A 144,179-nucleotide genomic window follows, 5' to 3' on the forward strand; every position below is an offset into this window, starting at 1 on the left:
ACTGCTTTAGCCACTTTACGATTAATTATGAAGGCTACTCCATTTCTTCTGTGGTCCTCTTGTCCACAGTAGTAGATCTGGTGGTCATTTGATGTGAAGTGGCCCATTCCAGTCCATTTCAGTTCACTGACGCCCAGGATGTCTATCTTGAATCTTGACATCTCACCAATAACCACATCCAATTTGCCCTGGCTCATAGATCTTACATTCCAGGTTCCAATGGTGTGTTGATCCTTAGAACATTGGATTCGCCGTTCACCACCAGCACCGCCGGCCACTAGCCGTCCTTTCGGCTTTGAGCTAGCTGTGTCATCACGTCTGGGGCTAGTTGAACTCATCCTCTGTTCCTCCCCAGTAGCATTTTGACCATCTTCCGACCTGGGGGTCTCATCTTCCGATGGTATACCGAGATATCTCTGGTTGTACTGATCCATTTAGTTTTCAGGGCAAGAATACTGGGGTGGGTTGCCATTACCTTCCCCAGGGATCGCATTTAGTCTGACCTCTCTGTCATGACCTTCCCGTCTTGGGTGGCCCTTCACGGTTTAGCTCATGGCATCATTGAGGTGCTCAAGCCCCAGCACCACAACAAGGTAACGATCCTTTGCTGAAGACAAAATAGCCTACAATAATTCAAATCAGACAACAGATTCTACATTTATACCTAATGTAGCTCCATCCCATTCTACAAAAATGTATAATAATTTGCACTTAAGTACATCTTTTGGAATATATTTTCCAATAAGATGAACATTTACTTCTAAAGTAGCATTTGTTCAAGCACTTTTTGTGTATGTTTTCAGCTGAAAAGAACAGTATGGCATTCAGATGTGTGTGAAACCCAAAGCATGATTGCATTCTGATCCACCTGTTATTCCAGAAGATTCTACTCAGATCAGGACATATCAGAAGCCAAAAAGATTGAATTTCTGAAGCATCCCTAATAAAAATTCAATACACAATTTTGCCAGGGGTTGCGGGACATGAATGAAAATGAGATCTAAGTGCTGCACTCAGCCTTACAAGCTCAAAGCCAAGATAGCTGGCAGAAGGAAAACAGAGAGGGCTTGGACAATGACAGAACAAACAGATGGGCTGAAAATACATTTTTGTGGAAGTGCTATGCAGCATTTAGGGCCGAGGGCTTCATACAGCATAAATAATATCATTATAAATATAATAAATATCATTATTAAATATAACGACACAACCTTTAAAAGAGATTCTGGGGATATTTTGGGGCTCTATGTGGCTCTAGGGTTCTATGTTGTGCACTCATCTGTTATACATGGTAGGCTTCATCTCAGGTGGGGAGGATGGACCTGACCAGTGATATTGGTTCCATCAGTGGGGGAGTCGGGGACTACGCTGACTCCTCTGAGTCAGAGGCTGAAGGGCTCAGGAGGCTGACTCAGCAGAAAATCAGGAGGTGCAGGTGTGGAAGGAATTAGGTGATGAGGGGCCAGATTCTGGCAGGACACCCAGCCCCAGGATATGCAGCTCCTTGAGAAGCAAAGTTGTCAATTCCTATAACTGAGCCACATCTGCATCTTGCCAGATTAAGAACAGCCACCATTGACTGCCCCTCAGTTGAAAACAGTTCACCAACCTCAGATCTGCAATCATATATTCTTGTTTCCTGCTGCATCTAGACTAACCGCTCTGGCATTTAACTCCTGGAAGGTTGTCAACCATGTCTGCCTCTCTGTCATTGCTTTACCCCATTTCTCTTGACCTATGGTGTTTGTCTCTACAGCTTGATTCTGGACTGAACTCTAAACTACCTGCACTGCACCCAACTATCAGAGTAGACTTCACTTTCCTGCAGGAGGGTCCGCAGAGTACTGTTGAAAAAGTCAAGACGGCAGTCATGACGATACCATTGAAGGTCCAGCCACTTTTTTATGTGTGATGCACATAGAAATGGGTGGAGCTTCCACTGCATCTGTAGGGTGGGGGGGATGCATTTGCTCAGCCAGCTCTCTGCCTGCCTTTGTAACTGACTGAAATGCCACCCCTCAGTAAAGCATTTGTAAAAAGAGGATGAGTGGGATCATTTGGCCTTTTTGAATGTTTTCTCCCCTGTCCCCAAAGATACTCAGAACAGGAAGGAAAACTCGTTATTTAAAAAACTATTCATTAAATCATGTGTGTGTGTGTGTGAACAAGGGATTTGTGACCTCCCTATATAGTCCCTCTAACAAAAGGGGTGTGGAAAATATTACAGCATAGAGACTGGTGCTTTGAGATTATATTCCTTGTATTCAAATAGATTTTCTTCATAGTTCTTAATATTGATTTCACAATACTGCCTTTCACCACAGCATCCAATCAGAGCTTTTAAGTAGCATCCTTCTTTCCACGGTGTGCCTTCATTTAAATCTTAGCTTCCTGCAGCCCTAGAAAAATAAAATAAAATAAAACATGTACATTTAATACTTATAAAACCACCTGCAGTGAAGTTGATACTCATCATATTCTAAACAGGCATACACTGGTTTATACCTTAAGGCTCATTACCTAACAAAGATGCCAATTGCTGATTCAGCTTGAGTTCATGCAACAGCAGGGGTGAACACTGACCACAAGATTCAAATCAGACCTCGGTCCTTTGACTCTGGAAACAGCCTGATTCAGACCATCCATAGGCTATCTAATTAGGATAAAATCAAAAGCAATATTGAAAACCCCTGTAGCTTTGCCTTTAATGCCTACGGGGGAAATCTCCAGACAGCTGCCATAAACTAGATCTTGCTGAGGGAACAAACCCTGCTAAATTTCAGAGATATACAGTGGTTGTGGTCATCTTGGCGACAAGCTCCTAAAATGTTAATTCAGAGAGAAAGAGAACAAAGGTATTTCAGACAGATAGGTGAAGAGGAATTAAGACAAGATTGAGGTGGTTAAAAAAATCTCCAATTATTTGAAAGATAATTTCTGTGAAGATTGCAGAGCTGTCCTTCATAAATCAACCTGCCCAATCATAGAATGAGAAGTACAAAGGCTTTTATACTAGCACCATCAATGTTCATTTTAAGGTGGGAAAGGAGAAAGCAAAGTGGTAGAAATGATGCCTAACATCAGGTCCTACGGCCTGGATGGTCCAAATAATAACATAGACAGGAGCAACGCTGCAACATCCATTTCTTTCTTTTTAAAGAATATATTTTTATTTTTAAAATATAGTATTTTCCTTTTTTAAAAAGTGCATATATCTATATAATATACATGGGCAACCAAACGAAGGTATAACTCTGTTAATGTCCAGTTGTATCTCACGTCACCCACTAGCAGAACATTCACAACTGGTATGAATCCATGAACTATATTGTTTGCTCCGACTTGTAGGACTCGAACAAGCTAAATGTTTGGTGGCATTTCAGCCAAAGCCATTTTTAATGTCCAAGAATGTCTTGGGTCCATAGGAGACTCCAAGGCATTCTTGGAAATAAATATGCTAATTGGAAACACCTTTAATAAATAAATTGGGAAAACCATGAAAACTGTGGTCACAAAGGGACATGTTGCATTCCTAGACACCGCATTGGGGATCCTGAAATTAGGAAGGTTGATAGTAGGTTCCTTCCCAAGTTTATACATTGGCTGGATGATTCCCTAAAACAGGGATGGGTAGTTTGTGGTTCAGTGCATTGTGGGAACACAGCCATTCTCTTACCACAGGGGTTCTCAAACTGCAATATCATGACTGCTAAAATAATAAAATAATATATATGATCCTCCTGCATGAACAAAACTAATGGGATTCATTGTGGTTAGGACTGGGCAAGGAATAAATATACCACCAACTTTTAATAATGAATTTTTAATCCGTATAACACAGGGGGTCTCAAACTTGGTGTTACTGCAACTGCCTGCTGTGCCTTCATGCCAACAAAACCTAAGCATTGTCCAAACTTGTCACCCTTTACCTGGTCAAGCCTGGAGATCCCTCTCATAAGCCAGGCAGGCAGAAAAGCCTAGCAAGAATTTGGACAGTGCTCCCATTTTTCCTGTACAAGCCTGATCAGGTCTTTTTTAAAAATGGTGACTCCCCCAGGATGCTTATGACTCCATGGAGGTCCTAACCCACAGTCTGAGAACTCCTGTCTTAGCACATTGTGTCAAGCCATAATATGACTTCTTTGGGCATAGCAGGGGTGTCCATTGGAGAGGATGTCAAAACAAGTCAAGATGGCAGCCATGACCGCACAGTAACCCTCCCACCCTTTTTAGCTACTTTGCACATGAGACACACGTAAAAAGAGGTTGTTCTTCTATTAGACCAGTGTTTCTCAATCTTGGCAACTTTAAGATGGGTGGACTTCAACTCCCAGAATTCCCCAGCCAGCAAACTGGCTGGGGAATTCTGGGAGTTGAAGTCCACACTTCTTCAAGTTGCCAAGGTTGAGAAACACTGTATTAGACTGTCACAGCCGTCATCTTGACTTTTGATTCCCACACCTCCACTCAGACACTCCTAGCATATAGCATATTATGTGAGTAAAGCCATTTTCTGAACCCAGTCACAAAATACAAGAGTTCAGCTCCATTTCATTGTTTTCATAGTTTTACTGCTTTTCTGAATTTGTGGTTTTAGCAACTTTTTAAACATAGAAATAATTATAATACTTGCAGAAAGAGAGGAAGAAAGGGCTAGAAGAAAAGCATTCCAGTTCTCTGTACAGAGATGAGATTCTCTGTCACTGAGTGGGAAGGCTATGAACTGTGACTTCCTGCACAGGACAAGCTTCACCAACCGCTGGCTGCCTAGCCTTCATCTGAATATGTCCAGTGAAGGGAACAACCATCTCTCTGAGTTATTGGTTCATTGCAGCATTGCTCTTCCTGTGAAGAGGCTATTCTCTAACATTCACTTGTAAGTTAGGAGATCTTTTGTGCACCAAACAAACTAGTCTTATGTATCTTTATATACAATTACGTTATTAATATTAGATCAGGTTAGGTAGGAAAAAGATGGGAAATTAAGTAGAAATGTGGCCCAAATTTCTACATAGGACTTTGGGTGTAAAAATATATGTTCAAATTTGATAAGAGAGATGAGCTTTTCAGATCATAACAGTGAATTCTTCCAACTTTGCAGTTCTCCTCTCCTCTTCTCTCCTCTCCTTGGTCACACAGTCCTGAGAAATGCCTCTGCATTTTTGCATACAGTACATGCCAAAAATGTTCTTCCATTGAACGGCATGCCCTCTGATTCTTTAGAAACATTTAATACTTTAATATACCAGAGAAGTTCAGATGGTGGGCAAATTAGAAGTATACAGAACAGACAGAGTCAACACATTTATTCTCCTGGATGGGGCTAATGTAGGGAGCTTTTTAGGCTGTTCGTTAACATGTTTATTGCTCACTGAGATTTTAAAAACCATTTGTGGCTGTTTAACCCAATATCTAGCTAGGGAAATCTGTTTAGCTTCCATGACCTCCCTTGCTCTCCTGTTGTCTCTTCAGCCCCCATGTCTAGTTTGCTGCGGGGATCTTTCTTTGGCTTATGGCACCATAGCAATAATAAACATGACTCTTTGGAAGGAAGTAATGAATAAGACATTTCCAGTTTTTTTGGCAAGTAAATTGTTTCTAGTCTTGGATTTAAGGGAATGGCTTTCCCTGCTCATGCAGCTGATTTATATAAAGCTATCTAACTTCTTACTGAATCTTGTTAATTATTTTCTGTAAACCTAACAGATTCTTCCCAGAACAGATGCTGGGATATCACAAAAGCAAGCAAAAACCTCAGGGCTGAAAGAGGAAAACAAGTCAAGAATTATTTGTTTACAGAATGAGATTAGCAGAAAGATAACCCTCTAAAAGTAAATTAAATCAAGGATCTTGTCTCCTACAAAACCAAAAGTTGGGCAGGAAGAGGAGGGGGAGACTTTTATTGATAAAATGTAAATTTGTATTTGCAGCAAGTCACAAATAAAATGCTTTTAATAAACTTTTCTTCCCTTAGGGAAAAATGAGTGGGGAAGGATTTGAGTACCATATGCTGAGCTGACAAAACAAGGGGAGAGAATCCCAGTTGATAAACTGCTTGCTTACAAGGACACAGAATGCATGCCGAATGAAAGATTTTACACAAACACACACACACACACACACACACACACCACTTGTGGCTTTACTGGCAGACATATTTCATGAATTACGAAGGCCATTTTTTAAAAACATCAGGTCAGATGCAATCCTCAGGGTCATGTCTCTGCTCTGCAGCTCCTCCTGGCTACCCATTAATAGCCAGGAGAAAAACAAAATGGGAAGAATAAAGTATTTGCAACCACACATTGCAAAGTGAGGCAAGCATCTAGCAGGAGTAGGGTGGGTGGAAGAACAGACGAATAAAGATCATAGATGACTTGGCCTCCAATGCTCCCCATTTTCTGCACTGATTTCCAATTTTAGAGTTGAAAGAGACCATAAAGGTCCTCCAGTCTGACCCTCCACAAGTGGTGCAATCTGCTACTTTGCAATTCATATCTGATGGGTATCCAGTTTCTGTTTGAATAATTCATTTAGGTAGCCTATCATTCCTCAATATCATTTTTTGGGCTCTTAACTCTCCTTTATCTTCAGGCTTTCTACACCTGATTCTTCAACAGTTTCCCACATGACTCATTCTCCAGGACCCAAAGTATCTGATCTGTCCTTCCCTGTATACAGTCCAATTTGCCAGAGAGAAATAGCACAAGCTTAGCCAATAAAACTCAGGCCTGCCTAGGCTTAGCCAGACAATTAACCTGTGCACACCACAGTGGTGTGCTTGTTCCAATTTGTATTTCCTCATTCTTCTAGTCTGCTGAAGGAATCAGTTTCTTCTGCTTATTGCTGCTTTCCCATCTATCCCATATGCTCACTTCCCCAATCCAGTCCCATCCCCTCTATTTGTGAAGTTTCTAAAAAATTCCATTTAAAATGATAAACCAGAAAAGTGCTCTTTTAGCACTGACAGTAAAATGGAATAAAAGGACTGATCTTCATAACTCTCACCGTCTTCACTACACCTGACTGCAAGATAAGATCCATAAATTAATTGTCCATGGTGTTTAAAAGGCACTTTCTCTTATCTATCTTCATTGTCCTGCAAATTACTTTCACTCAATGACCATGACCAGCTTGCTCTGAGGTCAACCTTTTTTCTTGTACTGGGCCTACAGAACTAAGCACATGCTTTAGTCATGAGTGACTCTTTCATCATCCATGTCCATGAATATATAGTTTTCCTGATTATTTGTGTACAAAGTGTTAGAGATCTTAGAAACCTATTAAGGTAACAAACATTGTACTGTCTTCAAATATATTTTAAGCCATTACAGCTTCAAGGGTCTTGTTTAATAAGTCCCATTCGTACCACTTATGGTTCAGTATCTTTATTCCAATCATGTTTTTGTTGTTTATTTGTTCAGTTGCTTCCAACTCTTCGTGACTTCATGGACCAGCCCACGCCAGAGCTTCCTGTCGGTCGTCAACACCCCCAGCTCCCCCAGGGACGAGTCTGTCACCTCTAGAATATCATCCATCCACTTTGCCCTTGGTCGGACCCTCTTCCTTTTGCCTTCCACTTTCCCTGGCATCAGCATCTTCTCCAGGTGTCCTGTCTCCTCATTATGTGGCCAAAGTACTTCCATTTTGCCTTTATGTTTTACCATTAATCAAAGAGTAAAGGGAAATCAGCTTTAAAAATACAGTTTTATTGAACTTTTTAATATATAATTGATGGTGACTAATTCACCCCTTTTAAGATTACAAGATTTTACACATAAAAGAGCATTTTCACCAAAGTTTGCTATAAAATAAAAAGGCTTTCTAGCTAAATGTGGTTTAAGTAATTAAACTTTATCAAGAAGCTGGCTACAATCAACTACAGGTAGGCCTCACTTATTGACTTCCCTGTTTAGCAAGCGTTCAGAATTACAGTGGCACTGAAAAAGTAACTTGCAACCTCACATTTACAACCACTGCAGCATCCCACAATCACATGACAGCCATTTGTGCGCTTCACAATCTGCTTCTGACAAGCAGAGTCAATGGAGAAGCCAGCAGTAAAATCACAAATCGCGGTCATGTGATATGTTGCTTAACAACCTGCTGTGACTTGCTTAACAACCAAATGGGAAGTGATGTTGTAAGTCCATCATGGTCAGGTGATGTTTCACTTAGCAACTGCATCACTTAGCAACTGACTTGCTGGTCCCAATTGTGGTCACTAAGTGAGGACTACCTGTATTTCAACTGCTTTACCACAGAAACAATGCAGGACAGATGGTACTATTACCAGATGCATTCATTGCCAATATGTGGTTCTTAATGGATCCATGTCTATGTAAAGGAAAGTTTGCAGTGTGGGTACCCCAAGGTTCTGTCCTGGGCCCAGTGCTACTCAATATTTTAATAAATGACTTGAATGAGGGAATATAAGGGTTGCTCATTAAATCTGCAGACAACACAAAGCTGGTGGGAGGGGTTGGTAACACCGCAGAAAACAGACTCAAGATTTAAAGGATCTTGATAAGCTTGAACATTGGACCTTATCTGACAACATGCAGTCCAGTGGAGAGAAATTTAAGATTCTGCACTTAGATAAATTTTGATACAACCAGATGCACAGGCACAAGATAAGTGGTATCAGGCTTGACAGTAGTACCTGTGAGTAGGATCTGGGCATCCTGGTAGACCACAGGTGAAGCATGAGCCACAGGGTATGGCAGCTAACAACAGAGTTAATGCAATCTTGAGCTGCATTTAGAGAGGTATAATATTGAGATCATGGAAAGCAATAGTTCCACTCCATCCTGCACTGGTCAGACCACTGACTACTGTCTATTCTGGTTGCCACAATAAAAAAGAATACTGAGGAACTAGAAAGAAAGCAGAGAATAATGAGAAACGTGGCAAGGGGCTTGGAAGCTAAATCCTATCAAGATTGATAAAGGAACTAGATATGTCTTCAGCTTGAAGAAAAGAAGGCTAAGGGGAGACATGATAGTAGTCTTCCAATACGTGAAGGACTGTCATGGGGGAAACAATATGAATTTATTCTCCATAGCACCCTACAGTAGGACAAGAACCAATGGATGGAAGCTTTACGTAGGGAAATGAGGAATTTCCTGAACATGAGAGCTATAAAGCAGAGGAACAGCCTGACTCCTGCAGCTGTGGGTGCTCCATCACTGAAGGTTTTCAAACCAAAGTTGGACAGCTGTTTCTCTGGAATAATATGGGGATTCCTGCCTGGGAGAAGAGGTGAGACTAGAAGACCTCTAAAGTCCCTTCCAACCTTATAATACTACAAACTACTGCAGACTGCTGCAGTGCAATAGCACAAGAAAAGCATACTCTAAAGCAGTTTTGCAAAAGCTAGCATTGCTTTTCTCTCAGATAAAATTATTCACTTTGGGCTTGGTGAATTCTGGTTAACAGTTGTTTTTAAAGCTTATCCCTTATCCCAAATCAAAAGAGAAGCAGCAAAGATATCATGGCAAAAATGTGAGCATTTCCCTCCACATTAAATTACCCCCCACAAGAGGTTATCTCTGATTAAATAATTACCTAAATTCCTGCTCTGATACAATTAAAAGGAGAAAATATGATCTTTAATTGAGGGAAATTGAATGTGGACACATGAGATAAGGTTCTTTAGAAGAGGCTCAGATTATTACCTGCCTCGGGCTCCAGTCACCCCCCATGTTTACACCAAGGCAAGTCACACTGATAACAGTGGAATATGGTACAAAGCAAGAATGATTTGGACATTGCTACCAACTGTCCCCTGTATCTATCTGATTAGGCTCTTTCCAGAGGCTTGCTGGTCCTGTGCCCTTACCAAATGCAGTGAAGCCAATGGCTAGAGGGGAAAGCTGTGGCCCCGAACGCCTTGCCAGAGGTCACCTGGCACCTGTGCCATGGCTTTTGCAGCATCATGGTCAATTTCTTATTTCTTTTACATTACCCTTCTGTTTCTAGTTTTATCCTGTCCTTAATAATGTACTTTTTTCCAGTTTTATATTCCACGTGCCTTTATATTTTATGAGAATACACTCCATTGTAAACTGTTCAGAGAATTTCAGTTATGGACAATACAGAACTTCAGAAAATAAAAACACAAATATGTAAAGGACCATTAATGAATATGAAAGTGCAAGAATGCCACTAAGTCTTCAGTCATTTCCTCTTATTTTTCTGCTGCTTGTTTCCTGTCTCCCTGTTCTTTTATTCTCTTTCTATAATTGCTTTAATAGCATATCCCCCCTTTTGGTTGGCTCTGTAAGTGTGAGAGGAGATTAGGAGTTTTTTGGAACTACTTACCCTGACAAATTAATCCATTCCACATGGACATGTAAACAATAATATCAATTGTTCAACCTCCTGCCTTTGTTTAGTCAGTACAGCAAAGCCCAGTTTCTCTTGAAAATTGTTGTCATGCAACAGACTTGATTGCGCATCCTAATACAGTGCAGTGGTTAGTAATATCGGAAAACCGATGACTTTTTAAAACTACAGAGGCCAGTATTTTTGCTGATATATGTCATGTCAGCAGAAGAGAGATGGTAAACAAAAGCAGATCACTGACATAGTTAACAGGTTGGAATCAGACACAAGTTGTTCAGATGCTTAAATTTGGAATTGTTGTTTTGGTAGTTTACCCAGTTTTCCCCAATCTTCAGATGCATAGGATTGAGTTCCAAAAATCCCCTGCCATCATGACTGTCACTGAGAATTGTAGGAACTGAGGTCCACATATGTGGATGGTACCACATTGGAGAAAGTTGGTCTATCCACTTGCAACACCATCCTGCTGTCATTTTTGGTCAAATTAAATAGTCTTTCCAATTATTCTTTAATAATCAGTTATAGCTCATTGCATGTTGTTGTTTACTACTAAACATAGCAGTACACCATGTTACTCATATAGCTGAATGCAGCTCATTGACTATGTATCATGGTTAGCCTGGAGCTCCATAAATCAGCTAGTTTTCTTTCCTGGATGGGAGGTTGCCATTTTTCTGACAGGGCCGAATATATGGTGGTTGGGTTGTGTTCAGCTAAGCAGCTAAACAGCTGCACTGAGCAAAATATCTCCCCCTCCCCTCCAGCACCCTATTTCCTGACTTATTTGCAGATGGAAAATGAAGATGGGTTATTGATCTGGACATTAAATTACCCTGGGAGCTTACGAGATAACAAAACTGAAGGCAGCAGTCCCCCACCCACCTTAGTATTTATTTGTTTTCAAATCTCTGCAGTTCCCCTTATATTTGAATTTGTAATCCTAAATGTATGGCTCACAAATTAACATGTAATCCAGGGTACATCTTTTCTGAAATAAACCTCCTTTAGTTCAATGGGTTTTATTCCCCAGATCAGTGTTTCTCAACCTTGGCAATTTTAAGATGTGTGGACTTCAACTCCCAGAATTCCCCAGCCAGCCATGCTTGGAGTTGAAGTCCACATATCTTAAAATTGCCAAGGTTGAGAGACTCTGCCCCAGATAAATAGGTACAAGACAAGAGCTGCAAATGGCAATCCTATACTTATGTACCTGAGCTTCAATCCTGTTAAGCTCAATGGAGCTTCCTTCTGAGGAGAGATTTATGGGATTCGACTGCTCTGCTGATTTAAGTGGCTTATTGTTCTGTGTGCCTCGTGTATAACATACTGCTTCTGCATTGTAGAAGCTCAATTTATTTATTCCATCTAGCATTAACAGATCCATCTTAAATGAATAGAGATAAATCCCATGGGAGGGTAGTATGGACGGACCTAGGAAGGCATTACCAATCAGTGGAAATGGGAATTATACTCCAGGATTAAGTAAAGCAACTCCTTATATCTGCCTTCTTCAATCTGATCCTTCTATTTTCAGAAGTCCCAGGTTGCCCAGCCTTTATTAACTGTGCCCTATATTGACTATTCTTGCCTTGAAAAAGTTTTTTTTAAAGAATCCTGAGAATGTGCTTTAAAATGCTGTCTTAAAAGGTGCCTAGATGGGATATCTGAGATACCTTTGCAAGTGAGTGTTTCTTTTCTAACTTAGTTTCTCTTTTTCTAATTATTATTCAGGAACAATAACTTAAAATAAAACAAGGTATCCAAAAGCAATAGCTTTCCTAAATTTGCAGCTGTGCATTCATACAATTCTTTTCCCATTCAACCTGAAGGAGTAGAAGGTCAAACAGTCCATCGGTGACAGGCTTAATCATGACATCGACAATGAGCAACCTCAGTGCATTTGCAAAGACTAGTTGCAAAATTATGGGAGCGTTGAAAAGCCAGGCAAAAGGGAAGCATTTGCCATTATAAACAGAAATGCAAAACTGACTAGAAGCCACTAAATCAGTGGAATAAGCTGGCTTTTAGAAAATAAGTCAGAAAATTAATACCATGTCTCTAAATTTGATTGCTGTTTTTTTCCCATTATGGAAAATTGTTTATTGCTTTCATTGCATGGCTGTTTTTGGGGGGCAGGGGTGTGTATGTTTCGGCGCCTTCAAGTCAGTGTTGACTCCTGGTGACTGCCTGGACTATCCCCTGCAGTTTTCTTGGCAAGGTTTTTGGGAAGTTGTTTGCCATTGCCTCCTTTCTAGGGCTGAGAGAGAGTGACTGGCCCAAGGTCACCCAGCTGGTTTGTGCCTAAGGCAGGACTAGAACTCACAGTCTCCCAGTTTATAGCCTGATGCCTTAACCACTACACCAACATGGTTCTCATTGCATGTACCTCAAATCAAATAATAACAGTGAATTATCTCAGGGACCATCTTAGCCCATATCAGTCTGCACATTCGGTATGGGTATCTAGGCAGAGCCTGCTGATGATCCGCCTCCCTGCAAGGGGAAAGAAGGGCATTGGCCAGAAGGGAGGCCTTCTGTGTGGTGGCCCCCACTTTTATAGAATATGAGGCCCCCTGAAGGGTCTCCTCAAAACAGTGCTGGAACTTTGTATCCCATTTTGAGACTTCTATAGATGTTATATTTCTTTCCCATTTCCCCCTTACGTTTTCTATTTCAATGAAGCATCCAGATTGGCTGTATTTCCCAGAAGGACTCTCTGAATATTTTATGACTTGGTTCATTTGGAGCAGTTCTTTTTCATATGCAAATCTAGTTTGTCTTAAGACATGCAAGGTCAAGTACAGAGGAGACGTATGTTATTTTTAGACATTACAAACTGCATGGCAAGTGAATGCAGGGAGCACAAACATACAGCAAGATATCAGGAGAAAAGATGTGCTTCTCCATACCTACTGTACCTCCTTTGCACGATGCAGTAGAAGGGACTGGCTTTATTGCTTCCTTCCTCCTAACCATGTCCCCCCACAATGTTCTGCAAGTACTTCAGAGCAAGACACTGTGGAGCAAAAGAATCCAGATGGCCCAAGACTGTGTTGAAGAAGCATTGCCATTTTGCTGCGATGTAAAATTCTATTAATGGTTGGCCATGTTTGTGACTGTACTAAATGCAAGGACAGGAGCTAGGTCCAGTTAGGACATTTAAATGTCCATTTCATAGGGTCTTTGTTTGAGGAAGGCATATCCTGTATGATAAGGTTACCAGAATTTCTACCCAGCAGAGCCAGGTGGAGAATGCTGCAGATTGCAAACCCAATACAGCTGGAGAGCCTCTGGTTGGGGACAGATGTCAGAAGTGTACTTACTCAGTGTGAAGTATCACAGAGTGAGACTTAGCAGAGGACAGTCAGGATCAACCATGGGAACACCACCATCACTTTGCTAGCAACAATCTGGTTCTACCTTATATAAGGGATTCCATTTATATTCCCATCCATTTATATATTTGGATAGCATGATACAATCAGAAGCAAATTTTAGAAGATACAAAAAGTAGATTGGTAACTACACAAAATCCAGATAATATCATAGGAAAAAACCAGATTTGTTTATGTTTGCTTAGTTCAGTTTTAAAAGCTGTAAGTGAGGAAAAAAAACTGGTTGGAAATGGTCCAATTCTCACTTAAACTGGCCAGATTATTTCTAACTCTATGGAATTTCCCACCATGATTCTCCTACAAAGTTAAATGGTTTCCTTCTAATCCTAGGTTATGTGGACAAAGTAAAGCTTGAATTTAGACTGACCACTTTGTAAAGTAGGTTCACTTCTTCGCAGAATAATAGTTTGATCAACTGAAGTCTCCTCCTTACTTCATGACTGCTGGTAGCAACATCTAGCTAAACTTTGTTAATCTTGAAAAAGCTAAGTGAGATCAGACTTAGTTAGCACTGTATGGGAAACCAGCATAAGTCTTGGGACTGTAGAATAATTTGAAAAAGTGAGAAAAAGAAACATCCCAAGAGAAGGCAATGGCAACTTACACAGCCATTCAACTGGCTCTTAAGCTGTCCTAGAGACCATGCTATCTTAGTTTTCTAGGACATCATTCTATTGGCTAAAAACAGGTATCTGAATTTCTATACAAAGGTTAGTGTAAGGTTAGTTAGTACATAGCCAATGCAGCCTTTCTCACTGGATCAGACCAAGGCCCAATCTAGTCCAGCATTTTCAGTTATACAATGGGCAACTGGATGTCTCTGGGAAATTCAGAAGCATGGACAGGAGGTTGAATAAATTCTTATGAGATTTAATTCAAGGTTGTATCTTACTCATCTGACATTTCCTCTCACAGAACTTTTGAAAACAACATTAATGCAATGCCAGTATTAACTTTATAAATGCCCAAAACATAAATAAATAAATAACAACATAGCCTACATTTTGTTAATGACCATCAGCTGATATTTCCATTTTCCCCCTAAGCTTGCAGATCCATTTATATTCCAATTATTTTCTCACAATGGATAGCAATTGATTGTAGCTCTAATTTCTGTTTTTTATTTATCATTTTAGCTAACACCAAAACTTCCTATTTCAATTGCCCTCACTAACATCTTCTAATACCTGCCAAATAATTAGACTTCTTTCACTGCCTTCTATCAATAGAAATAGTCTTCAGTAATGCCACAACGCTTTCACTGTTCTTTCTTTTCATCAATCCACTGCTGGGATTCCTAATTTACATAGTTCTGAGGAGAATTTAACAAATGTTAATTTGCCATTTGTATTTATTTATTTTATTAAGCTTCAGAGGAAGAAACAGTTCAAGGAAAACTGTTTGAGTCTCCCTCAATGCCATAATTTCTCTATCTTTAATAAACTTGAACTATAAATTTAAAGTTCAAAATATATTAAAAAGTGTAGAAGGATCAGCTATGGCAAAGAATTTTACAAGTCATAGTCAAGTGGGAAGTGGGAAGAATCTGTTTCTGCAGGTAAGGTAGAGTGGTTGGCTTGATTTTTTTTTCCCCTTCCCCAGATGCTGGTACAGGGGGCATGTTTTGACCATACCACGTTCAGAAAAGCCCTATTAGATCAAACCAAAAGCCTAACTAGTAAAGCATCCTGTATTCCTCAGTAACCAGCTAGATGACTCAAGGAACTGGGCATGAGAGCAATAATCTTCCCTGTTCTTGATCCATTGTCAGAAGCAAACAATCTATGGTCCTAGGACAGCAAGTGACCCTTACTAAAGATTCCAAAGTTTCCAAAGATTCATTCTTTCTAAGAAAGAAAATCTGTAGTGGAGCAGACAGAATAACAATACATTTAGAACATATGAGGTGACTGAGGTGTTTCTTTGGCTTGCTTGTACTAACACTAGGTTCTTTGAGAACAAGAAACTACATGATTGGTCATGTACCCATCCCAGGAAGTTCTCAGGAAGAAACTTCTAATCTTGAAGGAGTCCTGTGTTGTTGTAAACATGCCAAGCTTTTTAAAAATTAGACGGTGATAGAGGAAACCAATCTGCCATCCAGACCTTGAGTTAGGCTGCATGGAGCTCTTTGTTTTTGTTTTGAACAATCATATCCCCCATTTGTTTTGTATTGTGTTTTATTGTTTCTTATATTGTGAGCCACCAATTCAGTTTGGAGTCAGGTGGCACCTAAATTGAATGAAATAAATAAAATAAATAAGCATATATTTTAAAAATAAATGCAACCTTCATCTGTCCCCCAATTTGATCTCATAAACCTTTTACAACTTTTAATTTAAAAATTGGAATTAAAAATTGATGGATCAAAAATCTGCTTATGATTGAAAAAGAATGTACCTTCCCTGGTCCATTACCCCAGCTTCTACTTTTATATACCTGTAGCACTCAGCCTCCTTTTAACTAGTGATTTAACTACTGTAGAAATAATGCAGAATCTAAATTGCTCCCTGTCTGAATAAAAAATGAGAATGAAAATTATCCCAAAGGTCCAACGTGACCTTCAAACCTATGACCCAACAATTGCATTTCAACCTTGGGGAATCATTTCCTAATTTAATATCTGTTGGTCTCAGTTGCATCATAATTCTATGGAGTTTCCCACTCTCTCCATTCAGCCTGAAGTTTCCTTGAATACCACTATGAATTAAGTCTTAACTAAACAGCCATTCTTAGCACCTAAGCAACACGGAAAGTACTTTTGCCAGGAGTGATCTTTCTTTGTCTAAGAACAACTAGACCACTTTAGGTCAGAGAGAAGGAAGGAGTTTATTATGTACCTACACATTGTTTGTTTATACACATTACCAAAATACTTGGCAAACTTTGAAATGAATGGCAGACCACATTATGTCAAAGAATATTTATGGAGCATTTTTCAGTAGGTATGACCTGAAAACTCTTGATCCTTAACAAGGGACTTCCCACAAATGCAAGATGAGATGATAAACCAGTTATGAGTTTAGACTGCGTGACTTTAATATGAGGACAGATGATAAAAAGATGCTTCACATATTTCAATGTCAACATCTTACTTTTTTTTAAAAAAAAAAAAGTAGATTCCAAGGAGAAGAGTTTGAATCTAGTCCTCTCCTTCACATGCTAGTTTTCTACTTGAATGAATGTTTATTTTATTTCCCTGCTTGGTTCAGAAACACATTCAGTCACAACCTCTCCACAGTGGAACAATCCCCAAACTGCTCCCTTAACCTAAAATGTTTATAAGAGGCCTAAATTAACAAGGGCCTCTGGCTCAGATGTTTGGTTTTAGAAACCTGTATCTCCTGGTAAAAAGTTTTTCTGAGGATGGTAACAAGAAAAATCTCTGCATGAAACTTGGGGGAGGTTCTACAAATCAGTACATAAAATATTGAAATGGATCAGCCTTCCCCAACCTTCCAAATGAGTTGGATTACAACTCATAAGTCCTGGCTGGCAAGATGGACCAAAAACTTGTAAGGGAGCTTCATAAATTCCCATGAAAAGTGGTTGTTATTGGCTATTTCTCTTCCTCAGAGGTTTTGCTTTGCTTTCTCAAGTTTCTCTGTGCTTCTGAGTCCCTCATCTGTGTTATCATGTCCATAAATTTTCCTCAGGCTCCTTTCTATTTCCTCTCCTGACATTCATTTCCCATTTTAGATTCTAAAAACATGAGAAAAACAGGGCTGCTAGCATATTCCTTTACAGGACAGAAACCTGACTGTTCACAATAACCCTGGTCAGGAAATGTGGTGATCCCATAAAGCAGAGGGATACATCCTGAGGTCCCAGGGCAACATGTGGCCCCTTGATGGCTTGGAGGCTGCAAACCATGAGCATCTTCAAAGATTCTCACTGAATTGTAATTGGTAATGTGGCACCAAGGCTCTATATTTAACTCCATGGGGAATAATCAAGTGTACTGCAATTAATTAAGCTTGGATTTAAATTTAATCAAATTTAATTTCTAGTTAGGCCCTACCCACTTTGGAGTGTACCTGTGGCACTCCGCTTGGCCTAAAAATTGTTGCCCAGCCCTGCCATAAAGAAAGTCAGTCTATACTGGGTTACAGGGAGCAAGTACAAATGCATATGAGCAAACAAAACTATTCTGAATATTTGCAACATGCTAAGTTCTGTCACTGACGCTGAACACCCAGAACTAGAGTGCAAAAGGTACACGATGACCACACGAAGCAGAGGCAGACATATTGTAACCCCACCTTTCCTGAGATCCTGATGCAGAATGATGTCCTTCTTAGGTATCACGTGACTCACCACGAATCTTGAAGGCAGGTCCTCAGGGAAGGGAGTGATGGTGGGAGGCAGGAGGAGCTTATCTTCCAGTTGCTCAGGGAGGTAAGGGCAACGTAGAAGCAAGCATGGCTCTGTTTTTTCTCAGTCTGTGGCTCCTCTTGGGGGCTTGTTCAGGGTGCCAGCATCCCCTCTGCCAGTGCTCAGACAGAATGGCATTCATCTGTCAGGAGAGTGAGGTGACCTATGTGCCACGGGACATCCCCAGGAATTCCACTGAACTGTGAGTAAAAAAAGAGAAGCAGACAAAAAGCAGTCAAGTCAACAGCCGCTTTTGTTCTTGTCTTTCTGAGTCAGCTTCTCATCTGATAGGTCTGGTGAACATTTTCAATGTGTTTGTGTGGGGTGGAGGCATTTGGGCGACTGATGATTCTTCCAGGAGCACTGCAACCCTTCAAGTTCATTCCCATGGTATTCTGCAGCTGCTGAGCAGAGATAAGCCACCTCAGGCAGAAGTTTTAAACAAAGTTTCCCTTGATAGCAGTGGATGCTTTCAAAATAATTTATATTAAAACACCCAGCACTTCCTCTCCAAAGCCTGTATTTCAGTGCAGTTGAAACTGAACAGAGCCCATCTGCTTGCTAAGAAGCTAGAAATCTGGCAGTGGCCACTTCTGCAGGAAGGAGGTATAGGTTTCTTGGCAGGAACTTGGTGGTTTGTGTTAGGATCACACGGTACTTTGCAGAGTTTCATAAAAAGGTGGGGTGACTCTTAAGTAAAGTCAGTGGAGCAAATGGTCCTTGTGAAGAACAGCTAATGAGAATAAATGAGACAGTTCATCGGCTTGGATTTCTCCACAGCAGGAGAGTTTCTTAAAATCCTCATTCATTTTGCACAGACATGAAGCAATTTACAAAATGCTCCCACCCACTCCTGGAGCATCAGGGCTTAACTGTGTTGTTGCTACATTAAAAACAATGACATTTCTTCCATCTCAAAAACAAAAGGCAGTTTCTCAGCCTGCCTACGAAAGACGCAGAGACACAGATGTGGCCATATCTGTGAAGGCACAAAAAGAGCCAATACCATTAAATCTTGCTTGACACAGTTCAAGCCTTTAGATGTCTCAGAATTTAGTAGGGCTTAGTCCCAAGTAAGTGGGTCTCACACAGCAGTCTTAACAAACCACATGACATAGTTGTAATTGCAGAAGAGCTGCCTTACATCACCGAAGTTTTATAGATTATTGGGATCTTTACAAAGAAGAGAACTTGTAAGTGAATTTGTGGATTCTTCCTCTTGGAAAAGATCAACACAACCATGTACCACAAAGTAGAATGTACAAAATTTAGACATGAAGATTTCTTCCCTAATCAAAGATATTAAAAAATCATATTTCCATGCAAGCAAGGGCAAAAGCAAGTAACAGCCTGTGAGAGAACTGAAGGTGAACTGGTAAAGAGTTCATCTCTTAGTAGGTTTGGATCCAGCTACACTACTTCAGTGTGCAGATTGGCCTCACCCCTCAAAATGAAATTCTATCAGTTATAAAACTAGTATATCAAGGCAAAGGCCAGGCTAGACGCTATTTGTCATATATATCTTTCTTTGTGATGGAATAGCATTTTTGGAGAAGTGTGATGCTGTGCAGCTCAAATACTCTTGCAGAGCCTTGCCCCACTTCTCCGTAACCATGGCACAAACACCAGCAGCTTTTTTTTTCTGCTGTGTCCTCATAATATTGCCTTCATCTTATCCCACCACTCATCCTCCATAACTGAGGCAGCTCAGAGTCAAACATTTATTTATTTGTCAAATTTATATGGCTGCCCATCTCACATGAAGTGACTCTGGGTGGCATACAATAAAACCACCAATTAACGCATTTTACAAAACCAGTCAAAAATAATAAACACAAATAAAACAAGATCACAAGAGGGAATGCATCAACTGGTTTTTGGGGACCCTAGTTAAGCACTGTCCCAGAACAGCACTAAGCCCCTGTCCAAAATAAGCCCAACAGTCAGCTAATATTGACTCCCCTAAAAATAGCATTGACTGTTGTGGGGGGCTGTGATAAAAAGCAGAAAAGTGGTTGGAATATCCTGGTAAAGGGCGGGGCTCATGAGCTGATTGAAACCCTTAAAAGGAGTTCCCCACATTCCAGTGTTTTGTTTCAGATCCCATCTGTATCCATTAAGATTTATTTTGGTTTTATGTCACACTTTCAGACTGTTAGGCTGGAACATTGAAAAAATATCCTGGAGGAAGGCACTGCCAAATACCTTGTACTGTTGCCAAAAAAACCCTGCATAGTTGTGTTCATGTAAATACTAGGAGTCAAGCTTGACTCAAGGGCATCTCTACCTTTCCATTTTTTGGCTGTAAACCAGTGCTCTAGTTCTATCTCTCAGAAAAAATATTTTGAGGAAGAACCTGAAAATTCATTTCACATTCTGCTTGAGACAAAATCTTGGTCATACTGCAGAAATGGGCAAAACACCCTCTCCATTTCTACCCTTGTAGAAATGATGCTAGCAATTCCATTTTTGGTCTTCCTAGGTCTTTTTACCTGAGGAATAATCACAAATCTGCTTTATATTTGGTTTGAGGCTAAATTTCAGCAGCAGCATCATGCACTCTATCTCTTTTGTAACATTTATTCTGCTCATATGTTCCTCTCAGCTGTTCTGATGTGAAACTATTCAGTTAACAATCCAAAATTGGAAGAAAAGCAGATGGATAAAAGAAAAAGATAAAAAAAGTGTCCATTAATCAAACTCCTAATAGGCAGGAAACCTGTGTGCCAAAATATTTAGGCAAAGACCTTTTGTGGGGCTTTATAAGCATTGATCCAGGATCTTCTTCTGAGAGTTCAAGAACATTGTGGACTGTCATACCCACAATGCCTGGATGGGCATGTTAGACCCTAGGGATTTAACAGAATGATAGGCCATATTCAACATAGAATCATGGGGTTTGAAAGGGCTATTTAATTCAATCAAATCCAATCCCCTGCTCAGTGCAGGAATCAAATAATCACGCAGGAAGGTAGTAGGATTTCCTTTCCCCCTTCTCTCTTGAATCACCCCACATGCCTCATAAACATTTTCTAGTTGGGCACCTTAGCCTGCTGAGCAGAGTTGGATGGTCAGGATGGGCTGCAGCAGGAACCTTTTCTGCCTTCAGTGTCTGTTCCCTTTGTGCATGAATACCGTTAAAAGCAATTCTTTGGCTGGGTTTGCATGATGTGATTAACTGTATCAATGAAAGACCTAGCAGGTCCACTTGTAACACACTAAGCTTGGTTAGTTGTAACTGCAGTTGAGGTTTTATGTATATGTATGTGTAGCTTATAAAGTGGGTTAATTTAGTAAACAAGCATACTAACCAAATTAAGCGAATCCAACCATCAGATGCAGGGCTGTGCACATTTACCTGGGGGAAAAGAATCCCACCGAAGACAATACTTAAATCTGAATTCACAGGCTTGCCTCACACATCAAAGTGTTTAGGTACCCAGAGAATAATGTGGAGATGTAGCAAAAATCTCCCCACCATATTACTCTGATTATTAGATAAGATCTGTTACGTCTGTAAAAGATCAATAGTGAAGATACTGCTCAAAATGTGTGTGTCACAAATGGTATAACTAAACCAGCTGGTTTGTGCAGTGACTTTGAGCAGAGAATAACAGAGAATAACTGAAAAGGGCAATAGCCTATTACAAAATGGATAGATTATTTTATAGAATAGTGTCATCTCTTTCAGAGACTGAGTTCATACATTTTGCTAAAACATGATGTGGTTTGACTTTGGCTTACAGGTTTTAATTCTGCTATACTCAGATGCATCTATGCTCTCATATCTCAGGTATTTAGATAGAGGAATAATTTCTAGTACAGAAACAAGTTCATTCCAAATCCTTGCTAACTCACTGCTATCTAGTGTGCTATAAAATAAAATTTAGATGACCTAGCATTATTATTGCAAAGATATCATCTGAGAACAGGAAACTGACTATGTCCCACATGTATACTGTAAATATGGGAATATGCATACAGGAGAGAGAATATAATCAATATAATAGAGCAGTATAATGGATAGCATGCCAGATGTTGAATATGAGAAATTCTGAGCCAAGGGGCTCACTAGATAATCTAAGGTCAGGCACTATTCTCACTATGGGGAAGATAAAATGAAAGAGGAGATCCAAAGAACATGGGTATCTCTCAGGGTTTTCTTTAAAGAAAAAATGGGCAAAACATAAGCAATGAGAGAAGATAAAATAAAACATACATTAACTTTCCTCAACATGGTGCCCTGCAAAGGTCTTAGGACTGTCATTCCTCACATTCCTTGCTGTGCTGCTCTATAGGGAAGCAAGTGATCCCCAAGAAAGGAAACTGACCAGTGTTAAATAGGCAATTTTAGCCTTTCATGCAGCCCCCAAAAGTGCTTTGTATCTTTTTGCCTGCTCCCACACATGCCCAACACCATTAGTTAGTTTTCATTGCTAATAACAAGTACATATGTTAGATCCCTCCTTTTTGGCCAAGATTTACATGACAGCCTGAACTAAGAACACTGTTTTCACTCTGGAAAAATAACGATAGAGATTACAGAAGTTTCCTGCCCTTACTAGTTTGAAATATTCTTAGGAATTTCACAAGCAATCAAGGTTGCAGAAGATTGTTGGCGCTCTTTGTCTGGTAACTATTGAGTCTAGACAGGGATGATGAGAAGCCTAAACAAAAAGTTGGAATATAGACATCCAATGTTGATTTGCTCACTCAGTTTTACCTTTGAGAAACAATTATTTAAAAATTACTGTCTTACTGATGACACATCCTTAAAGTAGATTGCACACTGAAAGATCTAAATTTATCTGCCAGGAATTTTTACAGGCAGTTTGGTTCAGTCATTTCTGCTGTCTGATGTATGAAACATTAAAAATAGGGATGGGGTATATTTAATATAATTATATTCATCACAAGACTGATTTATCAACACAGACTTTGCTACCAACCAAGGTTTTGTAATGCATTGCAGACATCAACAGAGAAGCCTTCAGATTAAACAAATGTATGTAGTTTTGAACCCAGAACATTCTGTAAATAAATCTGCTTAAGAGGTCAGCTCCCTAGCCTGCTGCTTGAAATAGCAGAGTTTGGTAGTCACTTATAAGTAGATTTATTACTGGGCTGTGATGCTAGCTGTTCTGTAAAGTGCAGGTTAGGACATTTCCTTCCAAAAGACTGACCCTGTGAGGAATCCAGTACTTCTTTGATGAAAGTTGAAGCCAGTCTTGGGTTCTCCTTCAAAAAACTTTGTATCCTGATTTTTTTTTCCTCCCACACTGGGAGCCATTGATAACTGGGCTTGGTATCTGCATTGCATTATCTGTAAAGTTCACCCTAATGTTAGCAGCATAATTTACAGAGAAAGCTAGTTTGCCACTCATTTAGTGCCTGCTTACTATTATTTAATCCAAAACAGAGCAACTTATATGCAGAAACAGTATCTGCTAGAATGCACTGCCTGAGCCAGCTGCCTCTCTGTCCAGCTTCTTAATCAGAACTATTTCCATTAGCACCGGGGCAGTCATTCCAGGTTACCAGGAAATATCCTGTTATTGTCAGGATACCATCTCAGGTGGATTTTTTTATTCATTATGGAATTTATAGGCCACCTTTTTGTTTATTCCAACATTCAAGTCAATTTGCAACAATAACAAAATCAAAGATTCTTTCCCACAAACCTGATGTTCTATCTTCTAAGAGTGGAGGCCTCTTCAAAAAGATCTTTTCTGTTGACTTATAGTGGACAGGCTCATAGCAGGAGAGAGTCCTGCAGGTAACCAGGATCTAAGCCATTTGGGGCTTTAAAGGTCAACAACCTTAAATTGTGCCCAGTAGGCAGCTGTCATCAACTGATGCAGATTCTTTGCTTAGGCACAGATAATCCCTGTATCTTGTACCAGTAAATAGCATGGCTGCTCCATTTTCACCATTGAATTTTCAAATACTTTTTCAAGGGTAGCCTCATGCAAAGTGCATTGCAATAATCAAAATGAGTTGTAAATAAGGTGTGAATAACTGTTGGTAAGTCTGACCAGCTCAGGTGGGTCACAGTTGGCACAATAGCCATGTTGTTTTGGGGAAATGCAATCCAATCCAGAGCAAACTTCACCTTAATTCCAAAATTCATTTTTTTTCCTAACTAGTAGCACCTCCATTTTCTCTGAACTGAGTTTCAGCTTATTCTCTGTCACCCAGCGCATTGTCAAGTAGGCAACATTCAAAGGTACTGATTTTTCTTAGAAAGCACAGCGCAGAATAGCAGGGTATCATCAGCATACTGACTACATCCCAAACCAAACTCCAAATGACTCCCTCAGTGGTTTCATGTAGATGTCAAACAGCATAAGGGATAACACAGAGCTTTGTTGGACACCACTTGTCATTGATTTAAGTGTCAAACAATCCCCCAGGACCATTTTCCAGGCACATTCTGATAGGAAAAACTGGAACTACTCCCACACTATGTCTTCACTGCCTAATCCTGCCAGAGACCTCAGAAAAGTACCACAGTTGATAGTATCAAAAGCCACCAGGAAGTCCAAGAGAATTAGCAGGATCACACTCCACCCATCTAGTTTCCAGCATAGATCATCTTCCAAGGAGACCAAAACAGCTGCAGAACTGTATCCCATATGAAATCCTGATTGAAATGGCTCCAGAAAATCAGTAATCCAGGCATAACTGGAATTGTGAGGCCACCACTTTTCCAGTCATCTTACCTTAAAATTGAATATTTGAAACTGGCTTAGAAAGATCTTCTAGGTCAAGAGAGGGCTTTTCAAAAACTGCCTCCTTTAAGCATGCAGGGACACATTCTACACTCAAGGGGGCATTGATCATCTCTATTAACAATGGAGCCAGTCCCATGCTGGCCAGTCTAATCATCCAAGAAGGGCAAAGGTTGAACAAGAAATTGTTGCCCTCAATTCTCTATAACCTGTCCATATCCTGAAGATCTACAAACTGAGAAGAATCCACATGAACCTGAGAAGTGTGTAACAAGATTACCTCCTATGACCTGTCCCAATACTGGAATCCAAACTGAGTCAAATCTGATTGACTTTGCAAAGAACCATGAACATTGCTCATAGCAAGCCCCCATCCCTCCCCTAACATCTTGATGGAGAAGATGCTGCATAATACAGAAAGCATTGCTGGGCTATTCTGTACAAGCACAATGCAGGCAGAGAAGTAAGACTTCTTTGCCACAAAGTAGGATTCCGCATGGGTCTGAAAGAGGTCCATTTTCTGTGTTGATCTCATTTATCACAAGAGTTTCTGTGTTTGCACTATACCTTCTATTTGTCCATTCATTATTTTCAGCTCCCTGGTAAATCAAGGTACTGATAGAGAGTTCTGCTAGAGGAAGAGAGTGGCTGTGAAGGTGTAAAAGGTCCCCTGTGCAAGCACCGAGTCATGTCTGACCCTTTGGAGGGATGCTGCTTTCACGACGTTTTTTTGGCAGACTATAGTGGGGTGGTTTGCCACTGCCTTCCCCAGTCACTAGAAGTGGTTATATCAACAACCTGACCCATCTCCATATTCCACAGATCAGCCAGGGCTTTGATAGTATCACTGACAAACAAGGCAGGAAATTCCTCAAGCCCATTCAGAAAACCATCCAGATCCATCAGGCTCCTGGGTTGGATCATTTTAACCATGCCTCTGTCTGAAAAGAGATTTATAGAGCTGCCTGTCTAAAACTGACAAAAGAATGTTCATGGCAACAGAGTTACAGAAAACTCCTCCACTTTCAGATCACCAGCACCAAATAAACAGAACACCACATCCAGTGTGTGCTTTACTATATGCATGAGGTCAGGTTCATGGTCATCATGGCAGGCATGAAATCCTGAGTGATTCTGGACTGGGCAACCTCAGCATGGACTCTGAAATTCTCCAGGACAAGAAGTCTAAGACTTAGTACTATGGAAAGATCACCCAGCTAGTACAGCAAGAGAATTACTGTGCTATGGTGTGGATGGTACAGTAAATAGTATTCCTATATTGTCCTGGCCACCAAAATGCAGCAGCAGTCATTCAAAGTTAGGAGACTGATGGGTAGAGTTCCTGTATAGTCCTACCACCTCTCTAGGTTAAAGTTGCCATTTAACCAAGGAAGCGTAGATGATGGATAAGGTAGACCTCCAACCTAAAGTTTCTGCTTTTTAATGCCAAGTCACTTGCTGGTAATATTTCTTTTATCAAGTATTTAATCCTGAATGAAAGTGCTGATCAAGCATATATTACAGAGAAGGAGAGAGTCTGCTTCTGCCAGTTCTTCTGCCAGGGTACTCTGTAATGCAGCAGGCTAGGGACTGGCAACAGAGAGGTGGCAACAAGTTGCAGCTTCCCACCATATCTCCCACTGTGACTTGCTACTTCAGTGTTTAGTCTCTAGCATTTAATATTCCTAGCCCTTGGCCATAATAAAGCATGATGATGAATGTTTGTTCGCAGTCCAAATGCTATTCCCTGCTCTTCCACCATTTCCCCAATATGCTTAATAATGCCAAACAAAAACAGAATACTGTAACAAAAAGCAGCAAAAAGAAACTGTTCTTTTAGAGTCAAAACAACTCCCTCAATGTTTATTTCTGTAGATGAACAGGTTGATTGCACCCAAGGGACTCTCATCACCTCTTTGACGATGACCCCATCAGCTCAGAATGAGGTCTTTTTTAGCCCAAGGAGCAAGATGATGAAATGTCTATTCAGGAGAGCTCCACATGGGGAGTCCTTCAACACCTAATCCTACAAAGACAGTGTCTCCCCCAGTGGGCTCTGGAATGGGACTTGCCAAGGAAAGAAAGTGATCTGCTGATACTGCTTCCTAACATCTGCCACCTAAGGTGGTTTCTCACTAAACTGGTTCTTTGGTAAACTGGTCCTTTGCTAAAGGTTGCCAGGAGACAAACCCCCCCCCCCTTTATGGCTTGAAGACCATCAGAATGGTCAAAGAGGGAGAAGGGCTGAAGGGGGAAAGTGGGAATGCAAGGAAAGTCCATAAAACCTAAAACCACATTGAATGCAAGTATCTCACTGCAGCTTCAGCAAAGGATCGTTACCTTGTCATGGTGCTGGAGCTTGAGCACTTCAGTGATGCCATGAGCTAAACCGTGAAGGGCCACCCAAGACGGGAAGGTCATGACAGAGAGGTCAGACTAAATGTGATCCCTGGGGAAGGTAATGGCAACCCATCCCAGTATTCTTGCCGTGAAAACTAAATGGAAAAGTACAACCAGAAATATGTCGGTATACCATCGGAAGATGAGACCCCCAGGTCGGAAGATGGTCAAAATGCTACTGGGGAGGAACAGAGGATGAGTTCAACTAGCCCCAGTCGTGATGACGCAGCTAGCTCAAAGCTGAAAGGATGGCTAGCGGCCGACGGTGCTGGTAGTGAACGGCAAATCCGATGTTCTAAGGATCAACACACCATTGGAACCTGGAATGTAAGATCTATGAGCCAGGGCAAATTGGATGTGGTTATTGGTGAGATGTCAAGATTCAAGATAGACATTTTGGGTGTCAGTGAACTGAAATGGACTGGAATGGGCCACTTCACATCAAATGACCACCAGATTTACTACTGTGGACAAGAGGACCACAGAAGAAATGGAGTAGCCTTCATAATTAATAGTAAAGTGGCTAAAGCAGTGCTTGGATACAATCCAAAAAACAATAGAATGATCTCAGTTCAAATTCAGGGCAAGCCATCTAACATCACAGTGATCCAAATATACGCCCCAACCACAGATGCTGAAGAAGCTGAAGTAGAGCAGTTCTATGAGGATCTGCAGCACCTACTGGACAACACGCCTAAAAGAGATGTTATTTTCATCACAGGAGACTGGAATGCTAAGGTGGGCAGTCAAATGACACCTGGAATTACAGGTAAGCATGGCCTGGGAGAACAAAACGAAGCAGGACATAGGCTGATAGAATTTTGCCAAGACAACTCATTCTGCATAACAAACACTCTCTTCCAACAACTTAAGAGATGGCTTTATACATGGACTTCCCCAGATGGACAACACCGAAATCAGATTGACTACATCCTTTGCAGCCAAAGGTGGCAGACATCTGTACAGTCGGTAAAAACAAGACCTGGAGCTGACCGTAGTTCTGATCACAAACTTCTTCTTGCACAATTTAGGATCAGACTAAAGAGATTAGGGAAGATCCACAGATCAGCTAGATATGAGCTCACTAATATCCCTAAGGAATATGCAGTGGAGGTGAAGAACAGATTTAAAGGACTGGACTTAGTAGATAGGCTCCTGGAAGAACTATGGACAGAAGTTCGTAACATTGTTCAGGAGGCGGCAACAAAACACATCCCAAAGAAAGAGAAAACCAAGAAGGCAAAGTGGCTGTCTGCTGAGTCACTAGAAGTAGCCCAAGAAAGAAGGAAAACAAAAAGCAACAGTGATAGGGGGAGATATGCCCAATTAAATGCAAAATTCCAGAGGTTAGCCAGAAGAGATAAGGAATTATTTTTAAACAAGCAATGCGCAGAAGTGGAAGAAGACAATAGAATAGGAAGGACAAGAGACCTCTTCCAGAAAATTAGAAACATCAGAGGTAAATTCCAGGCCAAAATGGGTCTGACCAAAAACAAAGATGGCAAGGACCTAACAGAAGAAGAAGAGATCAAGAAAAGGTGGCAAGAATATACAGCAGACCTGTATAGGAAGGATAACAATATCGGGGATAGCTTTGACGGTGTGGTCAGTGAGCTAGAGCCAGACATCCTGAAGAGTGAGGTTGAGTGGGCCTTAAGAAGCATTGCTAATAACAAGGCAGCAGGAGACGACGGCATCCCAGCTGAACTGTTCAAAATCTTGCAAGATGATGCTGTCAAGGTAATGCATGCTATATGCCAGCAAATTTGGAAAACACAAGAATGGCCATCAGACTGGAAAAAATCAACTTATATCCCCATACCAAAAAAGGGAAACACTAAAGAATGTTCAAACTCTCGAACAGTGGCACTCATTTCACATGCCAGTAAGGTAATGCTCAAGACCCTGCAAGGTAGACTTCAGCAATTCATGGAGTGAGAATTGCCAGATGTACAAGCTGGGTTTAGAAAAGGCAGAGGAACTAGGGACCAAATTGCCAATATCCGCTGGATAATGGAAAAAGCCAGGGAGTTTCAGAAAAACATCTATTTCTGTTTTATTGACTATTCTAAAGCCTTTGACTGTGTGGACCATAACAAATTGTGGCAAGTTCTTAGTGGTATGGGGATACCAAGTCATCTTGTCTGCCTCCTGAAGAATCTGTATAACGACCAAGTAGCAACAGTAAGAACAGACCACGGAACAACGGACTGGTTTAAGATTGGGAAAGGAGTACGGCAGGGCTGTATACTCTCACTCTACCGATTCAACTTGTACGCAGAACACATCATGCGACATGCTGGGCTTGAGGAATCTAAGGCTGGAGTTAAAATTGCTGGAAGAAACATTAACAATCTCAGATATGCAGATGATACTACTTTGATGGCTGAAAGCGAAGAGGAACTGAGGAGCCTTATGATGAAGGTGAAAGAAGAAAGTGCAAAAGCTGGCTTGCAGCTAAACCTCAAAAAAATCAAGATTATGGCAACCAGCTTGATTGATAACTGGCAAATAGAGGGAGAAAATGTAGAGGCAGTGAAAGACTTTGTATTTCTAGGTGCGAAGATTACTGCAGATGCTGACTGCAGTCAGGAAATCAGAAGACACTTAATCCTTGGGAGAAGAGCAATGACAGATCTCGATAAAATAGTTAAGAGCAGAGACATCACACTGACAACAAAGGTCTGCATAGTTAAAGCAATGGTGTTCCCTGTAGTAACATATGGCTGCGAGAGCTGGACCATAAGGAGGGTGGAGAGAAGGTTGATAGATGCTTTGCAACTGTGGTGTTGGAGGAAAATTCTGAGAGTGCCTTGGACTGCAAGAAGATCAAACCAGTCCATCCTCCAGGAAATAAAGCCAGACTGCTCACTTGAGGGAATGATATTAAAGGCAAGACTGAAATACTTTGGCCACATAATGAGAAGACAGGACAGCCTGGAGAAGATGTTGATGCTAGGGAGAGTGGAGGGCAAAAGGAAGAGGGGCCGATCAAGGGCAAGATGGATGGATGATATTCTAGAGGTGACGGACCCGGCCCTGGGGGAGCTGGGGGTGTTGACGACTGACAGGAAGCTCTGGCGTGGGCTGGTCCATGAAGTCACAAAGAGTCGGAAGCGACTAAACGAATAAACAACATCTCACTGCAGTCACCCCATCCCCATTTTCATCATCTTTCCTTACCACCTTTTTCATATGAGAAGCCACAGAATGATTCAAAGTCCATTATGGAACATTTAAAATGGTACCTAGTTGCCAAGGCAGTTTTTATCACTGGTAAAGCCATCAAAAAAGTTTTGCTGCCAGTAAGTCCCTGAGGAATATAAAAGATTTACTTCTATTCCTAGAGAAACTTGGTAAGATGTTTTGCCAGGGAAATAATTTCAAGAGGTCATTTGTATACAGCTTTAATAAACCTTATATAAACTAGATGTCATTATCACTATCCACAAGGGCTATTATCACTTGCAATAAGTGGAATCTGTAATACTATAAGCTGCCTACTTATTGGGGGAGAAATTGGTGTTTTTGTTTGTTCTGAGTCTGTAATTCTACTTGTAAGTCAGGTTTAATGTTGAAGTGTCTTCCAATACAGTGAATTAATGCCGTTCAACTTTAGCGACGCCTGAAATAGCACAATTCCATTTTACAATCGCTCTTATCTCAATGAAACACAGGGCTTCTTGAGTTTGTGTCTCTCATGGGTAAGCAAACAAGGACTCAGTGTACTTCTTGGAAGTTCCTTGAAACAAATGCTTAAGACAAATGGCAAAAAAAGGAACAAACAGTTATTAAAACATAGATAGAAAATGCCTCTACAAACAAAAGTCTGTGCTTTCATCCTCAGGAATGAAGAGCAATGTTTATTTATTTACATAGTTATTTTTTTCTTTAAAGTCTTTGTTATACACTTAAAATCAGTGATTTGGAGATTAGAAAATGTTTTGACACTTGTTTGTTGTTTCAGTAACTCAGCCATGTTCTCCACTGTAAGCTGCTCTATGCCTCCTCGCAAGTGATTTTCAGGACTCCCCCACAAAAACGTTTCTTGGACTTCTCCACTGATTTTATTGATTCATTTAAAGTATTTTTATGGCCACCCAACTCAGACAACATGATAATGGATTTTGATAGGCAATTCCTTCTTTCAACCCAGTGGTCAATGAAAAATCACTTCTCACCCTGTGAATCAAGAATTTATACATCCAGACGATAAGTGATTCTCTCCCTTTATTTATTTACTTGATTCATGTTACATGCTACCTAACAGCCTTTTTATATGATCAACAAATTATCTTTATTCTCTTTCTAGAGAGAGAGAAAGAGATTGAGAAAGAGAGATATATGCCTGTGTATTTCTTCATCACTCCTTCATCAACTCCATGATGTTCACTTTCTCATGCTCAGTCCTCCTGGAGCTGTTTGGGTCTCCCTAGAACCTTTCATTCTTCTATAGAATTTATTGTTGTGACTCTCAGGGTTCTTCTTGGTTTGTCAGTGCAGAGATGGACATGGATGTTGCTGTTTTGGCTATTTAAACGCAGACACTGAAGATCAGAAATAGAATATAAGATAGAAGCATAGGTAGGGATAAGTGAGTTTCCTGTTTTATATTCCTTCAGAATGCTGTGGATTATCTCTGCCTATCATTCCATTTCTGGCTTAACTAGAAAAAAAACTGGAATTAATTTCAGGGTTAGTATTAATCCCATCCTAAATTTATCGCAGTTCCATTGAACCATGAGAGTGTTTACTTGTGAGTAGCCTGTATAAGATTTTGCTACTAATTTGTAGCAACTTTTAGAGCCTTCAGTTCATATATACTATATATTGGAAAAGAGCAACCTTTATTCATATGATCACTGAGTTTCTTCATATATATAATCACATCAAGACAACGCTCATAGATGATCCTGTACTTTGGCAAAACATATCAAGAAGTTCCTGGTATCTTGGTCGACAACTGATCATATAATTACTGCAGTGTCATCCCCTTATACAAAACAGTATGCATATCGATAAAACATAGGAGAAAAAAATCTTTATGAGGCATTCTGTCTGATTTCATCAAATTGTGATCAAAAGGATCCTTAGTGAAAAGAAAAATGCAAACAAGCTGGAGAACTTTCTGCACAGCATTTAGAAATCAAAGACAAAATAAGAAAGGATTTCTAATGCATTATGTGAATATTCTTCAAAAATGAAATCAAGTAATTTGGAACTCAAGATTTCAGGTGAATTATTAATTATAGAACAAGATTATTTTTTTTATTTTTTTATCCCACCTTTATTATTTTTTATAAATAACTCAAGGTGGGGAACATACCTAACACTCCTTCCTCCTCCTCTTTTCCCCACAACAACAACCCTGTGAGGTGAGTTGGGCTGAGAGAGAGTGATTGGCCCAAGGTCACCCAGACGGCTTTCATGCCTAAGGCAGGACTAGAACTCTCAGTCTCCTGGTTTCTAGCCCAGCACCTTAACCACTAGGCCAAACCTAATTATTCATTCAGTTTCAGCTGCCAGGAGAAAAAGAAAGCTAAGTTGTATTCTTCTTGATTGCTTAAGTACAAAAAGGTCAAGCTCACACCATCATCAGCTAGACCAGGGTAAGCAACATTTGAAGAGTTGAGAGCTGCAACTCAACCTTCTGGTCTTCTGGAAGGCTGTGGGACATCACCAGAAGGGACATGAACTATTTTGGAGGGCAATTTTTAAAAAATTGTTAGAAGTAAGAGTGGTAATGGGAATAGGAAGCCTACCAGTGTCAAACCATTCCCATTTTCAACTATCCAGATTCCAGAGAACAGGCAGAAATGACATGTCCAAAATTTGGCCATTTTTCACCAAATTTCAGTGGTATAATCTTGAGTTGCTTGGGATGCTGTGTATTGTCTACTAGTTGTTACCTTTGAGCTCCACCAACTAAAAACTAGATCCATGGTAGAAAGGAAAACAAACAGCAATATAGAGGTTATAGGTAATGAAACTGCAGCTTAAGAGTAAAATCAAAGTTGGATGGAAATGAATGGCATCAAATTCTGACAAACAAAAGAAAGTCTTTTTCAGTGAATTCCTAATTGGTAGATTAAATTCTGCTGCTGTATGATGAGATGATGGTCACTGGCTTAGATAGTATTAAAAAGAAATAAGAAATTAATGGAGGTCTACCAAAAGCTATTAGCTAGCTAAATAAATGGATCACATCCTGAATGCAATTACATATTAATTGATGCAGGGCAAAGAGGCATTTGCTTGGTCACAATCAGGCCCAGGAATAGAAGATTAGATAAGGGCAGGATTATACCCCATGGATAGAAATTGCAAGACAGCGTATTTCTGGTAAACTTTCAGAGAAATTTCCTAATGGTGAGTGCTATTCAGAAGGGGAATAGGATGTCTTGAGAAATGCTGGTGGGTCTTTCATTCATACATGGACATATACCCAGCATGATACTCCCTTCTGGAGTAAGCAATGTTGTACAAAGTCAGAAGAAGTAACAAAGGAAATACAGTATAACTAAATGCAGTTACACCCAGACCAGTCTTCATAACACTCCATATTTTTCTTTTCTTCCTTTAAACTTCTCACCTCTCTCTTTTTGAGGAACTTGTCAATTTTATATAATCATGACTTCCTTGGACATTCCCTTCTTCTTGACCCATTCATACTTCCTTCATATATTTATTTTGTTATTTGTTCCTCATTCATAATCTCCGTATGACCAAACCACCTCAATGTATTGATTTTAAATTGGTCACTCACTTCAGTATTCAATCCATATGTACTTATTCTGCACTCGTTCATTCTTGATTTTATCACTTCTTATTTTACCATACACACTTCCCATTTCATTCAAGCTACTTTTATGTTTCTCCTGAGATATCCACCTCTCGCTTCCATACAGTGTAACAAAGGAGGTAGAAGCTCACTTTTATTCACAGCCATTTTTGCTTCCCTCAGCAAACATTCATTACTCCCAAGAGACTACATACTGCCCAGTACCACTCTACTAGTATTTGCTCATCTTAAAAATTATCCTTCCATTTTCTCATCTTTAGTAAACCTTATATGAAGGTACACAAATTAATCTATGGCTTCAGCTTTTTACTATTTATGTATAACTTGCAATTGTTCACTCCATGTTTGCTGTCAAACACAGCTATTCTGGTCTTTGGTACATTTATTTTCAGATCCATACTCCTTATTACATCACACATTCAGACATTTCATTGCAAATCAATTGCATATTCAGCCAACAACACAGAACCATTTGCCTATACAGTTAGTCCTCGACTTACAACTACAATTGGGACTGGAACTTTGGTCTTTAAGCGATGAGGCATTACGTGACCATGGCTGATTTTACAACCTTTTTTGCCATGGTCATTAAGCAAATCACATGGTCATTAAGCGAATCTGGCTTCCCCCATTGATTTTGCTTGTCAGAAGCCAGCTGGGAAGGTTGCAAATGGTGATCACGTAACCCCAGGATGCTGCAAGCATTGCAAATACATGCCAGTTGCCAAGCACCTGAATTTTGATCACATGACCGCAGGAACGCTGCAACGGTCATAAGTGCGAGGACCAGTTGTAAGTCACTGTTTCAGTGCTGTCATAACTTTGAATAGTCGCTGAACTAACGGTTGTAAGTCGAGGACTACCTGTAAACATACACATACATGCTTTACTTTCATTATATACCATTCTTACTGCATTCATGAATCATCAATTTCATATTCCATATTCCCTCCTCCTATGGACCTCTATCACTTATGAGCCAAACCTGCTCCTACCAAGATAGTTCCAACTTTGTTTCTTCATCACTTTATACAGTGACAAGAAATTCTGGGCTTACACAGAGAGAAAGTATGAATTTTCATCAGAAAATAAAGCTTTAATCACCTCCATTATGTTATTAGGGCTCTTTTTTCCCACATTGATGCCATTCCTCGATTTTCTATCCTTTAACCTGAATCATCTAGAACCTCTCATTTTCTATATACCTTTCTCCCATTAGCTCTTGCTGCTGTGTTAAGAGAATTTCAGTTGTACCATAGTCAGCAAATTTAAAGATGGCTGAGGCCGTGGTTTTTTTGTTTGTTTGTTTGTGTGTATTTCTGTATTTCAATTACAGATAAATGCTAAATCTATTAGAGTCTTCAGGGACTGCACAAATGGCATACTCATTTGAAACTTACAACAGCAGATGGGAGGTGCTTCTGTATTGGTATTTCTTGTCCCTCCTTTGCTGTCTTAGAGCAAAACAGCCTTCTGCAAATATATTTCCAGATTACAATCTCACAAAAGGGAGTGAGCTGGAATTCTACAATGATTTTTACCAAATGCTTCTGAAGGGTGTTCTCTGAGGAAATGTAGTTTATTTCCTAAAACCAGAAGCAAGTCTCTCTTTTCCATAATGTCTCTAAGCTGCATGAGGAGCTGGTAATTTTTTAAAAAATTATTTATTAGAAAAACTCCATGCCACTGTACTTCCCATGGCTCAGAGCAGCACACATAAAAAAAAACCCCAGAGGATTAAAAACAATATGACAGTAATAAATAATGTACATTCCAGTGATGCTGACCAACAGGGGTAGATAAGAAAATCTAACATTCCCCAAATGATCTTTCCCAGAGCCATGGTTATAATTCTTTACAGAAACTCATTAGGGAGAAAGTAGTTTTTATATATGAAAGCAACTTGCTCTGTAAGAGGGGTACCACCACTGAGCAGGTCCTGCTACAGAGTCCCTGTACATGGAACTCTTTCAGAGTTGGGGCCCTCAGCACAGCCTCTCTCTCAGATCTTACTGGATGGGCAGATTCACTTCGGAGTAGGCAGTACATAAATCTTACGGGTACTGAGCAGCTCTAATTGGGAGGGGGGGACGGTCTTTTGTCCTAGAAGCCTTAGGTTCTCCCTCCTCTCCTATTTTATTCTTTGTGGTATAACTTATACAGAAGTAAGGTAATTGGATGAGAGACAGTGAATGAGGTTTTGTCACTGTGTTGAGATTTGCATCTTGCTCTGCTAGACACTAATCAGGTGTTCTAACTAGTATATCACACTCACTGCCCCCTTCCTGGGATCCACTGCTGGGCCTGTGGAGGAGGAATCCCCTTCTCAATGCGACAAGTCAGCGGTTTAGGGGAAAATAAGAATTGAATGTTGCTTTTACTTTTCTCAATAAATTGTTTATAAAACAGTTGTGGATGATGAGCCTGGAGACTTACTATTTTTCCCAATTTTTATTTTCACACAGAATATCAGCAAACAAAATTTACATTGAGGGAAGGATTTGCAGAGAGCTGGGGTTGTTCATTCCTGCCTTTTGCTCATAAAATCATATACTCTCACTCACAGTTTAACCTGGTTTTCCATTCACAGAACAAGAACTATATGGAGGAAGGTGGCCTATTTTTCCTCAGGGAACTGGTTTACAGATGCTACCTCTTATCTCTCCTTCCCTCCCTGCTGATTCCACGTTATAATTTGAATCCCCTCTTACAATTTTAGGGATACACACACACACACACACACACACACACACATACATACATATACACACACACACACATACATATATATAATGGAGAAAGAATCGTAGAACTACATGTGATGTGTATTTTACTAGTTTTAGAAGTTTGTGGAATTTAGAAGCAAATTAATTTGTATGGCTTTTCTTCGTGAAATATTCAGGGTATCTAGATGGAGAAAAATAAGACTGCCAAATTCAAAACAAATTCCTCCAAATAGGAAGACTGTTCTTGTCCCTTTGAAAACTTGTGGAAAATCTTAAAGAAACTCCTTGCAGGTGCTGGAATAAGTCCTGGCTTCATTCCTTATTTTTGCTGATAACCTAGGTGGCTGCATTCCTTCAGCCTAGAGGACATCAAACTGCCAAATCTCTCCCTAAAATGAAGGCTGAAGGAATGGCATCAGCCTGCAGCTGGAGAAAGGGAGACACAAAGAAGTCAAGCTAAGAGAGCTCCCAAACCTTGAAAAAAAAAAGAATATGAACTAAGCCTGCCAAAAACAAACAAACAAACAATTCAGCCAGAGTTGTAATTGACCCAATAATTTAAGAAAGAACAGATTTGCAAGGCATACCCTCCTCCCTTCACTTGGTTTTGCTGAACATTCAAAAACTGGCAGGCCTTGGGATCTGCCCTTGAATAAAGCTCAAACTTGCTGTGCAGAGACAAAAGAGAGGCATTGCTGGTCTAAGCGACTCAGTTTGGGCATTCTCTCCTTATGCAGTTATGGTTGGCACAAAGCCTTTTTGGTTTCTAGCATCAGGGCTCATCCAGGTTTTTGGTGACGCGGCTGCTGTTGCTGCTGCACTGCCCCTCCTGGTGTTGTCTGGCATGGTTATCCTGTGTCTGAGAGTGTTTAAAGTTGTGTAAACTTTGTAAATATCAATAACAACCATTCATTTTTCATTAATTGTAACTTACCCTGGAATTATTTTTAATTATGAAAAAATAGGATAGTGAGTTTATAAATAATTCAAATTTTAGTCCAGTTCTTCATGCTGTTGTGAACATTGTGAGGCCCAGTACAAAGTCAGAGGGCAAAAGCTTCACAGCCTGTTTTTTTATCTTTTTTTCAAAATCTTACTTTGAAGGAAAACTGTCAAGATAAACTGCTGAGGTGCATTCCAACTAATTACCTTTTATTTGCTGCATTTTACAAAGTTCTCTGCATATAATACAAACTTTTATTATAATGTGATCATCATGTATTGATGCCCTCCAGATTTTCAGACTATGTCTCCCAATTTGGCTGGAACTCCCATGAGTTGGAACCAGAAACATGGTGGAGAGGGAGCAGTTCATGTGCTACAACGTGAGCTAAATAAAATTCTCCATTGCCCGTAGCAATGACATCAGGATGGGAGAGGATTTGGTACTCTTTGTAAAGGGAACTGACCTCCTGGATCAAAATGAGGATTAAATATATTTATCTTTTGGTCAACGCACTTTGAATTTTGTAGTGTAGGCTCCAAATAATTTGAAAAAAATCATACACATGCATGTGTAAATATGAAAACTGCATGGAAAATGCACATTTTAGGGGAATAAATGGAAATAAATGTATGTACGTGTGTGTGCTCACGCACATGCATGCATGCATGCATATGTGTGTATCTATCTACAGTATCTATCCGACTGGTATGGAAAGAAGATGAAACCTACCCGTGTGTTTGGTCTAAGTCCGTTATTCCTGACCACTACTGGGAAAATCCGTTCTTCTGGGCTGAAATTACAGTCGCTTTTTATGCTCTGCTTGAATTACTGAATTGACATTTTGACCAGGATGCTGTATGACATTTCTACCAAAGGAAACTGAACTGTATTTCTATTGGTTGGAATGTTACTTTGTCTTGAACCATTACAGGACATACTCCAAAATCGATGGAGTGAACAGAATTCTGAGTTGGAGTAAGTTTAATTGTCTGTCATGGGTTCAATGCTGTGTTCTTGAAATTAAGCATAGGGCAGGGAGGCAGGAGAGAACTGCTTGCTAGAAGCAGAGCGATAAAGACAATCTGTTGAATTGAAGGCTGTTCGCTCCCCCTTACCTTGCCTGCTTATCTACATGTCAGCCACAACACTGATAATAACACTGTATACAGTGCAGGCCAGTAATTTCTAAGCTCTATTTAACAAGCATTTACCATGAGAAATGCATTGATTTAATAATAAGTGGCTCCAGTAAGTCCAAGATATACAAGTGTGTATATGTATGTGTATATGTATATGTAGACCAGGTATCACATATCAGCATGATTGTTATATAATCTTGTCTCCCAGTATGCACTGGGCTGACCTACCATTAGACTAGTGTTTTTCGAATTCGCCATCTTTAACATGTGTAGACTTCAACTCCCGGAATTCCCCAGCCAGCATGCATTAGACAAATCAATCAGAGTGCAGGTTTAGGCCATTCTGAAAGGGCAGCAAATGATTAGGTATTTGATTTATTGCAATTAAATATTACTGATATATTTATATCAACAAATATATTGTTATACTTTTTCTTCATGGGGAGAGACACTTGTATTATTTTTTTTCCTGTCAGTTACCAAAAGTAACAAGGCCAATATTTATTATTATGTATTTGGATTTCAGGATCAATCTGAATGGTCTACCCAGAGGTTCTTGGCCCCAAGTACTTTTTTGATGGCTCTGAGGGACTGTTCTGCTGAAATACAATTATATGATGCTTTCTGGGGTCTTTGAAATTGAAAGATGATTTATACAATTAACACAATCACTTCTAGATGCTTCTTTTATATTACTGGAAAATGTGTAGCTCTGAAACAGTGGGAACATACACCGAATACACCGAATACCAGAGGAAGACTTACTACAAAGTCAGCTAGTGGGGAATTCTGGGAGTTGTAATCCAAGACACTTAACTTGAGGAAATACAGTTGGGGGTGGCAGTTGTAGAGAGGGAGGGAGAGAGCTTTGTTTCCCAGTGATGACCAAAGTACTTAATTTGAGTTTGGCTGTTTGCTAATTGTAAGAGACTGACCAAGGATTTTAACACAAGCATCTTAATCTTTAATAGCCTTTTTCTGATGTTCTAATTTCTTATACCAGGGATCAGACACTCCAGAAGAACTGTACTTCCCAGCATCCTTTACAATTGGCCATGGTGGCTGGGGTTGCTAGGAGTTGTTGGAAAGCAAATAGGTTACCCATTATTGACCTGCATGGGTATTGTCATGTGAAGGAGTTGTTCAGATTGATTGATTATGTACCATCAAGTGGTTTTCAACTCCTAGTGACCACATAGATAGATTTTCTCCATGACAATCTATCCCTAACCTGTTCTTTCAGGACTCCCAATGGTGCACCCATCACCACTGTAACCAAGTCCATCCACCTTGCTACTGGCCGTCCTCTTCCTCTCTTTTTTTCCACCTTTCCCAACATTAGAGCCTTCTCCAGAGAGCTAGGTCTTTACATAATGTGTCCAAAGTAGGATAATTTGAGCCTGGTCATTTGTGCCTCGAGTGAGAACCCTGGGTGGATTGTTCAATGCTCTATCAGTTTGTTTTCTTGTCTGTCCACAGTATTCTCAGGAGTCTTCTCCAACACCAAAGTTCAAAGGCATCAATACTCTTCCTATCTTGCTTCTTCAAAGTCCAACTTTCACTTCCATAGAGTATCACAGGGAATACCATGGCTTGCACAATTCTGATCTTTGTACATATAGACACATCACAGCATTTGAATATCTTTTCCAAGGCCCTCATTGCTGCGCTACCAAGTGCTAGTCTGTGGCATATTTCTTGACTGCTTATTCCTGAACTGTTGATAGTTGATCCTAAAAGGTAGAAGCTATCCACCACTTCAATACCTTTATTGCCAATTCTAAGGCTGGTTGTTCTACCTGTTGTCATTAGTTTGGTCTTCTTTATTTTTAATTTTAGTCCCATTTATTTCACTGTGCTCTTTGACTTTTAGTACTAGGGCTTGCAGATCCTTTGCACTTTTGACTATCAGAGTAGTGTGATCAGCATAGTGCAGGTTGTTGGTGTTTCTTCCTCCAGTTTTAAAACCATGCTCATCCTCTTCCAATCCAGCTTCCCTTAATATATATTTGGCACATAACTTGAATAAATAAAGGGAGAGTATACAGCCTTGTCACACTCCTTTGTCATTCAGTCCAGAAACACCCTGAATTCCAGAGGACCAGAAGTCATTGATGTAGTTAAAGCCAGCCAGTTGCCAGTTCTGAAGGAGACAAGGGAAGGTAAAAGACTGATCATCTGCCTGATAAGCCAGTATGCTCAGACTGAAGGAAAGCTGACTTGGATATGAGAATATGATAGATGTAAAGCCATATGTGTCCCTATTATGTGAGAGGTCAGATCAGATAAGTACTGAAGCTAGAAGATGGGGGAGAACTTACATAGGAACATAAAAAGAATATCTTTGTTTGAGGAGAAACAGATTATTAACTTTTCCACTGATCACCTGTCCTGAGTGATTTTTGGCTAATATTCTGAATCTTTAATGTAGCACAAAAGACAGAATTTAAGTATTTTATTGGGACAGGAAAAATCAGGTTTGAACTATAATGTATTTCTTCCCTGAATTTGAGAAAAGTGAAGATTTTGGACATCAACAATCGGAAGGAAGGCTGCTGAGCTGAAAGTACTGATATTCTCATTAATACCATTCTTTTTTATATAGGATCAGTGAGGGACACTGAAAAGAAACTCAGTATAAAAATACCCATTGAAATAAAACCAAATCTAGCAGTAGTTTTTAGAACCTCCTTTTCTCAGCATAGATGGGATTCATTTTTGTTATCTCATTACACAGCCCTGGGATCATGGAGTGACAGCAGATGGATCTCAAGAAGATGAAAGATCACTTGCCAAGGTCAATTATCAAGAAAAATGTTCTAGCCTCAAACACCCTGAATCTCTAAAATACAGCCAAGAAGAAGGCTTTATTGCTTGCTGCTTTGTTAATAAAGAGGTGTAACCTACTGTAGGTACTGGATTTAATGTACCAATCAGTGTATGGCTGTGGATTTGTCTATAGCAGCAAATGTTTCTCAACCATTTGACCCTGGAGGAACCCTTGAAATATTTTCCAGGCCTTAGGGAACCCCTGCCCATTCAGGCCCAAATATAGGCCAGAAGTTACAAAATTATTATATTTGTTTCATGTGGAGGCCTGCATATGTTATGCATTAACAGTGTTCTGAAACTGAAAATAAAAATGAAACATACCTCTTTAATGTGAAGTTGCCCCAATTTGAAATAATTTTTAAAATAAATTGTGATCTCCTAGGGAACCCCTAGTGACCTCTTGCAGAACCCTAGGGTTCCAGAGAACCCTGGTTGAGAAACCCTGGCCTATAGTATAGTATGCATTTTAAGAGGTCTACCACAGGTGGGAGTACCTAGCTGATCTTGGCATCTGTCAAAAAACTAAGCATCCTCAAATGTGGTTAGTACTTGATAGGAGATCACTAAAAAACCCTATAAGCTAAGCTGGAAATTGAAAAAAAAATCCTTGCAAAAAGCAATGACAACAATTTCTATGGTGTTACCAAGAAAACTCCATATCCATGAAGTCACCAGGAGCTGAACTCAGCTTGAGGGAGACCTTCTTTTCCTTACCAGTTTTCTAAAATGGAATCTAGGCATCAGAGAAATATGTTGCCACCCATTAATTAGGCTGCATAATAAGTTTGGAATAATCTTGATGAGCTTCTCAGTTACGGAACATATGCACTGGCACAACACAGTGCATTGAAAGCTGCCTATTTCTATGTTGCATGCATGCCATATTCAAAATAAAAGGGAGAGATATAGTATTAGAGCAGTCCTCTCCAAATATGTGTTCCCAGATGTTTGGATTACATCTCTATCCATCAATGGAGCACCTATAAGATACCAGGTTGGAGACATTTGCAATGAAGTACAGTATAGAAAAGGCCTGTTTCTTTCTATTAAAAAACTTACTATCCTTATGCATGAATTTATGGGTATGTTTAAAAACAAAGTTTGATTTAAAAATAGAACTGTAAATACTTGACATTCATTGAAATATTTAATTAAGGCCAACGTATTTTAGGTTTTGCCTTTTGTTGTCAAGGAAACTGAGTTAAGCTATTCTGGAAAAAGCTTAGAGTATTCTGTCCTATCTGAGAGGAACTCTGTGTGTATGTTCTTGTTGTTATCATTATTATTAGACTGAATCAATCTATTGCAGGATGAAGGCCTCTTCATTGAAAGTTATGGACAGTAATCCACTTTGCTGGCCTAGTGTAGGTTGATAGATGTTTTTTGACTTTCCAGTCTAGTCTAGAGTTAAAAGAGCATGATTGGCCCAAAGTTATTCAGCCAACTTCCAGGCATAAAGGAACACTAGAACTCATAGTCTTCTGGGTTCTAGTCAAAAGCCAAATAGCCACTACACCAAATAAGATATTGAAACATTAAAAAGCGCAGTAACTTTGGGCCAGTCATTGTCTCACCCCTAGACTGAAAAGTCAAAAAATCTATCTACCAACCTGCACTGGTCCAGCATAGTAGCTTATGGTCTTAAGATCCATAACCTTCAATAAAAAACTAAGCAGGCTCAAATGTGGTTAGTACTTGATAGGAGATCACTAAAAAAAACCCTATAAGCTAAGCTGGAAATTGGGGGAAAAAATCCTTGCAAAAAGCGATGACAAACAATTTCTATGGTGTTCCCCTGCAGGTAATTGGTTATTGATTCAGAATAATAATGATGATGACAACAACTGTGTGTGTGTGTGTGTGTGTGTGTGTGTGTGTGTGAAAGACACAATAATGGCTTTAGCTTCCTTTTCCTGCAAGTATAGTGCCTTCCAAGAGGGTTATCACTGTGTTGACTCTGGATTATGGAGACTGTTAGTATAATGCTTAGAGAAGGCAGATTTAAAATATGCCCAAAGTTGCTGTGTGTGTGTGTGTGTATCTATGAAGTCACAAGGAGTCAAGCTTGACTCAAAGGAAGGGAAAGAACAGAGCAGTGGCTTGGCTGTTTGTCTGGAACACCTGACCCTCTACCTCACTTTGAGGGCATATTTGCACGTGCCTCACAACCCCTTCTAGTCCCAAGGGGTTCTCCCCCAAGTGGACTGTGGCTCTAACTTGGGAGAAAAGATCCTATTGCATCACCAATACTGAAGATTCAGTGGGCAGCCCAGAGAGTTTCTATAAGTGATGTGGAGAAAGAGGAAGCATTTCATTTTTGTTCTCAGGCCTTGCCTCCTCTAACTAGGATCCCTTATCCTGAACCAAGCAAAAGCATTATCATCCTCAAGACTGGTCCCATCCTGGCTGTCACTCTGCAGCAGAATAGCAAGGGATTCAGTGCCACTGTTGTTAAATAAAGGACATTATGCTAAAGCTGGGAAACCATAAAATCTCAATACAGTAGGTACATTTTCAAGAGTCCCAAAATATAAATTTCCAGATTTAATAGCTTAAGAATTATTTAAAATAAATGTATGCATTAGCCCTTAATTTTTTCCAGTTGCCTTTCTTTTCCTTGAGGGAAATTAAAAACAAATTCTTGAGTGCACAAGTTAAATTCTGATTGGTACTGCATGAAAAAGTATTTCCATCTTCATTGTTAACTGCTTGCATTTGCGGCCTTGAGCACAGAATTACACAGATGAAGTAGTTCTGCATGGTGAATGATTATAACAAACAGTGAATTCTTTGTCCTGATAGCCCTTTTTTAAAGGGTATCAGTGTTGAGACTGAGGGCATCATGTTTTCATGACTGAATCTATTTGCTGAAGGGCAAGTTTCTTAAGTATTTTGTGATGTCCCAGATTTTAGTAGAGGTACCAATATAATATTCTGTTTTTACTTCTGTCCATATTTCTTCTTTCTTTCTAGTTAATTATCTAACAAAATTTCCTATTATTGTAAAGAATAAAATGTGTGTGGAAAGCAATCTTGTACGTTAGAGCTGGTGTCTGCTTTTGTGCAGGCAAGCTGTAATGACTGAGACAGAGAAACTCCTCCTGCGCCATCCCTATCCCCAAGCAGCATTTTTATCAGACTTGGTGACACAAAACAGATTTCTATACTCACTGGTAACTTTCTGTTACCATTACCTTTTTTTTTTTAAGAGAAACCAAAATGGGGCACTTGGGCAATATGTTTACTGTAGCCCAGATCGATTCTCTTGGTGGAAGCCACAATTGGTCCTATATATTTAATATAGGTAATAGGCTTCACACTGTCCCCCCAGTTGTTCACCATTTTGAAAACCATTTTCATTTCACTGCATGTCTAATGCTGGATTAGACCTGTAAAATTGGGAGGGACCTTGAAAGTTATCTAATACCTTGCTGACAGTGGAATCTACAATGCAGGATATAGGTACAAATCCCCTGATAAATGGTTAGCAATGGTTAGCAACAGTTCTGTTTTTCTGAATGTTGAGTGAATTTTGGTTCTTTGCAATTGCTAAGCATTAGTTCTAGTTGTCTCCTCTGGAGCAACAGAGAGTAGTTCCATTTCTATTTCTGCATGAGAGCCTTTCAGATATTTGAAATATTCTCCCCATAATCATCACTTCTGTTTTCATCATTTCTTATTGTGTTTGCTATCCTGGTTTCCCTTCTTTGGGCACAATCCAATTTGCCAATTGCCTTCATAAAGGTGGCATTCAGAACTGAACATAAGCATTCCAGATCCTCCAGACCAGTGTGAAATCAAGCAAAAATATTACTACTTATAGTCTGGATTCTCTGCTTCTCTTATGGAGTCTAAAGATCACATGAGCTTTCTTCAAAGATTTGCATCACAGTATTGGCTCTTAATTTAACTTGTGATCCATTAACATAAGGATGAAAAAAGTGCAGCTCAGGGGCCTCCTACACCCTGCCAACAAATCAGTGTGACTCCCAGGGCACCCTAGAGGCAGTGGGACCAAATATTTGAACTCAACCTTTGCACGGGGTGTGGGGAGGTTAACGGGACCACAACTCCACCTAAGCAGATGATTAAAACATTCATTTCACCACTTAAACTTTCCAGAAATCTCTCCCAAACACACACACACACACAAACATTATATCTATGTATGTGTGTCTATGTGTGTAGATATATATATATTCATATTCTTAAGGCTTTGTATTCACAGGTTCAAATCCACCCTTAGACCATGGAAACTCACTGGGAGACTTCTCCAGGCATTCTCTCTTTGACCAACCAACTTCCCTACTTCCCAATGTTTTTCTGGGAAAAAGTAATGGAAAAACCTCACAGAAATCACTGGAGGTCCTAAAAAATAGTCAGAGAAAAGGGTAACAAATAAATATAGATTTCTCAGTGTGCACCAATACACTTTAATCAGCATAAACACTGTTTATGTACATCTTTGTTGTTTATTCGTTTAGTCGCTTCCAACTCTTTGTGACTTCATGGACCAGCCCACGCCAGAGCTTCCTGTCGGTCGTCAACATCCCCAACTCCCCCAGGGACGAGTCCGTCACCTCTAGAATATCATCCATCCATCTTGCCCTTGGTCGGCCCCTCTTCCTTTTGCCCTCCACTCTCCCTAGCATCAGCATCTTCTCCAGGCTGTCCTGTCTTCTCATTATGTGGCCAAAGTATTTCAGTTTTGCCTTTAATATCCTTCACTCAAGTGAGCAGTCTGGCTTTATTTCCTGGAGGATGGACTGCTTTGATCTTCTTGCAGTCCAAGGCACTCTCAGAATTTTCCTCCAACACCACAGTTCCAAAGCATCTATCTTCCTTCTCTCAACCTTCCTTATGGTCCAGCTCTCGCAGCCATATGTTACTACGGGGAACACCATAGCTTTAACTATGCGGACCTTTGTTGTCAGTGTGATGTCTCTGCTCTTAACTATTTTATCGAGATTTGTCATTGCTCTTCTCCCAAGGATTAAACGTCTTCTGATCTCCTGACTGCAGTCAGCATCTGCAGTAATCTTCGCACCTAGGAATACAAAGTCTTTCACTGCTTCGACATTTTCTCCCTCTATTTGCCAGTTATCAATCAAGCTGGTTGCCATAATCTTGGTTTTTTTGAGGTTTAGCTGCAAGCCAGCGTTTGCACTTTCTTCTTTCACCTTCACCATAAGGCTCCTCAGTTCCTCTTCGGTTTCAGCCATCAAAGTGGTATCATCTGCATATCTGAGATTGTTAATGTTTCTTCCAGCAATTTTAACCCCAGTCTTGGATTCCTCAAGCCCAGCATGTCGCATGATGTGTTCTGCGTACAAGTTGAATCGGTAGGGTGAGAGTATACAGCCCTGCCGTACTCCTTTCCCAATCTTAAACCAGTCCATTGTTCCGTGGCCTGTTCTTACTGTTGCTACTTGGTCGCTATACAGATTCTTCAGGAGACATCCAATTTGCCCTGGCTCATAGATCTTACATTCCATGTTCCAATGGTGTGTTGATCCTTAGAACATCGGATTCGCCGTTCACCACCAGCACCATCAGCCGCTAGCTGTCCTTTTGGCTTTGAGCTAGCTGCCTCATCACGTCTGGGGCTAATTGAACTCATCCTCTGTTCCTCCCCAGTAGCATTTTGACCATCTTCCGACCTGGGGGTCTCATCTTCCGATGGTATACTGACATATCTCTGGTTGTACTGATCCATTTAGTTTTCACGGCAAGAATACTGGGATGGGTTGACATTACCTTCCCTAGGGATCGCATTTAGTCTGACCTCTCTGTCATGACCTTACCATCTTGGGTGGCCCTTCACGGTTTAGCTCATGGCATCATTGAGGTGCTCAAGCTCCAGCACCACGGCAAGGTAACGATCATTTGCTGAAGAAGGGAATCTTAGAACTTAATTTTTTTTTTTTAAGGGAATCTTAGATCTTTTAAAAAAATCAATATCTGTTGGCTGGAACTGTATTTTAACCCCTTGCTCTCAGAACAACAGTCATTTCTCAGTGGTCTCCCTGATTGCTCTCTGTATTGGCAGAAAGCAGCAATATACCTCTTTGACCTCAGTGCAACCAATCTGCCTGAAATCACAGTTTGCTTGGAATCAGCCAAAGGTCCCTGGGCCACTAAGCACACCGAAACAGCTAAGTGACTGATTTTGCAAAGCTAAGTGAGGTCAGACCTGGGTAGCAGTTGGGCAGGAAAGCTCTGGGGAATACCAAGCTAAACTAAAATGCTGAAAAATATCCCTGAAGAAGGGAAGGGCTGTTCCCAGGAAAAATACACAGAGATGTCAATGAAGTCTCCAGAAACTAAGGTTGAAACTAGGGTACTCTTAACCTAACTGGGTGAAGGGATCAAAATTTACCTGCCTCCTTGTGAGCCTGCTTGCCTTTTGAGAGAGGAGGTCTGTTCAAATTCCTGCAAAGAAGCAAAGTGTGTCATCTACCCATTCAGTGAGAAATTATGGTTAAACTGTCACACCCATTAGGACTAAACCAAAACCTGATCTTTTCCTGCTGATCCAGAGTGGGAAGGAAAGCTTAGAGATCTGTCTGGCACTTGTTAGACTTTGCATGCACAGACAAAGCCAGAGCCCCAATCCTTACAGGATCATGCTCTGCCAGGCAGACCAAGGAACAATTTGAATTGATGTCTGAGCCCTAGAAAACTCTGACACTAACAAAGAATTTAATTTCTACTGATTCTTTTTTGATAGCACTTGCTCTGTATAATTGTGGTTTATAGATCAAAAAAATATTCCAATTTCTATGTCTTGTTAGTTCAGTAGGACTTTGGGCACAAATTTGTATCACATCAGCCAGTGGGTTTGGGACTGCAACTCATGATTCTTACTTAATTAATTCTTTAAAATTGTTTTAATTATCTGTGTACTTCATCAGCAATATTTTGAATGGCTGAAAAGCAAAAAACACCTTTTAAGAACTCATATTTTCCCCAATATCCACACTCTAGATGGATGTCAAACTGTTTCTCCTTATGTTTTCAGTTCTTTGAGTAAAATAGTGGGGACCAAATTTTCTAACTTTTTATTAGCAACAAATGCTACCCAGCTCAAGGGGAATTCTTTATATGGAAGAATCTTACATTTAAGAACTACTGTATTTCTGAAGAGCTTCAAATTGACTTTAGTTAAATTCGAATATTTAGAGCAGATGCCTGAATTTATGATACCACAGTGATAAGAAGGGACATTTCTATTAAAATTTTAAGTGTTTCACAGCACTGCAAAGTTTGAGAACCCCTGTCTTCTTGGCATTGTTTGTTGTTGTTGTTTATTCGTTTAGTCGCTTCCGACTCTTCGTGACTTCATGGACCAGCCCACACCAGAGCTTCCTGTCGGTCGTCAGCACCCCCAGCTCCCCCAGGGACGAGTCCGTCACCTCTAGAATATCATCCATCCATCTTGCCCTTGGTCGGCCCCTCTTCCTTTTGCCTTCCACTCTCCCTAGCATCAGCATCTTCTCCACGGTGTCCTGTCTTCTCATGATGTGGCCAAAGTATTTCAGTTTGGCCTTTAATATCATTCCCTCAAGTGAGCAGTCTGGCTTTATTTCCTGGAGGATGGACTGGTTGGATCTTCTTGCAGTCCAAGGCACTCTCAGAATTTTCCTCCAACACCACAGTTCAAAAGCATCGATCTTCCTTCGCTCAGCCTTCCTTATGGTCCAGCTCTCGCAGCCATATGTTACTGCAGGGAACACCATTGCTTTAACTATGCGGGCCTTTGTTGTCAGTGTGATGTCTCTGCTCTTAACTATTTTATCGAGTTTTGTCATTGCTCCTCTTCCAAGGATTAAGCGTCTTCTGATTTCTTGACTGCAGTCATCATCTGCAGTAATCTTTGCACCTAGGAATACAAAGTCTTTCACTGCTTCTACATTTTCTCCCTCTATTTGCCAGTTATCAATCAAGCTGGTTGCCATAATCTTGGTTTTTTTGAGGTTTAGCTGCAAGCCAGCTTTTGCACTTTCTTCTTTCACTTTCATCATAAGGCTCCTCAGTTCCTCTTCACTTTCAGCCATCAAAGTGGTATCATCTGCATATCTGAGATTGTTAATGTTTCTTCCAGCAATTTTAACTCCAGCCTTAGATTCCTCAAGCCCAGCATGTCGCATGATGTGTTCTGCGTACAAGTTGAATCAGTAGAGTGAGAGTATACAGCCCTGCCGTACTCCTTTCCCAATCTTAAACCAGTCCATTGTTCCGTGGTTTGTTCTTACCGTTCCTATTTGGTGGTTATACAGATTCTTCAAGAGGCAGACAAGATGACTTGGTATCCCCATACCACTAAGAACTTGCCACAATTTGTTATGGTCCACACAGTCAAAGGCTTTAGAATAGTCAATAAAATAGAAATAGATGTTTTTCTGAAACTCCCTGGCTTTTTCCATTATCCAGCGGATATTGGCAATTTGGTCCCTAGTTCCTCTGCCTTTTCTAAACCCAGATTGTACATCTGGCAATTCTCGCTCCATGAATTGCTGAAGTCTACCTTGCAGGATCTTGAGCATTACCTTACTGGCATGTGAAATGAGTGCCACTGTTCGAGAGTTTGAACATTCTTTAGCGTTCCCCTTTTTTGGTATGGGCATATAAGTTGATATTTTCCAATCTGATGGCCATTCTTGTGTTTTCCAAATTTACTGGCATATAGCATGCATTACCTTGACAGCATCATCTTGCAAGATTTTGAACAGTTCAGCTGGGATGCCGTCGTCTCCTGCTGCCTTGTTATTAGCAATGCTTCTTAAGGCCCACTCAACCTCACTCTTCAGGATGTCTGGCTCTAGCTCACTGACCACACCGTCAAAGCTATCCCCGATATTGTTATCCTTCCTATACAGGTCTTCTGTATATTCTTGCCACCTTTTCTTGATCTCTTCTTCTTCTGTTGGGTCCTTGCCATCTTTGTTTTTGATCAGACCCATTTTTGCCTGGAATTTACCTCCAATGTTTCTAATTTTCTGGAAGAGGTCTCTTGTCCTTCCTATTCTATTGTCTTCTTCCACTTCTGCGCATTGCTTGTTTAAAAATAATTCCTTATCTCTTCTGGCTAACCTCTGGAATTTTGCATTTAATTGGGCATATCTCCCCCTATCACTGTTGCTTTTTGCTTTCCTTCTTTCTTGGGCTACTTCTAGTGTCTCAGCAGACAGCCACTTTGCCTTCTTGGTTTTCTCTTTCTTTGGGATGTGTTTTGTTGCCGCCTCCTGAACAATGTTACGAACTTCTGTCCATAGTTCTTCCAGGAGCCTATCTACTAAGTCCAGTCCTTTAAATCTGTTCTTCACCTCCACTGCATATTCCTTAGGAATATTAGTGAGCTCATATCTAGCTGATCTGTGGGTCTTCCCTAATCTCTTTAGTCTGATCCTAAATTGTGCAAGAAGACGTTCGTGATCGGAACTACAGTCAGCTCCAGGTCTTGTTTTTACCGACTGTACAGATGTCTGCCACCTTTGGCTGCAAAGGATGTAGTCAATCTGATTTCGGTGTTGTCCATCTGGTGAAGTCCATGTATAAAGCCATCTCTTAGGTTGTTGGAAGAGAGTGTTTGTTATGCAGAATGAGCTGTCTTGGCAAAATTCTATCAGCCTATGTCCTGCTTCGTTTTGTTCTCCCAGGCCATGCTTACCTGTAATTCGAGGTGTCATTTGACTGCCCACCTTAGCATTCCAGTCTCCTGTGATGAAAATAACATCTCTTTTAGGCGTGTTGTCCAGTAGGTGCTGCAGATCCTCATAGAACTGCTCTACTTCAGCTTCTTCAGCATCTGTGGTTGGGGCGTATATTTGGATCACTGTGATGTTAGATGGCTTGCCCTGAATTCGAATTGAGATCATTCTATCATTTTTTGGGTTGTATCCAAGCACTGCTTTAGCCACTTTACTATTAATTATGAAGGCTACTCCATTTCTTCTGTGGTCCTCTTGTCCGCAGTAGTAGATCTGGTGGTCATTTGATGTGAAGTGGCCCATTCCAGTCCATTTCAGTTAACTGACGCCCAGAATGTCTATCTTTAATCTTGACATCTCACCAATAACCACATCCAATTTGCCCTGGCTCATAGATCTTACATTCCAGGTTCCGATGGTGTGTTGATCCTTAGAACATCGGATTCGCCGTTCACCACCAGCACCGTCAGCCGCTAGCCGTCCTTTCGGCTTTGAGCTAGCTGCGTCATCACGTCTGGGGCTAGTTGAGCTCATCCTCTGTTCCTCCCCAGTAGCATTTTGACCATCTTCCGACCTGGGGGTCTCATCTTCCGATGGTATACCGACATATCTCTGGTTGTACTGATCCATTTAGTTTTCACGGCAAGAATACTGAGGTGGGTTGCCATTACCTTCCCCAGGGATCGCATTTAGTCTGACCTCTCTGTCATGACCTTCCCGTCTTGGGTGGCCCTTCACGGTTTAGCTCATGGCATCATTGAGGTGCTCAAGCTCCAGCACCACGACAAGGTAACGATCCTTTGCTGAAGCTTGGCATTGTTAGGACCCAATATATTTTAATTTTTTTAAAAACCATACAGCTTTTTTAAAAGACGTGTCAGCACATCCTGATTATTTACTACACTCTTTCTCATTTTGAAGGGTTTATATGACCAACTATTGCTGGAACTAATTGTTGCCTAAGTTAGATAACAGCCCTGAAAGTACCTTAACAGCCTCCTGCTCAAATGGGTCCATCTGCTCAGAGGCAATGAGAAAAAGACTTACAAAGACAAACAGCATGTAGGGGAGTGGTCAAGATTAACCAGCCAGAGTCCCTGCAAACTCTTCCTACCAATCCAAATGGAGTATGTTGGGTATGTGATGGAGCCCGTTAATTGGTTGTGTTAATTGATGTTTTTGTGAAACATCAATTCATCCCACCTGCTGTGCTTTTTATATTTTGTATGGGGATATATTTTTACCTGTTTTTAACATTTAATATTGTTAGCCACCCAGAGTCATGTATTTGAGATGGGCATCCATACAAATCTAGTAAATGCATACATACGTACGTACATTCTACTGAAAATTTGATTGTACATTGCACAAAGAACTGGGAGACTTCACTAGTCCCACCTTGAAGGCCTTGGCGTCTTTAAATTGCAAACCATATCTTTTGTTTTAGCCCCTCTTTTATTTAAACTGTATACTTCTGATATGCCTGATACCATCTCCATAAAGTCTGGATATGCAGATGACTGGGCTATAGTCATAAGACATCAAATCTTCGAGACAATGCAAGCCATCTTAACATCCAACTTAGCTGCCCTGGGAACATACTTCCACAAATGAAGATTGCAACCAAACCCTGTGAAGACAGAAATTTGTAATCTTAACGTTGTTTTTAGTTATAATTGCCCTATGACTAATATATATTTCTATATACCATTTTATATTCCCAATTTTTAAATATATCTGTAATATGTATGATTTGCTGCCATACGATAAATAAATAAACGGTGATAAATTTGATTAATAAATAAAATAAATAAATAACCATATCATTTTGCTTCTGTTTTGCAAATATTTGGCATCAACCCAGCTCCTACCCCCTGGAATTATTTTTCCCATGCCGACATAGAATTGGCTCTAACCCTGCAGGCTTTTAGGAAGGTCAGTAAGACCTGTCTCATTCCCTAGGCCTTTGGGTAGGATGAGTAGAGTCCCCACTTTGAGGAATTAGAATATATTTCAGCCCCAATTGTCATTTTATGATTTACTACTTTTCAATGATATGTGCCATTTTTGTATTTGTTGGTTTGGGTGTTTTACTTTTTTTCTTTTTGTATGCCAACTAGAGTCACATTTTCTGAATTGAAAAGTCATTAAAATGCTTTAAATAAGTAAATAAACAAACAATATATCTTGAATCAAGGTAGAAAAATGGTTTAAAGACTCACTAAATAGTAAAATATATTACTACAGAGCTCATTACAGGGAATGTCAAGCTTACGTCAACAGCTTCCTTTTAATAATAACTATCTATTGAGGATATTTAATTTAATATGGATCAAGAAAATATCTTTATCATAGAATTATAGTGTAATGAAGTACCAGTATATGGTATGTGGATATACACCTTCCAGTCATCAGGACATTCTCCAGAAGAAGCCACTTCTACAGAGCCATGAATTCTAGAGATTTTAGCTCAGATGCTGCAGGCACGATAGATAACTTTATGCAGCAGGTAGAATCCAGTCAAGAGTCACTCACCCTATCCAGAGCTAAGTGAGAAATAAATGGAGCAGAAGAAGAAGAAAAGATCTTAAAACAAGATTGCAAACAAAATTTGATGCACAGTTGCTATTAGAAAACAAATCTGTGCTCTGAAAAGATAAAAGTGAAGATGCATCTATCAAAGCAAGATTGCTGAGGCAAGAACTGTAGTAATTCAAGAAACAATTAGCTGTCACTCCTAAGGGGAAGCAGACTGTGAAAAGTAGTTAGCCGATGATATCATCTTTGTATTCTGAGAGGCTTCAGAGGAGAATTCTCACTTCTAGGGACAAAAAAATGATACTGAAACCTGGAGAAGTGGCCTAATCAACTGGCTATTCACAGTTGTCAGAATCAACTTGTTTTAAATTAAATCCCTGTCTGTTTCTTTCAATCTGCCCTAATCAATGGCTGGGTTCACTTATTATATTAAGGTATTAGAATACAAGAACAGCCCTGCTGGATCATGTGAAGGCCCGTCCCAGTTTAGCATTTTGGTTCTCACAGTGGCCACGTAGATGCCTCTGGGATACTTATGTAGCAGGAGACAGAGATGTCTTTCTCACATACCCCATAATTATTATTTGGCAGTACGCTGCCCCCAACCCATAGATAACAGTCTAACAGCCCATAATAGACCTGTCCAACATGAATTTATCCAATTCTCCATTAAAGTCATCCAAGGGGGTGTCCAGCACCACATTTTGGACAGGATAATTATGTGCTATGCAAAGAAGAGCTTTCTTGTGTCTTTTCTAAATCTTTCAGTCAGCTTGACTGGATGACTGCTGGTCCTAATGTTTTGAGAAAGAGAAGTAACTTCTTCCTGCCCATCTTCTCCATGCCATGAATGATTTCATAAACCTCAATCGTGTCCTTTCTCAGTCCTCTTTTTTCCAAGTTAAAGAATCACAAATATTGTAGCTAATTTCATGCAGGGAAAATGTTCAAGCTCCCCTGATAATTTTGGTTGCCCTCTACAGCACTTTTTCCACCTCTATTTTATCCCTTTTCAAATGTGGTAGCCTGAAATATACACAGTACTTCAAATACAGCTATATTATAGATTTGTATAAGGACACTACAATGGTGGCATTTTAATTTTCCATCCCTTTTAACCAAAATCTACTAAATGAGCCACAGATTCATACTGTCCTGTTCAGACTATGCAATCAGGCGAAGTAATATCAAAAATACTCTTTATTAAATAACTATTTACAATAAATAAGTCCTTGATATACAAAAACTTGGGTTCAATGAGCCCAACTGGCCAAAACAAGGCAGAGGAACAGGACCTCTAACTGGAAACTGAAGGCTGGATGAGACTCGCAATGGATTGGAAGCAGCAACTGGAACCTCGAAACAGGACTAAGAACTGGGAACAATGCTGGACTTGACTCAAAGCTCTGGACTGGTTTGAAGGCTGGAAGCAAGACTGGAACTCAGAGCAAGGCTAGACTCGGTCGAGCCCTGAACTAAGCTGAATTCTCTGGACTGGAGACTTGAATAAGACTGGAAACTCAGAACAAGACTGGACTCAGCTGGAAGCCCCGAACTAGGCTGGACACCAGATTCTGAACAAGTTAGATGTGAAATGCCTGGACACGACTGAGCGCACAAATCACGGTTGGCTAAAACTGAAGGCAGGCGGCAGCGCTGGAGTTTCGAAGCACGAAGAAGCCGCTTGGAAGATTGTGGAGTTTCAAGACTGGCAGCAAAACTGAGACTGCTGGGCTCGGCAAGCAAAGGATCCTCGATGGCAGCAGCAGGATTCAAGTCCTCTTCAGAGTGGAGCAAAGGTGCTGATTCCCCTTCAGCCACAGACGCTGTCTCTGACGCAGGTAAGGACTCTTCCGGGAATGCTGGAGGATCGGTTGTTTCTGGCAGCTCACTCTTCATGCGTCTGCCTTTTATCCTGATCCTTTGTGCGCCTGGACCCTTCTGCAGCCTATCAGGCTGCCTTCTCCTTCACGCGCTTTTCTCCCCTTCATTGGTGCTCACTGATTGGAGGATTCAAATCCTCCCCCGAATCTTGGCCAATCAGCGCCTTGGACTCTTCCTGCGCTGCTGACTCATCCTAGAGTTTTTTTTTTCCCAGTTTCAGCCCGGTTAGTTTCCAATTCCTCCTCTGATTCCAAAAGAGTTTCACTTTCCAAATCAGAGGCAGGCTTGACTCTGACACATACATACCTGAACTCTGTTTTTCAAAGTCTCAAAGGCCAGTTCTCTTTATTTCAGTACACCAAAACCAAGCAAAGCACATTTCCGGCTTAGTAAACCTAACTATTGCATTTCTAAACTTCCTTAAAAACATGATAGTTATGTTTAGATATAACACTAAGTCAACGTAGGAACATCCCAGAGGAAGTATTAAGACCTGTACTTGTTCTTCCTCTCTCTCTTCTGGCACAGTCTATGCTTTCAAGTAACCATTTATCCAAACTGAGAGTTCTTGTTGGTATTAATTATGACTTAATTAAATCCAAGATTATAAATAATTTTTAATGGGTTCTCTCTTAAACTCTGGTTGGTGTTAAAAACTGTTCTTGCCTGAATGAGATAAATAATTGGTTAGTTATAAATTGAAACAAAAGCTTAAAATTTAAAATTTACTAAAGGCAGAAAGGAAATGGTAGAACCCTAAGATTCACGTGAGTAAAATTAAACAATAGTCCCGTATCTTGAGGCTGATAAGCTGTGTTTTAAAACACTGCTTTGATCCATATTTTCAAAATTAACATTTTCGGAATTAGTGAACAATCAGCATGACATTAGAATGTTGATATCAGGTTATGAATGAATTATTTTGATGAATCAGACAAAAATTTCATCTTGTTCAAAGAGTGGCCAATCAAATCCCCTGGGAAGTTCATGAGAAGAAGTGGCTCTGGAAAGGCCATCTAACAGTGTTTCTCTGCATCATCTGATAGCTAGACGTATAATGCCTTTAAAGGATTAGGACTTATTATGGTCGGAATCATTGAGAATCCCATCTTCCATTAAGTTGCGTAAAAATATTTTGCAGTTGACTAGGCTTTAAAATTTAAATAGACCTCAGATGTGTGGTATCTACTTTGGTTTTGGTTTTTTGTTGTTGTTCGCTTGTTGTTTGTTATAGAACACCCAAGATCTCTAAACTGAGCAATGCTCAAAGTCTCAGAATTGGTCTAGTAGATTTGCATGGAGGTCAAGCCCAAACCAAGCAATTAACATCCCTTTTTATACTGACACACACAAAAATATAAGCAGCTGGCACAAAGCCAATCAGGTTTTATAACTTTCAGTTTTGAATGCTGTTGCTGAACTTTTTGGAATTGTAGATCCTTATCAGTAATTGCACATCCTTCAGATAAGGATGTCTACAGCCTTTCTACTCACTATTTCTGCTTTAAAGTCATCACAACAACCTGAAAAGCATCTAAGATAATATTCCGTGAATCTTGCTTGTTGATTACAATATGCATTTTGTACAAAATATTTTCTTTTGCTTATGTTTCTCTGTAAAGGGCTATCATAATGGTGCCATGTTAAGAATTTGCTATGTATTTCACTTTTATTATGGTTTATTATTAAGTTTTTATCCACCCATTCTCTCAGCTTCACGGCTGAACAGAGACTTTCACTCATGTCTTTCCAATTCTTCCTAACTCTGCATTCTAAAAAGCTATATCACAGCACAGCTACGTCCTACTAGCCATATTCCTTCTGCCTATGATTCATTTATCTTACTCTATTTTATTACCAAGGGAAAAAAGGTGTAAATTTTTCAGAATCCCCACTATCAGATTTAGGAGAAAGCCCAAACAGAAGCAATTTTATAGCATCTCAATAAACTTGCTTAGAGTAATTTTGGCATGTAGTTTGCTTTTTTAGCCAAAAAGTGAACCAGAAATAATAATTATGTAGTACTTAATAAATAAAATATGCATCCTCTTGTGCTTTCAGGATATTTTTCCTCACCAAAATAAGAATCATCCCCAAAGGAGCTTTCTCAGGATTTGGTGAAGTTGAAAAAATGTATGTATTTTCATATATACCCAGTATGTCTAGTTTATATATCTTGGTCCCTCATATCCTTTCTCTTTCCTGGGCCCACAATGTTTTAATTAAACCAGCCTAGAGCAACTTCATGCCTTCTAGATATGCTCAACATCAGTTCCTATTATCCCCAGCCAATATATATACTGTAGCAGACACTTATAAGAGTGGCAGTCCAGTTATAAGGGGCATCAAACTGGTATAGATTGAATTAAGCTGGAATACTGATGTGCATTTAGTAAAGGATCTGCAAAGAGAGCAAAAGAGAAGTAGCCTTCCAAAGCAGTGTTATCTATCAACAATATATCTATAATCTATAATCTATATTTATATCATCTATATCTATGGGGGGGGGTTTATTAGAACTCAGTTAAGCACCAGAACCAATGACAGAACAGTCATTTGCAGTGTTAGCTCATTGACTAAGCAGCAGCATCCACCAGGAGTCAAAATCCTATATATAAAAGGGTTGGGGGCTGCATCACAACACTGTGCCTGCCATCTTGCAGATTGGGACATCCCCCTCCAGACACTCCTGGAACTAAGGTTTGACTCACTTCAGCTGGACTTTTTCATTTACATTCAAGGCAGTCTCCAACTTAAAAAGGTGCTGGGTAAATTGCTGTCTGATCAATCACTTCAGGCCCATGTATCAGTCATGATAGCACTGGTACTTTGATGGGTGACTTGCACTAGATTGGCAGCGATTGCTGACACCCAACAGTTTACCAAGATCACTGCTATATTTAGCTATTTTTAATTTCCAGATTTAATGACTTCATGGGAGCCCCTACTTAGATGACAATAGGCGTTCATTCATTTCCAAATACAATAAGTGAGCCCTGCTCTTACGTGGGGGCTTCTTTCTGAGTGGAGCTCTGAACTTCTACCCCAAAGTCCTGCCCTGAGAGCACCACTGAACAACAGCAAAATAAACTGCCCTCTTCTCTATAAAATATGGGTTACAGGTAGAGGAATTTTCTCAAGAAGGACGGTGGACCGGGCTTGGTTCTTGCACCCAAAACAAAAGAGCTATATACTTGAAGTCTTTATGTCTGCTTTTTGATTTTACACAATATTCAATATACAAATGAAGCAAATTACAGTTCAGCCAATTGCCATTATTCAATAAACCTTAATTAAGCAAACCATGGCTTAGCTTATTTTGTGAGCACAGCTTGCGTGTATAAATTCAGCTGAACAAAATGAATATACCATATGGCTAACACAAGAAATGTGCAACCAGTAGCCCCATTTAATACAAACAGAACTTCTTGCAATCCAAAATATTCCTTTGGCCACCAGTGATCTGGACATTTGAGAGCAGCTCTTCAGTAGATAACTTTAATCCCTGATCCCTGGAATAACAGCACAAATGGCAAACATGTAAATTGCAGCTTGAAGGTCATAACCGTCAAGCAATTTGATAAGAGCCCATATTTATTATTTAATTCTCTAGCAGCAAAAAAAAAAAAACCTTACTCCCTCCTCTCCTGGTTCTCCCATGTGATCCCAACTCAGCAAAGCTCAGTCATCCATTTTAGAGACTACACTTACACAAGGGCTTAATGCTTCTCCTGGGACACCTGTCCTTGCAATGTGCAAGTAATCTCCACCAACCTCTTCATTCCCACATGCATTTTCACTACCAGCAGACACTTTGGAGGGATTGGCTTGAATCTAGAGTGAAAACTTCGTGCCTTGCAGAAGCTATTTTTGCTTGCAAAATTTCGTACATTGAAATTTTCCAACTCATTTTCTGCAGATAGGCACTGGAGATGGCCTATTTGAAGCCATCCTTCCCTCTGAAAGAAATGACATTTTTAATTCACGAAATCTCTGTGGCAAATATACATTCATTGTGGGATTTATTTACTTCTTTGAAGTGGTTCAGCAGTGTGCTAGCATGCCATATGTGTATTGAAGAATCTAATTTGTATACTCTAGGCAAAATGAATTTTACCACATAGAAGCATTACATTATTAATAGTTGTTTCCTTCAAACAGCATACCATTCACTTTAATGTTGGTGTCCATGTGCATGTGTCTGCACATGCATGATGTTACAGAGTGGCGGGAAGAAGCTCACACGAGAGGCCTCTTGTTTTATATGCAAATATATCACTTGATTATATAGTTTGTGTCCCACTGTTATGAATACTGCCAAGGAATGTTTTAAGTCTTATATATTTGATTTGTGAGCTATTTCACATTTCATTACTACTTCTCATCTGCAGATGCTGCTGATGCTGATGGTCTCATTTGCATATTCATTACACACCCCTGTATTCAGAGCAGTTTCCCCAGAGAGTTGCCATGGCATATTGGTGCGTTTCCAAGAGAAAGTCACTCTTTAGCATTTAGGCTTTTGTCTTTCGATTAACAGTATTTGTCCCTCGTATCACCTCCCCAATCCAAGGTGGGCAGCTTGTTTCCAGGTAATGAAAGGCAATGTAAACATTTTATGGATGGGCTCAGCAGTTATCTCTACCCTCTAAGGAGTCTTGGTAGTTTGCATAAATGCCCACTCTGAGTCAGCTTACATAGAGCCTGCCTTGTTTTCTGCCTTAGTTCCCTCTCAAACTTAGAAGAGACACCAAGTGGGAGAATGCAGCCTCTCAAGGAATCATCACCTCCCCACATATCTTGAGTTTCCAGACTAGAAGATGCCATTTTATTGTCTCTTTAAACTCATAATGTATACTCTCAGTGCAGTCCCCTTACATCCATGCCATAGAAGCCAGTAACTGCAAAGAAGCCATCTGAAGTCCTCTTTACCTCACTGAACCAGAAGTTTCCCTTTCTTGAAGGAGAACACTCTATCCCTCATCTTCCACAGTACCCCTTGAAGGTTCAGAAAAATTCAGCCCTGCCCGAGAACAACAATGAACTTGGTCCACCCCACGTGACATTTGCCCTAGCAAGAAGACCTCTGTTCCAGTCAGCTTCTCCAATGAACCTTGATGAGGTTGGACATCATCCAAGTCTAGTTTGGCAACTAAGGCAGAAAAGCCCATAGCCATTTCTTGCCCTTCCTGACAGTAAAAAAGCACCAATTATGAAATAAATATAAAGTACTTAGTTGCCCTTTCATGATATCCAGAATCAATTATCTAAAACAGCTGCCCAACTCTAATAGAAGTGCCAGGTACCAGCTTTATTAGACTACTTATCCCCTTGTTGGTCAAAGTATGGAAGAATGAATGAAATGAAAGAAAAGCGAATAAAAGAATGAATAAAAGAATCTCCATACCCACCCATTTTCCTGTATAGCTTTGCCTTTAGCCTTCTGAGCTGAAAAGCAGGAAGTAGCATCATACCACAGATACAAGCAGCAAAGTCCAGACTTCACTATTTTTCCAGTACCTTCATTCATAGGCAGTGAACCTAGAAATACAGGCATAGTTTTTGCGGCATGGGATTCCCCTAAGAAATCTTACACTTACTTGGAGAAAATGAGAAAATTACTTCAAGGACTCTAGCTATTAGAAGTTTTATTTTAACAGAAAAGTATTTACACTTAACAAGGGTTAGCATACCAATCCACAGCACTAGACTATCTGATTATTCCTTACAGCTATAATAGAGGAAGAATGGTAGGATTCCTTAAATAAAGAGTGAGAATATGACAGAAATTATGAGACAAAATTTGAAGAGGTGACTTTCAAGACACCTGGTAGACAACATGAGGGGCAGATGAGAACTTTCAAAGAAAAATGAAGAAATAAAGCCAAAGTTAACCTTATTTCACAGGAAGAAAACATAAAATATCCTAATCACAGGGCAATGCATAGGCTAGTGCTAATCACCTACTGGCCACAATTTGTTTTGATCCATATGAAACTGAGAATCACAGTGGGCTGCCATCTGCTATCATACATTACTAGATAGTTAGAATCCTTCCAAAAAGGCAACAATGGGACATCCAAAGAATTGGTCAAGGCATAACTAAGGAATCCCACAAAAATCAGTTCCAAAATCAAATTTGGAACACGCAGCCAGCAAAAAAGCTTTATTTTTAGATCTTGATTACTCCAAGAATAATAACAAAAATGAAAAGAGCCAATAACTTAGAAAAAGCCAGGCTAGGGAAGCTAATTCTTCATTTCACTTCAAGTCCACAAGAGAAAAGAATCAACATGTTATGCAAGAGCTACAAGACTGCTGAGCAAGTGAGCAGCTATCCATGAGATTACGTGCTTACCTGGGAGGAGAAAGAAACCTATGAAGCTGCCTTCTTGGGGGACTGGTTGAGAATCAGTAATGGGCAGATTTTCTAGTTCCAACATAGGATATCAGTCTAAAGCAAGCCTTTGCTGAAACAACACCTCTTTTCAGATTCTCTGACATGTTCCAGTGCATGGGACACCAGTCAGCTGGCTATTGGGCTTGCACTTAGAAACCTCTTCAGAACTGGGGAAATAGGTTCTGGCCAAGTAGCATCTGTGCTTCCATCAGTTGTTCCTACTAAGTCTTGCTCTGAACCCATTAACTTCCACCTCCTAGGTTACCAGACACCTCAAAAATTGAGCTTACAGAAGATGTGATAAACATAAATTGGAAGAAAGAAAGCTCCTGTTCTCCTGTCCAGATTTGGACAGTCAGGAGGCTTCAGAAGAACAGAAAACATGCAAGAAAAACAACCCCAATGGAAACATTCAAAAACACCACCAAGAGAAATTTGAAAGACATTCTCAGGTATTCTGAGAAAAAGGTAGAAAAACAGAAGCCTCCTGTTTTTGACAAATGGGAAGGCAGATTTTTGTACAACTTTTGTCATTATTTCAGCTATTTCTGTGTGGTTTTAAAAAGCTCTTTCAGCTGGCCCAGGTATCTTAATTAGATTACAATTCATAAAATGCTTCCTCTTGAATAGCATATATATGACTTAAAAATTGAAATGCACAGTAAAGCAGATGTAGATTAGGTGGTCTACACTCTCTAGGGGACACTCGCAAGGAACAACAATGTAGCTGTTATCCTCTAAATTTACAATGATAGAGATTATGCATAACCCCCTCCTTGTCCTAAGGCCAGTGCACACACTGCTGAATTTTAATAATCATATGCATTTCCTCTCAAGCACTAGAGAACAGCCTTTTAATATGCTTTTCTTGTTCTTAAAAAAATCGCCATAAATGTGAAAAAAAAATCAGTTTGAATGCCAGAAACTAGGTAATATATGGCAGAAAGAGTCTGGATGTTCATCCAGTAGTTTGTGGGCTATATTTCACCAATGAAGTGGTTTTAGATGAGCCTAGAGGACTCTTACGGCATGTGTAGATCTTTATTCTGCTGCCACTCACATGGTCGGAACCCAGCAGCAAGACTGCACATACCCTTTCCCAACCACAGCATATTATTGCTCAGAAGAAGGACATGCAACCCCCGACCCAGGGGCCACAACCAAATAACTGATTGTAAAAGATAAAATCAGTTATTTGCTGCCGAGTATCTGCAACCTCCAAAGCAGGGAAAGATCACACTACAGATGCTCAGCAGCAAAAACTCATCTTCAGTGGTGCGATTTGGGGGTTAAAATAAAGTGGCAATTATCAAATCTGTTTTCTATTTCAATCATCCACCTCAAGCAGCCCAAAAAGCAAAAAAGATGTTGGCCTCCTCACTCCACCAACTCCCTCCCTGTGGCTTGTTTTGCTTCATCCACCTTACAAGGAGAGCACCTGGCAGATTGCTGTTTTCTATGAAGGCCTATCGGTGGGGGTGACCTTGACTGCTATGTTATGCTTTCAGTTCTTGAAGAACTAACAAAAAAGAGTCATTCATTTGTGTTATTCCTGCCACTAACCTAGAGCTGCTATCAAAGAGCAGGGTTTTTCCTACATGTACTATTTCAAAACTTTTGGAGTGAATGGGCCAAGAGCAATGCTCTATAAAACCAGAGTTTGTGAGCTAACCAAGGTGCTAAATATTTATAAGCTCAGGCTATATACCCAGACCAGCCATTATATGCACATACCAACATATATACATAGAACTGCATGGGCAAAAATAAACTGGTGCACAGAGGAAAAGTGGTATATCCTTCTCAGCTGTGTACCAAATGGTAACCACTGACCTACAGTATCTGCAGAACTCAGTGGAGCTATTTGCAGCCTGCACAATGGTTTCTCAAAAATTGCTGAAACCTTGCAACCAGGCCACTACACAGAGATGGCTCAAAATGATGGCATTGATTTCAACAACTCTAATTTGGTTTACAATGCTGAGAAAGAATGATAAAAGTTCTGCACTTTTTAAGAGTATGTGACACATTTTCCCCATGTATGTAGCAATTACATCCTGTTGTACACTGTTATTATCTTTTGTTTTTATTTCTCTACAGTACAAGATATGTATGCTTTTGCATTTTACATTTCAATTTATAGCAACCTCCTGTGCCAAAAGCATAAAACATGGATGAGTTTAGGACTTTGCTTCTTAATTGGCAATCTGCAGCTATTCTGCCAATTCTGTATAATCAGAAAATGCAAAAAGAAATGTTTTAATGCACTGCTTTTAAAGTTGTGAGGCAATGTGTAATGGGGAAGCTCTGATAGTTAAAAAAAATGTTCATGCCCAAGAGGAAAAATAAAATTAAGCCTGTTCCTTATTTCTGGTATTCTTTGCCATTGCTTTTTAAGAAAACCCATAGTATTTGGTTTGAAGCTGACCTTACCTAATCATATTGATTGTGAGAAGCTGAAGGCTAATTGGAAGACAAGTTGCTATGGTAATTCCTGGGTCATGAATCAAAAGAGAGAATACTGGGTAGTTTTACCCAGAATTGTTTATAGACTATGGGTTAAAGTATGCTAAGGCTCTCAAAATTAAAAGATAATTCATTCAGATTAATTCTTGAACACAAGTGAGTACCTGACCTACCATAAGGAATATTTTACTGCAATTTATTTTCTTTTCACAATTGCTAAATTATACGCCACTCTAAAATCAGTTGGTTAAGAAATAATAGTGTCTATGTATGTACATGCTGGCTGGGGAATTCTGGGAGTTGAAGCCCACCCCTCTTAAAGTTGCCAAGGTTGAGAAACACTGGGGTAGATATATAGAACTGGCAGGGTGGACAGTGGTTTTCTGTGGGGTTGAGGCAAGGATGGAGTAGCTGCAAATTTCTGTTTAAGAAGCCAGAACCAGAACCAGAACCAAAGCTTTGGCAGGGAAAATTGCAATATATTGGAGTGTAAGCAGAACAAGCATGTCTGTGTTGCTAAGGAGAGCTGTCAGGTTTATAGGCTGGGGGAAGAGAGATGAAAGGGAATCAGAGAATCCATGCAGCAGCTGGCAAGCTGTGACTGGAAACTACTATGCCTACAGATACTTCAGCTGGTATCTACAAAGACCTCCATCTACTGTTTCACTTTATTATTATATTACTTTTTTTTAGATTCTTTTAATTTTTTTCAAAAAATGAGAACCTACTAACCTATGACATACTAGCCTCCAAGATTGGGGGGAAATAGAAATAGGAGTTCTGGGGGATTTAGGGCAGGTTGTTCCATTCAGATGGTGGCGGGATGGGGGTGTCATGGCAGGAGTCAGAGGGTGGGACATCTTCTGGGAAGGTGTCCCCAGTGTTTGGTACCAGTGGCTGTTCCAGCCTTCTGTACTCAGACCCGGGCACTGGACAGCAGACCCATAGAGGCCCCAGCTTTCAGCTGCTGCTTCTTAATGCCAGGTGGGTTAACAACAAGGCCCCCCTTATACACGATCTGATCATCGAGGAGGGGGCATACCTGGCATGTCTTACCGAGACCTGCCTGGCCCTGAACTGGGGGTATCCCTTTCAGAAATGTGCCCAGCCAAGTTCACAGTTTGGCACCAGCCGAGACTCTGGGGCAAGGGAAGAGGGGTGGCTGTTGTCATCTGGGAATCTCTAGTGGCCTTCTGGAGCGCTGCTGCACAAGTAGCCGGTTGTGAGACCCTGTTTTTGAAATTGGGCTCCCGAAAACAGTTGGGATTGTTGCTACCTCCCTGCTGCATAGCAACCTAATGGCATTGGTTGCACTTATGGATGATCTCTGGCGGGAGCGGGATGGAGGCAGTGCATCCATCCTCACTCTCCTTGATCTCTCAGTGGCCTTCGATACCATCGACCATGGTATCCTTTTGGGGCAGCTCAGGGAGTTGGGGGTGGGTGGCATAGTCTTATGCTGGTTCACCTCCTTCCTCCAGGGCCAATCCCAGTCGGTGTTGATAGGGGAGGAGAGATTGGCCCCACAGCCCCTTCTTTGTGGGGTGCCACGGGGATCAGTACTCTCCCCTCTCCTTTTTAACATCTACATGAAACCACTGGGCGAGATCATCCATCACCATGGGATGAGGTATCATCAGTATGTTGATGATACCCAGTTGTATATCTCCATCCCAGGTGAAGTAAGTGATGCTGTGACTACCCTCTCCGAGTGTCTGGGGGCTGTGGGAGCCTGGATGGGGAACAAAAGGCTTCAACTGAACCCGGGTAAGACCAAGTGGCTGTGGGTTAGTGGTTCTTCTGTATCCAGGACATTAACATCTCTGGTTCTGAATGGGGTTGCACTGCCCCAAACAGACATGGTGCGTAACTTGGGGGTCCTCCTGGACTCATGGCTCCTGCTCGAAGAGCAGGTGGCAGCCGTGGCCAGGAGAGCCTTTGTGCAGCTACGTGCTGTGCACCAGTTATGCCCCTTCCTGGACTGGGAGGCCCTTTGAACAGTCACTCATACCCTTGTTATCTCTCATATAGACTATTGCAATGCACTCTACATGGGGCTACCCTTGAAAAGTATCCGGAAGCTCCAGCTGGTCCAGAATGCAGCTGCGCGAGCTGTTTTTGGTGCCCCCAGAAGGGCACATGTAACACCACTGCTGCGCGAGCTGCATTGGGTACCAGTTTGCTTCCGGGTCCAATTCAAGGTGTTGGTTATTACCTTTAAAGCCCTACATGGCATGGGGCCAGGTTACCTGAGGGACTGCCTCTCCCCCATTACATCAACCCGATCGTGCAGAGAGGGCATGCTGTGGACCCTGTCTGTAAGAGAATTTCATCTGGCAGGGTCCAGGAAGCGGGCCTTCTCCGCAGTAGCTCCCGCCCTGTGGAACATGCTGCCCCCGGAGGTGAGATTGGCCCCATCATTCTTGGCCTTTCGGCAGAGTCTGAAAACCTGGTTCTGCCGCCTCGCTTGGGGTGGAGAGGGGAATAGATCTACATGGGGATGGTTGCTATAGACCACTCCTCCCACACTTGGACTGTTTTAGATTCTTCACCACTTGGATTCTTTATTTTTATCTCTATTTATATTATTTATTACTGTATTTTACTCTCTGTATCTATGGTTATGCTTTTAATTGATTGTTGTAAACCGCCCAGAGTCCCCCGATGGGAGGAGATGGGCAGGGATAAATTAGATAAATAAATAAATAAACCTCCCTGCCTGAGCTGCTGGAGGCCATCTCGAGGTTGGCGGTGGAGTTTCCCAGACTTATGGTTCTGGGGGATTTCAACCTGCCATCCCTGGGGTGTGCCTCAGAGGCAGCTCAGGAGGTCATGGTCACCATGATGGCCATGGGCCTGTCTCAGATTATTCAGGACCCAACTCGAGACAGTGGCCTCACATCGGACTTGATTTTCTTGTCAGAGCAGTGGCAATGTGATCTGAGGGGAGAGCTACATCTGTCCCTTTGTCATGGTCAGATCATGCCCTGGTGACCTTGCGATTTGTCTATGCCTCCCCACTCCACAGGGAGGCAGGACCCATTCAATTGGTCCACCCTTGGTGACTGATGGATCCGATAGGGTTTCAGGGGGAGCTGGGAGTTATACCTGAGGATCAGCTGCATGGTCCAGCGGAGACCCTGGCTGCCACCTGGAGTAGGGAGGCAACCAGGCCCTTGGACAGGATCGCACCTGTGCAACCTCTCTTGTCTGACACTCACCATGGTTCATGGAGGAGCTGAGGGTTCTGAAGAGGATTAAGAGATGCCTAGAGCACCGCTGGAGGAAGACAGGGACTGAACCTGACCAAACACAAGCTAGAGCCACTATTAAGGCCTACCTTGTGGCAGTAACAGTGGCAAAACATCAATATTTCTCTGCTCTTATTGCATCTTATTGTATCTGCAGAATGCCATCTGACAGCCCTGTTTAAGATCACCCGATCCCTTCTGGGGAAGGGGAATCTAGTAACTCACCTACAGGGCTGTGCAGAACAGTTTTCTGGGCATCTGGAGGATAAAACTGCTGGGATCCATTCCAAGTTGGATGCCAAGTGCGCAACATGGCCTGTGGAGATGCCTGGGGAGCATACTTACCCAGTTATCTGGGAACAGTTTGACCCTGTTGAGCCTGGGGAAGTGGACAGGGTTCTCTGCCCTAGTCATCTTCTGTATAGACTACTATAATGTGCTGTACATGGGGCTACCCTTGAAGAGTATCTGGAAGCTACAGCTGGTGCAGAATGCGGCCACACAAGCAGTCTTAGGAGTCCCAAGGTGGGCACACATAACACCATTGCTGCGCAAGCTGCATTGGGTGCCAGTTTGCTTCTGGGTCCAATTCAAGGTGTTGGTTATGACCTTTAAAGCCCTACATGGCACAGGTCCAGGTTACCTGAGGGACCGCCTCTTCCCCCATTACATCAACCCATCCCACCTGGTCAGGCAGAGAGGGCATGTTACAGACCCTGTCCATGAGAGATTGTTGACTGGCAGGGTCCAGGAAGAGGCCCTTCTCTGCTGTGGCCCCCGCCCTCTGGAATAAGTTACCCCCAGAAGTGAGGCAGGCCCCCACTCTCCCAGCCTTCCAAAAGGGGGTTAAGACTTGGTTGTGCCACCTCGCTTGGGGTGGGAGGGGAGATAGTCAATCATGGGGGTGGTTGGCACCGTTACAGGGCCAATGATGACACCATTATTCCACCATCTTGGATTTTATATTTTATATTTCTTATATTTATGTATATTTATATTTTATACTGTTTTCTGTTTTTAATGATATTTTAATTCTTTTAATTTGCTTGCACAGGTAAGTTAGGATGGTACATAACAACCTGGAAGGCTATAGGGGATGATAGAGAACAGTCACAAAAGTTTGTTTTCTGGTAAATGAGTGCATTGTGAGTGGCCACATCCATCATAGTGAATATTTTATGGGAGCATCCACAACAAAGTTGCAAAATTCCAAACATGCTCTTCAGCACAAAAATATTGACTACTCCTGGCCAACAATCAGGCACTAATACAGTACATCTTTAAGTGAACCTTAAAAACAGTGTAAGTTGTAACCACATAAAATTCGGTGTTATTTATATAGCAGCTAACATGTGATAAAAAAAGAAATAATGTATAACAACAGGGCAAATAAAGATTAAAATGTTCTTAAAATCTGCTTTTCCTATTTTCATCAATAGATGAATACTTAGAAATATTTACTTTGATTTGAATACAGTAGAAATTCACACATCTCACCACAACCGGAAGGCTAAGAATAAATTGCACTTGTTCTCTGTCTGGATGTTAACTCTAGAGCAATTTCTAAAATCCTGATTTTGATTGTAATAACTAACTTGGACCAGAGGGCCTTTAAATAAAGGACAACATACTGTAAGGCAACTTTAAAAATAGCATATATGATCATGGAACTTTACAGAGTACAAAATCTGCAAATACCTTCCCAGAGAGGCCTGCAAAATACAACCAACAGAGGGGAGCATAGAGTATGACCAGGTGGAAGCAAATATAAACAAGAGATCAACTTGTGACAATTACACTCATTAGAAGTGTGCTATTTATGGTTGTTTTGGTGACCGACAGCTCTCAGTTGGTTAATTCTACTGGAAATTTCCACCCATGATAGAATAAGACAACACAGAAAATACAGGAATGGAAGCATTGCAGTACTGTAGCCATTTGGAGATGTTGCTTATCTAATCATTACAAATTGCAGTGAAGAGGGTTTAGAGCAGTGTTTCTCAACCTTGGCAGCTTGAAGATGTGTGGACTTCAACTTCCAGAATTCCCCAGCCAGCATGGCTGGCTGGAGGATTCTGGGAGTTGTAGTCCACACATCTTCAAGCTGCCAAGGTTGAGAAACACTGGTTTAGAGAAACCAGGCAAAGTAGTGGAAGGCTAGCACAGTCTACTCTCCTAAATCAGGAGGACCAAAAATGAGGATGGTTGATTTAGGTCTTCTTGGGACCATCTGAATAACTGTCTGCCAGAACATGTTTTGGGAGAGGAGGAGGCGGTGGCAGCAGCAAAGCTTAAAATTTAAGCACCACAAGCCTGACTATTGTTTTTTCCTGTGCTTCACTTCTGAATTGCTAGACCTGTCAAAATAGTACTTTCCTCCTCTGCTCCTTTCTGCCTACTATATAAATTAGAAGATAAATATTATAATTATTTTAAACCTAGTGTGTTCTGAAATAAAAACAATCCCTTTAAGAGGGGGCTGATATTCAAGGAGGTAGGAGCTGCATCTAGTTGTTCAGCTTGGCTGAATTGCAAGAGACAGCTCATAAACTTAAAAGACACATTTTTATAGAAGATGGGTTGTTTTGTTTAATTTACCATTTGATTTTTTTAAAGTGAAATATACTGTGTCACTATAAAGCACCTGCTGTTCCCAGTTTCATCATAATGTGTAATGTAGTGGAATTAGCAATAGAAATGCAGTTAATGGCATTTCTTGGTATGAGTGGATAATTTATATAAGGGTGTATATAAATTTTGGTGTTTGCATTTTCTAAGTTGTTTATAAGGTTAATTAAATATGTTCTTTCTCTACTGTCTCCCTCCTGGGGGAGAAAAATAATGCTTACCAGCCCAATTCATTGTAAGAAACTTGTCAAACGCCCTAAGTAGATGCAAAAGAAGGGGTGAAGATAGGAAGACATTGACATTTATAGTACAGATCCCGACTCTAACCTCCAAGAGTTCACCTGAAGACCTAACTGACTCACCATATTTACATATTGTATGCCTGAACCTGTCCAGTCTGCCTTTAATATCACACTGATTGTCAGTCAGATCAGTAGAAAATTGGCCTTTTCTATGAAGACTCCCTTCTCATGGGAGATGTACCTGGATCCATCAATCAACCTTTTTAAGCAGGCCTTAAAAAGTCATCCCCTTTGAGTGGCTTTCAGCAAAGTTGCTAGGGGGATTTCATAAAACAATTTCTTCATTCATAAAACTTCTGGTTTTAAATTCTGTTAATTGTTAAATATACTATTTATGAGTATGTTGCTAGTCAATGAAAATAGATATTTTTTTCTCTTTTGGGGGACGTGAAAGTGCTTTTGAATAAATTGGAATTAAAATAGACAAATGACCTTTATGGGAATGTTTTTTGTTTTCTATTAAAGAGTGCAGATGATTGGTGGATTTTACAAACCAAAACATAAAGGTAATATGAGCCAGACTGTGATGCTGACTGTAACTACAGAGTACCATTTAAGATGAAAGTATTAAGAACACAGGAAGAGAAAAGAGAAAAAAAAAAGGGGGGGGGAGAAGCTTGCCTTTTACTCTTCCCCTTTTACTTTTGGATTACAATATTGGAACAAGACAGTGATGCCCGCTATCTCCTCTCTTGTTTATTTTGGTTCTTGAGATATAAGACAAGATAAGAGAATTGTAGGAGGAAATATTAAAAGAAACTTATAAGTTAAGGGCTTTTACAGATGACTTGGTATTGGTTTTGGAAGATCCTTTAAAGAGAATTGAAACATTAATGGGAAAACTAAAAGAATTTGGTGCACTAGCAGGTTTTAAGATCAACAAACAGAAGATGAAGATGTTAACAAAAAACATGAAAATAGAAGATCAAACAGAACTGATGAATAAAACAGGTCTTAAGATTGAGAAGAAAGTAAAATATCTGGGTATCACTATGACAAATATGAATTATTTGTTATTTCAATATAATTACTGTATGTTAAGACATGGAATGATGTTAAAAAAGATACATTAAGATGGGAGAAACTACAACTCTCATTGCTGGGGAGAATTTCTGTGATAAAAATGAATGTCCTGCCTAGATTAATGTTTTTGTTTCAGACAATACCTGTTTTGACAACTGATGCACCATTTTAAAAGTGGCAAAAGGATATATCTAAATTTGTGTGGCAGGGGAAAAAATCACAAGTTAAATATAAGGTGTTACAGGATGCAAAGAAAAGAGGAGTGTTGGGTTTACCTGATTTGAAATTGTATTTTGCAACTTGCTGTTTGGTTTGGATGAAAGAGTGGGTGCTGCTGAGAAACAGAAGGCTTTTGGAGTTAGAAGGACATGACCTGAGATTTGGGTGGCATGGGTATTTGTGGTAAGACAAAGTCAAGGTTAATGTGGATTTTTAAAATTAGTATATTAGACATGCCATATTGAGAATATGGAATAGATACAAATCCAGGTTGTACCAATAGAAGAGAATATATGTAGCTCAGGGTTGAATTGTGGAGTCCTTGGTGTTGCAGACATTTCTTTACCCAACTAGGTAATATTATCAGTTCTGATGTTACCTAGTCTGATGATGATGTTACCTAGTCGGGTAATGAAATGTCTGCAAGCAAACAACCAAGCTCAGAGAACATCAAGGACTCCACAAATCCAGGTTGTACCCAAAACAACCTTTGTGGATCTCAGCACAAGAAGCATTTTAAAGACAATAATGAGCAAATACAAATGGCTAACTTATAGTGAGATGCTAGAATTTTGTCAAGGGGAATAAAAAAGAAAATCAAGAGAAGAACTGAAGGCAGAGGGACATAGTTGTCAGTGGTTTTCTTATTTACAGTTATTAGAAAGATTTAAAGTAGACAAAAAAGTTTATGGTTTTGCACATTGCAAGACTGAGTTTGAAATAGAATTATGTACAAATGATGAACATGTAATTGCTAAAATGTATAAACGTCTATTGAAATTTGAAGCAGAAGAAGAACAAGTGAAAGAATGGATGATAAAGTGGACTAGAAAGTTTGCTTAAAATACACAGATGGAGCAATGTGAAAATATGTGGTTGAAAGGACTGAAATTTACCCTATGTTATAATCTTAAAGAGGTTTTTTACAAAATAATGTACCGTTAGTATATTTCACCAGAGAAATAGTCTAGAATGTATAAAGACACTTCAAATACATGCTGGAAATGTGAACAACAGGAAGGGACATTTTATCATGCTTGGTAGACATGAAAAAAGCTAGAAAATTTTGGATTCAGAAAGAACAGAATTCCAAAATAAAATTTTGACCACTTATCTGAAGTCTGCTCAATGGAAGTCCAGAAAATCAGCATGAAATTAAAGAAATCTAACCTGTATCTGATGAAAAGTATTTCCAAGAAGGGGAAGATCATACATTATCTTTGTAATTTTTAACTAGATATTTATTATTTAATATCATTTCTATTCACTGATATATAATGAGCTGTTTTATGAAGATGTCAGCCTTGAAAATATTATATGATTCCTTGTTTTTATTCCCTTTTAACACAGGAAGATCTCTGACGTAAGTTCCACTATTGACAAACACACACTGAGTTCAGTCAGACTAACACCCAAATAAGTATGAACCACAGCAGACTAGGTTAATACATCATGCTGAGACATACTATAGCCTGGTTTGCTTGACTGTGGTTTGTGTATCTATAACTGTATATATTGGATAAACCTAGCCAACTCTGTGTTACTCAACCATTGATGATTAAATAAATGTTTTGATTGTTGTGATATTTGCACACACTTGTAAGTAGAGAAAGTTGTTATTTATGACAAGTGAGGTTACATGGACAGCAGAATAACCTGTATTACTTTGGATTCTGGACAGTCATGTCAATACAGTTGGTGAAGGTATAGACAAACTCCTGAAAATCAAGGAGAAAAAAATTTAAGCGTCTCTTTATTGCTGTGATGGTTGATTACAAGTACAGTACTATATTTATCTGAAAGGAAAACTAGATTCTTTCTCCCAACCATTAACCTTTCAATTGAGAAGTTTATCTTTCATGTGCTGAAAATACAATAAGGAGGAAGAATTTTTTTTTCAGTTTAATCTTTCTCTATAGAGACAGGGAAAGTGTTCTTCAAATCTGGGATCTTATTGTTGCAGATTGATTTGGTAGATTTTAATGTAGGGGGATATGCCAAAATATTACAACCCACCTGCAATGATTCAAATTGGTGCAGTCCATTTTATAATAACTGAATATTCAAGCATATTGGGTTTCAAGATCTAATTTACCACACTTCCACTTCTTGACCATACCCCAAAGTTTGGTGCTAAAAATCTCTTAGAAATTTGAATTAATTTTAAAAGCAATATTTCATTTTAATGGACTCCAGTTTACAGTTATTTAATCCTTTTAAGTTATCAGATTTCTGTGTTATTCATTTTTATTGCTTTATTGCTTTTCAATTAATAACAAAAAAAGAAACATAACACAAAAATAATAATAAAAATACATACACTATCAAGAAGGAAAATTAAGTGCTATTACAAAAAAGTTTAAAAAATGCAACAAAGGAAAAATTTGGCATAGCAATATCATTATAACAGTAAACAGTTACAAGTCTATGTATAGTTATCTAATGCAAATATTATTCAGATGCATATATATTTCTAATACATTTATATGACCACCATTTTTAGTTGTTTATATACTATATGTATGTGTGTGTGTGTGTGTATGTGTACACACACATACACACACACAAATACACACACACACACACACACACACACACACACATATATATATATATATATATATATATATATATGCACACACACACACAGACACAGTATATATATATTTGCCCTACTGACATTTTCAGTCATTAGCAAGGCCATATAAGCTTTTGGTTCCATTTTCTTGACAGAGAGATCTCTCAGAATGATGCCCTGGAAACTATAGAATCAGATGTTTTCTCTCACCTGCCCAAGCTTTATGAAATGTAAGTAATAAATGGAATTGAAAATGGAAAGTCTCCTAAGACAGTGATGAACTAATTAGTGAAATGGCATAAATGTTATTTTTATTTATCAAAAGAAAAATGGGCAAAAAGTCTACATCCATCTCACCATTGATCACTACGACGTCCTCTTTCCCCTTGGAGCCTGAAAAAATGTACTAATATTTTTATAAAAAATAGAAAGTAGCCCTTGGCTGCCATTTCTTTAATTCTAGGCTGAGTAAAATCATCACAGGCATCACCCACCAAACATTCCCATGGAGGGCATTACAAAGATGTGGTACCATCACTGAAAAGGCTGCCCCTTTTTTAGTGCTTGCCTGATATTGAACGTAGTGGTACTTGGGGGAAATTTCAAATAATAATCTAGGGAGATAAACACCTTCAAAAAGGAAATATTGGAGCCCTAATTTACTCAATTTGTTGTATGGGATGATGCACTTGGAGTAAGGGAAGGAATTGCCAGATGGATCATAATCCTTGAACAGATATGTCTTCAAGATAAGCTCTGGCCAAAACTGAATTCATAAAGTCAATTAAGGTAATAGCACCCAAGTGATAAGTTAGTCCTTTGACAAGAACAGATCAATAGACAGATACTGTGATAGTAACCCTCTGTCTCTAACAGTTGATTTACAATAGGCTTGTATGTTGGCTGCAGTTACCACATTGCAAATGTAGATATATACATTGAGCATAATTGCACTAGAAAAATATTTTCTGTAGGGTAATGGTCCTCAGGAGAGGGTGGGCACTCCACTAGTGTGCCTTTCTGCAAACATATGATTTGATATCAAGATTACAGACAGAGTAGAAATTTGTATTTGACAAGCTACATACAGCTTGGTAGATAATACTGCTTACCCCACTCTCTTTACTATTACAAAGCAAGACTTGAGTCTTCCTGATAAAAATTCTAATGGATGTTTCTCTTTTTTTCCCCACAGAAGAATTGAGAAAGCAAACAATCTTGTGTATATTGACAGATATGCATTCCAGAATCTTCCCAGTCTCAGATATTTGTAAGTTTGTGATTTGTGTAACTGTTTCAAAGCAAAGGTTACTTTTATATACTCGTTATATTTTGTTTTGTCTACATAATAACCATCCAGTTAATTTCTTGCACATATTTCTTAAGGACTGCTCCTGCTGTGAAGACTGTTCATATTCCCAGTTCAAAAATGAAAGTTTTGTGGATGGCAACATTATTTTCTTTCAGGTTCTGCAGCTTATGCATATATTTTAGTATTTAAGGAACGTAGTTGTGGGAACGAAATGGAATTGTTTCTTGGTAAGCGTGGCAGCTTCTTCCCTCTCCCCTTCCCATATATGAAACTTGTTACAAGCTTCAAAAACCTCATTCTGGGAAGAAGTAAACTGTATAATTCTAAGAACTGCAAGTCGCTATAAGAAATATTTCTCTAATTATGTTATTTGTAAGGAGCAAAGGGCAATTCTGCACTTCCCTTTGCTGCAACAATGATCCACGATTTAAAGAACATTCTGGTTTTAAGAGGTTTTTTTTAATGCACTCCATTGGGTTAATTAAAGCCATAATGCTCTTCTGTCTAGGATAGATATTTGCAGTGAAGGGATAGTCAACAGGAAAAAGTCTATTAGCCCTTCGCTTCACTATCTTCTTCCCATGAACCACTCTATGGTTACAGTCCAGATGTTGGAATGGGAATTAGCACTTTCCATGTGTATCAAAGATTCATTCATGCAGCACTGTCAACAACAGATGTACTCTAGAAAGTCTTTTTCCCAAGTAGCTCATATATTCTTTGTGCATATGTATAGTGTATTAAGCTTGGAAACAGGCAAACGTTCCTGATAGAAAACAAAGGCAAACAAACTTCAAGACCTTGTGGTTGAAGAAAGAAGCTTGAGAATATAATGTCTTTCATGGCCAAAGGCCATATTTTTTTTTTAACCCCTACCTTAATTTGTGATGGAGATACAGGAAATCAGACTCAGTTTGATTTGGGGGAATTGTGACCCTTTCAATACCAAGCAGCCATTCCTTATTTGAACTCCTAAAACCTGTGGTCTATACCTGATGCCAATTCCGTTATTTGTATTGGATTATTATTATTATTATTATTATTATTATTATTATTATTATTATTATTTGCACCATAATGTATTTACAAATGCCATGTTCTTTCCCAGTTTTATTTCACACTGATCAGTTGATGGGATATAATGGAAAGGCAAAGGAACCACAGCATTTCATCACAGCATTGCACACTCCACTGAGAAATCTTGAGTGGCTTTTTAAAAACTTCATGAATAAAGAAAAGGGACAGAGCTGCAGAAACAAGTGTAAATTTAATTTCCCATTTCTTTCAAGGCACCACATTATTTATTAGCTTCATACTTCTCATGTTAGTAGGAAAGATGCCAAAAAAGGGATTATCTGCTGGTCACTTCTTGAAGAGTCATACAATAGCCTCTTCCTATATTTTACGGTAACTGCAAATCAGACTGGTATTTTTCATATTATCCATTTATACTGTAAACCAGTGTCTTTCAAACTTGGCAACTTGGCAGCCAGTGTTTTTCAAACTGATATTTTTCATATTATGCATTTATACTGTAAACCAGTGTTTTTCAAACTTGGCAACTTTAAGGTGTGTGGACTTCGGCTCCCAGAATTCCCTAGCATTCCACACGTAGACAATTAGGAAACTAGGTTTTCCCCGCCAGATGGTATGATTACTAGGCAAATAATACTATTGACATCTCTTATTTAGAAAAGAAAATTTGCACTTTTATATATACCTCTGATCTACGAGAGTAGCTCCTGAGTAAGCATACACAGAATTTAGCTTCATGTCAGACTTTATTTCTATTAATATCTGTTTCAACTGCAAAAGGGAAATTGCATCCTCTTGCACATGTGAATGTTTAAACTCTCTACTTCACTTTAAAATCTTGATCAGGCATCCATATAGATTAATGAAGTATTTCAAAGTAAAATGCTGGCCAATAACTACTATATGCATCCGCTGTTGAGTTATAAAAGAGAATGAACATGTTTAGTGCCCGATTAAATTTGTTAAAGGCTCTCTCATTCATTCTCCCCCCTCCACACTTTTATTTTTTTAAGGAAAGTGTGCCCTTGACTTGCTTCCAAAGATTTTTCAAACAAAGAATGAAATTGTTAATTGCTTCTCTTGAATGCAGGCCAAATGGACAATCTATTTCCAAATGGTAACTTGTTGCCCTCTTCAAGAGATATAATCTTCTTTGAAAGGAAAGAGTAAGGGGAACCATTGTCCGTGTGATAATGTCTTTGCTTTTTAGATCACACCACTGGGTTCTTTGTTTCCAGAGTTGTTTCTCATTTATAATCTGGATTCTAGAATGCTATATCATGTCAAGAGATGGGAAAGAAATCCATCATAAATTCCTTTTCCAGGTGTAATGGCATGAGATACCAACATGGAATCCATCAGAACAGATGAGAACGCAATTTGCTGAGTTTGCTAGCTTAGATTTGAATGATTCTTCCACTGGAATGAATATTTGGGAAAGCTGCATGAAGAAAAGCATATCTTGGATAGTGGCAAAAGCATTAAAATGTGTATATTATAAGTTTATGTACAAAAATAAGTGTATATTGTGGAAAGTGGGGTACAAATATATATTTATTAGGAAAAGATTAAACATGTTAAAGAAAATTATATAACAACAATTCAGAAGGTGATTTTAAAAAATATTTGCAGAAAAAGTGATGCAATGGAGCTGTACTTGAAAACATGTCATACTGGACATGGACTGATTTTATTTATATATTAATTTATGCTGCTTCAGTTATAAACCAACCAACTCGAAGTGACCATAATCCCATCTATACAAATTTTGATATAATGGTTCCTGCCCTAACCTATGTGTAGTTCAAATTCAGAAGGGAATGGCATTGAAATCCATGTTGGGTTTGGTTTATAACCCTAACAACCTAAGGGGTTGAAGAGGTGGCAAGACCCTAGCACTGGTGGAGAAGCACTGGCAGGGGTCTGAGTTTGACAATTCATGCTGCAGTAAAATGTAAAAAACAGGGGCATATGAACACCTATATTTTTCCCTGAAGAGGCAGTTGCACTTCAGGAGTGTGATTCTAATTAGGAAAATAGCAGGTCAAAAAAATGAGTGCTTTTTGCTTTGGTGTTATCCAAACAGTCCTCTACCCACTTCCAGTCTATAGGGTGCTGTGTTTTTTTTTTAACAACTGAAAGTTATTTATTGTTTACTTGATTTATATGGCCTCTTCCTGTTTACAGTTAACAATTTTACAAACTTACAATTTGAAATAGCCCATATACAGAAAACTATGTGTACAAAAGAAAAGACAAGAAAAACATGAATAATAAAATCATTGTCTATTAAAGGCCTAGGGCTTGCAGATTTTCTAAAGCCAGAGAATAGGGGACAGATGTGATTCCCGGAGGAGTGTGGGAGCAATACAGGAGAAGCCTGTACCCCTGATAGGTGTTCCTTGGACAGCGGGAAAGCCTTTGGAAGGGCCGCTCCTGCAGATCTTAAAAGCCACACAAAGTCATAATGGGAGAGAGAGGGTAGGGGTTTAAATGCCAATATCAGAACCTTAAATTGCATCCAAAAAGTAATTTAAATTGTTTTAATTTAATTGTTTTAACTGTTTTATAGTTTTATTGTTGTAAGCCACCCAGAGTCACTTGCTGAGATGGGTGGCTATAGAAATTGAATAAATAAATAAATAAATAAATTGTTAATTTTATTTTGAATTATTTACCTCACAAATAAATATAATCTAATCACTTGCATATAGCCCTAGTCATTCAGTCCATAGACCTATTAAACTGTTGGTGAAATATGGAGAGGTGCTCCGTTTTCTCACAAAAGTGCCCTGCGTCCACCAACCTGAAAGACCTAAGAGAAATACGTACAACTGCACCATTGGACAGCCATTCTCAGGAACAGCCAGTCAGCTGAGCTACATTCTGGCATACTGAATAAGACAAGAACAGGTTTGCCACATCTCCTTCTGAGATATAAAGAGCAGAAAGTCATCAGTGTTCACAGGCTCTTGGTTGTAACACTTAAAAGCCGTCCTTTGCATGCTGTTTTGCTATCAAGCAAATGCTGTGAGGATATGAAATGAGCCAGATAATAAACTGTTATTAGACTGTGAATGGCCGGAATGATGGAAACTCTGCAGAACATTTTGATACTTATTGGAAGGCTTGCTTTGGAATGCAAATAGCTGTTCCCTTCTTCCTGGTGTTGGGTATGTGACTGGTTGCCTCACACTCATTAGTCCCACTGGGCACACATTCTTCATTACTTCTTTTCATATTTCAGAATCCCTTCAGCATACTCGCAAGTGTGAGGACAAAACTTGTTTTTCCCTTATTCGTGCCAAGTATTGTAGCTGAGAACTATGTGGCACACCTGGAGTCAGGAATAAGGTCATTAACAGGATCACAGTCAAGATCATCCTGGGACAGCCTTCCCCAGTCTGGCACCTTCTGGTTCTGTGGGATTATAAACCCCATTGTTCCTAATCATTCTTGCTATCCTCCAAATAAATTGGATTAACCATGAGCATTCTGGCTTGCAGTGATGCAACTGGAGGACCTCCCTGCTGAGAAGGCATTTCTCATTATTCCCTCCTTCCTCCCATAGCTAATTGTGTCTATATATTTATTTCCTCTTCTTTTAGGTTAATATCGAACACTGCCATCAGGTTTTTGCCTGCCGTTAACCAGGTACACACTTTGCAGAAAGTTGTGCTGTAAGTTTTTTCCTGGATTCTTTTGCAATTTTGGTTTTATGAGCATACGTTGTGTATGTATGTGTAAGAGAGAGAGAGAAAGTGAGAGAGAGAGAGTGAAAGAGGAAAAATAAAGGAAAGAGAAATAGGAGACGTAAATTAAAACGGATTTCATCTAGATTGTAGCTCATACAAATCTTCAACAGAAAAATCTCAGATTTTAAATTTGCAGTGCAAACATGAACACAGAAATTAATATTGGATACTACATATTTGTTTTCTGGGAACTCTGCGTACATCTATACAATGGATAATTACAAAAGTGAATATAGCTTCAAAACTAAACAATAAATCAAATTAAAATGACCTGGCCATCTAAAATTCTTTCTGGTAAGATACAGGTGACAACCAACCTCATATGAACATACTCCCAGTTATGCAGAGACACGTCCCCTCCATCCCTCTCACATGTACCCAAATGCCCTTCCCCAGGTCTGCTTCGGAAAGCCCCTAGACTTCCCCAGAGCAAGCACTGGGACAAGGCAAGGGGCTGCAGCGGGAAGGAGCAATTCATTGTCATATCTGTTGCAGCTGTAGATGCACACCACTGGGGTTCATTCCTAAAATACTCCTGAAGGCAAAAAAACAATTTTGTGCATAGAGACCATGGGCCGTTGGGATTTTGCACAGGAATAGATTCCCAGAAGAAAATAGGATCTACATTCAAACTTCTCTCTCTTTAAAATCAGACTTTGAAGTTATCTTCTTAATTTCAACTTCTGTTATGCTGGTGGTGATCACAGCAGAGAGGGCTGTATGTGTGGCGACTGCAGGTTGGAGGATCAGCCACTGTGAGAAAGAACTTTGGTAAATACAGGAACTTAACCCTCGATAAAATATGATTCACTGTTATATGCTGTACTTATTATATACTTGTACTTGGATACAGTTGTTAATTATTCTTTCCCTTCATTTTTACTTTGGTACTTAATAAAATCTTACCAAAAAAAGTAAGCTAAAGTATGAAGAAAGGGAGAAAGAAAGGTGCTGCCTTGTATTCCAGCAACAGAGTGTGAAAATGCATATTTGAACCCCCCCCCCCTTTTTTTTTTCTTTTAATCTCAGAGATATTCAAGACAACATAAATATACGCAAAATTGAAAGAAATTCCTTTCTGGGCCTAAGTTCTGATCGTGTTGATATGTAAGTTACATCTGATTTTATACACACACACAAACATTTTTTTATTATTATTATTTTTGGCCTATCTATACAGTATGTTTGTCTAGCTTTAGCTCTCACAGAAGTTTTAAAATTCAGATATATGAACTGCTATTCAAATGTATCATACCTAAAATAGTGCAGTACTGAAAAAAGGACCAAGAAAATACAAATTTCCTTGGCAAATGAGGACAGATTGGCACCTGAGCAATACAAATCACCTTCATTTTTGTTGTTGCTGATTTACCCAGCTCAATCTCTTTTCACATAGCATTTCCAGTATCTGTTTTTAGCTTGTCCTATATAATGCTACCTTTTACATGACCTTATTTCCCCAAGTTTATGCTGCTTAACCTACATTTTTTTAAAAATATAGATGCTTGGATTTACTTGGATTTACTACAGCTTTCCAACTGATTAAATTTCACGGATATGAAAAGAGCCCTCGTGCTAAGAGAACTGAATTGCTTTACTCCTTTTTCATTCATTGCCCCCCTCCCCCTTTCTCGACATGGAGCACATTTAAAAATTAATGATTCTCCCATTACTTCCCCTTTTCAAATGCCAAGACACTCTCATATCTTTCAAGTGCCACTCAAAGTCAGCTGGATGGCTTCTTATTTCCTGTCAGCTCCCAGCATTCCCTTCCTCCATTAAACAATGGGGAGAGCAGCTGATTATTTGATATACTTGTGTATAATGTTAATATATCATTACTGGCTACTTCACAGGACAGTGTCATGCTGCCTGCATAGAACCCTTTGCACTGTGCAGGAGCAATCCTGTCTTTTTGTGAATAGGCATGCAGCCTTGACACTTCTCATCTGTGTGTGTTGGGCATAACTGAATACATATGGTAAAGCAGATGCCTGCTTCCTCTTGTTATCATTATAAGAATGCCCAAGATTTGCTTGTGTCATTTCCAGAACCTTCATTCAGAGATGCTTTCTGACCAAGGACAAGTTATACAGAGTTTAGTCTGGGTCTTCCTTTTCTGTCCCTCTTTTCCAACAAAGTGTTACATGATCCTAGCTCTTTTTATAGTTTTATATGCACTTGCAATGAAGCGGGGTAGGGGTGGGGGATTCCTTTGTGGCTGTACTCTAAGCTGTTAAATTATTTATTTGTTTGTTTGTTTATTTATTTATTTATTATTCAAATTTCTATCACCGCCCATCTCCTCCCAAAAAGGCATAAATAATGTATTCTTCTGAGTTGGTCAGGATAACCCGCTGCAAGATCCTGTCTGAACTCTAAGATTCGGTAAGGTATTGCTGCGAGCAGTGCCTCTTAAAACCAGGCAAAAGGCAGTTGACTGCAGGCAAAATTCAAGTGTGTGGTCTAATAAGGCCCACATGATGGGCAGGGATAAATCTTCCATCTTTCCTCACTGAAAGGAAGAAAGATTAAGAAAGGCCCATGTGTGTAGCAAGAAGTTAATTTTCACTGCACATGGTTCTAAAAACAAGTCTAACAACTTACCCAAATCACTGCAAGAAATCCTATGACACCATGGATTTCTAGAACTCTTGTGAGAGGGACAAATCAAGTGTTAATGCTGGGACTTGGCTCCCATCTTACTCAGTTACTTCATTTATTTATTCATTCTATATACTGTCTTTTCATTCTTTGAATACTTAGTGCATCTAACAATAATACAGAAACACAAGATGGAAATAATGTCATCATAAGGCAATTAAAGCCACAAGTACTAAAATCATTTACATTTGATAGGCTGGGCTGAAGAAAGGTGCGTTCACTGCTCTTCTAAAGGTGAAAAATGTGCATCAAATGCAATTTCTGAATTCCATCACAAGCAGCAGCCCAGGCAAAAGTCCTCTCCCACACAGTCACATTACCTTCCTGGGCACTATCCAGCTCCCCTGCCCTACCTAAATATTCTTTAAAGTTATTTTAATTAGACAAAATTAAATGCTTCCCATAAACATTTTTAGAAAATAAAAACCATGGATGGCTGCAGCTCAGCATAAGCATGACCTCCTGCCCAGGAAAAGGAAAAACCCAAATCCTAAGGGAAGCAAATAGCAATAAAGAGCATCCCGGGGGCTAGAAGGGATGGTTGGCCTTACTTTACAACCTCCTCATTTTGAAGGCCCTTGGCAGCCATCAATATGATCTCAAAATTTCTAATGTGCTTACCAAAATTAGGGAGGCAGTATAGTGCAATCTAAAGCCATGTTCACATTTTTAGCTGTCACACTGCAAACTAAATGAGCATCTTCTGTGCTCCTTTGTCCACATTATTTATAAAGACGTTAAACAAGAAGGCCCAGGAGAAAAATCTGCAGCAGCCCCACTTTCCCTGATCTCTAGCATAATGAGGAGCTGCCAATAAGCATTATTCTAGCCTCCGTGAGAGCCTCCTGTCAGGAAGTAATTAGCTGTTGAATGACTTCTCAATCTGAATCTTCCCTCAGAAACAGGAGATTTGTTCTTTGGAGGTCCACCTCATGATTAGGTCTTCTCTCCACTGCCACAAGAGCTCATGTCAGGGCACCTGACGGTGAAGCTATCTCTCTCTGGTTTGCCACCTCCAAAGGCATTATGGAAGGTTTTTTGGTAAGCTGTGATAGGTTCTGACATGTATTGAAGATGTGACACCAAAGGGCACATGCCTTTCACTGTCAAAGGGTAATCTCCCCAACCAAGACCATAATTGATTTCCACATCAACCTTCACACACCCTCTCGGACCTTAGATAAGTGTATCGCTTGAATGGGCAGCTTTCGCTCTGGATTAGAGGCCAAGCGTGGAGGATTTCTGACAGTTTAATTAAATGATTCATTGTTAACCCATCACTCAGGCCTGCCAGTTTGGGTTAAGAGTGAATGAGCCTTGCCAAGTCACAATAGGAGCAGAGAAGAAGGCAAATTATGCAGGAGGAATGATAAGTATAGCTGACTGTGGTAGATTGTTTGGGACTAAGCAAGAAGCAGAGAGGGAAAGGCATATTAACTTCATTGTACCCTGAGGGACAAATTCTCAGCAAGCTTTAAGATTCCATGGGCAGACACCCCAGGTTTTATTATCATTTCATAATTTTGGCAGCACATTCCACATCCAGAGAAATGGTACACCCGAATGTATTAAATGCTTCTGTAGAGGAGTGGTTCCAAAAGGAGAATTGAGATTGTAAAATGGTGATTTCAGATGACCAAGAGCTAATGTGAATTGCAAGGACTGAGAACAGGGCTCGCTAATAATAGTTTAATCGTCTTTGTATGCCCATTTTGTAAATGATGCTACTGAAATATAAAGAGAATAGATCCCTGTCCCAATAGGTCTACAATGTAAAATTTGCCTCAGGAAAGGGAGAGTAAGAGGAAAGCAGGGTAAACAGGTGAACAATGCGTGCTCATTCATCTATACCTATTCATACTGTATCTATATCCTACTATAAGGAAGCATGAGTAGGTATAAATTTATTTATTTATCAAATTTTGCCACCACCCATCTCCCCCTCCCCCATTCTACCTCCATTTATCCTTGTTTCCATTTCATTCTCTCATCTCTGCGACAACATGTCGGTTTTTAACTTCTCTGGTAAGCAACTGTCCTTTTTGTATTATGTAATATACTGATGGCAGATGGTGATTATTGTGCTAAACAGAACACACACATTTGAAATTAGGCAAAATGGTAAAATTTGACTATATAATCAGATTTTATTGTAGGATACATCTGAAAATTTTAAGTCAGTATTCTTACTGATGAATTGCAAGTTAATAATGTTACTCGCCAAATTAATGAAAGTGGTACTTTTACATTGTTCCAGTTTTAAACTAGCATCTTCCCTCTTTGACTGACAATTTTTGTCATGAACGTAATCTTCAGTACTTCCTTGAATACGTGCTTGGTGACGTATTAGACAGCTAATTTCAGCTGGGGTATCTGCTGTAGTAACTAACTGGTGCTTAAGAAAGTGCCAGTTAGACATTGCATGGACTTCTTGTATTCATGGGTTTGGTGCTCTTTTAAAAGAGCCAGATCTGTTTTGTTTTGTTTTTAATGTGAGTTTAATGCTCTTTTGAAAGAGCAGTAAATTTTGTTTAAAAAACAGGGCTAGAGCTCTTTGGAGACCTTAAAAATAGACACTGAAACCAGAAGAGCACCTCTGTTCAAAAATAGCCTGACTGAAGGACACAAACACAGAGCACATTTTTGTCTCTTAACTGTCACTCAGGAGATTTGAAAGGCAGCTGCATTTTCTGCCCCAGGTAGCTATCTACAGTCTTAAGTGCATTATCTACATTAAGGAGAGTGATTGGTAGTTGTTTTCACCCACACTAGGTAGTGCTCGGTGGGAAAGCCTGGAAATCCACCTATCTTTTTCTTGAACTTGTTCCTCATTAAGGATAGAAAAAAAAAAGGAGGGGAGGGCAGGAAGAATTCATCAAATTGACACAATTGTGTCAGAGAGTATATTGTTATTTAATAAACTGTTTGAAAAATAGGGGTTTGTATTAAAAGCCTTTTAGAGATTAAAAAAAAATAAGCATCATTTTTTCTTTCTTGCAGAAGGCTGAATAAAAATGGAATCTGTGAGATTGAAAACCATGCCTTCAATGGGACTATCTTGTCTGAACTGTGCGTACATATTATATATTATATTTATTATATTATATTATATTATATTATATTATATTATATTATATTATATTATATTATATTATATTATATTATATTATATTATCTGAGAGCCAGTTTGGTGTAGTGGTTAAGGCATCAGGCGAGAAACCAAGAGACCATGAGTTCTAGTCTTGCCTTGGGCATGAAGCCAGCTGGGTGACCTTGGGCCAGTCACTCTCTCTCAGCCCTAGGAAGCAGGCAAGGGCAAACCACATCTGAAAAACCTTGCCAAGAAAACTGCAGGGACTTGTCTAGGCAGTCTCCAAGAATCAGACACGATTGAACAGATAAAATATATATATATGTATTATTATATTATAATATATTTATAAAAGTATATTAAGTTCACTAATCTATGCTTACAGTTGCAGTGTGGGGGGCAGGAAAATATTTTAGACATATGGCAGTGGCCTAGGAAAGAGAAAGAATGGAGTTTTACTAAAGCTTTGTACTTCTGTACATCATCTCTGCCAAATATTTGGAATAGAGCCTATATTTATACTTTCTTGAAGGACTGGCATGTTAAGTTGCTGCAGCAAAGCTTGTGCCAGGCTCCCTAAACCTAGGTCTCTATCATAATGCACCAATATGGGGAAAAATGTAACTATGTATGAATAAATAAACAATTTAAAAGTGATATTCTTTTGAATGGAGAGTGATAGGTAAGTTAGATTCCAAAGACAAAATCCCAGAGTTCTTATGTTTTGAAATATTCTACAAGAGTATAAATGCTACCTATATCCCTGAATTGATGGCATATTGGAATCAGCTGACAATATTCCAAATGGAAGGTCATCTCTTGGTTTTTCAGGATGGAACTGTAGCCTGTAGAATATCCTTTGACTTAAAAGAGCACTCCCCAAGCTGGCATTTTCAGATGTATGGAAACTGCCATACCAGAATTTCCAGTGAATATGACCAAGAGAAGTCTAAATTAAATAACATAATTTAAGCAATGCAGTAAGTTGAATGAAGGGATGAGAGTTTTCCAAGCTTGTAAGCCAGGGCTCTCAAATCTTTCTGAAACCACATGCTGCTGTCACGAAATGGCTCTCAATAGATATGACCAATCCCAAAATAGTCATTTACCAAATGCAAACTGATAAAGATCTTCCCCTTGTCTCTAGCCCTCCCAGGATATACCCCAGTATAGCTCTATCTATTGTAGGGACTGATGGACACATTTCTCAGCAACACACAGCATTGCAGAAATGTTTATTTTTTGAAAGAAACCTGTGAACCAGTATGGAGTCCATTCTTTCCTTGGGAAAAAGTGTTGTTGGATGGCACTTCGTTTTGCAGAAGGCCATCAGAAAATAATCTTGTCAAATGTCACAGGGAGCCTATCAATTAGGAAGTTCTCTACAGATACATTAATGCCCATAGATACCTTCTTGAAGTGCCTAGCATTAAACAAATATTGTTTGTTTGTTTGTTTCTAACAGAAATCTGAGTGGTAATTATAACCTAGAAAAGTTACCTAATGAAGTATTCCAAGGAGCCAATGGACCAGGTTATTTGTAAGTAATAATTCTCATTATATGCTTGCCATTGCTGATGCTGGTATAATCTCAGATAAGTAGATGTTAAGATACCATCTCAGCTCACATCAAAGAAGGATGTATGTGGCTAGATGAATTTTAAGAAGCATTTAAATTTCATCATTGCATGGATCTCTTTGCTCTGCACTATATATTTACTTTTGATGCTTTGCTCCCCTAAAGAGCACAAAATAATTAACACATAATTCCCAATTTATGATTCATTTAAGGGACTTTGGCTATATCGAAACTAAGGAATGTATTTCTTTGTGAAGTGGCAATGGATTCCAACTTAGATAATCTAAAAGGGAATGAGACAACTTCAGATAGAATTATAGAATGTAGGAGTTGGAAGGAATCTTAGAGGTCATCTAGTCCAAACCCCTGTTCATTGCAAGAATCAACCAGAATCTCTATCACTGGTAGCCATTCAGCCTCCTTTCGAGGACATCCACCAAGACAGGGTCCCCACTTTTCTAACCAGACTGTTTCACTACTTAATTGTAATTAGGAAATTCCTCCATGTATTCCACCTGAATCTTCTTCCTTTTAGTTTCAAACTATTGGTTCTGTCCTGATCTGACAGGCTTGTAGGCATTCACCGAATGTTGTTATATCTCCCCTTAGTATTCTCTTTTGTAAATTAAACATGACCACCTCCTTTAACTATTCCTCATACGGCTTGGCCTCTGGACTCTTTAATGTGTGGGTAGCTGCTCCAGCCTCTCCGTATCCCTTTGATGCTGCAGTGCCAAGAATGGAACCCAGTACTTCAGTGAAGTGTAACCGGTACAGAGCATAATGGAGCTATTATCTCCTATAAACTAAATGAAAACTCCATATTCAGAGGTGAAAACAGGGAAGTGTTTTGGAATTTTATGTTTTTTGCTTTTGAGCTATCTGGAGCCATCTGGTCCAGCACTCTCGGTAACATGCTGTTGGACAGGTGGACCAATGAGGTGATCTTGTTATATTCATATCACCTTTATCACTTTGGAATTAATTTGATTCTGATTATAATTATTGTTAGTAGTTGTTGTTTATTCGTTTAGTCGCCTCCGACTCTTCGTGACTTCATGGACCAGCCCACGCCAGAACTTCCTGTCGGTCGTCAACACCCCCAGCTCCCCCAGGGACGCGTCTGTCACCTCTAGAATATCATCCATCCACCTTGCCCTTGGTCGGCCCCTCTTCCTTTTGCCTTCCACTCTCCCTAGCATCAGCACCTTCTCCAGGGTGTCCTGTCTTCTCATTATGTGGCCAAAGTATTTCAGTTTTGCCTTTAATATCATTCCCTCAAGGGAGCAGTCTGGCTTTATTTCCTGGAGGATGGACTGGTTTGAGCTTCTTGCAGTCCAAGGCACTCTCAGAATTTTCCTCCAACACCACAGTTCAAAAGCATCGATCTTCCTTCTCTCAGCCTTCCTTATGGTCCAGCTCTCACAGCCATATGTTACTACAGGGAACACCATTGCTTTAACTATGCGGGCCTTTGTTGTCAGTGTGATGTCTCTGCTCTTAACTATTTTATCGAGATTTGTCATTGCTCTTCTCCCAAGGATTAAGCGTCTTCTGATTTCCTGACTGCAGTCAGCAACTGCAGTAATCTTTGCACCTAGGAATACAAAGTCTTTCACTGCTTCTACATTTTCTCCCTCTATTTGCCAGTTATTGTTAGTAGTAGTATCCCTCACATCAAAAACAGTGGAATAGGTCAGGGGAGCCCCAAAAAGAATCTGTTCTGTCTATAGATTCTGTTTTCAAGGTCAAGGGCTGCACTTCAAGCAAGTCCAGAGGGAGGGACAAGGAGCAGGAAATCATGTCATAGGTACCATGATGGCAAACTGCAGATAATACAATTTTCACACTGAAATGACGTGTCACACATGGTGCCATTGTGGCTTGTATCAGATGCCTATGCTGGACTTAGCCATTGATAGAAAGGACAATAAACGAAGCTGGTTCAGACAAAAAGTGAATATGGCCAGAAAAAAAAAGATAAAAATTCAAAATATTAGCCCTCCCCAAAATAATAAAAGGCATTTTTAATGAATTTCAGGATTGCAGTAAGAAGGCACTATGGGCCAAATAAGAGGAACATGTGGTTGCCTACACTCAAAGAGCTGGACCTGGTCCATCTTTAAGACAGAAATATTCAAATTCCAGTATGTTCATCCTTTGAAAAATAAATAAGTTCCTGACATCTTAGAACCAAACTCTCATTTGATCTCTGTTGTAATAATGTACGAAATTTACAAGTATCTTTCCCATTCACAGCTCAAAATGTGCAGAAAAAGTAGTGTATATATGGGAAAGGTGTCTACCAAGAAAAGTGTGTGTTAGGAAAAGTTGGGTTAAATATGTTATATATTAGAAAAATCTGCAGTTTCCTTCCAGCTACAATTCAAGATGCTGGTTTTCACCTTTAAAGCCCTACATGGCATGGGACCAAGTTAACTGCGGGACCACCTCTCCCTGAGGGTATTTGCCCATCCCGCCAGAGCAAATAAGGTAGGCATGGTCCTGGTCCTTAAACGTTGCCATCTTGTGGGTCTTCAGAAGCATGACTTTTCCATTGTAGCCCCTACCCTATAGAACATCCTCCCCCTTGAGATCCGACAGGTTCCCATCCTTTTAACCTTCTGGAGAGTTCTCAAGGCTCAGCTCTTCACCCAAGTGCTGGGATAGGGTGAAGTTGGAGCAGGTTGAAAATGCTGTAGGTGGCATCAGGAAAGTGTGCTTGTGGCCCCAGGTTTTTCTGTTTTGAGTTTTGTTTTCTTTTTGTTTTTATGGTTGTATATATTGTTTTTATTGGTTGTAAGCCACCCTGAATTCTGTTGTATGATGGGCGGTTATACAAATGTTTCAAATAAATTAAATACATTTGAAAATTAATTTATTTTATTATTGAAGTTGCATGGGATTACAAATGTATACGTTTCATTTTTTAACAACAAAGGATTTAATGGGAGACAGTCAGTTATTTGATTTGCTGAGAGGGACCACACATCCTTACATGCACATACCCTGTTCCTCTAGGCAGAGCTAATCTCTCCTTACCCATAATGTCATGGTCATTGGGTGACCATAGTCCAGCCACACTTTTTCAGCTTAATTTATTTCAGAAGGGTTGTGTGAGAGTAAAATGGAAAATCACATAGACCAAACCACAGATAGTCTGCCTGCCTGATAATACTCTTCAAAATACACAGGGTAATATCAATCAATCAAACCTTTATTGGCATTATAAAAGCAATAAAATGCAAAAGGTATTAACATATCATGAGAGTAACAAAGAAAGAGTGATACTCATTGAAAAATTTGATTACATTTCCTTTTAAGTACTTCCTCTAGGAATTTGGCAACAATTTGGGTGGTTTCAGATACAGCATCACTCAATAGATATTGGCAAGATGACACAGGATCTACAACATTTAACGGGTATTTACTCTGTAAAGGTTTTAAGAGTAATTCATGCCGAAGAGACACAAATAAGTGGCAGTCAAAGATGATGTGATGAATTGTATCCAGACTGCCACAGAGACAGAGCCTCTCATGGATGGGAATGTGTTTGTACCTTCCAAAGAGCGCCTTGGAAGGAAGAGCATTTACTCTGGCCAGAAAGAAGGCCCTACGCTGAGATGGTACCACGAGATCATGTAAATCATGTGTCATCTTGCCCAGATGATTTTCTACACCAAGTGTAGCAGGCAAACAGACACGAGGTTGAGCTGGTCTGAGTTTATGATATTCTAAGTCCAAAAATCTCTGTTTAATAATACTGAATACATAGGTTTTGTCCAAGAGATTATAAATCCTCAATTGCAATCCCAATTTGCCTGAGAACACAAGGTAATAAAGGTCAGCATTCTCATTGGCATATTGGTTATTTGGATTTCCAGGATAGTAGTTTTATAGTTCTCTGTCTAAATTAATCTGATTCTCTTTTAAATTTATCTATTACTAGGTGCACCTCACCTTAGAGCAGCACATTCTGTAAATTTAATTACGTGTTATGTGAAAAAGTGTTTCTTTACCCTTTCATGAACTTATTCTGAATACATTTCATTGGCTGAACCTCAATTTTCTAAGAGAGGATAAAACCTTCAGTCATGATGGAAGTGGAAATATAAGATCAAGTGGGGGAAATGTAACTATAAGGGAGATCAAGCATGAACACATACATACATATCTATATGCACATCATACTGTTCCCTTCTGGAGTAAGCAGAGTTATACAAATTCAAAAAAGGAGGTAAGAAATAGTATGCTGAAGAAGATAAGGCATGAGATTAAAAAAAAGAAAAGGAAAGGAAACAGCAAAATCTAATTTACACAAATACCATTTATTATACCTTGCCAAATCATTCCGTTCTTGCAAACCATCCCTGCTTCCACCACATGCAAGTATCTTTTTATACCTTTCCTTTTCTTCTTTAAATGTCTCTGTTTGTGATGATCTCCTCAACTCCATCCAGCTACATTTCCAATCTTCCTCTTCCTATCAACCTATTCACTTTCCCTTCATATATTTCTTTTGTGACTCTGTCTTCATTCATTCTTTCTATATAATTAAACCATCTCAGCATAATTCTTTCATACTGGTACTACACTTTGTACTCATTTCACATTCATTCAACACCCATTCATTCATGAACCTAACATGTTCTTCTTTTACCACACACACTTCTTATATATCCCATTCTCACTGCATTCAACTTACATTTATGGCTCTTATACATAGACATTTTACTTCTTTTGACAAACATTCATTCCTCACAACAAACCACATACTATCTATTATCTTTGTGCCAGCATTCGCATGTCTTAAAATAACTCCATGCATTTTTCCATTTTTAGTAAATGTTCTACCAAGGTACACAAATTCTTCTACTTGCTTTAATTTTTTGCTATTTAAGTATAACTTGTATTCATTTATTGCATTTTGCCCATCCAACACCAGTATTGTGGTCTCTGATGCATTGGTGTTTACAACCATGCTTCTTGTCCTATCATACAGTCTATGTAACATTTGCTGAAATCATTCAAGCAAACAACATTGCACTGGCTGCGTACAATAGTACATTCATGTTTACCTCCTCAGTCAACACACATCTAAAATCACCACAAGCTTTCTTTATCAATTTATCCATAAACACATGAAATAACCAATGGGACATCATACTTCCTCATCTGCACAGTGGTAAACCATTCATTAAGTATTTCATTCATTCTCACACATGCTTTACTTCCAATATACTGTACACTACACTCAGCAGTGAGCTTTCAACTACATATTCACACAAAGCATTCCATAATTCAACCCTATTCACTTTCTGATATATTTCCTCTAAAACAGTATTTCTCAACCTTGGCAACTTTAAGATGTGTGGACTTCAGCTCCCAGAATTCCCCAGCTAGCATGGGGAATTCTGGGAGCTGAAGTCCACACATCTTAAAAGTTGCCAAGGTTGAGAAACACTGCTCTAAACCAACAAATATGCAATAAATTTCCTCACGTTCTTATCTTTTTCAATAACCTGTTGGAGAGCAAAACTGTCAGGGTCCCCAATCAAATGTTCCCAGAACATCTTATCGAACTTGCATCTATCTTCAAGCAACCCGTGTCAGACTGTCACCAGCAGGGAGGGGGAGCTGGAATGGTGTGTGAATCATTTTGTTTGAGCTAGATGCTCCTTGTCCCAAGGCCAACAGGCAGAAAACCATTCAAGCCATCTGCTGGCACAAGGAGGAAGGGTGCTTACCTATAGGATAGTGGGGTGGGTGGGAATTAGAGGCTTTTGTGATTTTAAACTGTAGAATGCATGGAAAATGCCATTTGCAACTTTTGCTTTGTACTGGATGCTTCGCTTCATTAAACATATTTATAAGCATCCGCTTATGGGTCGTGATTGAGTGAAAGCTCGAGTGACCAGGCTTGACATAAACTCTAGTCTGCCCATCACAAAGCCAAACTATACTACCCATGTTTTCTTCATTTTGCTCACCTACCCTTTTAATCAGAACTCCACTGAATTACCTTCCCAGGTATGCTGGCCAAATTAACCCCCCTATAGTTTTTGCATTCACTCTTTCTATCTTCCCCTTATATAGGGGAACAATAACAGGATTCTTCCAATTGCCCAAGCATGAATGCGTATGTTTAATATATGTAAAACAAGCTGTGCAATCAATCCATAAGAAAACTGTTGGCAGAATGCTGGGAAAGCCTTTAGCCCAGGAGAGGTCAAAAAAGTCACACACCAAGCATTTCTATAAAAATAATTTATTTACAGAAAACAAAACAAAAGCAAAACATATTTAAAGGACTTAGCTCCCCTTTGGAGCAAGCCTTGCTTGGCTACTTGCCGGCAGAGAAAAAAAAAAGAGGAAGTAAGAAACAAGTCCGGGCAGGATCCTCCTCCCCCCAGGCGATTTGCATGAAGCACGTGAAAGGAGACAATCAAATACAACCTCTTCACCCAGCCAAAATGATGAGGTACAACAGCAGTCTTAACCGTTAGTAGGAAAACCTCAACACTCCCCTTTTTACACTACAGATTAAGATACAAACTAATCTTCTCTGACAACTCTTTGTGTCTTGGTACAGGAAGAGGTTTGGTTAAAATATCAGCAATCATGTCTTTTGATATTTTAACATTATTTCTCCTTTGCTTATCATATCTTTGATATATTGATATCTAATATCGATATGTTTTGTTCTATTTCTGCAGGCTTCAGATTTTGCCATAGCAATGCAAGCTTGATTATCCTCATAAACAGTTATAGGCTGGTTCACTTCCATGCCTATGTCTTTTAACAAATGTTTAAACCATGTAACCTCATTACAGGTTTGTGTTAGAGAATAAAACTCTGCTTCTGCAGTGGAAAGAGCAACAAGTGTTTGTTTTCTAGAATGCCAGCCTAAGCTAGATCCAGCAAATTGAATTAAAATCCCAGAAGTGGATTTTCTGTCACTGACATCTGCTCCCCAGTCAGAATCGGCAAAAGCCTGCAATTTCTCAGTTCCAGAGGCATTTAGCTTCAGGCAATAATTCTTTGTTCCTTGCAAATACCTCATTAACCTCTTCAATGCTGCTTTTCCAGTAGATGTAGGCTTCTCTACCTGTCTACTTAAAATGGCCACAGAATTTGAGATATCTGGGCGAGAATGATTTGCAATGTATAGTAAACTTCCAATTGCAGATCTATAGTTCTCTGCCTCAGTTAATTGAGTTTCTCCTATATCTTTCTGAAAATCTATTATCATCGGAGTAGAGACTGATTTACAGTCTTGCATATTAAAATCTTCTAGGAGCTTTTGAATTTTACTACGTTGGTTTAACAGAAAGCTACCATCCTTGTCTCTGTGTACTTCCAAACCTAGGTAATTGGTCACAACTCCAAGGCTTTTTAATATGAAATGGCTTTTCATGCAGGCTTCAAAATCAAGCCTTTGTTTTTCTGTTGATGTGAACAGCAGCAAATCATCAACATAAATGCACAGATACATACAGCCTTGTTTGTCCTTCTTCATATATACACAGGGATCTGCTTTTCCTTTTTCAAAACCAAAAATTCTGCAGTTTTTCATCTACTTTTTGGTTCCAGGATCTAGCAGCTTGTTTTAACCCATAGATTGACTTCTGCAGTTCACAGACTAGATTCTCCCCTTTTTCATAGCCAGGGGGTTGCTGCATGTATAATTTGTGATCTAAATCACCATAGAGAAATGCAATTTGAATGTCATAGTGGTTAACTGACATTCCTTTTAGTGCAGCAACTTTTAACAGTAATCTAATTGATTCACCTTTAGTAACTGGTGCAAAAGTCTTGTCAAAGTCTAAATCTTTCCTTTGAGTGAACCCTTTTGCAACCAACCTTGCTTTATATTTTTGGATTTTGCCATCAGCATCCCTTTTCAGTTTGAAAACCCACCTATAACCCAGACAGCGTTCATTGGGAGGTAGATTTACCAGTTTCCATGTTTTATTTTCTTTCAAGGATGCTAATTCCTGTTGCATGGCAGAATGCCAATTTTGTGCAATCTCTGGTGGTAAAGCATTCACTTGTTCTAAAGACTCAGGTTCTGTGAATATGTGAAAAGCCTTTACTGTTTCAGCCTGAAAACGTGATGGAGGAACGCCTTTATTACTCCTCTGAGATCTGCGAGGTAATACAGGGCTTAAATTTTGACTCCTATCACTTTCCTGAGAAGCATCTGTCTCATCAGACAGATCTTCAGTTTGCTTTTCTGGTTTAATGTCCTCATCAGGCAAAAGATCACCATCAGCAAGTCCTTGCTGTTCTCTTGTGGTGGTCAGATCAACTGGAGAGCTAGAATTTAATCTCCCCCAGTTTTGTTCAGCAAAAGAAGCGCTTTTGCTAATTATTAATTTCTCTCCCATTATGAACCTGTAGCTCCTCTGGCTTTGTTCATAGCCAACAAAGATGGCTTTCTTTGTTGTGGGGCCTCCTTTCCTTCTCTGCTGTTTTGGAATGTGAACCCATGCAGTGCTACCAAACACTCTAAGATGGCTTACCTTTGGTTTCACACCATAAAACAAATGGAATGGAGTGTCCTGAATCATAGAGTTATACAACCTGTTCTGAACATAAGTGGCAGTAGATATTGCCTCTCCCCAGAACTTAAAACATAATCGTGAATCTTTTAACATGCATTCCATCGCATTTTGCAAGGTTCTGCCCTTTCTTTCAGCAACACCATTTTGCTGAGGGGTGTAAGGGTTAGAAAGAATTTGTTCTATCCCCTTTTCCACTAGGAACCTTCTGAATTTGTGAGAAAGGTATTCTCCTCCTCTATCACATTGGAGTGCAGATACAGGCCTAGGGAATTTTCCATTTGCCCATGTCACAAAACTTTTAAATTTCTCAAATGCCTCATCTCTATGTTTTAAGATGTAGATAAATGTGTATCTTGAGAAATCATCAATGATGGTCATTGCATACCTTGCTTGTCCAAGACTTGGAGCAAAAGGACCAATAATGTCAGAGTGTACAATTTCCAAAGGTCTAGTTGTAACTCTGTCACTGTGCTTACTCACAGGAGCTTTTAGTGTTTTGCATTCTTTGCAAACTACACAGTCTAAGTATTTATCACAGGGTTTTATCTTTAGGTCAGCACACAGCTGTGGCATTTGTGCTATATACTTGAAATTAGCATGACCAAATCTCCTGTGCATCAGGTGTACACATTAGTCATGATGTGGAGTGTTGCCAACTGCAGCCTTGCAGCTTGGCTTCCTTGCATTTTGCACAATGTACAAGGAGTCTTTTAACATACCAGTAGCACACAATTTCCCATTTTTTCGTATCTCACAACCATTTTTCTTAAATGTTATGATATACCCTGTTGCAGCCAATTGTGCCACAGATAAAAGGTTTGATTGTAAATTTGGCACATACAACACACCTTTTACAGTTTCTCCTAAGCAGGATAAATACAAGTCACCTTGTCCCATAATTTTGGTCACAGACCCATCAGCCAAAGATACACTTTGTCTTTCAGTTTTAGACAGTGACACAAAAGAGCTTTTACAATTACATAAATGACAACTGGCCCCAGAATCTAACACCCATACATCAGAATTACCCTTCTCAGCAACCTGTGCAATTTGGGTTGTCTGAAGAGCCTTCTTCTGTGTTGCCCTTGTGTTCTTCTTCTCTATCTTTCTACTCTTGGGTCTCAAGGCACAGTCTCTTTGCAAATGTCCAGCTGAACCACAAGTGAAGCATCGCTGGCTGGCTAGCGCTGTGGCCTCAGGTTCCTTTCCCTTCTTTTCCCTTGTTTTCTGGTACTGCAGCTTTCCAGAAGAGATGGGGGGGGGGATCTTTCCTCCCTCTTCTCCCATTCAGCGAGTAAGCACTGTGTAACATACGATGGGGTGAGGTCTGTTTCAGGCATAGCCTCCAGGGTACAAATCAGCGTGTCCCACGTTTCATTCAGTGAGGACAGAAGGATATATGATTTTGTGAGAGGTGTAAATTCCATTCCTCTCTCCTGCAACTCAACAAACAGCTGCTGAATATAATGCAGGTGCTCAGGAAGGCTATCTCCTTCTGCAAGGTAGGCTCTGTACAGCTTTTTCGTCAGAGTAACTTTACTCCCTCCTGTTGCCTTTACATATAAGTCTCTCAAAGCGTCCCAAAGTTGCTTTTCAGACTGCATGCCTCGCACGTGGACTAGCTGATTGTCCTCAACTCCCAAGATAATGGTGGCTCTAGCCCGCTCATCCTGTCTCAGCCATTCAGCACTGGGATTTTGGGGGCTTTGCTCACCAATTTGCAGCCAAAGATTCTCTCTGCGAAGATACATCTCCATCTTCAGGGCCCAATTCAAATAGTTGGTCTCTGATAGGCGCTCCAGAGGCATCGCTGAGGGCTGGGAGGTAGCCATGGCTTCTTCCTTCTTTTGCAAGTCACCTCAGCTGGCTTCTTTGTCCTGTAGACCGGCAGTTGCTGGAAAATCTCCAGGCGGCTCCAAAGAAAATCTTCACAGGTCTTTGCTACCTGCCTTTAAATTGTGCATGAGGTGTGGAGCTGATCTCTCTTTTCTCTCTGGGTTTTACTGGGCTTACTGGGTTGCTCACTGGGCACATAACCTGTTGGCAGAATACTGGGAAAGCCTTTAGCCCAGGAGAGGTCAAAAAAGTCACACGCCAAGCATTTCTATAAAAATAATTTATTTACAGAAAGCAAAACAAAAGCAAAACATATTTAAAGGACTTAGCTCCCCTTTGGAGCAAGCCTTGCTTGGTTACATTGCCGGCAGAGAGAAAAAAAAGAGGAAGTAAGAAACAAGTCTGGGCAGGATCCTCCTCCCCCCAGGCGATTTGCATGAAGCACGTGAAAGGAGACAATCAAATTCAACCTCTTCACCCGGCCAAAATGATGAGGTACAACAGCAGTCTTAATCGTTAGTAGGAAAACCTCAACAAAAACCACATAATTTATGCTAACATTTCTCTAGTTATACCATCTTTATCTGCAATCTTCCTGTGTTTCAATATTCCCATATATTTATGATTTCCTTTTCATCATTAAGTGGGTTCACATTGATAGCATTTGCTTCAATTCCATTCTTCAACATATAAATTGTCATTCCCATATGAATCTCTAAAATATTCCTTCTAGCATTCACTCACTTCAGTTTCATCCCAAATCATTTCATCATTTTTATTCTTAATTCCTTTCACTCTGCTGGAGGCACCTTTTCAGTCATCTTCATCCATTTCCAAATTAATGTTATTTCCATCAAAACCATTCTGCATTTTCTCTGCCTCTTTTAATTTTAATTGCTCCTTGTTTTTACTCTTTACAGGCATTATTAATTTTTTTTATTTCATCTTCGTTTTTTGCAGCAATCATTCTTTTATATGCATTTTAATCCACATCTACATTTCATCATTCTCCAAAATCTCCTCCTCCTTACTTCTCACTTCCTTTTGAAGTATAAAATATACAGCATTTTAACTGTGATCTGAATGAGAATTCAGAGATTTTTTTTTAGGTTTTTTTATCCCGCCTTTATTATTTTTATAAATAACTCAAGGTGGTGAACATACCTAATACCCTTCCTCCGCCTGTTTTCCCCACAACAGCAATCCTTTGAGGTGAGTTGGGCTGAGAGAGCGTGACTGGCCCAAAGTCACCCAGCCGGCTTTCATGCCCAAGGCGGGACTAGAACTCTCATACCACACCTGATTGGCTCTTGGGCTGAGAGAGAGTGACTGGCCCAAGGTCACCCAGCTGGCTTTCATGCCCAAGGCGGGACTAGAACTCTCATACCACACCTGATTGGCTCTTGGGCTGAGAGAGAGTGACTGGCCCAAGGTCACCCAGCCGGCTTTCGTGCCTAAGGCGGGCCTAGAACTCACGGTCTCCTGGTGCTTTAACCACTACACCAAACTGGCTCTTAAGAGAGTCAGCCATGCTATGTAATAAAATATTATTCATTATGCTGGAAAAAAGAACAAGAGCAAAACAATTAATTTATCTGGCAATTCTGTTTTTACCAAGCAACGATGTTATTATGAGCCAATCACTCAGTAAGTGAAAGTATATTTGGTGTAAACTCGGGTGACAGATGTCTAGAAGAACTCTGTTTCACAAACTTGGCCAGGATCAAAAAAAGCAATTTACCATCTATAGTAATAGAATAGAATAATTCTCATAAAAATAACTCAATGTTTGAATTTAAATTAATGGATGAATCTGAATTGCAGTGAAATCAATTTGATACACCTTCAGAATGTATTTTGTTTGGCTTCTGCTAACAAAGGTATTGCATTAACATTTCACTACAAAAAATATCTTCCCCCCTCCATCTCATCTCAAAAGAAATGTTTCTTGTTTAATTTTGAAAATGTAGCTTTAGTAACTGTCTTATCCAAATGTGAAATTTGTACATAAAGCAGAATTGGCATCCTGTACAGAAAAGAAATCAGGTCTAAAGATTTTCCAAAGTGGTGAGGACGCATTTGGAAATTTGAAAGTCATATGAGGTTAACAGTATTGGGACAAGTAAGAGGACCTTTTGCCCATGAAACAGCATGAAACTAACTAAAATAAAACTCCTATTCTTGACTGCATTATTAGATTTAAGTGTCTGGGTGTAGATAGCACTTTTAAATAACAGACTGAGGAATCATTTATTTGAATTCTTTTCCATATAAGAATGAAATAGAAATCTTGTTTTCTTTGGAAACTTGGATAGCTGTTGGAATTTCAGTTTTTTTTTTCTTTAACAAAATTATTCATATTTAATTTGTTTTTGTTTTTTATCATAGGCTGTATTTTGAAATCATGTCACTGTCCCAGCTACTTTGACTTCAGAATGGAGAAGGCTTAGAGTAAATTTTTAAAAACAATTTTTTTTAGAAAACATAAACAAATATAAAAGGAGCACACACACCCCCCACAACCATCAGGTTTCAAGACACATTTTGGATGTAATTTCAACAGTACATTTTTCATTTTAAATCTGAATGACATGAAATTTGCAAGTTGTTATTACTCTCATTTAGTATTATGCCTTCCATGTTTCAAAGAGACTGGGTGTGATGAACGCCTACCCAAGTTTCCAACCAGACTCACACAAGAAGCTTATGGATATCTGATTTATTACTGGATAGTATGCAAGTTCAAGAGCAAAGCTGAGAATGGCAAAAGCGCGGGTTTTTCAAACAATTAAAGCTTAGACAGTTCCAATCCCTCCCCCCAGAGTCAGTAAGAGTCCACTCCCCACAGCCTGCCGGTCTTCGGGAAAGTGTCCTTAACAGGCGAGATAACCCAAATAGACATTCCAAAGTGCCTGGTACAAAAGAACAAAAGCAGAGCCCTCCCGAACAGTGACACGTGTCAGCACCAGCATGGCATGGATGTTCACAGGAACATTGGAACAGGAAGCATGACACTGGGCAACTGGTCCCCATTTTAAGGGTAATGAAGACAGAGTTGACTTCCAGTGAACTTTCCTATACATGCAGCGGAGACTTGACCTGACTTCTGTGACCTATGAATTTCACACTTTTGGAGTGAAATTCTGCCCCCAGCAGTATGCTATTAAATGCTTGTAGCTATGGAGCAACAGCAAGAATGGGCTTTTGCCTTCCTGCCTGCTTGTGAGCTAGAAAAGACCTCTGGTTGGCTGTGGTATAAAACAGGATGCTGGACCACATGAGTCTTTGTTGTTATCCCAGAAGCATGTCCTGGCAGGCTGTCAACAGTCCAACATTGTCAATTAGCAAAAGCTCTCACGGGTGAAGACAGAAAACAGAGCCATAGTTGCTACTATGTACAGGCAAAGAAGGGTCAAGTTTTCCAAAGAAAAAGCAATGGAACACCTAAGTTTGGAGTTACAAACCTCCTGATGAACACCATCGATGACATTGTTCCAGCTTCTTATTGCACACAGGTAGAGCCTTAAATGCTGGAAACTCTGCCCGGAGGCAGCTGGCACCTATCAATTCTGATTGCAAGCTACTCTACCATCCTGCCCAAGTTGCTGCTCCATACAACCTGTTCTTGCCCTCTGGCTTCTCTCTTACAGGCATGCTATTGAGAACCTAGTACAGGATCTGAGTCTTCAGAGGCAGAGTCTGAAGCAGGGGGATTGGATTCTTCCTTAGCACCAGTGCTAGGACCTGGTCCCTCAGCATCAGGCTTGTCTGGTGTTGCGTTCTGTTTCATAGTTCTCTCAACAGTGGCTTATATTCCAGGGGCAGGATAAAGGATCTTTCCTATAATGAGAGTCAGAGCAGACCACAAGGTTTCCAACCTGTCAAGATTTGTATTTATTCCAGTGTAAGCACCATGCCATTACATGTTCTCTGGAGTACTGTATGTTCACAAAGCATCTTACCAGAAAATTGGAAGCCTACAGAAGAAAATCAAAATGGTAAGACTGATATTACTACCAGTGTTGAAAATCCAATGTACATTTAATTACTATCTTAAAATCTGCTTCCAGAGTTGGTTACTTCAGGCTACACATACAGTCAGCCCTATCAGTAGCCAATTTGAGTTGAGATCAAATCCTTCAAACAAATTAGTTGAGCTCTTGCCCCTTGAAATGAGCTATCCAGTTGCCTTCTAATTTGGAGTACAGTGTGCCTATGCACTCACAACCTGGTAGTACACAAGATAATAATGCTAGAATGAAAGCTTCATTTCCAGCAATAGGTATTGCTGATAACAAACTATATTTTTCCTAATATTAATTTTTATTTCTTAGATAACTAGCACCATTCTTGGCCCAATTTCCTCAAAGCAACCATGCTGTGAGCCAGAAATGGCCTTCTTGATCCTCAGCAGCACTCCATAGTCATATTTTTCTTTTCTCTTAGTGGTTATATTGATCCTGTCCTAATTGTCAATTTTCTGCAATGAACACGAACTATTCCCTCCAATCCCTTTTCAGCCAGAGCTTCTCCCTTCAATCGTTTTTTCTCACTTCATCAGTTTTCTGTTATCATCCAACCCTCGCTCCTTTGGGTTTCTTTTCTCCTTCAGGCCACTGATGTAAAATGAAAAGGAGTTCTGCCCCAACTGCAAATCTGCATGATATTTTCCTCACCTACTGATTTAAATCCATCTATTGTCCTCTTTCAGCTGTACTGATTCATTCTGAAACATGCACACATAGCTTCTGCATCAATCCCAGACTGCTATTCCTGCAAGTACTTCCTGTGTTTTTCTAGCAGTGTTCAAAGAGATTGCTTGCTTCTTGGTATCCTTATTTCTATACAAGTTTCTCTTGAAAACGGAAAGTTAACTATTGCCTATTCCTACAGGCCAGCTATTCACATGCTAATCTGTGATAATATGGGAGGGTCATGAACATTCTAATTGCTCAAGAAAATGTATCAGCACAAGCAGAACTCTGGCAAACCCTGTGAATTCTGAGAAGGAATGAAACATTTTCTCTTAAGCAGCAGCAAAAACTCAGCCCGGAGTTAACGTCAAAAGAGGCCAAGTGCCACAGTATCAGCAAAAAATTAGCCAGTAGGTAAATGGGTTTTGGAGACACTCAGTCCTGAGGGTCAGGGGAAAAAAACAGAGGTAATGGCAGAAGGATTATAATTAGGGCAAGCAAAGGAAATCTCAGCACCTGTGTCTTTAACAACTGTGTGACAACTTTAATTTTGTAATTAGCAAAAGTGAAAAAGCCGCTCATGATGAAATCCTGGTTTCATAAAGAATAAGAAAAGTATGAGTCTCGTCTGTCTTTCTAGTATTTTAGCCTAAAGATCACACTTTTAAAGAGAACGTATGCATTCAGCTCAAGAATGTTTACTACAGGTAAGACCGAGTGATTTCACAGAAATGTACTCACAAGTTTTTCATAGGATTGTACAATTTGTTGATTTTTATATTTCTCTGCCACTTTATTTTAAACAGCTACCAAGGTGATGTTGAAGTATTTCTGCATTCCAGATAAGTCATTAATGAGACTGTTTAGCATCTGAAATCCTCGTATCTCCTTTTACAGGGATATTTCTGAGACAAAGATCAGCCAACTGCCCAGCATTGGTCTAGAGAACATTAGCAAGCTGATAGCAAAATCTACCTACAACTTAAAAAAGCTCCCTCCTTTGGACAAGTTCCATGCTTTGATTGAGGCAAACCTCACATATCCAAGTCACTGCTGTGCGTTTGAAAACTGGACTAAACAAAAGTGAGTAGCTCGTTGGTTTTCCATGTAGGGTTTTGATGCATTTGTGAATGCCAAAGTCTACTTTGATGTTCATGACTAGTCTGACTAACATGCAGTTTGTCTAATCTGCCAGGCAGGAAAGAATGATGCAGTCAGCCCTTAGATTTCTTTTAAGGTTCTCAGCCCAGCAAGAAACATAATGGTTATAGACCTTCCTTCCCTCAATGTGTTGGTTACTGAGTGCAGTGGCCAAGTTTCTTCCTGACTAACCAAGTCACCAGGGATGGACAACATGTGGCCCTCCAAAATATGGCTAAACTATATTTTTTATCAATCCTAACTAGAATGTCCAATAACATCTGGAGGATAATACATTGTTTCCTTATGCATTAGATATTGCAAATAAAAGGAAGATAGGATTTAAGAGAAACTCCACTCCTTTCTGGCTCTTTGGGGGTGGGGGCAGGGAGCTCAAATGGTGGCCATATCAACAAGGATTCTTTGTGAGAATTAGTGAGGATTAGGGGCTAAGTACTTATTCATTCATTCATTCATTCATTAAGTTTATATAGCTGCCCATCTCACAAAAAAGTGACTCTGGACAGCATACAACAAGACTTTGCAGCAGTTAACATGAAACAAATATTATTTTAAAAAAACAACTCTGAGGATCATCAAGGTAAAGCAACATTTCTTCCTCAAAACAAGTGTTTCCTTTCAAATGTATAGCAGGAACTGGATGGCAAAGGCCAAATAAATCACACAGTACTTAAAACTCAGATATTTTGTTGACTCTTGGATATTTTGTATATCTAATAACTCTTAAACATACTAAAAATGTAATTAAAAGCCCTCAAAGTTTGAACAAAATTGGTTTCTTGGTCCCATTTGTGCCTAGTAGCTACCAGCTCTTCCACACATTCCCATGAGGAGCTCAAAGAAATAACTGGACTATTTTGACTGTCACCAAGAAAGCTTGAGGAGTCTTGAATTTTTGACAGTAACTGAAGACAAGCAGGCTTTGAATAGAATAACATTTGACGGGGAGAGATGAATATACTTTTAAAACTAACGTTCTCTGTTTAAATGCCTACCTGCCTCTCCTGGGTTCAGTAGCTATGTAAAGAATTCCCTTTCTCCCCCAAAGCATCATCATCTCTAGTCCTCTTCTCAAAAGAATTGACCCTGTAGGAAACCTCTTCTGCAACTTTCTCTCAGTTAGAACCACAAGGAGAATAAAGCAGGCCTAGGCATTTGGACAGCCTTGGGACAGAAGAATGAAAACAGTGAAATAGATATCACCACTGTGTTCATTTTAATAACTCCAATTTTCAGAAAGAATCATTAGCGCTACCCCCCATGGAGTTTCACTGGTGCTAATCATCAGGTCTTCTCATCGTCTTAAATCAGACTCCCTTCAAGCTGATTTGCCATCCATGTGATGGCTTAGGCCTTCAAGCATCAAGAGACCTCCTCATTTATTTCCACCTTTTCAAGTATTCTTTGAGATGTGCACAATGACTGGTTTAATTAACCCTTAAGCTCTTTCAGTTGCTTATGCTTCTAACTCCTCTACAAATGAATGTTTCACATCAGAAGTGACTGATCTCAGTCTTTGATATTCTACTTTTCTTTATGAGAACTCCCATAAAAAATCTGTAGCATCTGAGATTTGTAAACCAGGACTCCATATATGGATCTCTTGGTCACTGCAGCAGGGATGTACAACTTTTTCAAGCCAAGGATCACACTTGACTTGTGAGTACTATGATGTGAGACAGGTCCACCCCAAAAGTAGGCATGGACAGGTGAATTATTCAGTTGGCTTAATTTAATTTAAATAATCGAATAGTTTATATGATTATATGTTATATATTTAATAATTTTGATAATTTTCACCATATTTTAATTTAATTTTAAACAATTTTACCATAGCTTTAGAAATTACCATTTGCTGGGAATTTTTGAAAGGCATTTATGGCAACTTACAAAAGGGTTTCTGGAAAAGTATGCAACACTAGCTACCAGGGCCACAACTAGGGTGGGTGGGCAGGCAGGGCATGTGCCCCAGGTACCATGCTGGGGTGGCACCAAAATAACAAAATAGTATTTGTATACTGAATATTTTATTAATCTAATGTATAATAGAATAATAAAACTTGCTAACACCTCCCTCACCAACCCATGGGGGGGGGGGGCGCACAGAATCCATGTTTGCCCCAGGTGACACAGACCCTAGTTGCAGGCCTGCTAGCTACTAATCCTCCCATCATTGGTATGTATAGGTTATGTCAGAAGCAAAAATTTATTTTCTGTAAGCAAAACATAATTATTGCTTTCTCCTACATATTTATAATCTTCATTGCACTAAAATTCTTCTCACTACCACCCCTTCCACAACAGCTAGTGAGATGTCACTACATCTGTGGTTATTTTATGATTTGGATAAATTAACTTCCAATTAGTTGAAGGTTTCAAATGAACATAAATAAGAGAACCAGTAGTATATTTACAGACAGTCTGGAAGGTAATCAAAACCAGTGCTTTACCTTAATTAAGGATTGGCTCCAGATTTCATTGATGTAACCACACCGATTGTCTTGGGGAGCTGAGATGTTTTATTGCAGAATTCTGCTATACTTCGTTTGAAACAGGGGCAACGTTGGTATTTTCTTCTGGACTGCTACCAACCTCGTAGAAGGTCTGTTTTCCCATTGGCAGGCGTCTTGCCTCAGCCTTCCTCCCATTCCTATCCTTAAGTTAGCCATTACTGTTTCCACACCACCACCAGAACAGCTCAGTGTTCTGTTTTTGAAGCTTGACTCTTCCAGTATGTATTCTTAAGAACTTATTTCCTCTCTCCCCCAATCCAGCCACATGCAACCATGAACTCAAATATTGGGGAAAGCACTTCATTGCAAAATTCTCCAAATGTTATCATGTCATCTTTACAATTCATAAGGGCTTTTAGAGGCAACTGAGGAATGATGGCAAGGCAGTGTTTGGAGAATTCTAATGCTTTTGTTTTTCGTTTTTTAGAGTTAAACTTCCTTTGCATTAAAACTGCCAGATCTGGGCTGCAAAATTCTGGACAACCACTACATATATGGTAGCAAACAGCATTCTCTGACATTCTTTGCTGCCACCTAGAAGTCATCCAGATTTTTGCAGCCCAGATATGTTACCCCATATCATAACACCCTCTCAGTTCGTATTTGTGTGTATGTGCAATTGCAAAATACCAGGAAACTGTATTTTCTGAAAATGCAGGCTGAAAACACTAGCAATTTTTATATTGGGCAGGCTTACCAAATGACCAGCTGTATCACAAGAAGGTGGCTGCTGGTATCTGGCTCTTCTTTTTCTGCTTGGCATGCAAATATGTCTGTATTCCAACCCATACTGCAGACCTCCTGACTTCTTTCCTGTTAAACATATCAGACTTTTAAAAAAAGGGGGGGAAGATTCTTTTATTTCACTGACTAAGACTACAGAGACTCCATTCAGCTTTTGAATTCAGTCCAGGTTTCCCCACCCATCCACTCTACCCTCAAGAAAAAAGAGCAGAAGTCAGGGTTATTCATGATGATGATGATCGTGGTCATGATGATGATCACAGTGGCTCTATACCATTCTGGTCATACAAAGCTCCAGTAAAAGCCATAGCCAAGAAGCAGCATGGAAGAAAAGGGGGAGGGAGGATCCACTGTCACTGCTGTTACCCCACATTCCTCCTTTACTGCAACTCCTGAGCTAGCTGTTGCCTCAATCAGCACTGACACCAGTCTCCTCTTCCTCCTCTTCAATTGGCAAAGGGATGGTTTGCAATGACTGAGGAGGTGGGGGAGATTCTCATGCTGCTGTGGCTATGTGACCTTCATCCTCCCTTTTTTCCACCCATTTTAAATTTCTGCAGCTTGGGTAAGCTTGGTATCTCACTCTCACTATTGACAGTCTCTTCTCTGGTCTTGGGGACCAGAGAACTCTATTGATGCCCCTGGAATCTGCAAATTCCATCTCTAATATTCTTATCTGTGTTAGTCACCACTCTTTGTTTTACAATCTTGGCTACTGCTGAAGGAACACCTGCTTAAGCATCCCTACAACTTAAAAAAATTGTCCACTCATACTGCCAGGTGTCCCCCAAAGTTGGTAGCCATTTATGGGAGACATTTTCTCTGTCTTTCAAATAGTCTTTCATTTGCTTTCCTAACACATGTGAACCTGTACAAGCCTATCTGGTTATTCCAAAAGGTTTTTAATGGCTTGCAAATCATTTTCCCACTTTGTTTTGATGTCTGCGTGATCAAGAGTTCCATATGGAGAATGGCAAAGAATTTTTTCCCCATCTCAAAAAAAAAAAAAAGGTACTGAGATTCCTGATCTGCATCATTTATTATTCTGTAAGCCTTTTTTAAGTTATTTCAGATGCAGAAGAAAAGATGAACACTTTCAGGCAAGCTACCTGTGTATAGCCTGAAACTCTTCCAAGTGACCTCAGGAAAGATATAGGTTCACTTCGCCTAGATTAATTTTGCTTCTCAGCACTATTAGTTTCTTTATACATTATTTTTCCATGTTAAACAATACTCAAGGGCTCTGGGGGAAACATATTATCTAGGCCCTTTTCAATTGGATTTCAGACTGAGATATAGAATGAGACAGCATTGATCACACTTGTACATGACTGTGGCAGAACCAGGATGAGAATGGTGCATCCATTCTGGCCCTCTTTGATCTTTCAGCAGTTAGCATCAATTATGGCATCCTTCTTGATTGGCTTTGGGTGTCAGCAGTAGGATGGCATGATGATGCAGTGGTTCTCTTCCTTCCTCTGAGGCTGGTTTTATTCAGTGTTGGTGGGGGCGAGACCTGCTTTGTGGGGTTCCTCGGAGCTCTACATTCTCTCTGTTCCTATTTAATATTTCCATGAAGCTGCTAGATGAGGTCATCCAGTATTATGGATGACACAAGTATTATCAATACACAGATTTGCATCCCTACCCCAGGACAACCAAGTAATGCTGTCAAGGCTCTTTCCCAGTGTTTTGAGAATGGGAGGTTCTGGATGAGGAGAAACAGTCTCAGCTCAACCCAAGCAAGACCAAAGCACTGTGGGTTTTAGATCCACCCAGATCTTTAGTTCTAGATGAGGCTGCATTCCCCCAGACAGAGCCAGTATGCAGTTTGTGGTTCTCTTGAGCACATGGCAGCTGTGGCCAAGAGGGCCTTTGCACCAATTGCACCAATTGCACCCATTCTTGGATTAGGCAGCCCTGCTCATAGTCATTCATGCCTTGATCACATCCTGCTTGGACTGTTACAATACATACAATGTGGAGCTGCCCTTGAAGATCAGGCAGAAGCTATAATTGGTCCAGAATGCAGTGGAACATGTAGTATGCCCATGTAACACCACTACTTCATGAGCTTCACTGGCTGTCTAGGTGCAATTCAAGGTGCTAGTTATTACCTATAAAGTCCTTCATGGCACAGAGCTGAGTTATTTGTGGGACTGCCTATCACCAACTGCCCATCCCAGAACATCTGACAGATTGGCCATGCTTTTATGCCATCTAATGGGACCTATGCCAGCTAAGGAGACATGCCTGCTTTGTCACAGCTCTTTGGAACAGCACATCCCCTCCCTCAAGGTTCTGATGCTCCAACCCTCTTCGCCTGACATAAGTTTTAGAAACTTTGTTCTTCCCCCAAACTCTGGGCCAGAATATGAGATGAGACTTCTGGAAAATGGTTTGGGACTGTAAATATGTTGTGGTTTTGAAATTTCTCCATTTGTTTTCTCTCATGTTACGCTGTGTTGGTTTTTAGGTTACTACTTACCTTGTTTTATTTCTTATGTTAACCACCCAGAGTTGCCATTTATGAGTTGGGCAGCCATATAAATCAAATAGGGAGGGAGGGAGGAAGGAAGGAAATCAGAATTTTTATGATCATCAGTTATGATGTCTTCTGAAGTAATCTACTTTTTAAAAAATGAAAATTGGCATTGCTGGTATTTTCACAGAAAATATGTATTAGTATTTTGGTTAACGTTGGTAGTATATTTCCCCTGTTCTGACTATACTCTTTTCATCTTTTTCAGCTCTATGATGCACCCTATATGCAATAAATCTTCTATCTCAGAAGAGCCTGATGAGTTCAGTTTTGAGCTGGATGAAAATGATTACTATCATACTCTATGTAGAGAAGAGTTTAAAGTGGCTTGCTTCCCAGAGCCTGATGCCTTCAACCCATGTGAAGACATAATGGGCCACATAATTCTCCGAGTCCTCATATGGTTCATCAATATCTTGGCCATCATGGGGAACCTTGTTGTGTTCATCATTTTAGTTAGCAGCCAATACAAGCTCACTGTGCCTCGATTCCTTATGTGCAATCTTGCATTTGCTGACCTTTGCACAGGCATTTATTTACTACTGATTGCCATCAAAGACCTGCAGAGTAGCAGTCAGTATTATAACTTTGCTATTGACTGGCAAACTGGAGCTGGTTGCAATACAGCTGGTTTTTTCACAGTATTTGCAAGTGAACTCTCCATATATACTTTAACAGTCATCACATTAGAACGATGGCACACCATCACCTATGCCATGGAACTAGACCGCAAAGTCCGCTTCCGGCATGCAATGATAATTATGCTAGTAGGATGGGTTTTTGCCTTCACAGTGGCCCTCCTTCCCATATTTGAAGTCAGCAGCTACATGAAAGTTAGCATCTGCCTACCTATGGATATAGAAACTCTCCTTGCCCAGGCCTACATCATGTTTTTGCTGGTATTAAATATTCTTGCATTTCTTATCATCTGTACCTGCTACATCAGCATCTACTTCACTGTGAGGAATCCCAATGTTTTCTCATCCAACAGTGACACCAAAATTGCCAAACGCATGGCTATACTGATTTTCACAGACTTCCTTTGCATGGCACCAATCTCCTTTTTTGCCATTTCAGCATCACTCAAGGTCCCTCTGATCACTGTGTCCAATTCAAAGATCCTCCTTGTTTTGTTCTACCCCATTAATTCATGTGCCAATCCATTTCTCTATGCCATCTTCACCAAGACTTTTCGCAGGGATTTTTTCATCTTACTAAGTAAGTTTGGCTGCTGTGAAATGTATGCTCAGATTTACAGAACGGAAACTTCCTCTTCTGTTCATACCTCCCATATGAAAAATGGGCATTATACACCAGCTTCCAAAACCAGTGATGGAACAGTCTATTCATTAGTCCCTCTGAATCATGTGAACTGAAGCAAAATGGCCATAGATTTATGTCAAAGGTTATCAAAGGGTGATCCTTGCTTCCTTGGCAAGGTAAAGGCAATTACAAAAGATGACAAAATGTTTTCCATAATCTCAAACTGCTATTTAGCTATTTAGTTCTCAGGCATACCACACTGATATGTAATTCAACTGATGGGGTTAAATGTACCTACCAATGTATGATATTATTGCTGAAATATCTTGATTTAGCCAACTGATAAAGCACAGGGTCAGCTGCAAACTTAGCCATATTCAAAATAGATTTATTGAGATCATTGGAACTATATATATCGTCAGTAACTTCCAAAAGTTTTCGTTTTACTAAGACTAGCTCTGGATCTACAGTAAGCTATTTGTGAATGTACTCTCCAAACTAAACTGATTTTTTTCTTGATAGAGATCAAAGCTGTAATCTACTTTAGCTTACCTACTGTCCATCCCTGTAGACTACAGGCTTCTTTAATGAGCAGATGAAACAGATTTATACCAGGTTGACACTGGTCTATCTAGATCAGAACCATCTACTGCTACTGGCATCAGCTCTCCAAAATCTCAGGCAAGTTCATTTCCCAGTAGTTTTTCTACCTGGGATCCCATTAGAGAATCTGAAAGGCCAGAAACCAAACCTGAAGCCTTTGGTGTACAAAATACTTGCTGCACCACTCTCTTAGGTCTTTCTATATTTACCTTGGCAAGAAGTGTTAGATTTTATGAGACTTAATAAGAAGATCAGTTGGTCAGGTACTATACACTTTTGGGACCATAAATCCTTGCTTCCCTTTTCTTTTTATGTGTGGGTTCCCATTCTTCAGATCAAGGAAACATGAATGCCATCCAAACTATATAATGCAAGGTGAGGAATCTCCATCCCAAAAGCAGAAATCTCAATCCAGATCTTTGTGCTTTGTCAAAAGTATGTCTAAACCTAACCCTTTTAGTACACTCTAGGTTATTGATACTACTCTGTTCCTTAAATATAAAGCTGATGGAAGAAACTTCACATAAATTATGGAAGAAAGATTCCTGGTTACAGATGCTTCTTTTGCTGCTGTTGGGTACAAAATAAAAGATTTGCCTCCATAATGATCAACTATGGGCTCCGGCCTCACCCACCTCTGGCCTCACCCAAGAACAAGGACCTTGGCTAATTCTGAGAAAATCTTGCCAGAAGGAAGGTTTCCTTCCATGTCTTCATTCTGTTGGCAAAGAGCAGGTCACAATTCACTGAATATGACAAGAAGATCTGTGTTTAGCATAGCCCCCATTTTTAAAAGCTGAAAACATGCACAGAAATGGATTGGATTGAGACTGTAGTCCTGGGTGAAAAGGCCAGAGTCCCTCTTTTGGGGGAGATGGGCAGTAACAAAATTTGAATAATAAATAAATAACTCTTCCTCCTATTTTCCCTACTTAAGTCCCCTTAATTTGTGTTTGCCCACAAGGATAGCGAACGAGCACCACTTAGCTAACTATATGTTTTCCCACAGAAGACAGACAAAGGGAGGGGAGGGGAGAGATTACAGTTAGAAAAATGACAAAATAAACAGTTATCTTCCTCCTCCCTCCACAGTCATGTGATGGGGTTCAGTAACCATGATATATGTATTGCTATGCCCAGTTGAAATGTTGAATAACCTAAATGCTTAACCAATAATTATAGCGTATAATTATGGCTTAATGTGATGGTTAGTTCTTATAACAAGCTAAAATGATGGCTGGGTCCCAAATTACCCAGATCTCTTCCACTTAGTCTAGCATGTTGTGTGAAACAAGCTCAACAACCACAGATACTTTTTAAGTCAGATTCCCCACATCTTATCTAATTGCACTTTCAAGTTGTAGTCTTTGTTTGGCAGATTTGTTAAGACAATGTTTGCAAATTATTAAATTAATCTGATGGTGGTGGAATTGTTGTCAGTGATGAACTTGTAAGCTAGCTTCACTGAGAGGAGTCAGATCTACGTACTGGACTTCAGAAGAGTGGATTTGTGGGAAATGTAGGTAAGATCCACCAGCTTGAGATTCTTAAGGAGAAAAGTCTTAAGGAAGAATGAAAAATCCTTTGAAATGACCATTCTTACAAGAAAGAAAAATGGAAGAAATCTAAAGAGACCGGTCTGGACTGGATATATGCAAAACTTTCTATAGTGCAGGAGATTTTAAAAAGGGCATAACTAGAAACTGAAAAGAAGAACACCTAATGAAAGAACAATGCAAGGTAGTTTTCAGAGACTCTAGGAATAATGTCAGAAAAGCTAAAATTAGCTGAGATTTGTGGGAGATACCAAAAACAACTCAAAAGGATTATTTGTGAGTTAGAAACAAAGGAAAGTCAAAGACATAGACCTGTTGCAAGGGAAAACAATGAATTGGTCATGGCTGTTGGTAAGAAAGCAGAACCTCTTAACTCCTATTTGGCATCTGTCTTCTCTCAGAACAGAAATGGATCATAGTTAAGCTGCTGGGGGAAGAATGGATGATCAAGGGGAGATGTGATAGCATGGACTTTTTTTCTCTTGCCCCAGCGGGCAGGACCAGAACCACTGAATTAAAGCTACAAGGAAGGAGTAGAACAGGCTGAATATGAAGTGGTGAGCTGTCTTTCTCTGGAGGCGCCCAGACAGAAGCTGAAAGGCTGTCTTGTTGGAGATGCTGTAATGCAGAGCTTTCCAAACTGTGTGTCGTGACACATTAGTGTGTCGGCTGCAGTGTGTAGGTGTGTCACACGGTTGAGGGATCATACAGGTACTGCGCATGCACAGTATGCATAATCGGGCTGAAACAGCTGATTCCGCGTGACTTCCGGTGATGTGGCCACACCTGCAGTGTGTTAGGATGGAGGCTGAGTCAGAGGAAGACAAAGAAGGTCCATTAGGACCATTAGATCAGTTGGTGGGAAACGATGGGGAAGGTGCAAAAATTGAGAAGAGCCTAGCACGGGAAGAAGAAAAGCAGCTGATTGGTCGGGGACATGAGTTGCCATCACCGCTGCCAATCAGCGTGAGAGATCAACGAGCAGGAAGTAGGGCTGAACAACAGGAGGCCCAATTGGCTTCTAACTGCTAATTTATGTATGTGTCTGTATCTATTATAAGGGATTAGTTTAACCTCCGATTTGCTAGTAAAACTGAATTACTGTGTCATGAAATGATGCATGTCTAAAAAGTGTGTCACTAACATGAAAAGTTTGGAAAGCTCTGCTATAATGGATACTGCGGTGGGTTGGACTAGATTAGTGTTTCTCAACCTCAGCAACTTTAACATGTGTGAACGTCAACTGCCAGAACTGTGGGAGTTGAAGTCCACACATCTTAATGTTGATAAGGTTGAGAAACACTGGGATAGATGATTTTAAGGTGCCTTACAACCCTATGATTTAGGAAGGTGGATTTTATTATTGTGGACAGTCAGCGGGGATTCCTTTTTTTTTTTTTTAATATCTCCTGGTCACAAGAGTTTGGTCTAAATAGGCCAGAAAACTCTCTTCTCTTCATTAATAATAGAAATTCCAAAAATGTTGCTAAGCCTCAACCCTGTATGATGATGAGTTTCTTTTGAATAGTAAAGATCAGGAATTAAATGTATGATGTAAGAAAGTCTTGACCAACTCCCTCACCCACACACACAAACAAAAAACCCCTTACTAATCTAACATTATTTTGTAGATAACACAAAAAGCATTAAGTAAGTTCAGTATAAAATATTGCACAAAAAGAAGAATCAAACAGCCAAATATAAGCGGAAGACTAATGAGCTAAGGAAAAACACTTCCAGTAAAGATTTAGGGGTTATGATAGATAACAGATTGAGTAGTTCAGTACAGATTATTTTTAAATTCTTTCTCCCAAACTCTTTTTGCATTTGGAGTTCCAAATTCTCTTGTCTTGTTTCCAGATTGAACCAACTGTAATTATTGTTTTATTGCACACACAATTAGGTCTGTGCTAAACTTTCTCAAACCATTTTTTTTGGGTGGGGGGACTGATTATTTGTCTTTCTATTTGTTAGATTTATACCTTTTTTTCTGGAGGTACCCAGTACACACCGGACTCCCTCATCCAGTTTTTCTGTACAACAACCCTGTGAAGTAGGTTGAGCTGAGATTAAGTGACTGGTCCAAGGCATCCAGTGAGATTCCATAGCTCATTTTACCCCATCTCAAGAAAAAGAAAACAGGTCCACCATTTTTAAATGCAAAATAGGGGCCAACTTGCTAGCACAGGCAAATAAAGTTGGGGAATGGGGAAGTGAGAGGGAGGGAGAAAAAAATGCTATAAATCACTGCTGGGGTTGTGCTTCTGTCCTGAGAATCTGTTGGGGAATTTCTTCTTTCCCTGGAGAAATTTTGATGGAAGAGTCTGTAGTTTTCCTACTAGATGACTTAGAGCAGATGACGGCTGTGAGCATTACTTAACCCCCACCACCACCACACGTTTACTAAGAAAGTAAATATTTTTGAAGTTTCTGCCTGAATATCACTCTCTGCCACCCTAACAAATGAGAAGGTGGAACAAGCCTACAAGTTGTAGACAGTTTATGCTCTGAAGCACACTTGGAGCTTTAGTAACAGTCAGGCTTGGCTTGCTTCAAGTACATTTTGTGGAACAATAACTCTGCAAGGCAGGCTACTATTATAATCACTGTATTTCAGGTGTGCTGTGCTAATGCAAACTAGAGGTTTGCTTATCGTAATGCTTATTCTGAATGCTGATGCAAGACTTCTCACTTCTCAGCCTTACTTTGAGAGGGTTCTCGGGCATTTAAATATCTGCATGCCTTAAGGTACATATGCTCTTTAAAACCTCTCCCTGCCCTCTCCCCAAAAATACATTCAAAGGAGACAAAATTGCCCCACCAATGAGGTAGGAGCCCTTGCATAGAAAGAATGTAAGCAGGCTACACTTTTTGCACTCCCTATGTCATCTGAATGCCCCATTCAGTTCAAAAGTAGCTTCCCATAGCTCCCCGCTTTCCACACTTGTTAGCTGAAGCCAATGGAGAAGCGTGTGTGTCAGCAGGAAATGGTTGAGCAAGTGAGAGCATTCCTCCCATCTTCCAGGCTTAAGGATTTTTTCCCTTCAAACCACCTGCAAGTTTAGATAGACAGTTAATAGAGTGATCTCTGTCTTCTCATTTAGGTGGAATGTTGGCCCAGTCATAGAAAATTCTAACTCAAAGCTTTCATTCACAGATAAATAAAAAGTACCCACATATCTTCTCTGAAGCACTGATGGCAGTGGCAAATGACCTCCACAGCATTATCAGAAGCCTTTTTGATACCCATTGCCTTTCGATTATGCTACTTTCATACCTTCCCAATTTGTTTTTGCCTAAACTAATATCAGAGAAATAATAAATAACCCCACAGGACAAGAATGTGTCTTAAGGAAGGAATTTGTTGGTAAAGTCCACAATAAGTATTATCCGTTATCTGCAGTTCCAGTTATCCAGCCTATCATCAACAGGGTCAAAGCAACCTTTGGGTAAAACTGGCCCACAGCAAACCAAAAAGAGCAAAGAAAAATCGGTCAGTCACTGGACATTCAAAAGAACAGAACATAAGTATGCAATTGAGAAAACAGAGTTAATAAACCTCTAGCACTGGAATGATCTCCACTGCATCGTGGAGTTGATGTTACATCAATTTATATGAGCTTCTGCCATTCACAGGAAGTAAGAAATGAGAGTTAAAAGTTTTCAGAGTTAACTGTTGCAAATAATAATGGTCTGGAGGGGATAGTAAAAAATCAATCTTTCTCCTCAGCTTTGTCACTAACCCCCTTTAGATGTTGGTTTGGATGCAGCATATAGTTAATGTTATCTATGTGAGTTTCAGTGTTACAGATTTGAACACTTTATAACATCAGGCTTGCATGTTCTCCCTCCTCTTCCTCGAGGAGATGAGTAGCATTCTCTTCTGCTTTTAAACTAACCCCTCACATCCAAACTCAAGGAGCTCTGCTGTTTGCAGGAATCAGGGCAAGCTGTTCCACAGAACCCTATGGTTATGTGAGAATTCGATGTGGTTCTGTGAGAGACTAAGGGCAAAAAAAGAAAAAAAGTGGTCACTTGAATGCAGTTTTCTTTCACTAAAGCTTTGCCACTTAATCAGGGGTTCCAGAATCTTTTTTTCAAACTATCAGTTCTGTGACCTGAAAAAGTTTGAGAGTCCTTAGCATACAGCATCAGCCCACCATTATTCACGGATGCAGCATTTGAAGCTGGGGGTGAGGGTTAAGCAGGAGGTATGTTTGAATACTTTCTCCAGTTTAAAAACAAATAAGTAAAATTCCCTGGCACAGCAAACTAGTATTCTTCCTCCAGAATTTTCAGATATAAAAGTGCAGGTGCCATCCGTGTGTAGGGATTTTCTTTGCTAGACTGTAGGCATGTATGGTGCATCCCCTTCCTGAGGCACTTCCACACACAACATTTGCATCGTTCCCAGATAGGAGGAGCAACATGATGACAAGTGAATCCTCTTTTCAGGTGCTTCCTCATATTGTAAAATTTTCAGTTCTTTTTCCACTCCAAGTATCCCAAAAAACATTTCTGTGCTTCATAAGAAGTTTTTGTTTTGTTTTGTTTTTTTATTGCCCTGGTTTTATTTGTTTAGAGTTTCTCTGCTCAGAGTTGATTTGTTGGAGGTATTCTGGGGAACACATGGATTGAGTTGGACATTGGAACAGTGCTGCAAGCCTCAGGTGATAATTATCTTGGTAAGTGGAATCCTTGGTGCTCTCTGAGCCTTGTTGTTTTCTTGCAGATGTTTCAGTGCCAGACTAGGCAACATCTTCAGTGAAGCACTGAAGATGTTGCCTAGTCTGGCACTGAAACGTCTGCAAGAAAACAAGGCTCAGAGAGCACCAAGGACTCCACAGTTCAACCCTCAGCTACAAATATTTGCTTCAGTTGGTATCTTGGTAAAGATTGGCAATAAGAAACATCAGTGGAGTTGTCCAAGTCAGAATGGACCCAAAGCTAGGAAACAGCTTAGGTTGGATCAGTGTCTTTTAGATAAAGAGCCTGAGAGCATTGAAAGTAAGTTCTCAACTAATAATAATATTCTCTCAATTCTCAGATCAGCCATGTGACCCACACCATCATGACTGTTGGGTAGCTGAGCCAGTGTATTTCCAGCTCAGCTGCACTGTATAAGAATCACACTGGATTCATTTTTGTAATAGAAGCACTGGAACTCCACAGTTCCCATTGTCTAGACCAGTGTTTCTCAACCATGGCATCTTCAAGTTGCCAATGTTGAAAAACACTGGTCTAGACTCTTGCCTCACCTCTTCCAGGTTCCTGGGCTCTCCTTCTTCCCATAAAGGCTAAGTTCCCATATTTTCAAGCTACCACTTTATTGCTCTTTTCAAAGTGATCAGGAAGATAGCAACCTGGCATCTTCCCCCTTCCCCAATTACACAGGAGGCATCTGTGATGTTCTCAGCATTTTGAAGCCCACAGCAGAGAAGATGGCCCCAGAACAATTTAAAACATTTTCTGAAGATATGGGAAGTTAAACTGGTGATGGTGTGGAAGTGCTAAGACAGAAAAGATCAGGACTACCACTGAACTCATTGAGTTCTGCATGTACCTCAAAACTTCTGAATGCACACCAGAGGTGTTGAAACATAAGATTTCAAAAACCCTTTCACAACTTGGGGCCTTCCAGATATGTCAGGACTCCAAGTCCCAAATTTCCCAACAAGTATAAGAAACATTGAGAGTTGCAGTCTCAACTTATCTGGAAAATTCCAGGTTGGAGAAGGTCCATTTAAAAAAAAAACTATTTCAGCACTAGGGGAAAAAACCTATTATTAGCACAGATTATAATCTTTGTTTGCTATAACATTCATGGTAGGCATATCACTCTTTATCTCTTTCTCTGACCTGTCCTCTTTGGCACCATTAGCTAATACCCACTGCATCTCATGAACTGCAGCTTTTTCAAGCTAATTTCCTATTCATGCATTTAGGTTCTTTTAGACACCTAAATTTGGACAATGTCATCTCTGAATATAAATGTCCACCTTCTTACAAATATCTCTACTAGCAAACATTACAACTTGTAGTACAAACAACCACATCTTTTGTTTGTACTATGCTCTTTCGTATAATTATGTGGCCTATGGAGGGATTAATAACGTTAAGAAAGTTGAAGCACACCTATCATGTGAATTATGTAGGGTGATGTTTTCTCCATTACCACTGCAAGTATCTTAGTTGTGTATCTGGGCATTGAATAGCATGGCTGCATGCAGTCTACTCTCTAGCTACATTAATTTTTAAAAATACTGTTCTACCATTTTATCTTACTTATTTGTATAAATATTTTCACTGTGCTCTTCCAGTGCTTTAATGTTACTGAGTTATAGACAGTTCCACAAATTTGGTGAAAGATGCTGCACAGGCCATTAAAATATGCAGAAAAGTGACTTTGTTTGAACTATGCAACTCTAGCATTGATAATGCATGGTAGAACCTGCTCTTGGTTATATACTTTGCTTAATTACTTCTCTAGATACTTCTGTTGGTAGAAAACATTTTCTTAGCTATCCCTTTCCTTCCACTTAAACTCTTAAGAGTTGCTATGACTAACTAAACCCAAGGGAATATCCACACATAAATTTCCAGGAATCACACACTGTAATTTATTTCCACTTCAAATCAGAGCCAGCAATCTACATCTTAAAGAAGGCTAATATTTACTTCTTGTTTGCTGCAGGCAAACCTATAGTCTGAAAGGTATCATAGCAATCCTAGAATGGAGTGGATGTCTTTCCCTGTGTGGAATCCTTCATTGCCCTAGCCCTAACCATCTTTCTTTCTTGTTTGTCTGCTGTTAATATCCTAGTGCTAAGCATAATGTGAAGGCAAAATAAGAGGCATACTACCAGTCAAGGTGGCCATTCACCCAAATCATTTATGGAATGGAGAAAATAATTAACTAGACTGCAGTGTGAATTAGCAGCTCTTCTAGAATGCATTATGCATCCTCACTCTCCAGCCATCATTGGATTGCTGTCTGAAAAATTATGGGAGGCCAAAGATTCTTGGATAACACCCACTTAGATCTCCTTAAAGCAATCATCCACAGCCAGCCACACCCATGTCTCCCAACATGTATATTTCAATTCCCTGAGTCTTCCAGTCAGCAGGACCATTTCTAACAGTTCTGTGGTTTGAAGCCCATACAAAAGGAAGGCACCCAAATTGGGGATGATTATCTTGGAGGAATATATTCAGGGATGGCTTTTACATTGTGGTCATGAGAATATAAAAAGGACTCTCTTAATCTATCATAATCCACTGCAGTGTTCTCACTGTGGACAAGCAGATAGCACTGTAGTTACTGCTTAAACACAATGTTCCATTATAGTTGAATGAATGAATGGGCACATGTTCCCCATTTTTATCTGATGTAATTAGATTATGTAGTTGCAACACGCCATCACTTTTGCTCAGCGACCCCATCTGTGATGTCAGCTACAAATTAGCAAACAGCTGAGAACTTGTTTCTCCTAGAGCACAATCACCTGCTCATGAAGAGCTTCAGATGGATTCCACATCACTGGCTGAAAAGGGAGGCTGTCACTAGTGTTCTTCATGAGGTCTCTTAATCAAGATCATTCCTCACCTTCAAGAAGGGCAAATTATAGCAGCACTTCATGATTCCACTTGTATAGTACTGAGAAAAAAACCGTTTGTGTGGGGAAAAAACTCACTTTCATGGTGTAGACCACTGTTTCTCAAGCTCAGCAACTTGAAGATGTGTGGGCTTCAACTCGCAGAATTCCCTGCATGCTGGCTGGGGAATTCTGGGAGTTGGAGTCTACACATCTTCAAGTTGCTGAGGTTGAGAAACACAGGTGTAGACTCAGAGCACCTAAAAAGAGGATAAGAATAAGGCTGATGTGATACAAATAAGGGAAATTTCAGTAAAAGGGAAGGTTAGGATACAGAGTTTTTAAAGTCTGGTGTGATTCATTGATTTGCTGTTAAATTAATACCCCGCCTTTCAATTTGTATAAACACTCAAAGCAATTTAATTATTATTGCTCATCATGTACTTGTATTGAAACTCCATCAAGCTGCACCAGGAAAAGCAAAAGAAATCTGAGCCACACCATTCGTTTTTCTCCAAGGCAACTTTTGGCTTCTCGACCAGTTTTCATTCTTACTGGTTGTTATAACAGTTCCATAACACAGAGGTTAAGCCTAAGTTGCTGATTTTCTCCATCCTGTCTTCCAACTTTTTCCTTTTATTTGTGCCTTTTACATTCAGAAATACTGGAGTTGCTTTGCCCAGCATTGCTGGACTGTTGAAATCAAGATGACCTCTAGGTGGCAGCCAAGAATTATTTATTTGTTTGTTTGTTTTTCAAATTTTGCCACCGCCCATCTCCCCATTCCCCCCCCCCCACTACAAGAGGGAGTCTGGGCAGTTTACTGTAAAAACAATTAAAACAATAGCCATAAAATATAAATACAAGTACATAAAATATTATTACAATTATCAAATATACATACAAAATATTATTACAATTATCAAATATACATATAAAATAAGAATAAAATCCAAGTGGCAAAAAGATGTAACTCAGTCTTTGTGTGTGAGGAGCACTCTAAGGTGCCAGCCATCCCCATGAGATGCAAGGTGGCATCAAGCAAGGTGGCAAAGCCAAGTCTTCCTTAGAGATTGCAGTGTCTCTCTGCTGCCTCAAGCAAGGTGGCAAAGCCAAGTCTTCCTTAGAGATTGCAGTGTCTCTCTGCTGCCATTTAGTGGTTATTCAAAGTTTTTCAGCCCAGATCTGGTAACTCTAGTTTGTATCAACCAAACATTAGAACAGTTTCCCCCCAAAAGAAAACCAGACTTAGAAATAAGCAAGGTAGGTGGTGGTTGTTTTTTTTAATGTAGAGAAGAATTCCAGTGTGTTGGGCTTTGGCCATGTGTATGCACAATTGTGTTGCTTTGTAGACAGTTCCAGCAGAAGTGTTGTCTGCTTCTGAGAATCCCCTTGGCACTTGTTGTTTACAAAGGCTTCATCTGATTGGTCACCCTCAAGCATGAACAAAGACATAAATCTATGCTGAACAAGAGAGAGCACCCATCTCTGGTGTGTGAGACATGTTGCCAGGCACTTCCTTTCCACCTTTGACTCCCCTGCTAAGCAGGCATTTATGTAGTATGATTTCTAATAGATGAAAACCTCTTTTGCTTGAATACTACAGATGCCATTTTCTCAGCAGTGTCCTTCCCTGACAATCCAGAAGGAATCAGAGAATGCTGCCAGACAGCTCTCTCCCACACCCAGCTGCAGAATCAGTTGAGTTGCATTTAGCAATGTAAGAGCACAAACTGTTTCTGCAGTGTGCATACACAACAGTTGGAACAGCATCTATGTACATGGAGGTACTTGGATAAGACAAAATCATGTTATTAATTTATGGATTGCTTCTGTAACATGTTTTATAAGCAAACTAAAAGTACAAAGATTCTCCCTTGTCTCCTGGTGACTACGTGGAAATGTCCACACTGTTTTCTTGGCACCCATTACCAAAGTGGTTTATTTATTTTTATTTATTTATCAAATTTCGTCACCGCCCAGCTCCCCCAGAACAGGGACTCTGGGCGGCTATTATTGCCTTCTTCCAGGATATTTCTTCAACTTCGCAGTGTAGTCTATAGCTATGGTTGTCTGCCATCCAAGCACTGACTAGCTATGATTCAGGTCAACCAAGGCTGGTCAGGTGCTGCCACTCCAACTGTGACTCGTTTACATAAAGTGTCTTACAATCTGCACCTTGCTCATCTTCCAAACAGCTATGTGGGATGGTATATCTTCAGTATCCTTACATTACCTAGGGGAAACCGAGGTTGAAAATAAACTAATGTGAAAGGACATAGTCTCAGGCATATCTTCTCAATATGGAATATAATAAAGTTAAAAACTATAAAGTACAACAAAAGAAGAACGATAAAACTAACAATAAAAAACAGATGATATCATCATTATAACAGCATCTCATAGAGACTCAACTCAGGTGTAACAATAGCTCAAGATACACAGGTATGTGTGTGCAGGCAGTTAGGGTGCACATAAAAGCCTGAAACAGTGGGGACAGAGGAAAGTCAAAACAGAGTTCTAGAAATACAAAGCCACTACCCAGAAGGTCCTGCCCTTGTTCTTGGTCTAGATTCTTTGATAAACAGACATGCAAATAAGGCCTCCAATATTGAATTCAGAGATCTACTGATTAGTACAGGAGGGTTGGTCCTTTAAATGTTCTGGATTGTGATTACAATATTAAGGACCCATTGGGCCTATAAATACCTTGGCAACCAACACAGACAATTATGTCCACAGGATTAAAGACTTTCATCAAAACAACAAATTCAAATCACATCACAATGACACATGGTCCCTCCCTTTAGTACATACATGCAACATCACAAAATGTGTAAAAAAGGGGCAGAGCTTGCATCATGATGCGGCTTTGGTCATGTGTCCCCCTTATCTCCTGCCCGCACAGGTGATACACTCTCCATATCACTTGTTGCAACTGTTGAGCATTTATTGGTACTCAAGCATCCACATTTTGCACAAGTTACTGTTGCTGATCCACCTTTAGAGGCAGTGTCATACAGAGCACATTGTGGTACTCTAGCTTAAACTTTACTAAAGCAAAGATAACCGAAGCAAAGTCTGTCTCACACATGCTTCTCAGATGTGTTGCAAGAATCAGGGAGAAATGAAGAACACAGCTTCAGGATCCTTACATTACCTGAGGCTGAAAATAAACCAAGGCTGAAAGGACATGGTCTCAGGCACATCTTCTCAATATGGAATATAATTCTTTCCAACCTCTTAATTCATTCCAACATTTGCTCAATGACAGGAGAGGAAAGGGGGGGCAGGCTAGATTGGAGGAACAAACTTTCCAAGCCACTGCCTCCTATAGGGCTTCATTGGGGAAAAATTGTCTGGAATTTTTTCTCTGCAAACCAGAGAAAAAATTCACAACCTCCAGTCAAGTCCATTTTAAACATTTTTTTCTGGTTTCCTTTGTCACACCAAATTTGGTCCTGTTCTATTCCGTTTTCAGAGTTACCGTGCTGATAGACAGATAAATTGAGAGTCCTGGGCCATTTTACATAATTTCTTTCCAACATTTCATGGAAATGAAAAGAGAAAAAAGGGAAGAGAAAAAAGTAATGGCTTTCACTCAAATTCTCTTCTCCTCCCTACTCTGAGAACGGTGTAGATTTCCTCTGTATCAGAATACTTGATATTTTCATCACGGAGGCATGGATGTAGTACTTGGTGCCGTCTCTTTGGGTCAAAATAGGGTAATGTAGTGACAGCCCAATATTTAAACTCACAGGTATAAATCACATTTAAAGCTGGTGGTGATGAGGAATTTTTTCTTTCCAAATCTTTGTTTCTCCCCCATTTAGCTCCAACAGTTACAACTACAGCAAACACCAAAGTGCATTTCAATAGCACTTTAAAGTTAATAATTCTTAAAACAATCCCATAAGGTTAAGTCAATATTATTACCTTCCATATTTTAGATCGGGAAACTGAAGGTGGGAGAAAGTGGTTTGCCTAAGGCCATTTAATGAATATATGGCAGAAATGAGATTCAAACCAGGGATTTTCTGATTTGTAGCTCAGTTTTAAAGCTTCACCTATGCCCAGGGAAGAATGAAAAAAAAGCTTTCGCTCTAGCAAGACAACCAAGGAAAAATTGTGCACGTGTGTGTCTGCGCATGGTACAGCAAATGCAGAAAACATTCAGATCAACAGGGAAAAAAGTGCCACCCTGTTCTGACAGTGAATAGCGACAGAGTTATCTCTCTTCTGACTCTTTCTAATGAGAAATCTTAGGGCAGCAGTCTTTGTAAGCCTGTTCTTGGGAGGGAAGGGCACCATAATATGATTCTGCTCTGCCAGAGAAATGGACTGTGATGATAAAATATGCAGTTGGCCCAGGATAACTGAGCAATTATCTGTGGATGCTGACAACCAGTCTCTGGAAAAGTGCTAGTATTTCAGCCCCTCAGAAGAATAACCTGCATTAACAACCATTTCAGGTTGTTTGTCTATTTAGCTACACTTGTATGCCACCTATTCCTGTGACTGTAGATGGCATTACAGGTGGTCCTTGCTTAACGGCCACAATTGGGGCCACAATTGAAGTTAAGCAAGACATCACATGACCACAATGGACTTATAACCTCACTTCTGCCATGGTCATTAAGTGAATCTCCCCCATCATTATGCAAGACGTCACATGACCACAGCTTATGATTTTACTGCCGAAATCTCCATTGACTCTGGATGTTGGAAGCCAGCTGTGAATCACACAAGTCATGGTCATGTGATGTCTTGCTGTGGTGATCATGTGACTGAGGGACTCTGTGACAGTTGTAAATGCTCACCAGCACCAGTGGCAAAGCACCGAATTTTGTTCACATGACCACAGGGATGCTGTAATGGTTGTAAGTGCCAGGACTGGTCATAAAGTTAATTCTTCAGAGCCATCGTAACTTCAAACAATCACTAAACAGGGAAGTCATTAAGCAAAGACTACCTGTATTCCAACTTTTGCTACCTATCAGTACTCTGCTGCCTAGCCTGTGAAGAAATATCAGTTTGGAGGAGTGAATAACTGCTATTCACTGCCCAGAGTCACAACATTGAGATGGGCGGCCATATAAATTGAAATAAATAAGTACAGAAGAGAAGAGTTAAATATTCCCTTCCCCCAAGCCCATGTTCCTGAGGTAGCCTCTTCTGTCCCCACCCCATCCCAGACCCACTGTGGCTACTATTCAGTTCTGTTAAATGTGTTGTATCAGTTTAACTCTGAATCAGTCTCATTCACAAAGGAGGTTATAAGTTCTGCACGTATACAGGACAATAATGTCTCAAACCAATGGAAATCTAGGACACAATCCTGTATTCACTTAACTGCAAATGACCTCCAGTCAACTGAATGGGATTTTGAATAAACAGGCCTAATTGTGCTGATAATATACAGAACCGTTTTTGTAAGACAATAGATGCCAGTTCCTAGATGAACATCATTTCTTGTGCAAAACAAAGATTGGAGAGGGTAGTAGTTCTCAAGTGCATCTGGATTTATATTCATGGTTCCCCATTTATGCATAACAATATTATACAACGTATCTTTACTCACAGTTGCACTGAGTTCAGTGTAATTTAATCAGATTGGTAGTCGTATGTTTAAGGTTGTTCCTTAGCAAGTTGAGGGAGGACTCTGGCTTTGAGATCAGCTCTGCCACTAACCATTCCATTTGCTAACTATCCCCAAGGTACTTTAAAGCAACTCATAGCTTCTACACTTTGTCCTTACCACATGTACTGTAGATCTCTTACTACATGTAGATCTCAAGCACTTTCACTTTGGTTTTGTCTCTATGCTTGTGAGTCCAGAATTGGTTGAGAGCACTTTCATCCAATCATTACTTTGTCCAATTTTGGGCTTGTCACAAAAAGCAGCAAATCAGTTTCTAGCATTTCTTCTTCACATACACACAGTCTATGCATTTGTCCAATGTATTTGCATACATTTGTCTAGTGGTTTTCCAAACATTCATCACAATAGAATATTATGGAGGTGATTACAAGGGAAGTCCGCTTTTCGAAACTATTCACCAATATACTGAGAAGCTTTAAAAGCCTTCTGCTCACTATGGTTCTAGATCAGTACTGTAAGGCATGCCCTGGGATGTGTATTATTTTAACAATTCCTCAGAGTGTTGCACGGCAGCAAATCATATGAAAGTAGCATGCTAGCAAAATTGCTTTGGATGGTTTTCCCCCTACTGGCCTGAATGAAATGGTGGCTATGAGCTGGGAAGTGGGGGCTGGTAGGCACTCCCTCCAATTGGAAAGCAACCCCCAGAAACACAAAATGAATTTATTGGAATGTGAGTTTCATCTGTCTCTGAAACAAAGGACAGAAAATGAAGCATGTTTTCTGAGGGCAGTGAGGAGCCACAGGATTTGGAAATTTAAATTGTAACAACACACTTTTTTCCTAACAACATTATACAATGGACCATAGTGTATGCAGCCCAAGAGAGGAAGAAAAATCAGTATGTGGACATGCTCCTTGGAAGACAAATCCAGATCAGATTCCCATTCCAGTCACACAGCCAGCTTTGTAGCTACTTATTTCAAAAACAAAGCACAAACACTGGAAGGCTGCTCAGAAAAGCTTCAGGGCAAGAAGTGGTCAGGATGAGAAGAGATTTATTTCCAAATGATCCAAAGTTCTTTATGCCCTCCCACCCAGCCTGAACCTGGGAGAAGTGCTAAATACATTCCCTTTCTTTGCTCAAAATAAGAGATCCCTTCCCCAAAGCAAAGAAGAGCCAGGAAGAGTAACAAATATCTCTCCTCCTTTCCTTCTTCCTGCTGGTCTGTTGTCAGGGGTCTCCCAGTACAGCTGGACTGCTTGGGGCCCTGCTTACCTAATATGCAAGTCCCACTGAAAGTTTGCAGGCTTTATTCTGAGCAGAAAGACAGAGGAGCAAGCTGCTTATCCTTTCATAGGGTTTCTAAGCCTTCCTGACACATAATCATTATGGAAGCTTGAAAATAATTAAAATTCAAAACAGATCAAATATGATAGCCCTAGTTATCAAAAAGCTGAGCCCTTCTTGAATTATTATTTTGTTCAAATGAGAAAGAAGGGTGGGGGATACCATTTCAGACTGATTGCAGGGAAACGAGCTGCCTGTTTCAGAAATGCAAGAAAAGAGACGTTGAGAAAGCTTATTGCGGCAGCCGCTGCCATAACAGCTCTTCCACCACCGTTTTTCCACCTAAAAGGAAGACATTCAAAGTCTGGTTCTACCTTTACACAGGAGCCACATCAGTGTTAAAAACTGGGCAGCTTCTCTTTGTCAGGCACAGAGTATGACTGCAGTGACCCAAAACTTGGGCCAGTCCAACAAGGTAAGTAGTGAGACTGGGGTGAAGACACACACTCTGCTCAGTCACAACAACACAACAGCCATTGCTTGCTCCTAGGAGGGAGCGGGCAAGCCCTCTTACTGCAGTCTCAGGCAAAGAAACCCTGCAGGAGGACACACTAAGGAAAGGAAGCATTAATGATGCATTAGCAGACTAAAGGATGCTGCTTTTCCCAGGACACCCAGTTCTGTCTTGGTTTGGACCATTAAGGAGTCTCATGCAGGAGCCTCATGCTGCATCAGGGAGGTTATGTAAGGATTCCTTTTCTCAGCCCCTTCAAATATGGATTTAAAAGTATTAAATGCCATTCTGTTTCTTATTATTTGCAATTATCTCCAAAGAGGGGAAGCTGTGGGATTAAGTGGAGAGTTTCTGGCGGCCCAGATTGTTTTGTGACTCTCGAGATTTGAAAGAAGAAAACTCAGGAATCGTGCAGAGAGAGAGAGAGAGAATGAGAGAGAGAACAAGCCCTAGTGACAATGCATGTATTTGCAGGCTGCAGCCCCAGGTTAAAAAAGCAAAGACTCAAAAGCTTCTATTTAACAATACTGTCATTTCACACTAAGACGACCATATTCAAAATAAAAGATTGTCCAAAAACATATAGGAAATAGAAAACCAAATGCCAAGAACTCAGCACTATATTGTTATACACTTCCAAATGGTCTAAATTCCATGGCAACATTATTGAGTCCACTTTCCTTTAAATAAAAGAGCATGGAAAATATCTAGTGTCTTTGTTGTTGTTGTTTATTTGTTTAGTCGCTTCCGACTCTTCGTGACTTCATGGACCAGCCCACGCCAGAGCTTCCTGTCGGTCGTCAACACCTCCAGCTCCCCCAGGGACGAGTCTGTCACCTCTAGAATATCATCCATCCACCTTGTCCTTGGTCGGCCCCTCTTCCTTTTGCCTTCCAAAGTATAAGTGCAAAGTAACAGCTCTTCAACAAGCAGCAGAAAACTGAGGATAAGGGAGAATTTAATTCATGTGCATTTCAATAAAAATATTTCATGGACACATTTTCCATTTTTTAAAACAATTTTAGAAGAAAGCTTGGCACATTCCAACATCAACTTACATGTCAAAGATGTAGCTTAATAAGAACATGTTAACTGTCAGCAAGAAGTTATGGCAAGGAGAAATTGCCTGGCCTTCCTTAGTAGATTATTGTAAACCTGGGAACAGACCCTAAAAAATGTCCTCTCTTTCATCCCTGATGGTGGTGTGGCAGTGGGCATTTTCTTACTTCCACCCAACCATACCACAAATATGTCCCAGTCACACTGTGTTTCTGTCATGTTCCCATGATGTTGCCTTCATTCTATCTCCAGCTCATGAGAACACAGGTTTAAACTTTCCTTTGCTGCATTGGTGTTAAAGTAGTGTCTTCTCACTTAAGCTGATAACCATTCTGCTATGCTTCAGCCCAATTACATCAGAAGAAAAATCAGGTGTCCAGTAATAAGTGGGATCAGAAAGGTACCTGCTAGTGATTTCAAGCTGATGGAAGCATACCCCCTTCCCTCCAGTTCCCAGTTTGGTTCATATGTCACCACTCTGCTATTGCCTTCTTATAAAGATTCACACAGTAGTACATGAAATATAAAGAAAACTACTTGCATAAAACCGAAATGATAAGATCAGTCTCCTTCCCCACATTGTCTCCTGCACAGGTTATGAAGAAATCTACAAACTGGCCTTTCTTGTCTATATAAAAGGGGAGAGAAGAAGAGAGAAATCCTAAATAAAGGCTGCTCATGATGAAGCTTCATTTGTAACCCACTTGGGTTATGACAAAATAGGCTGCAGGAGGAAGAGCATAGGAAGGAACCAAGAGATGATGGACAGAGTCCTGCAGTCAGATCTGTTCCATTCCTATTGCAGTGCACATCCTAATCCATAAAACCTGGTTGATAGATACATGCACACTGCCAAGTTACCATAACTTGCACCATGCACTACTCATTAACCAAGGTCTGAGGCTTACCAGAGGATGAAATAGGTACAGTTGTTGGATTTCCAGATATCGGAAGCTGAAACCTACGGTACATCAAACTATTAACTGACCCTAGGGTGTTAGCATGTCATGTGAATTCAGCTGCTGGCCCAATCATTAGGTAGATGAGATAGTTTCTTCAGGCAGTTGATTTAGGGGATTGTGAAATATTAGCAAATTCTTAGTTACCAGATTGATTACTGCTGTATTCTTTTGATTTTGTGGAAAGGCCTTGTGATATATTCCATCATGAGTGTCAAAATAACTTGTATTATTCCTCTTGTCTTAGGATGGCTTTCTGCAAAGTGATTCCTGTAGAAACCAATAGTGACCTCAAGGAGCAGGTAGTAGCACTCATGAGGCATTCTACAGTCAAAGAACAATGAAAAAATCCTCGACAATTTAACAACTAAGACAAGTAAAAACTAAAAAAGAAAAAACTAAAAGCACAGTAGGAAATTAACAGACAAAAGGAAGAGAAGAAGAAACATTTTGTGATCTATTTGTGTATATACCTCTAATGATTTGATAAATAGGAAAGATGAAGGGGACTTAAACAAAAGCATAACAAGAAAAAACTCAAAAACAGCTGTTGTATTGGATGTCTCTATTCTGCTATGCATTTAGGCAGTTCCTTTCTCGGTACAAATGAGAATAAATATAGACATCCAGCGCAAAAGCTGTTTTTGAGAGGGGGCTACTTGCTGTGAATTTGTACACCTCTATCAGAATCCTGCTTAAATATCTTCTCAAAAACATAGAATGCTTCATAATTTGGATGGCACTTCGTAGCTCATCTTTCTTTTTGTGCAGTGGGACAAACAAAACTGTATGTGCCATTCCAGATTTGTTTGTATAACATATCACTTGAAGCAAAATTAAAGTTCTTGACAGTTGTATTGGAAAGAATTGCCCCAGTAGTCAAGCAAGTCACGGGGCCAAGTTATGCAGGTAGCACCATCTCATTCTACATACACCGTAGTACTCCTCCTGATTTCTCCATGTTCAATGTGAATGTCTGCAGATTTGCATATAAAGGTCTTTCTATAATCTGGAGTCCAGTTATGCAGGATTCTGGTTTGTGTGGAGGCCTCCAACTGAACCATATGCAAATACCTCCTCTCTGTATGTATTCCTAATGTAGGCACTGGTGGAGCAAAGTACATGCTACCCTTAGGACAGGGGCAGTTATTGGATAGTATACTCCCCATTTTCTTGAAGGGCTATGTACTTTTGAAAGCGACTGAAAAGACTGGAGACTAAAGGAGGTTGGGGTAAACTGGACCATGAATTCAAGAAATGTGCCAGAGTCAGGTGTATCATTTTGGCATACCTCAATCTGGATTCGTTCATCTTTCTGTTACTTGCTATTTATTTATCCCTCAAAGCACAAACATACATTCTGGAGAATGAAAAAACATTCATTTCTGAGTAATTGGCAGGTTTAGGAGACATCCTGATTAAAAAAAAAAAAAAAGAACAGCCTCTGATGAAAATGTAACAGCTACATCTGCTGAAAGTAGATAATTTTAAAGTATCCAACAGCATTTTCAGAACGTGCATTATTCAAAGAGTGTGCTCTTTATTAGTATCACATTCATATAGAGGAAACATATACTGTAGCTATGATGCACCATATGAATAGCAAGCACAGAAATTCCCAAGATGATTTGTTGTGTTAACACATCACAATACAGTCCCTGTCGTGGGCTGATACACCTTCAGAATGTCTTTCCACCTGCAACCTGTCATAATGGAGTAATGACTTTGCAGGACAATTCCTGAAATGGAAACCTTGTTTCTCAGATTCTATTTCAATTCCTTCCTAAAGTGAAAGTGGGGGAAAACAGGAGGACAACTGGCAGCCTGCTTTTATCCGTCCTCCGCTGCTACATTTCTATCGGATATTACACGCACAAAAAGCTTCTACGGCTAGGTTGATTTGTTAGATGGGGAGACACAACATGTTTATTACAGTCAATCAGAACACATAATAGCATTTTTTAAAAAAAGAAAAAGAACATTCAACAAGCTGATTCATTCAGATTTCAGACATCTTCTAATATTTTACCAAGACTTCCATTCATGCAAGGGGACCTTCCCTCCCACCCCTTCCTGTACATCTCCGTGCAAACTGCAAATCGGATCTCGAATCTCTAGAAGAGACTTTATGAGGACAAGGGAGAGAAGGAGGAAGGACTGGCTGCTTCTACCCATGCCGCCCACTGAATTTACCTTAAGGATCCATCAGACCCAGGATTATATGGCTGTTGTATGCCCTGCCTTTTTGCTTCCAGGAGCACTCAAAGTACATACATGAGCACATTAACAGGATATGAATTCAACAGTCCTTCCATTATTTATTTTCGTTATCTGGTTACTGCACGATCTATTGCTGCTGAATAGGCAGGTTCTATTTAGTAATTATATTTAATTATTTTTAATGGTCTTATTCTCTGTGGATCTGTTAATAACCTTTTAAAGCTGTCTTAGCAAGTTGCCAGCTCAATAACTTAGGGCAATGGATCTCATCAGCTAATTATGCATTGTGCTATGAAGGGTTTTCTTTTTCTTTTTTCTTTTTTCCCTGGCTGCTCTGAATCTACTGGCTATCTATGGATAGCAGTGAATCTGCCAGCCATATCTCTTCTGCAGAGACCTTGGGTAAAAGAAAGGTGGCTGTTTTCCATAGACAGCACAATCCCAGGCTACGGTTCACTAGGAAATGTCCTCTCTGTGAGCAGTTTGCTTGCAAACAAGCAGCTTGGCCATTTTTACTCCATGACATATTCTATGTTGGGGGGGGGGGAGGAAAAGGCATGGACTTTTTTTTACAGAAGAATATTTATGAGACAGAGCAGACAATTTCCTTCAGCAGCAAAGAAATATAAAGTTGTACATGGGAGAAAGCAAAACAATTAGCATTGGAATTAACCATGCATAGTTGAAAAGGCTGAAAGTGGCCATCAACCCATATAGCTTCTTAAGGTGCTGAGGGAGTGGGGTCAGGAATGGCTTGCAAATTCTTGGCCACCATGACAAGCATGAGCTTTCCCCAGGACAAGCTCAGAGCCCAACTCATGCAGGATGAGTTTATATCATTACATCTTATCTATACCTCAGAGCAGCTGGGGCAGGTTTGATAAAGGAGAACATTTCCACCAGTCTTTTCTCACAGTCAGATCACTTCCTTGTCACTTTAATAGTAGTCAGCTCTAGTGACCGCAAGGGGCGGGAGCGGGGAAGACCAATTAGGATGGCCTGCCTTAGGCACCTCATGGATTCAATTACTTTCCAGTAGCCTCTTGGGAATTTTTTTTAGTTCTTCACTTATTTCAGAATTCTAAATGAAAACACAGAGGCTATCTCATAAGATTTTGGTCATAATATTATTATTAGTAGTAGCAGTAATAGTAGTGGTGTTGAGATCCTTGAATGCCATCCAATGACATTGCAGATGCTGTGTGTCTACATGCTTTCCCACCCATCAACCTTCTCCATGCATAACAGGTCTAGCTCCTTATCAAAACTTTTATTGAATGCATAAAGACTAAGGGTGGAGGCACAACACCCATGACAACTCTCCCCAACTTGTGCAATAATTGGGCAACAAAATAACATATGTAATGAGCACTTTTTTTTCTCGCTCTCTGTTTCCAGTAACTATTTCACACACTAATTTCAAAGTATAGAACAGGTAGACCTCAGGTTATGATGGCAATTGGGATCAGAATTGCCATCACTGAGTGATGCAGTTGACTGCGTCACTTAGTGACGGCAATTTCGGCAGTCCCAATTGCCATCCTTAAGTGAGAACTGTGTGGGTCATTAAGCAATGACCTTGCATGATTGCTACTCCTGACTTCCTGCCAGCTTCCTCACTGATTTTACTTGTCGGAAGCCAGCAGGGAATGTTGGAAATCACAATCACATGACTGCGGCTTGCTGCTACAGCTGGAACTCCAAGCACCAGTTGTAAGTACCATTTTTTCAGTGCCATCGTAACTTTGAACAGTTGCTAAACGAATAGTCATAACCTGAGGACTGCCTGCATTTGAAAATACTCAAATGAAAACAGAGTAAGCTGAATATAACGAACAGGTAGAATTATCAGGGACCTTCCCTCTAGTGAAGAATACCTTCAATGTCTGTGTTCACACAATGAGCTAAATTCTAAATCCAAATGAACAAGACACAATTATGTAGCACAGAATGGCTTACCATGACAACCTGGTTCCCTAAAGATGAACACAAACTCCCCACCTCTATTAAACAAGCGAGTTCTGAAAGCCCAGCCAGTTTGTAAACATATTCCATGGGAAATGGCCTTTCCTACTTCTAGATGTGTTCATGTTTGAGGGGTAGTTTCTTCAAGCATTGACAAAATTGAAGGCCCTCTTCTAGCAGATAAAATGCAGCATTTCCTTATCTGCAGGGTCACCCTATTTATTTCAGATACCTCTAAAAAGTGAGGTGTAGGTTTAGGAGTAGCTGGCTGTCCACAATGAATAACATGAGCTACTTTACTGTTGCATGCATCTCCCTGAGCAAATGCTCACCAAATCCATGGGAAATATGGTAAGCTTATCTCCATGCAGTCCTTTTCCCAGTCCTCCAGTCAGGGGATACATTAATATGATAGCTTGGCTAACTTGATCCTGAGGGAGAAATAAAACCCGGATGATGAGTAGAGTTGTCACCATGGCAACAAACAATTTCCAATTGGAGGTAGGGAGAAAAAGACGGACTCCCACTGAGTAATACTGCATGATGTGCTGTTCCTCCTGCTGCGTCCTTGACACTTATGAGTCTATTTATAAAAAGACATAATCACAGACAAAGCACAGGTGGAGCATGCCATGTTTTTGAAAACAGATTATGGTAAGACGGAGGAATTCTTGCAGCATTGCTTTCCCAGTGTAGAAATAGAAATGCAGTGAATATTCTCCTGTTTCATATTTGGAGATAAAAATAGAGCTTAGAAACATCACTGCTAAGCGTAAAATATTAATTTTTTTTCCAATTCTATTTGCATTCCTTTTCTCTTTTAAACTTGCTAATTCCATACCACTTTTTTATTTTGGCTTGTACAAACTTCTCCTTTCCTTTTCCTGCATTAGGTCAAACATAATTTGGTTATCTGTTGATATCACAGAGGATATGATGTTAACTAAAAATGAAAGTACATCCTATCAGGAAAAAGAGAAGTTTATCAGCAAATAGGCAATGGTTTTGCAGCACTTCTTGAAAAGCTGCTGAAAATGTTCATGAAGTAGATTCTCTTCAACTTCAATGGAGCAGAACTAGGCCAAAGTAGACATTAAAGGAAGTGTGGTCTACATTTCACATTGTGGGATTATTTTTTTATAAGTAAATGCCAGCTGTGAAGAAACCAATCAAAATGGAGAATGGGACATGAAAGAAGGAATTGTGTATTCCCTGTGCTACAGTCCTGATCAAATTTATTTCCTCCTGAAGCTTTTTGCCAATGGTGTTGACTTACTTAGGCCTCATACTGGTATGTCACTATCACAATGCACAAGAGATCTTTTTTTAAACAGGTTGCTCCTTTTAAAGGCTGAAATGCCTCTTGGAGTCTCACACACACACAGTATATACACTGAATTCAACAACAACAACAACAAATTCCAGGTGCGACATAGAATGGTTCTACTGTATGCTGTGTATATGTTCTTTTAAGTCAGTTTTGATTCCTGGCAACTGCCTAGACAAATCCCTGTAGTTTTCTTAAGAAGCTTTTTGGAAACAGTTTGCCAATGCCCACTTCCTAGGGTTGAGAGAGTAACTGGTCCAAAACCACCCAGCTGGCTTTGTGCCTAAGGCAGGACTAGAACTCACACCCTCCTAGTTTCTAGCCTGGTGTTTTTGACCACTACACCAAACCGGGTCTCTATCTCTGTTGATGCAGCCCAAAACTACGTTGGCTCTTTTGGCAGCTGCAGCACATTGCTGGCTCATGCTTAATTGGTGGTCTACCAGGATACCCAGATCCTTTTTACAAGTACTACTGCTAAGAGAGATGCTCTCTATCTTGTACCGATGCATCTGTTTTTTCCTGCCTAAGTGCAGAACCATACATTTCTCACCATTGAACAACATTTTGTTGGATAAGGTCCAACATTCGAGACTATCAAGGACCTTTTGAACCCTGAGCCTGTCTTCTGGGGTGTTAGCAATCTTTCCCACCTTTGTATCATCCACAAACTTTATAAGCTTCCCTTCTATTCCCTCACCTAAATCATTTATGAAGACACTGAAGACTACTGGAATCAGAACAGAACCCTGAGGTATCCCACTGCATATCTCTCTCCACGTGGACAAAGACTCATTAAGGACCACGTGTTGGCCACAGTTTTCAGCTGACTATGACTCCATCTGGTATTGGGCCATCCCATCTCACATTGTTCCAGTTTATCTAAAAGAAGGCTATAGTCTACTAACAATGTTCAAAATTCTCCCTCTATCTTCTCCATTAATTACCACATATCAATGGACGGGTGTATCGGCAGATAGATGTTATAGATATAGATATGTAGATATGTGTTTGTGTGTGTGTGTGTGTGTGTGTGTGTTGTAGCAATTACTAGTTCATGTTTGAATATTTTTTTCCCTTTATCTGCCTTACCCTGATTAAGAAAAACTAATTCAAGCTCAACTCTTTGCATAAAAGTAAGTCTCACTGATCTAAGTGAAAACTACTTTTGCAAAACCAGAAATATAGCACACAAGCACCACATTTACAAAAAAAATTAAATCAATGTTCTAAATTTTCACCTTGAAAAAAGATACGAAATGGCACCCTGATTTTACAAAACCATTAATCAGTAAAATCTATTTTTCAGCACATCTGATCCATTAAACAAGTAAACCAAACAGCCTTCTTTATCTGTGGCTTTGGCAGTGTATAGCCATGCTAACTTGGTCAAATGCCACCAGTTTCAGTTTAGTTAAACAAGGGCTACCATGTCAGGGTTGAAAAGCAAACACTAAATGACAGGAAGAGCTTTAAATGACCAAAGATTAAAAAAACTTAGAAATGAAACTGGTCTTTGACAGGTTTCTTGTACAGCTTCTTTCCTCCTTCAACAAGAACCTTTTTCTACACAGCTGTTGAGTTCTGCAAGTGGGAATTTCACACAACCCCCCCCCCCCACACACACACACGACCTTTGTGATTTAGTTGTAAAGTACTTCTCGGAAGCAGAAGTGCTGTCTTCTTAACAGACATCTTTTGCTATAGGGACTCATTTAGTTGATTTTAGACACATCTTTTCTTTCAGATGAAATGAAAATACTTGCATGTAAAAACTAATCAGTTTTATGTGGATAAGATCTTTTAAAATAGAGCTGATTTTCTGAGCAATATCTCCTGAGAGGGGGCAGGTATTTTTTCCATGCTTTAGAAGAATCTGCTGTAGGTGGCTAAGTGGGGAATTGAAGTAAATATTATATTGCCAGAAGGATACAGTTATTTTTAATTTGTTTTGATAATAAAACAACCAGTTCAGTGCACTAAATCTAAAGGTAGAGATAATTTTATTGCTTTTGCGTCATTAAAGATGTCTTAAATATGATTAGTAGTAGTAGCAGTAATAGTAGTGGTGTTGAGATCCTTGAAGGCCATCCAATGACATTCAAGGATCTTAAATATGATTTTTGTTGTTCCCAGTTTACAGCACTCATGCTCATGTGGATGGCACCAGCATGAAGATCACCTCAGCAGACACCATTGTAGGTATGACTGCTCTTTTGAACAGATGCCATAAGATTTATTTTATATATTTTTTATTTATATTTAATTTTTATCCTGCCTTTATTATTTTTATAAATAACTCAAGGAGGGGAATATACCTAATACTCCTTTCTCCTCCTATTTTCCCCACAAAAGGTGGGTTGGGCTGAGAGAGAGTGACTGGCCCAAGGTCACCCTAAGGCGAGACTAGAATTCACAGCCTCCTGGTTTCTAGCCTGGTGCCTTAACCACTAGACCAAACTGGCTCTTTCTTTTTACCAAGCTGTGAAGGGGAGGTGGGTGCTAATCTAGCACCAGGTCAAGCTTAGCCCACTGACCTCTTAGGAATTCCCATCCAAAGTGCAGCAGCATCTACCTGATCTCTAAGCAGAAGCTTCAGCAGTAGTAAACTACACTTAATAAGGCAAAGTACTTAGACATGTGTCTCCTAAAACCCCAGGGGTAGAAGTTCTTAGCTGAGGCCGTCTCTGAATTTGTTCTTTGTTATAAACCTCTTCAGCACAGAAATTGCCACACAGATCCAAGGGTTACACTTGATTATTTCCTTTAAAGAGAACTCCAAGTGTAGTTGGACATACGGCATGATAGAGCCTTGGTAGCTTCATTCATATTGGAGTCATGCATTCCCCTGAAGCCTTCTTGCGATGAGCAAGTCAAGTAGTTTTTTTGGCAGCGGTAGAAAAGTGGTTTGCCATTGCCCTCTTCTGGGATGTTTTTTAAACTTCCCAGTCTAGATGATAGTGTGGGATTTCACTGTGGTATTTTATTCAAGTATTAATCAGATCTGATCTTTGTTTTTTGAGATTAGTCAAAGTTAGCTAAGTACTACAAGCTAGCTCAGTTCTCAGCTGATACCGAGTTTTAAAAATAAATTAATGTGAGCAGAAAAAAAAGTCAAAACCCCAACTTAATCTCTCATGTTTGTATCATCTCATTTATAGAGGAGGTTCAGGAAATGACATATAAGGCCAGTTTTGGCGTGGAAGTTTGTTGATGGTGGGCAACAGAATCTGGGAAAACATGGACAAGTCACATGTCATGAACTGTACTCCAGTAATATAGAGAATGCTGAATTGAACTGAGCAATGGCCTGAGTCAGCATGAAGCTGTTCTCTAAGTGGTTGGGATGGGTTTGGGAATCATCCAACTAAGGAGTCCCTCCTTCAGTGTTATACATCCAATGATCTTACAGAGAACAACGCTATATCCTGCTCAGAGTGGACAGCACAAAAGAGGTGGACATCATTTTCAAGAATATAGGAAACTACCCAAACAGATTCTGGGCATGTCAAACTGTCATGTGAGACTTCCAGTACAGACTGGCATGAAATCCAAAGCAATGCTCATCTATTGCTTTCTACTCTATTGGCAATTGTCTGGGAGTCATGGATGTCAACATTCCAGGCCACTTCTGTAGCTTGATGTGACTCAACAGACAAGCCTATCACAGCATGCTCTCTCAAAACTTAGAAACTGTTGACTCACGTTAGCAAATAAAATTATGTCTTTTCTGTGAGACGTTGGTTCTGCAGGGTGCTTTTCAGCCCGCATCATAGCCCTTTTTCTACAGATTGGTGGATGCACATTGGTATGGTTACCTTCATGCAGAGCAAGGGTTTTCAAACTTTTTCAGGACACAGAATCTGTTAGTTAAAAAACAAAATCCTGAAAGCCCTGATCAAGAGGCAAAGGCATAGTTGGCTGCATTTGAGTGATTTAGAGGGTTTAGAGCAGGGTTTCTCAATGAGGGTTCCGCAAGAGGTCACTAGGGGTTCCCTGGGAGATCATAGTTTATTTTAAAAATTATTTCAAATTCAAGCAACTTCACATTAAAGAGGTAAGTGTCATTATTTATTTTTAGTTTGAGAACACTGTTAATGCATATATACAGGCCTACACATGAAACAAATATAATAATTTTCTAACTTTTGGCCTATATTTGAGCCTGAATGTGCAAGGATTCCCCAAGGCCTGAAAAATATTTCAGGGGTTCCTCCAGGGCAGAAGGTTGAGAAAAGCTGGTTTAGAGGATTTGAAGCAAAACTTTTTTTGCTGATGTTTCACCTACAGCTAGTAGAGAGGGAATGTTTAAAAGCTTATTATTCAAATTTGCTGGCCTCAAAAATGTATCATTCAAATCTGCTTCAGAGGGTTCTAATTTCTTGCTGAGTGAAGGAAATGGAACATGCAGCCATAAGCCATGATTTACAAACCACAGCAGCCAAAGACAAACCATAGTACAATTCAGTGCAAAATGAGGACCCACCCATTTTTTAAATTGCACGTACAGGAATTCACTCAATATGATTTATGATTCCTGATGGAAAGGTTCTTGAAGCAATCCTGAGATTTGCTGCAAGGCCTAAATCACACTGTGTTTATGATCCCTGATAAAGTATGTGTTATCTCATAGGAAGAGTCCTGAAGGAATCCTGAGGCTTTGCTCCAATCCATAAACAGCAACGAACTGTAGAAAGATAGATAGAGATGGTCGAGAGATATGGAGAGAGGCAGAGACAGAGAAATAGAGAGATAGATATAGTTAGATTCCCAAGCCAGCAAGGGTGTTCTGAGACCACTTATTCCACATTTCAAATATTATGTTTGCCTAATATATCAGTATTTGCCCCTTTGCCCAAAATGGCCGCTTTTATTTCAATCAAATCTTGAATTGTATATTGTGAACAGGTGACCACTATGCAAAATGTTAAATACCTTTTAAAAAAAAAATTGAACTCAACAGACACCCCCCTCTTTGCAACAGAAAGTTTACCTGGTTTGCTTACTAGAAGAAAGACCTAGAATTTATGCTACCTATTACTCAGACCACACTGACAGTGTTTTGCGATAACATGAAACATTCAATCTCTTGCTTCTAGCAAACAAGTCAGGTAGAAAGGAAGATATTCCCCACCCACCTAGTCACAAGCTACAGCAAGATGCCATAGGCAGGAATTGAAAAGCAGCCACAATGAGAAGGGCATTTGTGTTCCTTGGCCCTAAGATGAATCTGATCATCTTGCTAGGAAATGTCTGCACTTGCTAATCCTGGCATTTTCATCCTGACAGGCAGAAAAATGGCTCTCCTAAGGGGGCAGAAGAACTTTCAGAAACTGAAAGACATCTTATGGTTTTAAAAGTGCAAATTGCATCATCACAATACTCTTTCCCCTTCTCTCTGGTCAGAAAAACCTCTATCCTGTCTTCTTTCATTCTCTCAATCTTTCTTTTATATATAAAGACATACACACACTCTCTTAATCTTTCATTCCCTCCATATTTAGACTTCAGTGGTCAATCTGTTAATGGGGGTCAATTTCTGATATCTCTAGCAACCTTAGATTCATTTCTTTCTTTACCTTCTCTTCTTTTGGAGAGAGTTCAATTATTTTCATTTTACATTACTTCTTTCATTTATATAATTAAATTGGGTGAAGGCTACAGCCCCATTTCTCTTCTTTTTATTATGATTTTATTAAAGATTATAATTACAATAGTAAAAACTAATAGAAACTAAAGAAAAATAAAAGATGCAGAAAAGAAAGAAAAAATAAGAATATAATAAAGAAAAAGAAAATAAATATATAAAGAGGTGACTTCCCCCTTCATCACAACAAGTATAAACAATTTTAGGAACTCATCAACTTCTCTTAAAATATAACATATGATCTCTTCTTCCCATATCCCGCCTCTTATCTATAGACAAATCCTTAAAGCCTTGTTGTTCAGTCCAGATGTCAGCAAAAGTCTATTAAGGATTACCAGAGATAACAATATATCTATTTTAACCTTGATCAAATAAGCCCTTCAGCAAAGGATCGTTAGCTTGTCGTGGTGCTGGAGCTTGAGCACCTCAATGATGCCATGAGCTAAACCGTGAAGGGCCACCCAAGATGGGAAGGTCATGACAGAGAGGTCAGACTAAATGCGATCCCTGGGGAAGGTAATGGCAACCCACCCCAGTATTCTTGCCGTGAAAACTAAATGGATCAGTACAACCAGAGATATGTCGGTATACCATCGGAAGATGAGACCCCCAGGTCGGAAGATGGTCAAAATGCTACTGGGGAGGAACAGAGGATGAGTTCAACTAGCCCCAGACATGATGACGCAGCTAGCTCAAAGCCGAAAGGACAGCTAGCAGCTGACGGTGCTGGTGGTGAACGGCGAATCCGATGTTCTAAGGATCAATACACCATTGGAACCTGGAATGTAAGATCTATGAGCCAGGGCAAATTGGATGTGGTTATTGGTGAGATGTCAAGATTAAAGATAGACATTTTGGGCGTCAGTGAACTGAAATGGACTGGAATGGGCCACTTCACATCAAATGACCACCAGATCTACTACTGTGGACAAGAGGACCACAGAAGAAATGGAGTAGCCTTCATAATTAATAGTAAAGTGGCTAAAGCAGTGCTTGGATACAATCCAAAAAATGATAGAATGATCTCAATTCGAATTCAGGGCAAGCCATCTGACATCACAGTAATCCAAATATACGCCCCAACGACAGATGCTGAAGAAGCTGAGGTAGAGCAGTTCTATGAGGATCTGCAGCCCCTACTGGACAACACGCCTAAAAAACATGTTATTTTCATCACAGGAGACTGGAATGCTAAGGTGGGCAGTCAAATGACACCTGGAATTACAGGTAAGCATGGCCTGGGAGAACAAAACGAAGCAGGACATAGGCTGATAGAATTTTGCCAAGACAACTCACTCTGCATAACAAACATTCTCTTCCAACAACCTTTATAGATGGACTTCACCAGATGGACACCAAAATCAGATTGACTACATCCTTTGCAGCCAAAGGTGGCGGACATCTATACAGTCAGTAAAAACAAGACCTGGAGCTGACTGTAGTTCCGATCACGAACTTCTTCTTGCACAATTTAGGATCACACTAAAGAGATTAGGGAAGACCCACAGATCAGCTAGATATGAGCTCACTAATATTCTTAAGGAATATGCAGTGGAGGTGAAGAATAGATTTAAGGGACTGGACTTAGTAGATAGGGTTCCGGAAGAACTATGGACAGAAGTTCGCAACATTGTTCAGGAGGGGGCAACAAAATACATCCCAAAGAAAGAGAAAACCAAGAAGGCAAAATGGCTGTCTGCTGAGACACTAGAAGTAGCCCAAGAAAGAAGGAAAGCAAAAGGCAACAGTGATAGGGGGAAATATGCCCAATTAAATGCAAAATTCCAGAGGTTAGCCAGAAGAGATAAGGAATTATTTTTAAACAAGCAATGTGAGGAAGTGGAAGAAGACAATAGAATAGGAAGGACAAGAGACCTCTTCCAGAAAATTAGAAACATTGGAGGTAAATTCCAGGCCAAAATGGGTCTGATCAAAAACAAAGATGGCAAGGACCTAACAGAAGAAGAAGAGATCAAGAAAAGGTGGCAAGAATATACAGAAGACCTGTATAGGAAGGATAACAATATCGGGAATAGCTCTGACGGTGTGGTAGGTGAGCTAGAGCCAGACATCCTGAAGAGTGAGGTTGAATGGGCCTTAAGAAGCATTGCTAATAACAAGGCAGCAGGAGACAATGGCATCCCAGCTGAACTGTTCAAAATCTTGCAAGATGATGCTGTCAAGGTAATGCGTGCTATATGCCAGCAAATTTGGAAAACACAAGAATGGCCATCAGATTGGAAAAAATCAACTAATATTAAGAGCAGAGACGTCACACTGACAACAAAGGCCCGCATAGTTAAAGCAATGGTGTTCCCTGTAGTAACATATGGCTGTGAGAGCTGGACCATAAGGAAGGCTGAGAGAAGGAAGATAGATGCTTTTGAACTGTGG

General features: G+C 39.8%; 1 protein-coding gene across 2 annotated transcripts; it reads left to right on the top strand.

Annotated features, from left to right (window-relative positions):
* Positions 1 to 18,141: 18,141 nt before the first annotated feature.
* Positions 18,142 to 111,844, top strand: FSHR (follicle stimulating hormone receptor). 2 transcript variants are annotated; one of them, XM_063301664.1, is made up of 10 exons: positions 18,142 to 18,318; positions 57,886 to 57,957; positions 74,847 to 74,921; positions 75,887 to 75,961; positions 80,647 to 80,718; positions 81,823 to 81,900; positions 86,458 to 86,526; positions 88,014 to 88,088; positions 104,122 to 104,307; positions 110,393 to 111,844. In XM_063301664.1, the coding sequence occupies exons 1-10, from the start codon at positions 18,164 to 18,166 to the stop codon at positions 111,558 to 111,560; spliced, it is 2,025 nt and encodes a 674-aa protein (XP_063157734.1). In that variant the 5' UTR covers positions 18,142 to 18,163; the 3' UTR covers positions 111,561 to 111,844. The 2 variants fall into 2 exon arrangements, with proteins under 2 accessions (XP_063157734.1, XP_063157742.1); XM_063301672.1 differs by lacking the exon at positions 104,122 to 104,307.
* Positions 111,845 to 144,179: the final 32,335 nt, after the last annotated feature.

This window comes from Candoia aspera, chromosome 1 (genome assembly GCF_035149785.1).
Source record: "Candoia aspera isolate rCanAsp1 chromosome 1, rCanAsp1.hap2, whole genome shotgun sequence".
Lineage (NCBI taxonomy): Eukaryota > Metazoa > Chordata > Lepidosauria > Squamata > Boidae > Candoia > Candoia aspera.

Excerpts from the sequence above, each read along its gene's own strand:
- FSHR (XM_063301664.1), top strand. The coding sequence starts at position 18,164 with ATGGCTCTGTTTTTTCTCAGTCTGTGGCTCCTCTTGGGGGCTTGTTCA. Across the intron at positions 86,527-88,013 it reads GGGACTATCTTGTCTGAACT|AAATCTGAGTGGTAATTATA; the intron begins GTGCGTACATAT and ends TGTTTCTAACAG. Across the intron at positions 88,089-104,121 it reads GCCAATGGACCAGGTTATTT|GGATATTTCTGAGACAAAGA; the intron begins GTAAGTAATAAT and ends CTCCTTTTACAG.